Below are 116,789 nucleotides of genomic sequence, written 5' to 3' on the forward strand. Positions count from 1 at the left end.
CAACCCATACATTTATTTCTTTAAGAAGTTTTTTAGTAATTCTTGTATTTATGAAAATAATTGGAACTTTGTTCGAAAATATATTACAAAAATAAGAGAATTGGTGTCTACACACCACTAACTTAATAAAATTTATATTAAAAATGTTTGATACTGCTGGTCGTGTTTGGTATGGTGTATGCCTTATTTCTAAATTACTTATATTTTTATTTAAATGCGAAACAATCTTTATCACATACAACTGCCTAAGTGTGGGTACCCTTAGTTCTTCAAAAATTTTCCTACTCGGGTATCGTCTTGCTTTACCCAGTGCTGCCCTTATAAGATGCTTTTGCAATGTGAAGACTTTATTAAAATGAGTATCAAATGCACCACCCCATGCCTCAATTGCATATTGAAACAATGAGTGGGCATAAGCGAAATAAATTGATCTCTTTATGTCAAGGTCTTTTAATTGATTTAATTTAATATAAGATAATAAATAACTACATATTATAAGAACGAGAAAAATAAAACAATAGCAATGATGAAGAATTTATAGACAGTTTTAGCAAATAATATTTTCTATAATACAAATTTAGGATACAATATTTTCATAGTTCACAAAATATTACAATACAAGACAAATTAATGGAATGGAATAATATGAATACCTATATTGGATCTATGGAAATAAAATATTTATTATAATATTACCGAAACTTATATTTTATTACTTATTACTATTTTATTAATGAAGTCTTTTAATAAATATCTCAAAATACAAACTGTAAGGAAGCAATAATAAACGATCATATTGACACTATAGTGAAATCCACGTTATAAGACAGTATTTGATCAACTTTGGTTTTGCTATCCTTGTCTATAGACAAAGCCAGTGGCACTATCCTTCTAGGTCCACAATGGTGCTAATTATGTTTTTGACAGTGTAGAAATATGATTAATTAATGCAGAGAATCGGCATTGCTATTCTTCTATCTTTATCCACTGTCATTATAACGTGGACCTCACTATAGGCTTAGCCTACATGAAACATGACCGATGAAAATATAAAAATATAATCGACTTCTTGTCCGAAATTTCTGGTGGCGACACTAGCGCAGTGGAATCATAGCGGACTTCGCTCTTATTAATCTTATTCTCTATATCAAAGGGGCGAGTGGTAGGAGTAGATGAGTGGAGGAGTCTGGTTCTGCAGTGTGTCAAACTCAATACTTTGGAAGAAATTGTGCTGTCTGATTGATGGGTAACCAACTTCGTCTGACGCTCCTAACCTCTGGCTTGGCTCTAGAACCTGTAAATATCAAACAATAAACATTGATACATATATTTAATAAAGGTTATGTTTACACTTTACACTAGCTTGTTCGCGATTGTGTTTTGTTTTTGCTAAATTTAATAAAATTATAAGAGATTTGTTAATTTGGCATATATAATGAACTATTAAAACTTGTTTGTCCTTCTAATATAAGCTATACGGACTGTTTGTCCTTCCATAGAATCACTTCAAACAATTTGGTTTTACTAGGTTCTTTACGTTATAGAGGCAATCTCAATTTAAGAACCTAAATAGTATCAACATATATTCGACTAAATAAGAAAACCGTAGTTTTGTAGTTTGAAAATTGAAGTAGACTCACCAACAGTTTTTCAATAAGATCCTTAGCGACAGGGCAGAATCCATCAGGGAATTCGTAGTTTAGGTTCCTTATCTGTTTGAAAATTAGGAATTCAGTCCTGCAACAATAGGAAAACTGGGTTAGACGTTGAAAGCAGATCATCAACTAAATAAAACAATAGTTTTGGTACTATTTGCTAATACAGTACAAGTCTACTTAGATGAATGTTAATCCAGAAGTGGTACAATACTAGCGATAACTGCTTTGAATCATGATAACAGAAATTTAGATCACGAGAATTTAAAAACTGTGTTGTTCAAAATCCCTAGCCACGTTTCTTCAATTTCAAAGCCCATATTGAAAACGAGCTGAGAATGAACAGACCGTATAAAGTATTTTTTTTCCAATTGCCGTATTTTATTATCTTCAAATACGCTAAAAATAATATTGATAATGGAATAACAATTACTCTGATCGGAATGGAGGTAGACCATAGACCATTTGGTAGATGATGCAGCCGAAAGCCCACAGATCGGAGCTGGCGGAGGCGGTTTTGGCGGTCAGAAGCTCTGGAGAAACGTACTGTGCTGTCCCAACAAATCTGTTCCTCCTCGCTCTAGATCTGTCGTCTTTATCTGCACCAAAAACTACTTTTTATAATTTACATTCATATGATTAACAACTTTTATGCCGAATATTGAATTTCAAACTCATTTCTATTTCAGTTTGTTATGTAATCATTATAACAAGAATCTTACTATAATATTGTAATCGCATTGATACTAACAATACTAGCAGTGATAACTGGGAATTAAGTACAAATAATGTAATACAATAGTATTGGAAAGGCGTATTTGCATTTCTTAAGATTTGATTGATGCGACATAAATAATTACTACATCCAGTTTCTAGCCTGACTCATGTAGACAGTTATTAATAGTAGATGTAGACTGATTATCAACTAACATAAACAAACTATTCTCACTGTACAAAGGTTATTCAGGATATTGGTATTTTGAGTTCCTTTCTTCATAGGAAACTTCTTCAACTACAACATCATTTCCATTTCCATCAGTGACAAAAATTGCTGATGAACAACATTGTTTATATTTTGATTGGTTGTTAAAATATATGATGATTGGTTATATTTTTCTATCCATTCCGAATTGCAATATATCAACCTACTAAACACTGCCCATTCGAACACCGTAAAAAATCAAAAAAATAGAACCTATCAGAGAAGCCTTCTCAGAAACCCCTTTTCTAATTGTTTTTCGTGAAATTTAATCAAATTTAATTAAAATTGAACAGGCTCTTGTACAACCGGGTATCCACCGTCTATTTCATCAAATAATTAACCGAATGTCGGTGTCTAAATGTCGAATTAGTTTGTTGTTTATATGCTGATAACATAATAGAATGATTTTTTATTTGTCGTCGTGACGATGTTTGGATAGTACACTCTACTACGAATAGAATGTAAACTCATTTAGGAAGGAATGAGATGACTTACTAACCTAAGTTTTCAAGGTTTTGATTTGATTTTTTTCAGTGTTCAAATGGCAGTGTTTAGTAGGTTAATGCAATTCATTTCGGAATGGACCAAGAAACCATAATCTTTATATAAACAACTCTGTTCATAAGAATGTTTTGTCGAATGGAAATATTTAGTTGTAGGTGGATGACCGATAACTTCCGATGAGGAAAGCAACTAAAAATAACAATAACTTTCTATACTGATTTAGGAAGGGTTACTAACCATTGGTATCATTGTGGTCGGTCATAATTTTGGAGGATCCAAAGTCGGTGATGAGTATGTGCATGTTCTCGTCAAGCAGGATGTTCTCCGGTTTGAGGTCGCGATGCACGATGTTGAGGCGCTTGAGGTGCTCCAAGGCGACGAGGATCTCGGCCGCGTAGAACCGCGAGGAGGCCATGTCGAACGAGCCGACACGGTTGATGTGCGGCAGCAGCTCGCCGTGTTTGGCGTAGGTCAGCACAAAGTAGAGGCGTGTCGCGTCCTGGAATGTCGCGAACAGCTTCACGAAGAACGGCGCGCCACTGTTGCTAACCATGTTCAGCACGTCCTTCTCTCGCTTGATGTACTCCACCTTGTGTTCGCGCAGAATGGCACGTTTGTCACACACCTACCACAACAAAATATACATTCATTTATTAATTTAATAAACTTTCTATGTGTGGATTCAACCTTCTATGCAGTTGTCGAGAAGAAATATTCTAATGGATATCCATTTTTAAAACTGATCATCCTTGAAATTTCTACTAACATTCTTACTTTATAACGTCATTCATATTAGTTTTTATCCGTAAAGGATTATTTCTCTTCATCTCTCAAATGTGAACACAGTTAGAAAGCATTCAATGATAATGCCAGTTTAGGATGTTAGTCATTTGATTGAATACGAGTCACTTTATCTCATGATTTTCTTTTCATTAAGAAAACTAGAGGTAATATATTGTTTTACTTGTGGTGGTTTTTTCTAGTATTTTTAGATATAATAGACTTTGCTATTAAACCAGAGATTGTTGCAATGGAAATATGTTTGACATTTGTGGAGTGTACAATGCTAATTACCTTGATGGCGAGCTCCTTGCGATTGTGGATGTCTTTGGCAATGTAGACGGTTGAGAAGCTGCCCTCGCCGATCACCTTTCCGAAGATGAAGTCGCACGGCGTCTTCTTGGCAGGCGTGTGTTGTTGACTGGCGCCATTCACCTTGGGGCATGTGGCATGCGACTGCGGCACAGAGGTGCGACTGGGGCATGCGGCAAGCGACTGCGGCGCAGCTGTGCGACTGGGGCACGCCGCATGCGATTGCGACCGTGCGGCTGGTGCCGCTGCGGCTGCCACTGTCACCGGCGACATCACTGCCGTGTTCACTGACGACACGGGCACTGGCAGGGCTGGCGCTCTCTTAAGCAAAACAACAAACAAGAACACGTTAAACAGTTTATAATCATTACCTACACTACGTTATTGACAAATTGAATTTAAACAAAAATAATAGTTGCACAGTGATTGAACATTATACAGTAAACATTCATTATAAAACTGTAGATTGCATTTTGTAGTTTAAAGCTCCTGCTCTTACAATTGATGACATTCTTAATCTGTAGCCTACTGTCGTGTGCATCGCTTTTGTAATGTCTTTGAAAATTTGTCTTGTGTGCTGAATATAAGCGCTTTGTGTTTGTCTCAAATAAATTAAACGTATCACATTTGGGATTATGTAGAGTACCTGTTCTGTAATCGAATATATTAAAATACTGTTCACAAAAACTACGAACCTAGAACTGTAACCGCCGATTACGTAATCTAGTAGTAGATATTCGCGCCACGCAGCTAACAGCTCAACTGCTAATCGCAACACTATTTTAGCACTCCCACGACCATTCTCCCTCAACACCCACACCACCTTTTGCACAATAATTCTTCAGATAGACTTCATTACGTGACATTCATATGACGTCAATATTAGTACATAACTTCGGCGCCAACTAATTCCTATGATTAGAAACTTGAAGGTGACCTAAGTTGCTAAATGATAATGACGTCTTAAGAAAAGGTAGCAGAGGTATATAACTTAAATTACGTACTTAAAAAAAATTAATAACCATGGCACCATACGCTAATAAACATAAAAGTTGACAAGACAATCCAATGAGCTTTATATGGGTGGCTTACAACTTCATTGAAAAACTAAATACCCGGTTACAATTTGAAAATATTAATCAAGATGAAGACCTATTAAAAATAATCACTTAAGGAAGATGAGCATTTACAACTTATTCAAATAAATAAGTTTTTAAAACAATACATATCCAAAATCATTCTTACTCGATCATTCAATACTACGGTATTCAATCTCTTGACCGCAATGGGATTCAAAAAGTAAATTAGGGATTAATATATAATTGTAAAAAATAGAAGATAATTTAATTATTGTGTTTTCATCAGGAATAATCAAGCAACTCCCAAATAGTGCTATCAAGATAAACATTATTATTGCATGAATTACTAGATTAACAGGCTACATATTACGCACTTACCGATGTCATAGCTCCCATTGATAGATAAGATTAACTTGATAAAGTTAAATAAATCTAGACAATATTAAAAGAAAATCCACAAATCAAAATATCAATTGAAATTTAACCGAATTTAACCTTCTTGTAAATAACATTGATTTCCACACGTTATATTTAGATGAAAACTGTAGGTGCCACGAAATATGTGCGCAGTGGCCAGCCAGCTAAATTGCATCATTGCCACCAACCGAGGTTTTTAACACCTATTGGCGATTTATGAAACTTATTTGTTAAAAACAGATGATTGGATATAAAATGACGTTTCTTCTTCTATATACCGTGGTTTTCCAAAGCAATGTAAAATAAACAGCTGATTGTCAGAACAAGTTGAAAAATCCATTACAGTAATTAGTTTCTATGAAAGATCGGCTACAGTATCATTTTATAAGATAGTAAGTTACGGATCCGCAGGTAAAACTTTTGAACAATTTGCAAAAACAAACGCATGTTCAACAAATCAAAGAATAATAATTATAAAAACTTATGAAAAACGCATTCTTGGTCATGAAGTTATAAATAACAACGGAAAAACAGTAGGTACTCTATAAATATTTTATTGTGCTTAATAGTAAATATCTGAGGAATATTATTGAGGTCAGAAAAAATTGCATAACGAGCTAAATTGGCATTGAGAGTTCTACAATCTATAGCAACTAAGTATGAATAAAATAGAAAAGTTCTTATTTTTATCAGAACAAAAGAAAATGGTAAGTTTTAGGTAAAAGTCAAATAAGTAGAGAAGAATTACTAACCACCATTGCAGAATTATCCGTCAAACTACTAACCAGTTATAATATTTTCCTTATCACTCCACACACAAATTTACGCTACAGTCAATACTGAACTGAACGTGAACCTAACAACTGAAAACTGAACAGAAATGAAGAACGGAACGTTGAGCGGGAGAGGTTGGTTGACAGAATGCGATGCGTGCGCAACCGCCACTGAGACTGCCAAAGACCTTAAAATGACCCTGCCAAAGACCCTAAAGATGCATAGACTCACATGCAGCGCTAAAGTCGTACTTGGAATTGAAATCCGCCATTGAGGGGGCAACCCTATTACATACCAAAGCCACCACTGCCTTTGTGATCTATAGTACTACAAATAAATAATATATAATATCTCGTGCTAAAATACCCCAATGGCGGCATTCAATTTCAAGTAAGAGCTATCATTGGGAAGGCATAGGCATTGTGGGTCTATATTATCTCTATATTAAGGTCTTTGGAAACTGCTGTGATTGCTGGCGCCTTCCTGCGGAGAACTAGTGAATTACAAGAATGAGCTGCGATCCGAATGTCAATGCACGACTGCTGTGTGTTGGTGTTCGGTCTTCGGTGATTCCCATGCCTCAGAAAAATAACGTTCACACGCACCTTTCTGGGTGTTCCCTAAATGGAATTACAGACTCATAATGTCCAACTAATCACCTTTGGAAATTCCATTGCACGTTATTGTTGATTTATTTACTCAACTCACAATATTCTAAAAATAAACACAGACTACACCAAATTCTACCACTGACACTGAAGCATGGTATTGTTAGAATAATCGCACATTATAATCTAACAGTTATCATTTTTGATAGTGGTGATTCTTGTAACAATACAATTATAAATCGAAACCTCATCCTAACAACATTATAATAATTATTATGATTACATATAATTTTAAGGGTTGAGTTACTTTAGTTGAGGAATAGCTATTAGCTAATAATAGTTTTCCTTTGTTGAATGAATCAGAATCAATTCAATTGGAAATAGTTATTTGTGCAACTAGTGCGCAAAGTGACAGTTTGCTGCACCGAAAGAAACGTTACGGAATGGTTTCTTGAGTGCAGCAGAGGAACTTTATGCATGTATTTCACATTAAATTTTTCCTACAGTTACCATTGAATGTAAAATATAGGTAATTGAAGGTAAAAATGTCTCATAATTCATCAATTTTTTTTTAGTGTTATATTGTGGCACTTGAATTGCTTATTATGAAGTATTGCAATCATTACACACATAAATGTTCAGAAGTTAATAGAAATGACAATAGATGTGATATTTCAGAGTTATCCAGGAGTCAATTATTTTTATCCCATCTACAAAAAATCATAAATTAGTACCGTACTATAATGAAGATTATAATAATAAAATAATATGATTGATGTTGAAAAATAATAATTCCTTTCTACATAGGTATGAAATGATATAGTTTTACTCATTTCGCTTTAGATCTAGTATTTACTGGGTTTTCTAACTTAGCTTTTTTGGAGAGTAAAAGTGGAATTCAAATATTCTTCTTTCTTGTAAGTTAATTTTTTTTCTTCAATTATGAGTCAATTTTATGAGCTACCGCTGCTGCCTACTATTGTGTCTTACTTCCACAATCACATTCAATACTATCCACATCCATTTTTTACACAAATTATTACAAAAATCAAATAAGAAACAACAAATTAGCATTCAAAATACGCGCCAACGGCTGATTTGAATGATGGAGGTATGAAGAACCGAAAGGCGCGCGACCTAGCGGAAAAAATCGTAACTACGTTCGTTCCATCTTTCCAACTACCTATCTAAAAACAATTTCCAGAAATTATTTTAGATTTACGGTCTCAAATTACGAAAAAATGCTCAAAGTAGCCTAAAAATATTAATAAAAATAACATGGACACCAGATAATTTTGATTGTAGTTTTTTTATTCACATGGATATCAATATATCAATGAACGGTAATTATTTAACCTCAAAATTAAAATTTCATAATGTGTATTTGCTAGAGTACATTTCTCATTGCTTGCAGTTGTAATAATAATTATCAATAGAAAGGAAACATTATTTATTATTAAATGATGAGAAGTAATTATTAAATTATGATTTACATGAACATTATTCTTATTTTGGATTTCTAGAATGAGATTTTATCATAAATGTAGCCATTGAAATGATTCTCATCCAAACACAGTCATTCTAACCAACTTAATTTTGGCTTTCGCATACCATTCATCCATATAACCCACTAACTATTTTGTGTTGCCATGTTGCAAATCTGGAGTACGCAAAGTAATCACTTTGCGCACTAGTGCGGAAAAGTGATTCTTTGCGTTCTGTAATCAGTGCAGGAATGGTCACTTTTCAAGGTAACTGTAGGAAAATGGAATTATCTAATTGGAAATCAATACTTACTTACTTCATACTTCTCTCCTTAGTCATGACCAGATAACTGGATAACCAGTTGACATATAAACTATGTCCATAATAGACACTTATTCACGTTTGTAATCTTAGTCAAACATATATAAAACATTTAAGAATAGTAATATTTCAACTTTTTCAAAATGGCCTTGCCTGTGGGCATTACATTGATTATCACTCGACGTTAGCTGATGTTTTTAGTGGTCTCAAAGTATTCCTCCACTGAACAGAATGGAGACTCAATTAACCAGTTTTGGATTTTTTTTTAAAGCTCCTGTCGTCCAAGCTCTTCACACTGTCAGGTAAAGCATTGTAAATCCTCAGGGCTAGTATTGGAAAACAATCCTTCTTCTTACTCAGCCTGCAGAAAGGGATGTCTATTTTCGCTTTTTCTCTGGTGTCGTCGGAGTGTCTGTCTTCTCTTCTTGTGAGCAAGTGGAAATTATCCCTTGCGTGCAACAGGGAGAGCCAGATATTTTGATTGTATAATGTGAGTATTCTCAGGTTGATAAAGATCGGCAGTGGTCCAAGTAGCCCACCGAATCCAGGATCCTTAGAGCTTTCTTCTGCTGGAGCAGTACATCTTTACAGCCTGGAGCATGTCCCCATAACTGGAGTCCATAGTTGATATGGCTATGAAACATAGCAAACACCTCCACCAGATTCTTCCTGGAGATTAATGGCTTCATACGTCTCAGTAGGTACTCTGGCTAGTTTCTGACAGATGTTATCAATATTTCTGTTATGAAGCTATTTCAAATAGCTTTTCTTGATTATATTCAGGGTAACAATATTGTTGTGTCCATTTAAATCTTAGCACCCTCAAGAAATGAGCTTGAAGAAAAAAATGAAAGTGACAATGCTTGACTACCAGTATTGAAGTCCATAGTGGAAATGTGCATACAGATAAATGTGTATGTTCGCATAAATCTCTCTCTCGAAAGGTAGTTTCTTTAACAATTTGAACCAATACAAATTTAAAGGTTTTTACTCTTCAAAATGTCATATTATATTTATTTATACATTGATATACAAGATCATTCTCAAGTATGAATGATTGGGAAAGGCTTAAAGCCCAAAACTGTTCCTTTCCCAATTCATATTCTAATTTACTTTATTTTGAGTAATTTTATGCAATATTACTTATCTCTGATACATGTGACTTGTATGTGTTTATTTACTTTTTTTGGTACATGATATAAGAGAATAATTTACATAATATTATGTTTTTTTTTCGTTGTCGCTACTACGATATGCATGAAGTCTGTGTATTAATTTCTTTATTACATAGCCACAATTTAATCATATATTAATCATATATACAATTTAATAATTTTATTAATTCTGTCGCCAGTTTTAAATCGTCTAAATATTTATGCCTCACCAGGTAGTATGTTGTGTGTCTGTTAATTGTAGTTAATATTGTAAAATATTAATATAACATAAAATATAACACTCATTCAAATAAATCTTATTGGTAGTTAATTTAGGATAGGTTTTGTTTTTAATAATTGTTTCTTAGTAAAGTTGATGATAATCTATTATAGATTTTGTTAATTGAGGAGTTGTATGGAATAGGGGCGTAACCCAGAAATTGGGATTTCGAGAAAATGGGCCTTGAAGTTTTCAACTAGTTTCAAAATAGAGAGGTTTTTTTCTAAATACTTGGAACTAGTATCATATGGTAGTTTGATATCTTATGAATGGAGTGGAATATAAAAATTCAAAGTATACAGCTACAGTTAATCTATATTGAATGTTTAAAATATGCTTGTAACTGCCCTTATTCCATTCAATAGCTCAATACTGACCTTTTTCCGTTCAAGTCACATTGAATGGAAGAAGGGCAGTTTCAGTCATTTGAGACTTTGCATTATATTTCAGCTGTAAAATAATAAAAAAATTGAATGGATGATGATTAATAGATAAAAACCTAATAATGATGATATTTATTGAATTTATTTTTCAAAAATAAATAATAAATGATAACAAACAGAAAAGTTATAACAACCTAAATGGTATTAGTCTGCTTGACTTTGCAAATTTGTTCGAAACAGGCCTTTATGAGATAAGAGAAAAAGTTATATACATCTTAATATCAATAACCTAAGTGGTAGCTGCCTGAGACTTTGCGAATATATTGTCAAAAAATATGCTTTTTGTTCATCACTCAGTTTATCGGTAAAGACGTAGGTTAAATAAAAAAGATCAAGTTCCAATACTTTCTATTACTCAAAGTTAATTCTAAGATTTCAAAAGCAAAGTATAACGTATTAGAGCATAATAATCATGAAGCATTTCTGTTTACAACCAATCCAAAAGCCTAAGCTGAAAGCTCTGATCAGGCGTGCAGCAAACTGGTCTAAAGCCAACTGGTTCAAAATGGCTGCCACAAAGGAAGTGTCACAATGTGGCTTGAATACACAATCTCCACAAATTCCCATTCTCATAAATATTCCCATTCTCATATAATTATCAAAAATGGCTTTATACATTATTGCTTTAGACCAGTTTGTATGTCACCCTCTGATCACAGACTGTGGAAACTAGAACTGCTGACAAACATGGGTGCATACCAACTGACCCAATTCCCATTTCACCCAACCTACCACTTGACCCAATTTTTTTAAATCGAGAAAAGCCGCGAAACCACTTGACCCAATAGACATCTGACCCAATATACCATTTGCCCCAATATTATAAACATCACAAAACCATCTGACCCAATTGACATCTGACCCAATTGACATCTGACCCAACCTACCACTAGACCCAACTACTGTGCTGCGCTCTCGTGGCATAGTTTATGGTGCGCAAAACATCAATGCCTTCTTGATGAGTGGTACTCCTTTGACAGCCATGACAGTTGACATTCCGATATTTTCTGGTAGATGTCAGGACGGTCAAGACTAACCTACTTATGTGGTGACATTTGGTACTACATTTTCAGTATTGTTTTCAAAAGCGGGAATCATAATTATTTTCAAAGTTGACTGCTTGAACTGTATTTCAGAATTATTGAACTGCCTTGATGGAATTAGAAAATGCCTTGATGGAAGATTAAATGCATTATTATTTGAAGCTACAGTAGTTTAAAATATTGGAAATTTCAGTCCACGAGAAACACTTGATGATGTCTTGTTTAAAGATTAAAATATGGTAGGTAGAATACTAATAAAAATCAACAATATATACTCTTGTGAAAATAGAGTAGTATCTATTATGTTTCAATCTCTGCTATGTGAATTAGTAAACATTGAAATAGAATCTATCCATTCTAGAGCTAGAATATAAAATAATAATGAATAAAATGGCAATGTCGTTTCATTTATTCACCCATTAATCAACATGATCCTGAATTTGACCTTGGATCAAATTCAGTGTAATAGGCATAGTCTGTCCAAGCAAAGAAGACCCTCTGGAAAGATGGGAAATTGACTCAAGCTCGGTCAATATTGGTTCAAAAATTATCAATTTGACCTAAAATTGTAGGAACCAATTTGATCCACTATTAAGACCACATTTATAATGGAAATTTGATCTCATTTGCTATGTATCTTCTATAATATAACAACAAATAAATGGCCAACAATGGTCAATAGTAAATTTATTAATAATCATTACAAAGTAAAGTTTTATTTATCAGCAATGATGTGCAGATCTATGTTAGTCTGGTAGGGTATCTAACAAGAATGAGAAAAATAAGAGTTTCATGAGCTGAACCTTGTTCAGTTGACAATATGATCTTACAGCTGAAATCGTAAGTATATTCATTAGTCTATATTGTATCACTCCGGACTTGGCAATTTGTATTGAGACAGCTAGGCTGCTTTCATATTGTTGTATTTTGTCGTTTTGTTGCATGTATTAATGTATTAAGCCTCATGTTTTGAATTTTGTCCCTACATATGTTTATTATAATCTTGAATATTGGGCATATGATATTATAAAGATGAATTTGAAAACATGAGGCTTAATAATGCAACAAAACGACAAAATACACCAATGTGAAAGCAGCCCTAGGTTTGAACTGGCTCTTATTGTTTTCTGTAAAAGGCAGAAAATTGGTTGATCCGTATAGCCTACTGTATCCGTATATTCACAATGTAGGTAAACATCAAACATCATCATTCACTCACTCATCATCATCACCTTTGCTTAAAATACTTGCTATCAAGTCGCAATTGTAACAATAAATTTTTAAAAAACTGGAGATGTCCAATGAAAGATACCAAAAAAAGTGTTAGGCCTATGATTTTATGGTAGCACAACTGGCGCGGTAAGGAGGATAGATTCAATTGGGTATATTTACTAAAGCTAAAGAAACAGTTCCGATATGCCTCAGCAGAGAATATGTGGACAGATAATGGGATTGATGTGAACTATTTAAAGCAAAATTGTATAGAGCTGATACATAACTTATATATAAATGTGGTAATATTAAGCCTGCAATTCAGATGTGGGTAGAGCCGTACATTCCCAATCCTCTCCCAGATACACGAAATTGAATCCAAATTTTGTTTTGGGTGAGCAATTCAAATACGTATGGATTGGCTTTCTAAAAAATTCGATGTTTAACCCAACTGAGATTAGCTGGTAGTAGGCCTAATCTGGTTATGTTCTTATTTGTTGAAGAAAAGGGTATTTGGATAAATTGTAAAGAAAACTGTCCAATATATGCAATTTGCAAACTGACTAAACAGTAGAACACTTCTTATTGGTCTGTCCAATGTATAATCACATAAGAGACAATTCATTGCTAAATTTATACAGAATATTATATTGTGAATGACGAAGATAAAGCAACGGTACTCTTGTCCAACTTGAGTGTAGACAAAATAAACTCTGTGTACAATTTTACTGTGGAAGCAGTTCGAACAAGATCAGAGATATTGAGCCAACAGTGATATTATAAACAATATATTATACAATTGAAGATATTACATTGAATTGATGTAAATATTTTACGTGACTTGTTATATTCGTTGTATTGTTTGTCTTCTTTTGTTTCCTTCTCTCTTCCACCTACAGCTTTATTTCTGATTCAATGGAATTCCGTACTCAATTTCTATTTCTAATACGGTAACTCAATTCCATTGTCTTACAGAACTTATATCGTAGGCTGTAGGATACCTGTCAACAGCTTTTTTCTGACTTAATAAAAACTATGATAGCAACAATAGACTACAATACTTGGAGTAAGGTAAAATCTAGTTGTGAAAAGTTACCTATATCAAATTGAATAATCATCAATCATTTACTGATTGATAAGATGCTTTTATGGTGGTTTTACCAAATCTAATAACCTCATCCAAATTTAATAATACAGATCTAACCTCAAAATCACAAAATAACACAAATCTAACCTCAAAGATAGCAAGAACTGTCAAAACAGTTGTGCTTGGTTTCAAGGCCTTCTAGACTTTTACCTGAAGAGTAGACCGTAGGTAGAGAGTAACCAAGCCTGGAACATTGCAGACGTTTTGCCAGAGTGCAGCACAGTAGTTGGGTCAAGTGGTAGGTTGGGTCAGATGTCAATTGGGTCAGTTGGTTTTTTGATATTCATAGAGTTGGGACAAATGGTATATTGGGTCAGATGTCTATTGGGTCAAATGGTTTCGCGGTTTTTCTCTATTTTAAAAAATTGGGTCTAGTGGTAGGTTGGGTCAAATGGGAGTTGGGTCAGTTGGTTGAGCCCCGACAAACATAGCCTCCTAAAAATCAACGTCATGATCTCGAGAAAGAAGATATAAGAGTGAAACTTTGCAGGTATACCAACTAAACTACGTAGATTCCAAAAAAGCATTTAACGGAAAAAGGGCACAACTTGGTTTACGCCCCTATCACATGCGCGTGGTTGTTTCATAAGTTTCTGTTTTTAAGTTTGAAATATGAGCAAGTAATAGTATATTTCGCACCTAGGGCCGAAAATGAGACTTTTCTGGCTCGAAATCGGTTTTCAAGTCCGAGGCCGTAGGCCGAGGACTAGAAAAGATTGAGAGCCGGAAAAACATTTTTGCCCATGGTGAGAACGTAATTTTTCGCCACACAGAAAAATAAACAATATATATATGAGAATAATAATTATTCTCATTGTCTATTATAAGCACTTCCGAAAGCAAAAGTGGAAGGTCATAGCTCTAGCAAATCTGAGATACCTAATCTGAATATCAAGAAATTGTCCAAGTATTTTTATTTTTTATTCTGATTTGTCTAAATAACCTAAAAGATTATGTAAGAGGTTGAGTTTATACTTTTTATTCTTCCAAATGACAATAAGATGATATTATTATAAATGTTTTAATTATTGAATGATAAACACAAATAATGAAAAGTTTTTGATCAGCTGGTTTATCACACTTGAAAAAGTTTTTGATCAGCTGGTTTATCACACTTGAAAAAGTTTTTGATCAGCTGTTTTAGCACACTTGAAATTCGGCCAATCTGATGTGATCTGAATGTCAATGGAAGTTTAGGTTAGAAGTTCTATCCTTCTATGAAAATCGAATTATTTGAATAGTTTATAATATCTCATTTGTATTTCATTCATCCAAATAAAATGATAGTATTTTATTGCAAAAACTTTATTCAATTCTAGAAGCATAAACTGATTCCGTTTCATAAACTATTTTGTAAACACGTTCACATCAAATCAGAATCAGCTGACTTCAAGGTTATTTTACAGCCCTAGGGCCGTAAAAATTTTACCGGCCTGGTCAGAAAACAATCACTTTCGGCCTCCATATGACGCACGTAAACCAGCTCATTACATCCAAGTGGGGCGAAAAAATATATAAATAAGCTTGAAATCTTACCAGGTATCCTGTTTTATGTCAGAACCGCCTTTCTGTTCTATTATTTCTTATTGCTATAAGAGTAATCCAGTCATTCAATCTAAATGGAGAAATAGAAGTAAATTAGAAAAGACTACAATCTTTCTAGTTTACCATTTTACATTTAGATGTATATAGTATAAGGTATAAGTAAGGATATAACTTAGGTCGACTTATTAGGTTGTATATTTTGAGTACCTAGGTTTTTCAGATAAACCCAAAGAAATTCTGTATCTATCCACATATTGATAAATATTATTTTAGTTAGCAGATGTTTTTGTTTTAAGTTAGAAAGGCTAGCATCTCACGAATTCAAATGAAAATAATTTAAATGTTTGAATTTAGACGAATTTAATTCAAATAGTTCTTTAAAATAGTAATGTTAATAGCTGTAGCTCTAAGAAATTACTAGATAAAATTAATTGAATGAGATGACTCATTCATAATGATTTCATAATATTTTCATAAAACTTGATTTGGGTGGACGTTGACTGTCTGCGACTCTGCGTTCAATTCGATATCGAACAAGCTGATGCTGATAAGTATCGCAATGCATCAATCAATCAATCGACATTTTGCAGTTGGTTGACAGATCGAAATTCATTAGTGATAGTGACTTACTTTTACATCCTGAATGAGTTGAACCAGAGAAAACTCCTATAATATATGCTATTATTAATTCTGTGGTTGAACTTGAAAATTGATGTACACGAGTATGTAGAACGTGTAATCATGTATTATTTTATGAAAGAATAACTATTATTTATAATTTCTTGATTAATTTTACCGATAGTCAGTCAAGTAAATCACAATCATGAATTGGGTACCGTACCTATTGATTGTTTTTTCTCAAAAGGTGCAGACCACTTTAATAATCAACGATTCTGTGTTATTGATCAAGTAGTAACCAGAACATTGTTTTTAAAATAATATTTTTAGTCTTTGCAAGGGAGGACTAAGATAATTTATTTGTAATCAAAATAACGTTGAATATCGATGTTTGGAATTAGAATTTTAATACATCGATACTCGCAACTGTCAGATTGACAGTTCAGATTGTCAACAAAAAAAAAATGTCAACTGCTGAAAGTTTAGTTTCTAGTTTGTTTATACTTAATAAGAATAGTCAGAGAGGTGGTGTGATTGTTTCATAGAAGAGAGTAATTCAATTTTCCTTAGTTGATGAATATACACCGTGTGGAATTGTTAGATATATATAACTTACTGCAATAGTCGTTGGAATTTTATGACTAACCTCAAAAAGGTAAGTTAAATCATGCTGTAACGAATTAGAATTTTACTACTAACTAATATTACTAGAATATTCATTTTAATTTGAACAAACTTTGATTGCATGTAAATTTTCTTTTAGAAATCATCAATTGCGGTACATGCAATAGGCTACCCAGGACGTAGATCTATATTACCGGTATCTATAGCCCTACTTCCAGATAAAAATTGTTTGTATTAAATTTTATTCAAAAATTTGTATAGTAACTCAAGTTACATTGTGTGATATTCAGTAACTCACCAAGTTGAATGTAAAATAAAATATTTTCCCTTAAAAAGCCTACCTACAGTACGGTAGTCTATATAATTTATAACGTTCTCATTACATTGGGACACTAATGCCCTGTAACTTACATGGATTTTTATCAGATGAGAATGAATAAGTGTGGTAAATTAATTAGTAGCCTACGCGGTAAATAAGTAAAGAATCTAACTGAGAAAAGAAGAGTGTTATTATGGATAATATAATTTAAAAGTAGACCTATGTAGCCTACCATTTGTTTCGGCCGACGACCAAGATGGATAGCAGTGATTCTTATGGGCGTGCTCACACATTTGTAGTCTGCTAGTGTATAATTACACCCACGTACGCGCATAGTAAAGAGGTCAAGGGTAAGATAAATGTGAGTATTTGTTTTACTTTGAGGTAGCTTTATCGTGGCTTCAAAAAAGGCCTCGCGTAACCGCTTTTGAAGACAACCGAGTTTATGTTTACACGTGTGGTGCTTCAATCACTAGCCCTAAAGGAGAAGGAAAGCCGCGTGTAAAATCAGTGCGGCTTCCCTCCTCAAAATGCCTTTTCAGGACCTCTTCCCACCACTCTTTGCGCGCACCCATAAAATCACCCAAAAGTTCATTGAGCGGGCGATATTTGCAGCTTCTGGGCTTATACTGAGAAACCACTTATATAGTAACCACGGAAATATAGGATGCACCAGCCTATGGAGAATGGAAAAGTTGCATAACGTAACGTTGGTTCAGTAAACTTATCAGACCGAGTTGGAAGTAGTGAAAAGAAATGGAAAGTCGTGGGTAAAACTTGAAATTCATCAGAGACAGTGTTGCCAACTTATTAGGCTGGCTGTGGGTATTAAATACTATCCGTCAGGCTCGCTTCGCTCGCCATATCCGCCTAGCCAGGGGGCTCCGCCCCCTGGGCCCCCAACTGGATCGTCCAAAAAAAAAAAAGATCAGCGGGCTCGCTTCGCTCGCCTGCATTTTTCATTTGAGCATGCTTCATTCCATCAGAAAGTCAAAGTACTGAGAAAACGCAGAAAAGCCGAGAAAAACGTTGGAAAAACGCTGATTTTGGGCGTATCTTTGATGAAATATTAAAGTCACCTCATCACAAAATTTTTAGACCCTAGCTAAACCTCTGTACCAACTTTGAACATTTTCTGTCTATTACTTGATGAAAGAACTGAGAAAACGCAAAAAAAACGCCAGGGCGTATCTTTGGCGTTATTCCTTCTAACACAACATTATTACAGCCCAGCTGAGCTTCTGTAGTAAATTTGAACATTTTCTGTTCATTTGTTCTCGATAAAGCTGAGAAAGCGCAAAAAACGCAGATTTTGGCCGTATCTCTGGCGTTATTTCAAATTCCTTCTAACACAACATTATTACACCCTTGCTTAGCTTCTGTACTAAATTTGAAAAATTTCTGTTTATTTGTTCTTGATAAATCTGAGAAAAAGCAAAAACGTTAATTTTGGGCGTATTTTTGACTTTATTGCAAATTCCTTCTAACACAACGTTATTACGCCCTAGCTGAGCTTCTGTACTAAATTTGAACATTTTCTGTTCATTTGTTCTCGATGAAGCTGAAAAAACGCTGGAAAAACGCAGATTTTGGGCGTATCTTTGGAAATTTTTCCAAATCCGTTCTTAGTGCGCCTCTAAAGGGCCAACTGAACATACCTACCAAATTTGAACGTTTTTGGTCCGGTAGATTTTCAGTTCTGCGAGTGAGTGAGTTAGTCAGTGAGTGAGTGCCATTTCGCTTTTATATATAATTATATATAGGCTCCAATTATTAAATTAAAACTCATTAATAAAAATAGGTCTATAACCATCCTCTGGAAGTTCAGAATCGTTATGCAAAATTTCAAGTTAATCAGTTCGGTAGTTCAGAAGTGATGGTGCGAACATCTATTTCCAATCCCGTACATGTTCATTCCCATTCATCCAATATTATAGATAGAAAACGGATAACTATCACAATAGACGAAAAATGTTTTAATAGACTTCTTTTAGACTGACATGAAGTTCTATGATCTACCTACACTCATGTCCGGTTACAAGCTCGTCAATACATTTAACTTGGTCAAGCTGGGTACGATTTACAAGGGTAGCCTATACTGGAATCATCGATAGTAACTATCGCCATATAAAGCATTATGTTCCAGTGCACTCGTTGTAAAGCGTACCTGATTTGACCATTTTCAAATGTCTTGGCCGAGTTTGGTGAAACCGGACAATACTGTACCTAAAACTTCATGAATCTTCCTCCTCCATCAACTGTAGAATATTATAACTTAAGCAATATATCTACTGTAAATAATTTTTCTTTTGTAATTTTCCAGAATTTGAGGAAATAGACTGACCAAAATGTTATTGGAAGATCACCACCAAATAGGAAATTCACATTGTGATAGCTGACAAGAGTTTTGCATGTGAACAAAATGGAGGAGCCTGCTTCTTTCACTTCCTACAGACAACTGCATGAGAATTTCATGCACAACAATTCTGGATCAAGTCTCGAAGAAACAATTCACGTGCAAACTCCTCTTCCTATTCTAATATTTTTCTCTTTATTCGTAACGAATTATCTATCAAATGAAATAGGCGCGGTGGTCAACAGGAAACTTTTTGAATATTGCTCAATATTGATTGAATTGGTTCTTATTGTTGTACTGCAAATATTAATTTTTACTTCTGTTATTAGTGACTCATTTTGTTTGGTTTTGTTAGTAGTTGCTTTCTTTTTGGTTTTATACATTATATTCACATATCTTAAAGATTCAATTCTTCAAAAATGTAACAGTATTATCTTGAAGAGAAGTGCTCTCACTGGAAAAAGACCATATATCACTTATTTCCGTACATCAGTAAATTTAACTACCACTATTTGTATTTTAGCTGTTGATTTTACTGTCTTTCCAAGGAGTCTTTCCAAAACTGAGACTTATGGATTCAGTTTAATGGATACTGGTGTGGGATACTTTGTAGTGTGTAATGGATTAGTTGGCAATAATGTTGAATTATTCAATTATCGACACAGTCGTATCCATCTATTTTTCAAATTGATTGGAAAAAATTGTCCGCTATTTATTTTAGGTCTAGTCAGATTTTTTACTGTCAGTAATTTAGATTATCAACAACATGTGAGTGAGTATGGTGTGCACTGGAACTTTTTCATAACTCTGGCTTTCACTAAGGTATTTGCCTCTTTACTGCTGACATTTTTTAAAAAAAGTTTTGTGAGATATGTAGCATTAGCTCTTATGATTCTCCATCAATGTATTTTGATAATTGGAGTAGAAAAATGGGTTCTGAGTGATTTACCAAGAAACTCGTTTATCTCGGCAAATAGAGAAGGAATTGTTTCTCTTCTTGGCTATGTGAGCCTCTATCTAATAGCTGTTGATTTGGGGATATGGCTGAAATCTACTAATTCGACCTTTGAAAAAGATATTGGTAGAGTAATTAAATTAATGTTCCATACATTTTTTTTATACATAATTGTTCACGTTCTAAATATATTTTTCAATTGTTCGAGGAGACTAGCTAATGTCACATATGTTGTATGGATTAATATGTTATCCACATATCTTTTACTTCTTTGTTTAATTGTGGAACTGATCATGAGATTGAATAGGGGCCCTGGGAAAACCTCACCAAATAATGGTCTCGTACCAATCATTCTTGAAATTGTCAACTCTAATGCTTTAACTTTTTTTCTAGTCGCTAATTTGTTAACTGGGTTAATTAATTTATGCATTGAAACTATACATGTTGATTCATTCTATAGCATATTTATAATAATTTCATATGAATTGTTATTATGTGTCACTTTCTTTATTCTACATGTCTTCAAATGGAAATTATATTAATTTGTGCATTTGAATGATAAAACACGTTATTCAATAATGGACATTCATAGAAACATTTTTTATAAATCGACTTATTAGGACTTGAAGAATAAATTTGTATGGTGCAAAGTATTTCCATTCCTAAAATTTTCCTATAATTTGAGAACTTATTCTGAAACCTCTTTTTAGTCTCTCTTAAAACATTATTTTTCTTTATAATTCAAATACACGGCTGTTTTGAATAAGCGTTTTTCATTACTTCGAATAAAGACAATACCAGTGTCCACTATTTGTTATTAAAACAATATTATTTTGGCCTTGAATGTTATTAAAGTTTGGATGGTAGAATTTTTAGCCTAAGCTCCTTCTAATAATGTATTATACATCTTCTTATTTTAATTAATAAGTTGCGAAGACAATGATAATCCAATTGCGAGATTGAAATAATAATTTAGAATAATTATATTCTGTATATTTCATAAACAGTAAGATAATAATTAAACTTATTAACACCTAATCATTCCACATCCAAGGCAATGTTTTCCATTATATTTTCAAGTGCACAGTATAGTTTACGGTATAATTAATCTCTGATACTAATACTAAACAGAAAAAGCATTTTATAATATTGCATTATTAAAAAAACTCATGATTTATAATCCAAGTTTTTCTCTATAAATAATCTGTACTTGTGTTTCCATACTTTGCGAAAATTAAAGTCATGACCTATTTGAAATAAAAATTCTTCAAGTAGGTTACATTTTGTATAATTTCTTACCAGTTTATCATTTCTCCCCTCAATACGGCAACATTGTTATGTCAGTAGCACACCATTCATACAGATAACATCAAAAGTAAGTTCATTGTAGATACGTAAATATCAAGCCATGAATTAGTATGAGTCTAAATTCTACTGGAAATTCACATGGATATGTTTGAATTCACATACCGGTAATTATATATTTTGACAAAGATCTATCTGGTCTATTTTGGATTTTGGTCAGTCTTAAGCACTAAGGAGTTCTTTACTTAAGACCTCCGTTTTAAGTAAATATTTTATTGACTTTTTATCATTCTAGAACAAGATGCGTATCAACTTGAATAGGTTTTTCTTGTGTTTTGAAAACACCTTGTAACACCATTGCCTTTATAAAATGTGATATCTAATAAAATAGTGTACAGTTCTAGTAAATAAGTTCATTTTCATGTTATATGTATTTGAAGTTTGCTATAAAACAGTTTACGTTATTTATATTCATGTTTTTATTTTTTCATTATCCTCTTTGTAATGTAGCTGGTGGAAAAAAAGAAAATAAATTGTCGTTCAGGTTTTTGAAAATAAAAAACAAAAATTACTATTTAGAATTATAGATCTGAAAAATTAAATAATGTACAATTAACTATTATCTTATGTTAATCTATTTATGTGAAAAACACATGCAGCCTTGATTCACAGACCAAAAGTCAACTCACTCCTGTTTGTATAGCATGGAGCTAAAACCCATAATATTGCCTTCACGAAACGTGATAAAACACACGTTTCATCTTTGTACATTGAAGATCTTTTCGCTTTATCAATCACATTTAATAATTAAATCCGCGACCAGATCTCCAATTCACAAAATAATATTTCAAAAATTGAATAGGTTTTGATGTCATGTATGACATATCACCCGCCCACCTGCTGACTGGACACTCAGTCTTAAACCCGGGCTCCGAATAAAACAAAAAAAGACATAAATAAACAATAAAAACGGCGAATATATGAAGGAAATCCATGCTCTACAAACAATAGTGTAAACCGCAACCACAGATCAACTTTATGCTATCACAATCTAATCTATACTAAATTATATGACTCGAAAAATGCTGACAACAAAATTTTTCAGCAACAACAATTAGATTAACAAAACATTTACTGATTGACATGGAACATTCTATGTAGGTGACAACAACCCGGCATGATGTCATGTATGACATCTTATATGTACTATTATAAAGAAGAGGTTGTCTGGTTCATGTGTTCGGACCATCACGTTCAAACTACACCACTCTAGCTAAATGGAAATGTTGCATAAGGATTTTTAATATATCGAGGATTAGCTTATTTTTATTCACCCCTATTTTAAAAATTGAAATAAGTTTGTTGTGAGAAGAACAGTGCTATTCACTGATCTACCCTACAATATGAGTAGCGTAAAACCGTGTCCACATGTTCGGCAAACATGTTTGTTGAGGAGCTCAGGGACAAACATTTTAAAAAGTTTGGACAATCATTGTTTGTCAAACAAAAAATTACTGTTTTTCCAAACATTATCAGTGTTCACAGCTGTAAAACATAAAACCTGTTCTTCCTACTTAAAAATATTTTGTTTGGTGACGCGTCCACACTGGCCACTGGCAAACATCGTTTGACAAACATAATAAAATTTGCCCAAACTGTTTCAACAAACATGTTTGTCGAACTTTTTGTGTAGTTGAGAAGTTGATATTGTGGTAATTATTCATGTTGAATGAAAAAGACTAAGAAATTGTCAAAAAACCACTGATTTATTGATAATTAGAAAGACCGGTTTCGGTTATTACACCATAAACTCCTCAGTTTATCAGAGATTGACAATGGTGTAATAACCGAAACCGATCTTTCTAATTATCAATAAATCGGTGGTTTTTTGACAATTTCTTAGTCTTTTTCATTCAACATGTTTGTCGAACATTTTCAGTGTTGTTCAGTGTGGACACGGCTTAAGAGTTCATTTCTATTTCTCACAGTCACTTGTGGTACTAGAACTCTCACTTCATATGCAGAAGTAAAATAGTTCAAAAATTCATTTTTTCATAAGTAACTATTACAAGCCTCAACAAATCATCTTTATATTTTTATTTAAATAAAAGCAATTCTTTTAATACGTTTAGAATTTGTAAGATAAAATTTGAATAGCAGTAATACTAATATTGGAATCGGTTCTGAAAGAATAAGTTGTATTGTAAGTTTTCCCTGGAGCAAAGCACGGGTTACCTTCTATTAGTGCTTGAGTGAGATTCACTTGAAAATGCCAGCATTCCTTGAGGTGTTTCTACTTGAAGTAATTGACCTCAAGTCAGGCTGCCGGCCGTCAGAACCATCATATCTCCCGTGTGGACCAACAAAGGGCGGCAGCCTGACTGCGCTGCTCTCAAGGCCGCAAATAACAATTTTCATTAACTATTACTTTCCTTGCCCTACTACCATAGGTAAGGAAAGTATTGCTTCCCAAAAAAATTAAGGTACCCCAATTTCAAGTTTTCTATACGTTTCAAGGTCCCCTGAGTCCAAAAACATGATTTTTGGGTGTTGGTCTGTGTGTGTGTGTATGTCTGTGAACACGATAACTCCATTCCTAATTAACCGATTGACTTGAAATTTTGACCGACAATAAGAAATTCAATTCAAGATGGCGGAAAAAATGGCGGCTAATTATTAAAAAACCATGTTTTTCACGATTTTCTCAAAAAAGGCTCTAACGATTTTCTTTAAATTTATACCATGGATAGCTATCTATAAGCCCTATCAACTGACATGAGTCTCATTTCTGGGAAAATTGCAGGAGCTGCGTAATATTCTCGAGAAAAAGTGTGGATAATTACTAAAAAAACCATGTTTTTCACAGTTTTCTCGAAAACGGCTCTAACGATTTTCTTCAAATTTATACCATGGATAGCTATTTATAAGCCCTATCAACTGACATGAGTCTCATTTCTGGGAAAATTGCAGGAGCTGCGTAATATTCTCGAGAAAAATGGCGGATAATTACTAAAAAACCATGTTTTTACGGTTTTCTGGAAAACGGCTCTAACGATTTTCTTCAAATTTATACCATGGATAGCTATTTATAAGCCCTATCAACTGACATGAGTCTCATTTCTGGGAAACTAATGGGGGGTTCACCCCATCCTTGAGAAATGGACTTTGTAACCTCCTTCTCGTGCATGAGGTAGGTAGGTAGAGCAGTCTATAAAAATAACACATAGTCGAGATATTTCATCTGTAGAACAGCTGTTTTGACGACTTTTAAAAAATCATCGGATTTCACAATTTACACAAAGGAAAAAGTACTCTGAAAACAATTATATACACACATATACAGTAGTCTGATCGTAGTTTCAAATAATTATGTTGCCGCCAATCGGCATTATGTTATTTCTCTAAATTATTGTCGTTTAAGAATGAGGCTCCCAGTTCAATGAGCAAGGAAAGTTGTGTGAGTGTACCACACCAGGTGGTCTCACGTTTGGACCAAACCATGAGACCAACGCACAATAATAGTTCATAAAAATGGCTATTTCCTTTCTACAGAACATCAGAGCTTCCCATTCAAACAATTATGTCATTTAAAAGTGAATATCACTCTAGTTATTATTGAATTATCAGACTTGAGTTCTAAAAAATATAAATGCTTCAATGTACTTCTAATAACGATGGAATTTTAAAAAAATAAAAATTAGCTTCAAAATCGTATCAAAATTGACTTTAGAAGAATGTGGGTGTGACCAAAGCCTTCCCTTGAAGTAATTTGATGATGGTGAAAAATTTTAAAAACCAGCTCGACTAGTCTTAATTTAAGTATTTATTTACAAATAATAGTATTAAGTACAAACGTTATAAGTATAAAAAGTAGTGTATAAATTAAAAAATTATAAAAATATTAATATCAAATTATATAAACCAAAATATTTTACCGACGGAAAAATACTGCTTAATTCCTCATTTGAAAGCTATTTTGATCATAATTCGTCATGAGCTGTTTTCAAACCTTCCACTTTTTTGTTAAGTTTCTTGAATTTTTTGTGTGATGTTATGTACTCTTCTGCATTCACAATCAATCGCATGAACTCTTCTACATCAAATTTGTAATTTGTGAATTTAGCATGTGCTCCTCCGTCTGGATGTTTTCCCTGCAAAAGTATTAATTAACTTATTCATTATTGCTATCAAATGTTTATCAATGTGTTATTGATATCTCTATACAATAAATATCTATTCATTTATAGACATTCGCTCGATGACAAAAATTGTTCACAAAAGATGAACCAATATTTATTCGTATAACAAGAGCGCAAATACAGAATAGGCCTACTGCATCATCGTGAGCAACGAGTTTTGTATCTCATTATAGTCAAGCTATTCACTATGTACATACCTCAATTTTTACACATTTTGCTAGATCAAAGATTCTGGTATAAAAATTAAATTTTTATGGCTTTTGTTGGTGGAGAGACCCACCTCGCCTGAATATAAAATTAAAACATTAAGTCGTCAATGGGTCTTTCGACTTTCATACTTCAGCCGGGACCAGCAGTTTAACGTGCCCATCCATTATTTTTCTATAAATTATGGTGAATAACTGGGAAATCCAACTGACCTCATCTTGCTGCTCAAGCTTTGATTTATCCTGCCATGTTATGTATTTGACTCCCCGCAGCCGTGCTAAGTCCATATAGCAGTTTTCATCCTCACAGTTGTATCTGATGAACAAATTAAAAAAAGAACGTAATATTATTTACCGACATACCAATAGCAACGTGAGAGCTGCTCATCTCATGATGAGACGAATAATTTGATAATTCTCATAAGGAATTATTTGATAACTTCTATAGATATAGATGAATATTGAAATGTAATTAATCAATTACAGAATGAATAGTTAATGGAACTAAATCTAAAATAGGCCTATGCTATCAAATACTCCTAATGGAATAATTCTATTCTGCACACGCAAGTATCGACGACTCTAATTTTTTTCTCTTTTTTGCTGAGGATGATGCCCACATGAGCTGAAGGCTTGTGCGTTGGTAATGAGACGGATGATGAGAAATACCTAGAGTCCTACAGCTCTAGATGGGTTCCGAACCAACGAGAAACAATCCTTAAACTCATAAATGGTATTCAGAGGAATTCGGCTCTAAAAGTGCCACCCTTACCCTTACCTATTTATTTAGCGTATGGCGGATACATAACACATATAAACCACATACATTTCAAATACTGACTTACATCTTGTGTGCTGTTTGGTCAGGAAAACATAAATTTGTCTGACCGCCAATATTTTCTAGTTCACTCAGCGTTGACTAATGTGCACCATTTGGAGGAGAACTAGCATTACACATATTTGCTTCAATAAACATTGATTGGTAGAACAAAATAATTGACAACACAGAGAATATGTAGGAGGCTAATCGAAGGATGCTAACATAAAAAATATTCCTCGCGTGTTCTCGTAGGAATATTTGAGTACAGTAGCGTTAATCAATTGTCATTATTTCTAAACTCTTGTGGGTATTTGATAGCATATTATTTGGAATTACGTTTGATTATTTTCTGTATTTTGTTCTATACTAAACTGCAGTTTACTGCATATACTCACAATTCAAAAACTACTGCCCAATCAGGAAGAAAGAGCAAGTGCGTCAGTCCCGCGCCATGCATTCCAATGAACAAATCAGTATTCCGGACAACCTCCAATTGTTTTTTGAAATCCACACTTCTATTGAAAATGACCTGTTAGCAAAACCACGCTCATATTATTCACAATCAAATCATATTCACAATTACTACAGTATTTGCAATAACCTTCAAAATAAGTTTGATCAAGCATATTATGTTTGATTTATTCATGCCAATGACTTTCCATCAGGTTGAATTTGCTTTCATTTTTTTAGAGATATTGGTTTTTGCTGAGAATGATAGAGGTTTAATTTCTATGGCCTGTTTGCACAAAAGCCGGTTAAATTTTAACCGTGGTTAATTTCATGAGAACCAATCAGAGCAGGCCTTTTTTATAAGACTGCTTCTCTGATTGGTTCTCGTGGAATTAATCACGATTAAAATTTGACCGGCTTTTGTGCAACCGGCGCTAAGAGACGAATTAGTTGATTAATTCATCTTATTCAGGAGTTGAACTTTCAACAATTTGAAAAATAAAAGTCTTGACTCGCTGAACGTGTTACGGTACCTGGTACCTGGTACGTGTTACTTGGTACGGTACCTGGTTTGAATTCCTGAGATATCAATCAAGCAATCAATCTATTTCTTTATATCACATGAACAACAGTCAGAAAGTGACTTGAAAGCGCTGTAAGAGAAGGAACGGAACTTTTATTACCAGACAAAATAATATTACTGTAAGCCAGTAACAAGAGAAAAATATCAACGTTCAAAAATCTTGGTTTGTAATGAATGGATTTATCAAAACTTCAAACATCTTAGGTTCATGAAATAAAATTATTGTAGTTATTGTATTTCAATAATTAAAACTAATCATTGATGACTTACTCTGCGAACTTGATAATTGGAATTTTTCTCCAATGCTTCAATTAGTTCATTTTCGTTCAATATATTTCTATAATCAGTATTTCTAGACAGCAATGTTATCCGTATTTTTGCTGATTTCCGTTTCTTTTCTGGAATTTTCAATCGATGTAAAATATGCTTCGAAAAAGCGTGGAATAGACCACTTTTTTCACATCCCCAAATCTGAAAAGAAGAAACACTAGGGAATTATTTTAAATTTAAAACATGATCTCTTGACAACGTCAAAAGCTTTCAACTTGAGATCACACCTGAGAACATGTGAGATAATGGCACACAAAGGAAATTATGTTTACTTGTGGTTCATAATTTTTATATAAATTGAAACATGAAAGAAAGATTGAGTAGGTATAGTAATCAGGTAGAACTATACTGCGAATTGTCCACTATGTGTTTTCTTATGTGAAATAATAGAGGATATTATGTTGAATATTATTGATGCTGATTTGTGAAAAAATATTTTTCTAAAATACATCTTGATGTTTTCTTATGTGGAATAATAGAGGATATTATGTTGAATATTATTAATGCTGATTTGTGGAAAATATTTTTCTAAAATATATCTTGATGTTTTCTATTCTTATCCTATACTAGCAGGTAACCCGTACTCAGCAAGGGTCTAATTAAAAACTTGACCAACTGAAATCTTGAATAATTTAAAATAGGCCTGTAATCATCCTCGGTAAATTGAGAATATTTTTTTATCATTTAAAATTAATCAGTCCAGTAGTTCAGATACGTCATTCGCGAATTTCCTATCCCGTACGTGTATAAGCCAGTTATTTCCTTTTTCATTATAGATGATTTATTAATTTCTCTGGATGTGATTAACATTTGAACTGTTCAAGATATCGAAGTGTGGTTTTCACCATTCATTTTCTCTTTAAATTCTGTATCAAAATCATGTATCTTATGAACATCTTCCATTAAAAAAATAGAAGTTTGATTAAAAATCTCGGTTCCAAGATGGCGGACCAATATTTTGATGCAACAGAAAAGTAGTTATTTCTATTCGAATAAGATCCCCAATCAGACCTATCTACAAATTTCCCTTTTAAAAGAAATATTCAGCTGCTTCCATACTTTTCACCAATCCTGTGTAAAGTGTAGATATGGAAAACTATTATATATAGAAAGAAGAAGAATGAGAAGATAGAAAATAAAACCGTTGAATAAACTATTTTATCTATGACCACTCTCAAGCAAAGTTAGCAAAATATAACAAACTGGAAGCATGACAAATTGAAAACTTGAAAAACTGAAAACTTGGCCTACTGAAATCTTGGAGAATTTGAAATAGGTCTATAACAATCCTCGGTGAATTCAGAATCTTTATGCAAAATTTCAAGTTAATCAGTTGAGTAGTTCAGAAGTGATGATGCGTCATTTGTGAATTTCCTATCCCCTACGTGTATAAGCCAGTTCTTTCCTTTATCATAGAATAGATGGGTCCAGAAAAGTTTATAGAGCTGCAATAAATTCAAAATAGTATATTACGCTACAAACACAGAAAGTTAGTGTTTACGGTATGAGGACAGTTTCCCGAAATATGTTATCCGAATACCATAAACACCTTTTTGAGAGATATTTTTCACCACACTACAGGTATAGCTGACGCCAAAAAGTTAGGTGGTTTCGTGGGTCTCTTGTGCGTTTCAACAGCTGATGCTGTCAAGTAGAGTTGTCATCTAGCTTGGCTTAGGAGATGATTTTTAAATCAAAAGAGACAATAAATAGATGCATTGCATCAGCTGTGAGTAGGTTACACCATGTGACCCACGAAGCCGCCTACATCATGATGCCTTTTTGGCATCAGCTATATAAGAATAATAAATTAAATAAGAATGTTTTATGAGGGGGGGGGGGAACTTTGATGTCTCATATCTCAAGAACCAGACGTCGTAGGGTACTCAAATTGGAGTGGAAATTTCCGATCTCACCCTCCTGAACACAATGCACCATATGGCACAGTTGTCCAAACAAACACATCCTTTCTTAGTTCCATGTTAGCGGTCGTAAAGGGTACTCTTTCCGGCCTTAGCCGGAAAGAAGCCTGTTCTGACGTCAAACGAGAGTCGTCTGCAAACAATGTCTTTCAGATCTACGTAGGGACTGGAAAACAGCTGCTTTCTGTGCAGTGTGGCGAAAACTCATACACCGCCTATCAAAAAAAATTGTCGAATGATGTTATTCTAATTTGTGATAAAATGTGCGCTATATTTCTCAAAATATTCTTCTATCTTTAGGAGAATCCATCAGGATAAATCTTTTTTATAATAATAATAATCATATATTAATTACTAGCTGGCCCGGCGAACTTCGTACCGCCAAATAGTTAATGCATCTCATGACGAACTTTAGCTTGGTACACCTGAGGAGGCGCGATGCGGCATTTTGCATTCAGGTGCTTCTTGCTTATTGGTTTGGATGGAAGAACTCATACACACTGAATCGGGCATGGCGTGGAACGGTGTGATAAGGCAATCTCTGTAAGATCAACACTTTGTATCACCAAGCCGCTCCTCCTCAGGTGTGCTTAGCCTTAGCTTAATCACTATATTTTTATGAAAATTTTCCAACAATCAGTATTCACATTATATCTCAATATGGACTTCCTATGTGCTTAGTTCATCAGTTTGTATTTTTAGATATAGTTGAATGCAGCTTGCTGGGGAATTGAATGGTATATCTCCTTGCTGCTGATTTTCCCGTGTTTATTCTAAATTTACAGCAATTCGAGTTCTACGACCCAAGTTTAGACGTCGTTTGTACCGCGGTATTATTAAGAATTGAAATTTGTGAATCAGTAGAAAGAAAATTGAATTACAGATCTATCATCGGCTGTTGGATGACGCAATGATTATAACAGCTGATTTTAATTCTATGTGTGGCCAGCTCACATATCTTCTCCCATAAGGATTACATGTAAACTTTAAAGTACCGTAGAAAAGAGTCCTGGAGTCGGATTATAAATTTGATATGGCATAAACCTGCTCCTGAACATAACAAACACAACTAAATAAAAATCATCAAATTCGGTGCACACATAAAAAAGTTATTGAATGTCAAAATTTGAGGCTCGATTTTTATTTATATAGATTATAGTAACGTTACATAAATTTTTTAACATGACTAACAATTAATTGACTGGCTTTCCTGTGAGTAGACAATTGGAATTATTGATGGAGATATTTATAATTGTCATAATTTATAAAGATTTATAAGATTTTTAAAGTGTCATGAGTTTACTTCACCACAGAATTTACTTCACACGCTTTTTGTTTTAATATTGTGACGTTATTCATTTGTACCAAGTTTGTATTACAGTAGTTCAACTTACTATTGGGGTGTTGTAGTATAATCCGAATATCATTCTAGGAAGCAGTGGAAAGACAACATTTCGAAAGCAGACCGTTTTTCCTTTGAAAGTCTTCAAATCCCAAATAGGATGCTCAGTGAATGCTTCAAAGGCTGAGGCAAAATTCGAGAAATAGGAAAAGCTTTCCCAAATCAAAATATGGACGTCTGTTGAAAACCCATCCGGCTGGGAGAGATTTAGATGTTGTGACATATAAAGATTGAAGAAATCACAGAAATGATGATACATGTTGACTGCTGAAAAATATAAATCGTTGTTACTGTCGTATATTTAATAAAATTGGATCAAGTAAAACGTTAACAAGTAGAGCCAACAATTGATAATTATAAGTTGACCATGCCTCGCTCAACAATCTATACTTTATAGTTTTTCACAGTAATAATGTGATTTAAAATTCGTTCTATCCAATAATTATATTTATAGGGCGTTTCAAAATGTTCTTCAGGGGAATGTTTTGAAAATTCATTACTACAAAAATATTCTACTTAGAATAATAAAACAAGTACTGCAAAAAAGTAATTTTTTCCACTGGTACTGGGCAGTTAGTTGCCCGCTAGGTGTAGACAGTAGAGAAAATGGCTGCCACCAAATGGCAGTGTATGGGCCGTTCTTTTTTGCAGAAACGATAGTAAACGGCATGACAAACCTGGACATGTTGCAATTATAGATTATTTCTCAGGTATTAAATGACTTAATTTTCCAGCAAAACTGTTGTCCTGCCCATTTTCATAACAAGGTTCGACTGTACACAACACTGCCTCGACGCTGCGTAGGACACGCGTCTGAGGAGGACCAACAACTTTTGCTGTGGCCACCAAGATCACCAGACCTCACGCCATGTGACTTCTTTCTCTGGGGCTATGTGAAAGACGAGGTCTTCACCCCATCAATGCCGAAATATATCGCGAAGCTGAAGGATCACATAATCAATGCGGTCACTTCTATAGAAAGAGACATGTTAGGGGCGTGTTTGGGCTAGACTTTTGTGTTGACATATGCCGTGTCACCAAAGGAGCACACATTGAAATTTTATGGATGTTGAAAAAACTGTTTGAATAACTGCATCTGCACGTACAACTTTCATTTAGGTATGTAGAATAGCCTTCCTGTAGTGAATTTTCGTAACCCCGAAGAACATGCCATTTTATATCGCTCAGTTTCAATACAGTCAATATAACAAAATCTAATAAAACAATTTTAATTACTTCAATAATTGAACGATCGTTCAATGAGACTCAAGTCAGTTGATATGGGGCTTATGAATAGCTATCCATGGTATGAATTTGAAGAAAATCGTTAAAGCCGTTTTTGTGAAAACCGTGAAAAACATGGTTTTTTAGCCATTATCCGCCATTTTTCTCAAGAATATATATAACCAAATGGTTTCAATGAGGCAATAAAAAAGGATATTATATTGAAGTGACAGTAAAAATCAATAATCTGCTTATTGAATAATTACTATATAAAATTCCTGATTGTTATCGTGAAATGTATCATAACTGTCAAAGAACTCAATACGGTAGACGGTTGTTTGTGAATCAGGTGGTCGTTTGGAATACATGGGGTCCAATATCGAAGGCAGCATTGTTCGCATTCCAATCTTGGGATTCGGGATCAGTAGCCATGTTCAGCAACTGGGGTTCGGTTTGCATTGTGCTACTGGTTGGCCCAGTCTGCTGGCTTCTCGATGTAAAAGGTAAAAGTCATTCAGCATTTTTCAACAACAAATGTATGGTAGGCCGAGTGATGAATTACTATAAACATAAACTTTTTCAATTCTAATAATTCATGTTACGTTGATGAAAAATTTGGTCATTTATTAAATTATTATTATTATTTTTTTACTATACTTTATATTAAATAAATAAATAAATAAATAAATATGATTTTATTGCCGTTAAATTCTTAGAGCAATAGGCAAAGTCAAATATTGAATACAGTAAGACAAAAGATAAAATCAAATTTTACAGCAACTGTACATACAAAATTACATTACTGAGTCTTGAAAATAATACAGTACCTGAGTAAACTGTAAGTCAATTGGATTTTTAAATACATTAATATTATTCATTTGAATGCAAAAAACATATTCCTTACAGCACAACTTGAGCCTTTAGAACAATATATAAATACAAATAGAAACCTCTTAACTCTAAGCAACAATTATTTCACTCTCAAAGAACTCTTCAACACTATAAAAAGGATTTATCACAAGCCAATTCAATAATCTCGTCTTAAATTTCTTTTCTGTCTCTAATATTAAATCTGTAGGTAATTATTGAACATATTGAATATGTAGAGGAAATTCATGAAAATCTATTGATATTAACACTATGCGCAGTAGGCCTAATTGAGAAAATAGAAAATACTGTTTTAAATATTATTTGTTTACTATACTTTATATTGAATATGTAGAGGTAATTCATGAAATTCTACCTACATCAACTATGGGTAGTAGGCCTAATTGAGAAAATAGAAAATACTGTTTTAAATATTATTTTGTGGGTTTACAGGTTTGAAGTACAGCAGTGTTCTAGCAGCAGGATTGTGTTGTGTGGGCGCAGGCTTGAGATGTTTACCGGTTGACGAAACACTTTTCACTTGGTGAGAACATCAAAATGAATACAACTGTGATGTAATAAAATTATTTCTGCGAAATAAATTTTCAAAATCAACATTATGAGTCTCTAGATGGTTGAAAAATCTCTAAAAAAGATATTACAGCAGTTTTCATGTAGGATTTAAATAAAAACTGGGCTATTGCGTACGTCGTTTCAAGCACTGTTATTCAAATTTTATTTTTTATTAGGAGTTGATATTTAAGAGCCTCAATTTATTTATACTGCATTTAGGTATTGTACTATACTGTATATATTGCATTCAGTACATAGAACAAGTAAAAGTTTTCTTAAATTATTGAATAACTAGAGTAGACCTATATTTTTTATAAATGGATTTGGCTCTATATCTAAATGTGATCGAAGTGAATATATATTTCTTAGGAGTGGGCCAATTATTCAATTTAATTAATCAATAATAATTAAAATGTAGTAGAAACTAGAAAATATTCATGGATTAATATGTATTTTTATCATCATATTATTTAAAAGCATGATAGAAACTCGTTCACCGATCTACTAAAATTATATAATTTCATCGTTTAGGTTATCTCATATTGGTGGAATTTTAAATGGAATTGGAGGTGTGATATTTGGTCCTGCCGTTGTTCTCTTATCGTCAACTTGGTTCCCCGCGCACGAAAGGACATCCGCTACAGGTGGGCCTACTGGATAATTATTATATTCCTGATGATAACGGTACTGCAAAATAAAAACGAATATATTCCAACTGAATCTGAAAGTGGAATAAGTTTAATAAGGCTGTATATTAGATCTACTCTAGTTTGAAAACTAATTCAAAGAATTCTCATAAAGAAGGCTTTTCGTTGAGTTCAGTGATTATTAAAATGAAATTCTAAACACTCTTTTTGCGGTGAATACTCTACAGTACTTTCTCGATGATACAGTTTTGTAATTCTCACAATCTAGAAAATAATAATTTCAAATATGAAGGTTGATTTTATATAGCGTTTCTTGCACAGGCGCACACCGGTTGTGCGGGATGAGTACGGAACAACAACCCAACAACAAGAGCGGGGAAAATGTTAAAACCATGGTTAAATTATTAAAATTGTCCTGCTCCCGTCGCCATCTCACATCCCGTCGTCAACCCACACCAGGGTACCATAGGTTCAAATCTGAAGTTCAATGCTTTGATAATAGATTGTTGTCCGTTTGTGGTTTTGTATGTTCGACGATAACTTGAGATTTCTTTCGTCAAATAAGTTCATATTTTCAACAAATGGAAATATTTTTTGAACCATCTAATTGAATCTCCTACAGTACAAGAGTGTATGTTACATTGTTTTTTGCATACTAAATTCCCTATTTTAATTAACTAAGAAAAGCAAAGGGTGACTTGTATAAATGTTTCTTGGAATAATACTAGGTTACTATACGTAATAGGTAATATACAGTATTCTTACTTGCATCAATTTTCATGATGAATGTCGGTTTTTCTATCACAATATCACAGTCTCCAGATACTATAGGCCTTTTGTCTAGTCGCTTGAAGTACCTCATTTCAGGTCCCCATGATTGAAGAGGACTTATGTGAGTACATTCATCTTTCAGTCTATCTTCATAAAATCTGAAAAAATATAAATATATTATGTTACAGCATAAATTGTTTATTCTATGTAATTTTATAGCAGTTATTTTAAAACATAATATAATTAACAAAATAAACATCTTATATGTATTATCACCATAAATATATTCACAATCAATGCCTTTTATTAAGAACAATATAATGCGAAAAAAACAATAATGATTTAATATTGAATATCAGGACAAAATTTGTGAATTAAGAATAATAAATACTACTCACTGAAAGTAGATACCAAATGAACAACCATTTGCCTTTGTTTTGCTTCTATCCATAAACGACATCAAATTATATTATTTATAATTGAAGTAAAAATTAAATTATTTGGGAGAGAATAGTTGTAATTGTCAAAACAACTACACTCCTTATTCATAAAAGCATGAGAATTACACTACATTAGAAATATTAATTAAATTGAGTTCATCGGTTTATTAAGATTATTCAGGTAAGAATTACATACGTGCAATAACCGCCTATTTGGCCATCCTTCAGGACGTCCATTTTATATCTAAGAGGTTCCTTCCTGTCCATCAGATCTGTAAAATTGATCATTAGATTTCTACCTCTACAAAACCGCAGGTACTTGGAGCATTCAAGAGAAGAGTCTTCCTGAAATATGGATATAAAATTATCAATTTCATTTGAACAGTTGAAACAAGATTGATAATTTAGGAGAAGTTGCAACAAATTCAAGAAATAATGCCCAAAAATAAAACAGTTCTGTACAGAGTCTGTGGAATAGTTTTAAAGAGAAAATCAAAGTTCATGGTCATTATATGGATAGTACAGGAGAAGAAACGTGTATAATTTTGCTTTTGTATCGTTAAAAACTGACGGTTTTACTCCCTTTCCACCTCTACTCAACTTTTTATAATCATTTCCATAGCAGTGATCCGAGATCTTGACAATAAGTGCATTCTTAGTTGTTTATAAGATCATTTACAAGGTAACTGTTTAGTTTGGCCAAAATCTTCTGAACCTTCAAAATTATAGGCTATTTCAAAACTTCAATGAAATTTCCAAATAATTTCTTACTTGGATCCATAAAATTATCCTAACAAAACCTTCTTAGTTAAATTCTCATCTCAAGAAATCGGCATGAGAGAATCAGTCTTCAGTTGAGTTATACAAAAATCAGTTCAGTTCAATTAGAAAAATGAAATTCACCTTGAACAGTGGTTCACACATCACAGTCATTTCCTTCTGCTGTTCTCGAATGTAGCCGAAATCAGCTTGCGTATAGAAAGTGTTTATTTGATCTGCTTTAGTTTTGACCCAGCCTTTATGATCACCCAAGCACTGTGGCTTCGAATAGGCTGTATCCTCCTTGCAACCCATTTCATAACCCCAGCATCCTTGTTTCTCAACCTCTTTCTGAAATGTTATTTGAGAAATAATATTATTTACATCAATTTTGCACAGTATTTAGCCTACCGTATAATTAATTTCTAAAACGAATTACTTATATTCCTATGGACACGACATGTTTCTGATGACACTCTTGATAATGGCATGATAGCTGAAACATGTGATTATGAAATGGGCACTGGTTAATTCATAAAAAAAATATTCGAGTAGCTCCAGAAGATAACGTAAATCATGCATAGATTGATGATAACTAGTTGTCAAATATCATCGATAATAATTCAAACTATAAAACGTTCTAAATGAACATAACTAGTTGATTTAGTTTTTATTCACTTATTAGTTCAAGCTGTGTCGAATGATTCGGAGAGAAAAGCCGTATATGTCTAACTAGTTCACTCCTGAATTAGGGTGAATGACTAATTTTAAAATAAAAATTTATCTTGAACATTTGACAGCTACAATATTCTGATTATTTTGATACATGAGGCATTTCAGGAACCGAGTCCCACCTTAGTGTATCGGAATTTCTATTAAGTAAATGCAGCATGCAGCCTCTGATAAGCATGGGTTCAGTACCGAAACACGTCTATGTGAGAAAATATCATACTTCAACAAAGAGAGCGAGGGAGATAAGATAATCTATCCGTCCTCTGTCACCTCAATCATAGAATAAAGATATCTTGATTATTTGTATCTGCATCAATCCACAAAAGGGTTTTGTAGCAAAGAGGACCAAGAGCCACAACTAGACTCCACCCTTGATAGGACGACAATTAATCACCCATTTCACTATTAATTATACACGGTAATTCTGTTGCCGGTAACATATATGTAGTGGAGGTAGATGGTTTATATTATACCGTTCTAGATGTATTTTTGCTGGATTTAGAAGATTGGCATTCAAATCTTTGAGTAAATTTTCTTTAAAATGTAGCATAATCGGTGATTTTATTGATTGATTTAGACCTCATTTCTCGATAATTTATAAATTCATACTTTGACACTCTGCAACTATAAAACATATAGTAATAGTAATTCAAATTAAATATGGTACCTAGTTTTCCACATACGACTTACCTTAAAACGACAGTTTTCATCATTTATACAGTCTTCACCTATTTTGGTGAAAGTATTAAAATAATATTTCAAATGTTCTCTAGGCAAATTGATCGAATTAAAATCAAAAGAAGTTTTACATTCGATGGGTGCGAGGAATATGAAAATGATTAAGAAGTATTCCATTTTGACAAAATTATATCTTGTTTAATCATAGTCCCGTCTGAAACAAAAGAATAAGAATTATTTTATTCTTGAATGAAATATTTAAACGAATTAATTTTTTCAATCCAATTCAGCTTCAATTAATTGGATTTGGAAGTACACCTCCAATCACTCAACTTACTCAAACATTTGGTTGGCTTTCATTAGATATGTTATCATTAACCATCTGAGCTCTTAATGGAGTGAATGTTACTTGAGATAGAGAGCCAAGCTTTTGGTAACTTTTTACTGGTGACATTTTTCAATGTTTTTCGGTTTGGATACTATGTTACCAAAATGGAATTAATTGCTAAGAAAAAACTTTTTTATCACTTTTTCATCGCCTGAATAATAATAAAATCTTTTCTCGATGGCTTTCCCATCACAATCTAATATTTTAATACTGGTAACTCAAATAAATTTTGTTTATTGATTATACCCATGGGATATATTCTTCCCAACTCTTTTCTGATCACATCAGGAGTACAATTAGGAATTTTCTAGGCGGCCTGATTGAAAAATTATGAATAGAATTTCTGCATGACATCCAATTATGACAATTATATACTAATAAAGCTCATAGCAAGAATTTTATGTATAGCATAATAGCATAAAACAATGATACATAGGAAATCTGAAAATTAGTTCCTTTATTTTAATTAATTGGAATTTTCTCAAAAGTATAAATCATAATTTCGCATATATTTCATCTAACTACCTCATATATCGTTGTTTTATGATTAAAGTTCTTTGAATCCATTCAAAATACTCGCCATGAGCGTAGGGTAATTGGTTATTGATATATTAACCATATCAGTTATCGTAGTCAAAGTACCCCTTTTTAAAATGATTTAGTCAGTCACAACATATTTCGGCTATATGATGTCATTATCAAGTTTACATTATCAAGACTTGATAATGGCATCATATAGCCGAGACATGTTGTGACTAAATAATTTTAAAATGGGTACTTAGATTTTTATTTTTATTTATATTTAAAAGTAGCCATAAATAAAAAAAACAGTTATCGCAGATATGTAGAATATATTTGTATAGTTGCTGATTCAATAGACAGTTCATTATATGGAACTCCTTACCATTTACATTTATGGAATAACTAAAACGAGGGACGAAGGTAGCCTCACGATCATCACCCCACTTCAATATAAATTTTATATACCAGGCACTTTAATTATGGGATATTCTTTCATATATATATATATATATATATATATATATATTATATATATATATATATATATATATATGTATGTATGTATGTGTGTATGTGTGTCTGTCTGTGTACACGATATCTCATCTCTCAATTAACAGAATGACTTGAAATTTGGAACTTAAGGTCCTTACACTATAAGGATCCGACACGAACAATTTCGATCAAATGCAATTCAAGATGGCGGCTAAAATGGCGAAAACGTTGTCAAAAACAGGGTTTTTCGCGATTTTCTCGAAAACGGCTCCAACGATTTTGATCAAACTCATACCTAAAAAAGTCATTGATAAGCTCTATCAACTGCCACAAGTCTCATATCTGTGAAAATTTCAGGAGCACTGCACCATCTATGCAAAGTTTGATTTTTGATTCCCAATTATCAGGCGGCTTCAGATACAATTTAAACAAAAAAATTCAAGTGGAAAAGATTGAGCATAAAAATCTCTACAATTAATGTTCAGTAGCATTTTTACCTAAAATTGAAAATAAGCTCGAAATTAGAGAAAATAAGATTATTCAATTGCAAACTGTTGGCAACTGTTGATTCTATTGAATCATTAACTATGAAGAGATAGCAGACTTCGTGTGTCTGGTGCTATTGTCCTGTCACCAGCTGGCTCAGATCTTAAAAACGCAGTAGGCTTGAGATGCGCGGGAACACTAGCGTCAGTTGATCAATTTTCATAACGGCAAGGAAAGTTGTGTGAGTGCACCACACCAGATTTTCTAGGTTTCAATACTCCTCCTGGAGTAGCAGTGCACAAGCTCCAGTAGTTGAAGATGCTGCTGCATCGGGTTTTGTGAGTTTTCAATCCAATGAAAGACACGGCAGAAACATGAATAATTTGATTTATGTACCATGTCAGCAGAAAGCAAGTAGGAGAGCATCCAACATTAATGAGATCAGTATAATGCATTATAACATTCGCAGCATTCGCTCGAAAGATAATGAACTTACCCTCCAACTGGAAACAATGCAAAAGGAGGGTGCATTGCCGAAATTGGATTTTCTTTGTTTGTCAGAAACTTGGCTCTGTGAGCAGGAAACGGTTCAACTGCTTAATTTTCAACTCATATCTTTCTCAAATCGATCAGGTCAGCGTGGAGGGGGAGTGGCAATATTTGCTAGAAAAGGAATAGCATCGTTGGCTTCAGTCTTTGATTGCTCACTTGAACTGGAATTTGAGTGTACTGCAATAGTGTTTGAGAAAGTTTATTATTTTATGTTTATATAGACCACACAGCGGTGATATTCTCTATTTCTTCTCTGATCTGGAGAGATACTTGGATCTGATTCAACAAAGATTCAAGGGAATCATTCTAGTTAGTGACTTCAATGTGAATTTCCTAGTTAATTCATCACACAAACAAGAATTGTGTGTACTTCTCTCTGCTTTTGGATTTACCGGTGTTATTGATACTCCTACAAGTCACAACACACTCTGCGACCTTGCTCGATAACTGCTTCCTCTCTTCAACAATTAAATGCGTCTCTTCAGGTGTACATTCTTTGGCTCCATCTGATCATTATGCGCAACTAGTTACTGTGAAACTGCCGCATGGCCTAATGAACTTGTCACAAAGTGAAATTGTGACGAGAAAATAGTTAATAATATTATTGAAAGACGCTCGGCTATCAGCAAAGCTAGCCGACCGCGGAGATAAGGAAGGTACCGATGGCGCACCATCTTCCGCGCATCGAGACGATTTCCACCGCCTCTGACGGTGGCGCAACTCCATCCCCTCCACTTTGGGGGAGTATTCAAACGCCGGACGAGCCCCAGACCACAGCATTCCGCTCCCAAACTTCCTGCTCCTTGTACAGCGGCCCGTTGGCTACCGTACGTCCCCGACCTCCTGTCCTTGTACAGCGGCCCGTTGGCTGCCGTACGTCCCTGACCTCCTGTCCTGGTACAGCGGCCCGTTGGCTGCCGTACGTCCCTCTCCTTCCATCTCCCTAGGGCACAGCGGACCGTTGTCTGCCGTCCCTATCCTTCCATTTCCTCAGGGCACAGCGGACCGTTGTCTGCCGTCCCAATCCTTCAATTTCCCCAGGGCACAGCGGACCGTTGTCTGCCGTCCCTATCCTTCCATTTTCCCAGGGCACAGCGGACCGTTGTCTGCCGTACCTATCCTTCCATCTCCCCAGGGCACAGCGGACCGTTGTCTGCCGTCCCTATCTTTCCATCTCCCCAGGGCACAGCGGACCGTTGTCTGCCGTCCCTATCTTTCCATCTCCCCAGGGCACAGCGGACCGTTGTCTGCCGTCCCTATTCTTCCATCTCCCCAGGGCACAGCGGACCGTTGTCTGCCGTCCCTATCTTTCCATCTCCCCAGGGCACAGCGGACCGTTGTCTGCCGTCCCTATTCTTCCATCTCCCCAGGGCATAGCGGACCGTTGTCTGCCATCCCCATCCTTCCAAAAAATTCAAAAATTTCAAAATAATTTATTCTTCAAAAAACAAATTTACAGTATAAAATACAACACTTTCACAAAACTTGTCTAACCTAATCCTTATATGACAATTTACAAGACACATTGAGAAGAAAAAATCCCTGCAAAGGTTTAACCTGAGCGCAGGAATGAGTCGCTATAAATAACATAATAACAATATCGAGGGAAACAGGATGTTGAAAAACTACTCTATAAAATGAAAGAAATTAATATTAAATATACAGACAGTTAAAGTTAATTGCAATAATTCGTGAAAATAGAAATGTACAAAATATAAATTACAAATATTGAACAGCAGCACAACTCATGATTATAAAATGATGATAATCATAGCATATAATTTATGTAAACAGTATCCACTATGCTTAGCAATTTGAAATTTATATACAATATAAAAAGAAATGAAAAATCACGTAGTTTAATTCATGAATCAGTTCAAAAAACATTGAAAATAAGAGGGAAAGGTATTCACTACAAAAGAATACATTATTCAATAGTTACAAAAAAGTTTGATATTTGTTATTTCTAAAGGTTATTATAACTTTGGAAGGAGAAAATCTTTGATCAATACAGAAAGTATAGGATCTATAGTAAATGAATTTTACTTGTATCAAATAGTTTTTCATTGAGCTTGAATGCTACAATACATTTATCCAATTCATGCCTAGTTCTACTGTTTAATCTGAAATTGACAAAATCAAAAGGTATATGATTCAGTAGTCTTTTAGCTACAAAGACAAACTGCCTACAGCACACGTCCAACACTGTACGATCATTCTGAAAAGTAATGCTAGATGGTCTCAAATCATACATAGTCTCTCGAAGTCTGAAGTTATTTTTGTTTTTTATTATATATAAGAAAAGACTCTTTGTATATAATTGTCTGACAGTTAATACTTAGAACTCATTGAAAAGATCACTGCTGGGGTAACGTCTTGGTTTGGAAGTAATTGATTTGATTAAAAATTTTTGAATGGTGAATAATTTATTGAGATGGATGTTTCTGGCTCCTCCCCAGGCTATTATACCATATTGCAGTACTGATTGGGCATAAGCAAACTAAACTAGACGAGAAATATCTTTATTCTTTAGCATACCAATATTGTGAAATTTAAAAATTAGATAACTCAATCTTCGACATAAGCTATTTATCTGTATATCCCATCTAAGATGGCGGTCAAGAATTATGCCAAGGAATTTAGTTTTTGTAGCACTCGCTATTATCGGGCAGTCACAGTTCACCAATCTGTTACTAAGACAGGTATGTGAATGAATTTTAATATTGTTGAATTGATTAGGTTGGCCGGTTTGATTTGGAGAGAAAGTTAAATAAGTAATTTTTGTGGTGTTTAATGTCAAAGTGTGGTGATCCAAGTATGCCTTAATTTTACTGAGACCATTTTCACTAACTCTTTTCATGTCGTTCCAGGAGTTAGTGGTGAATAGTAGAGTAGTGTCATCAGCATATGATAAAATTTCACAATTTTCTATTTCCAGGTTAAGCATGTCATTAATATAGATGAGGAACAAAATTGGTGATAAAACTGTACCTTGCGGGAGCCCATAGTCTGATAAATTAGCTTTACTTGTAACACCATCCATAGCCAGAAATTGGGAACGACCTTGTAAATAATTCTTGAAAAGTTCCAGGGGTACACCTCTTATGCCTAGGCATTGCAGTTTTTCCAGAAGCATAGAATGTGGCATCAGTTAGTTATCAGACTCTGATGAGAGCGGACGTAAAGCGATTGAGCTCCGTTATCTATCTAAAAGTGAGCGTGTCTAGTCAGTATGAATTGCCATAAATGCAACAAATTGATCGTGCGGTCTTCGAAGGACAAGGCTACGAACAAAATTCAGTGTAGTGAGTGCAGGGAGAATTTCCATGGACAGTGCGTGGGTTTTGGTGAAACAGAGTTGAGTGTTTATGAAACATCCGGACGTAAATGGTTGTGCTCAAATTGTGCTCACGATCGTCGGTTGAGTCGTAGTTATAGCGACGGTGGTGATGCGTTAAGTCAGGATTCGAATAATGAAATTGCAAGTTTAAAAATCCTAATAAAGGACTTGGGTGAAAAACTCGATTCTGGATTAAAGCGTATCGAAACCGACTTGGGTAAGTCACTCGAATCGTGTCACGAGAAGCTCGACGAGAACGCCGCACTATTATCTGCTCAACAACTCATCATTGAAAAGCAGAATCAAATCATTGAATCTCTCAAATCGGATAAGTTGGCATTGTCTAAAAAGGTAACAGAACTTTCAGTGAGATTGACTGATTTGGAGCAGTATTCAAGATCAAATACTCTAGAAATCCATGGAATACCTGGCTCCCAGAACGAAAACGTCGCCGGAATCGTTATGGAGATTGGAAAGGCGCTAGATGTCCCTATCAAGGAGGATATGATCGTTGCTTGTCATCGACTGAAGCAGAAGAACAACCGCCCATCGCCTGGAATTATAGTGAAATTTGTCCACCGTACAGTGAAGGAGAGGATCATGGAGAGGCGTCGTGTGAAGAGGACTCTGTCAACCAGACACTTGGGATTGGCGTCTGATACTCCGATTTATATTAATCAGTCTCTCTGTCAAGAGAGAGCTATTTTATTTGCAAAGGCAAAAAAAGTTAAAAAAGAACTGAACTTTAAGTTTCTATGGATAGATAGAACAGGTAACATTAAGATTAGAAGAGACGAGACTTCAACTATTTGCGTTATCAAAACTGATAGCGATATTGAAAAACTTGCAGGTAACCGAGTTTAACACAGTGCCTTGTCTGATACGAGAATTTTATTTTCGACTGTCTGATAAGGCTGTAATCAATCCATTCCGTTGTTTCTCCTGTCTTCCGCTACTCAGTCGCAAAATATTCAAATTCTTGCCGTTGTTTTATTCTTTTTTGAAATTAATTATTTGTTTTGAATTCTAACTCTCTCTTAGTTAAATTAAATTATCAGAATATTAGAGGTTGTCGCACAAAGACTCACGAATTACTAAAGTCTGTGCTGGGTGAAAGTTTTGACATTGTTGCTTTAACTGAAACCTGGCTGAGTGATGAAATTCATGATAGCGAGCTGTTCGATGCTCGATATCGTGTTTACAGATGTGACCGTGATAGGATTGTCTCTGGTAAGCGCTGGGGTGGGGGGGTTCTTTGCGCTGTGGCTGATAAATGGTCATCTCGACTCATTCATTCTCGTGCTACTGCGCGCTATGAATCGCTGCTTGTCAAGCTATCCATCCAAGATAAGATCGTTTCTATCTGTGTTGTTTATTTTGCTCCCGAATCTAACCTGGTTGACTATTGTGACTTCTTTGATTTCATTGAGGGATGCAATGAAATTTACTCTCATGATTTGTTAATTGTAGGAGATTTCAATCTAAGTGAGATAAATGGTACCTTGTGTCACAATACTGTGTGGGGGACAGGTAAATATGCCAGGCTAAGAAACTTCATGTGCCTTTTCAATCTTAAGATGTACAATAATGTATTAAATGCAAACTCTAAAACTCTTGACTTGTCTATGAGTAATCTGCCTTTGGTTGTTTTACATGAAACTAGTCCTCTGCTTGCAGAGGATCCTCATCATCCAAGTTTGGATATTAGTTTTACCGTTAAAAGAAAGCCAAAACAGCCTCCTTTAAATATTGAGTATTATAACTTCAAAAAAGCGAATTTCCTTGAATTTTATTTAACACTCAGAGATTCTGATTGGAATAGTTTATATGAATTTCATGATATAGATCTGGCTCTTGATTATTTCTATGAATTGATGAATAATGCCTTCACTTTGCATATACCAAAGAATAAAAAAATAATTAAATCTAGGTATCCAGTTTGGTATACAAGGAATATAATTCAAATGATTAAATCTAAAAAAAGTGTGCGCGTAAAAAATCGTTCTCCAGATACTACTTGAACAAATTCATAGATTTAAGAGCGTCAATAAAATCAGAAATAAATATAGCTTATCAGAGGTACATAGACTCATTACAATGCGACATTAAATCCAATATGAAACAATTCTGGAATTACGTAGGGAGTAAAAAGGAATCAAGGTCAGTGGCAGATTGTTTTGAATGGAATGGATGTAATATACCAGTCAGGAGGTGCCTCAGGCATTTGCTGATTATTTTCATTCAACCTATATTAATTGCAATAACAATAATGATACTACGCCTCCCGAAAATGACAATGAAGCTAATAATATTAATCATATTTTGCCACCTCTTGATAAACTTCAAATAAAATTTATCTCTGATGAAGAAGTCAACTCAGCCATAGATGACCTGAAAGCCACACGCTCTTGTGGACCTGATGGAGTGCCAGGATATATAATAAAAGGATGTAAGGATATACTCACTAAACCCTTGAAATTTATCTTCAATTTGGCTCTCAAATCAAATAAATATCCTGCAAAATGGAAAGTTGCTAGGATAACACCCATCCACAAATCTGGTGCTAAAAATATAATCGGAAACTTTCGACCGATTGCTATTTTGAATTCAACAAGCAAGGTATTTGAGTATATACTTTACAGTAAAGTATTTAATCACGTAAAGCCTGTAATCTCCCCTTTTCAACATGGGTTCATGCCTTCGCGATCAACGGTTACTAATTTGCTGCAGTTTTCCCAATCTGTTTCCTCTGAGCTAGATATACAAGGTCGCGTCGATGTAATTTACTTAGATTATAAAAAAGCATTTGATACAGTAAGTTTCACAGTACTTTTAAATAAGATGAAAGGTTTCGGACTGTCTGAGAGTCTGATTACATTTTTTAAAAGTTATCTCGTTGATAGGAAATCTTATGTATTATTTAATAATCAGAGGTCTCTTGATTTCACCAACACATCAGGTGTCCCTCAGGGATCAAATCTTGGCCCATTATTGTTTTTATTGTTAATAAATGATCTTCCTGATTACATTGAAAAGTCCCGTATTCTGCTGTTTGCCGATGATGTTAAGCTCTTCAGGCCTATAGCTAGTATTCATGATTGTGTTTTCTTGCAGCGGGATTTGGACGGTGTTCAGAGGTGGTGTGAATTGAATAAATTAGAAATCAATATTTCAAAAACCAAGTTCATGATCTTTACCCGCCAAAAGAATCCCAGACAATATAGTTATAAAATAAATGATACTTTTCTGGACAGGGTAACGAGTATGAGAGACCTGGGAGTCTTGATGGACCAGCACTTGAATACAGGGATCATTTGGCTCATGTCATGAATTCGGCCAATAGATCACTAGGGTTTCTCTTTCGTAATTGTAAGCCCTTCACTAGATGTGAGGTCATATTGAATATTTATAATGCAACAGTGAGGAGCAAGCTAGAGTATGCAGCACTTGTTTGGGAGCCATCACAGAGCACTGCCGTAAATGATTTAGAGATTATTCAAAATAAGTTATTGAGGTATCTTTATTTCAAAACGTATAATACATTTTGTCCAATAGCTTTTTCCACCGAAACCTTAAGGTCAACATTTAAAGTCCAAAAATTAAAAACCAGAAGATCCATTAGAGCATTAATGTTATTATATGACATTCTAAATAATAATATATTCATGCCAGATTTCATCAATTTGTTAAATTTCCATGTTCCATGCAATAGACCAAGACTTAATATGCTATTTCAGATACCGTTTGTCAGAACCGTTCACCATTTCAATTCCTACCTGAATAGAACAATGAGATTGTACAATAGACTAAACCCATTCCTTGACCCCTTCTATGACCGCTTCAATACATTCAAAAAATCTTGTGAAAAATTATGCTGCTCAATTGATGAATAAATTATTATTTTTGAGCTCTACTAACTCTCCTTTTTTTCAACTGTTTCTTCTTTCTTTTTATTTAAATATTTTTCACCCTATACCCTTCTACTAACTTTCTGAATCTGACCAATATATCGTTCTCTTCTAATCTTATTAGTTATAGCCTACTGAATTGTGAATATTTAATGAATTGCGATATTATTTTCTTTTCTATTATTATATATTTTTTTTAATTGTAACGTTACACTATCAAATGTGTCATTAAGGCTCGTACTGGAGTTTGTCTGTGAGCCTTTCTATGTTTTTATGGAATAAATAAATAAATAAATAAATAAATAAATAGTGTCAAATGTCTTACTCAGGTCCAGGAAGACTCCCAATGTCTTTTTCCTATTATTAAAATTATTATATAAGATCTCCACAAGTTTGACAATAGCATCTTCTGTGCATTTACCTTCTTGAAAACCAAACTGATTTTCGTGAATAATATTGTGTTTCTTTAGATAGGTTAGCAGACGGTTTTTAATAACTTTTTCTATTATTTTGGAAAAAAACACTTAAGAGACTAATCGGCCGGTAATTTGATGGATTTTGAGGATCACCAGACTTGAACAGTGAGACGATAGAGGCTACTTTGAAATGTTTAGGGAAAACACCCTCCACAAAACACTTATTTATAATAGCTGCTAACGGTTTAGCTACAGAATTAACTATTCTTTTGAGAGTCATGTTTGATATTCCATCTATACCGGAAGCTGAACTGTTTTTAAGTGAGGCAATGAATTGTAAAATTTCTTCCTCGTTGGTAGGAAATAGAAAAAAATAATGCGGTGAATTAGTATTTCTGTGTGCAGAGTGTGTGCGATTGTTGCTGTTGGATGCTTTCAATCTCTCTGCAAAGATTCTACCTACATTAGCAAAATGATTATTCAAGACTTCTGGGTCAATTACAGGATTAGATGTGTTCTGTTTACTGCCTATCATCTCATTTATGCAGTTCCACGTTTTTTACTATCACCCTTAGATTCTTTGATTTTATTTTTGTAATATTTCAGATTACATTGTTTTATCAAATTATTTAATAAGTTTCTGTATTTGGTATATTCTCTTTTGAGCCTGGTATTAATGGTTGTTTAGTGAGCATCTTGTGCATTTTATCTCTAGTGCGAATTGAGTTAATAAGTCCTTTAGTAATCCAATTTTTAATGGTCTGAGTTTGTGAGGTATTGATTTTTTGTAGAGGCATTTTGTATGTATGTATTTATTTTATTAATGAAAACAATAGTGGACTCTTCAGCAGCACCGCAGTAGACATCAAACCACTTTTCGGAATTCAATCTCTTTACCAGAGATTCAAAATCAATCATAACTCTGTGATTTGGAACTCCTTCGGTTACCACGGCACTGGGCGTGCTTAGTTGAAGACATGTAGAGTAGTGATCGCTTACATTAGTTTCAAAAATAATACCACGGATTTCATTTGAATCGAATGTAGTATTTTTTAAGAATATATGATCCAAGCATGATACTGAATTGAGCTGTACTCTGGTAGCCTTGTTTATATACGATTTAAAACCATATGTGGACATAGTGTTAAAATATTCGTTGGTTGTTCTACTGTTGGAAATCAAATCTATATTCAGATCACCAAGTAGCACGATATTCCTATGATCACGAAAATTATGTAAACATTTATCTAAGCCATCGATCGATGAAGAGATCAATATTCGTAGACAGAGACCTATAAATGGCAAACATAGTCAGCTGAACAGCCTGATTAGGCAATTGAACATCAAGTATTCCATCTCCCCAGGGCACAGCGGACCGTTGTCTGCCGTCCCTATCTATCCATCTCCCCAGGGCACAGCGGACCGTTGTCTGCCGTCCCTATTCTTCCATCTCCCCAGGGCACAGCGGACCGTTGTCTGCCGTCCCTATCTTTCCATCCCCCCAGGGCACAGCGGACCGTTGTCTGCCGTCCCTATTCTTCCATCTCCCCAGGGCACAGCGGACCGTTGTCTGCCGTCCCTATTCTTCCATCTCCCCAGGGCACAGCGGACCGTTGTCTGCCGTCCCTATCATGTCAATCCTTCCTCTTCCTACTACACTGGAGCGGAACCGAGGCCGTAAGGCCAATACAAAATTACATCAAAGTGGTGTCATCAGAGAAGAGAGCGACCTTCACGCCGTCAGAAGCACCAGGAGGTGCTGTCCACGCCAGCTGAAGCACAAAGAAGAAAGAAGAGGAACTTCGACTTGCCTCCTTTCCCCGCCCACATTACGACTGAGCTAAGTCATCCAGGAGCAACACCTGGGTATCAATCACCCACCTCTGAAGCTACTCAGGGTGTACGTGATAAACTACAACAGAGATGAGTTTCTTGTAAAGCGAGTTTTCTCGGCAGAAAATAGGACAAAGTTTGAACAGAGTTTGAAGAACTGTGATTGGAGCTGTAGGCCTTTACAACTTATACCAGGGACCATCAATGATAAGTTGGCTGTATTCATGAAAATGTACTCTGCGGCTTTCAATGAAGCATTTCCTCTCAAGAAACTCAAAGTAAAGAAGAAATCAAAAACTGTAAATTGTCTTGCCCATATCTGAATTATTTATGTTCCTGTAAGAGAGGTATTCAGCTGTTTACAAAACTTTATCCCAATGATATTGTGTTAAAGCATAGATATAAGCAAATATCTACTGAAATAAAGTCACAGATACGTTTATTAAGAACAGAATATGCCAGCAGACTGATTAGTTCATCAGAAAATAAGCCAAAAGCAATCTGGGATGTGATTAAAAAAGAGATAAAAGATAATAATAGAGTGAACAGCTATAAATTACAATTGAATGAATCATTCACTGCTGAGTCACCAAGTGAAATAGCCAATCTATTCAATACGTTTTTCGCCAAGGACAGACCACATATCATTGGAAAACATGATGCTAATTATATGAACTTGTTAGAGAGGGCGGATTCAGGAAACTGTCAAGTGAATGATGTGACAGTTAAATCTGTAGAGGATGTAAAGAAAATGGTAAGATCTCTAAAGGGTAAGTTGTCCAGTGGTTTGGATGGTGTTCCATCACGAATAATGAAAGATTTCTTTCACTATGTCGCGGATACTGTGACTTACCTTTTAAACTTGTCTATGTCATCAGGAATCTTTCCATCCTCATTCAAGACTGCCAAAGTCAGGCCACTCCATAAAACAGGATCAAAGGAGCTTATTGAAAATTTTAGGCCAGTTTCAATGCGATCATCATTTTCTAAAATCTTTGAAAGGTCCATTTATGATGAGCTTCACAGACACCTTCAAATGGGAAATGTACTGCATAAAAATCAATTCGGATTCTGAAGGAATAAGGCAATAGTTGATGCCATAAATATGCTTTTGGATGAGTTCTATCTTTCATTGGATGGTGGCGTGAAGATGGCTGGATTCTTTGTGGATTTAAAAATGGCATTTGACATGCTCATTATATTCTCTTTGATAAGCTGGGTTGGTTATTGTGGTGTCCGGGGGAACTTCCTGCAGCTGATACAGTCTTATCTGAGAGACAGGTTCCAAGCTGTAAGGTTGGAGGTTCAGCCGGATCGAATTCAGAACTATCCTCATCGCTCACAACCCCAGGCTGTAAAGAGAGGAGTGCCACAAGGTTCTACTTTGGGGCCATTGCTCTTCCTTGTTTTCATTAATGATTTGCCCGCGAATGTCCCTTTGGCACAAACTATACTCTTTACAGATGATGCAAATTTCATCATAACATCTGAGGAACCAGAGAGCTTGAAGACTAGTGCGGAAAATGTCTTGAGGGATGTTGAAATATGTTGCAGGGCTAATGAACTTCTAGTTAATGTCTCAAAGACTAGCTTCATTAACTTTTCGATCAAAGAGCAACAAGAACACGCATTACTTCAATTTAGAATGTGTGATGCTGCTGTTGAACGGGTGGAGAACACTAAGTTTCTTGGCGTATTCATTGATCAGTGCCTGACCTGGAGACCACATGTAGAGATCCTTATAAAGAAATTAAATTCAGCTATTTACACTCTTCACAAATTGGTTAGGATGTCTGATGGAAATGTTGTTACCATGGCTTACCATCGCTACTTTGAGCCCCTTTTAGTTTATGGTATAGTTGCATGGGGAGCTTCAATCCATGGACGTCGTGTCATCCTTACCCAAAAGAGAGCCATCAGAGTGATGTTTAGAAAACCGCCACGCCACCCTTGCAGAGACCCACAGAGCCAGGTTTTTTAGGCGAGCCCACAGCATATGACCAAAAAAGTGTATAACGCTATTCCAATTGAAATTCGATAACTGAATTCTGAAATAGTCTTCAAGAGAAAATTGAAATTGTGGTTAAGTGAGAGATGTTTTAATGACATTGGTGAACTTTTGATTCATTAATTTATTAATTACAATATTGTGGTTAAGTAGAAACTCAAAATTTAAATTTACTGTATGATCTTTACATTTCAAGTAATGGAGACTTTTGATTCCACTGTTTTTAGTTTATTCAACTTCAATTCCATCTGTGATATTAACTTTGTTTTTTAATTATTTAGACTATATTACATGTATATTGAGGTGACATTTTTAATGTATTTATGATGTGTATTGTTTGAAGAAATGACCTGTATTAATATTGTATTATATACGTTGCATAACATGAAAAATAAAATAAGAACTGATGCTCCGAACCTCGCTCGGACAATTTTATTGCCAGCCTGGATTGTATTAGGAGCCTATATAGACAGGGTATATAGAGGCGGGAATTTACTGGCGATCAGTAGGGCCGGCCACTAACTACAGGACAAGCCTGTCGAACATAGGCTTCGAACAAAATTTTTGAGATTGGGTTTTTGTATCTTCGGTTTGTTGTTATTTTTACTTCGCTACTCTATTTGAGGTTAAAACATTTTTGTATCATTATAATTTGTAATTCTCCAGTAGTTTATTTATTGTTACGGTATTGGTTGTTTATTTTATGTTAGAAGCCTCTCGCTGATGACTAAACATGTGTAAACACATGTTCTTTATCCATGTCCTGTCTGTCGTTAGTGGCCAGCCTATTATGTGAGCATGCTGGTTGCTGAAGTCAGTCAATTAGAAGAAAACTTATGCATCTATGACTAACTTTCAGACACTTTTAATGCAAAAATACTGTAACTTTCTATACTACCCTTTCATTGAATTTGTCAAGATTCGCAGAGCGCTGATTGAATTTTATACATTTTTTCAAATGTAGGGTAAACCACGGTAAATAGAAAGTTTCATCTAAATACCGTGGGGTAAACTAGCCCAGGTTGGGACACTTCAAGTTGTGGGAAATCAGTGAGTGTTAATTTGACAACGACTGGGTTGTTTAATCAGCTGTTCATAGCCTTATTTACAGACATAATTTTTGGCTCTAGCACAAGTTGTTTTAAGAAAAAAATGAAAACTTATTTTTGTAGCCTCAAAGTTTTTTTGAAAAGAGGAATTTTAATTTTTACTCTAAAAATATACCATTCTTAGAAACTATGAAAAGTATCACAGCTAATATGCCTTCTTTATCATTTTATGAAGATTTTGACACATAGAAGCATAGAACATTATTGTACTCTTATTTTTAATCCAGTTATTCTGTCTAAAACAAAGCCAGGCTAAAGTGTACGTCCAGTGCCAAAATACCTGTCATCAAATTTTTGGTTGGGATCGATTTAATATGTTATTTATTATTTTGAACACATTGGGAGTTTGAAGAATGGGAAAGCTGTGGGAGTGGATCAAATCCCAATTGAAGCCTGGAAGTGCTTAGGGGAGGAGGGAGTTGATTTTTTGTGGAATCTCCTGACAAAAATATGGGACCAAGAGAAAATGCCAGATAAATGGCGAAGTAGTGTATTGGTTCCCATCTACAAGGGTAAAGGTGATGTCCAAGAGTGCAATAATTATAGAGGCATAAAGCTAATGTCTCATACAATGAAGGCTTGAGAGAGGATTATTGAGAAGAGACTAAGACAAGAGACCACAATCAGTGAGGAGCAATTTGGATTTATGCCAGGAAGAGGAACAACAGAATCTGATGCAATATTTACTCTCCGGCAGCTGGTGGAGAAGGCAAGAGAGCTGTCTCAGCTGCACATGGCATTTGTTGACCTGGAAAAAGTCTATGACAGGGTGCCCAGGCAAGAGATTTGGCGAAGTATGAGAGGAAAAGGTGTGCCAGAGAAGTATGTTCGATTGGTGAAGGAGATGTTCAAGGGAGTCATCACTCGAGTGAGAACCAGTGTGGGAGGAACCAAGAGTTTCCTGTGCAAGTTGGCCTTGACCAGGGTTCAGCACTTAGCCCATATCTGTTTGATCTGCTCATGGATGTAGTGGGTGCTGCAGTCAAGAGGCTAGCACCATGGTGCATGCTATTTGCAGACGACATCGTGCTCTGTGAACCTACCAAAGATCAGTTGGAAGAAAGGCTGGAAAGCTGGAGAAAGACTGAAAGCTGGAGGAAAGGGGACTGAAAATTAGCCAATCAAAAACAGAGTACATGGTATTGGGAAACAATGATGGGCTACCCTTACAGCTTGAAGGAAACCAACTCCAACCAGTTGCAAGTTTCAAGTACCTGGGTTCAAGTGTACAGAGAGATGGAGGGCTTGATGTGGAAATACAGCATAGAATAAATTGTGGATTGATGAACTGGAGAAAAATGAGTGGTGTTCTTTGTGATAAGAGAGTGAATTGTCAAATGAAGGGAAAAGTGTATAGATCAGTTGTGAGGCCAGCTATGCTGTATGGAACAGAAACATGGCCCATTTCAAAGAAACAGGAACGAAAGATGGAAGTGACTGAGATGAGAATGTTAAGGTGGATGTGTGGGGTTACAAGAAGATATAAAATAAGAAATGAATTGATCAGAGGCACTGTAAAAGTTGGACCACTGGAAAAGAAAATGCAGGAGACAAGGATGAGGTGGTTTGGACATGTTCAGCGACGGGAGGAGGATTATGCTGGACGAAGAGGGCAGGATTTGGTTTTGGATGGTGTGAGAGGACGAGGTAGATCTAGGATGAGGTGAGGAGATGGAATAGCGGCTGACTTGCGGGAGAGTGGTTGGAGGAGAGAGGAAGCATTGGATAGGGCTTTGTGGAGAGGCAGACTAAGAGGAAGGAATGCCGACCCCATTTAAATGGGATAAGGTACAGCCAAAGAAGAAGAAAAAGAAGAACACAAAATCACAAAAATTAAACGGCGGTCACTATTGTTTTTAAAATAAACTAAGTTCAAAGTAGCACAATTTTACATGCATTTAACCTATAAGTAGCAGCCATAAGTAGCTAAGGTTAGGAAAAGCTTTAGGTTAGAAAAGTTTTGGTTAGGAAAAGCTTTGGGTTAGGAAAACTTACATTAGGAATATCATAATTTGATGATTTCGATAATCAAAATGGCTGCTACTCATAGGTTTAATGCATGTTAAATTGTGCTACTTTGAACTTAGTTTATTTTAAAAACAATAGTGACCGCCGTTTAATTTTTGTGATTTTGTACTCAAAATAACATACTAAATCGATCCCAACCAAAAATTTGATGACAGGCATGTTGGCACTGGACGTACACTTACACCCAAAGCCATATGACCACTGCAATCATGAAAATATGCTCATGATACAACTATGATCATTGCTTCTGAATCTTATTTTACTTAAAGTAGGCTACATGTCAATGAAATAAATTATAAATAAATATGTTATATGATTATAGCCTGTAATGTAGCTTCAGAGGTAGCCTAAAGCTGCGTTTACAACAAAGTTATTAACAGAATGTTACTTAAGGGCAGGTCACACCGAGCTCGCGTCCGCGGCGGTAGCGAAGTCAAAAAACTTGCCTTCCATGTTATTAAGTTGTGCAGGTCACACCGAGCTCGCTACCGCGGAGGGGGTACCTCGGCGGTAGTTTCACTTCGCGAGCCAGGCGAACTTTTGAAACGTCTCCTAGTGGGAGTACCGTTAGCGGTAGTGAGCTCGGTCTGACGTGGCCAATCTTATAACATGGAAAGCGAACTCCAGAACTTCGCCATCGGTAGCGCCCTGGTTGCCGGCCTTCCCCCACTTCTAGAGAACCAGCCTCATCAAAACAAGAGCAAAACCAAACTACCGCTGGCGGACGTTTTTTGGTGTGAACTGCTTCCAGAAAAACTACCTCCGCGGGAGCGAGCTCGCTACCGCTAGCAGACGTTGGTGTGACGACCGCTTTAATCCTTATAGATTCTATTAGATTGAATATAACTTATCATACACATGATGAACATATGTGTTTGTCAAGTTCCGTTCAATCTAATAGAATCTTTAAGGATTAAGTTATTAACATTTTGTTAATAACTTTGGTGTAAGCCCAGCTTAATTCAAACACACTTTGAGATTTTAAAATTTTCAAAAAAATCAAATAATGCATTTATACTATTAATATTTATGATTGAAATGTAGGATCGAAAATGTTTTCAAATTAACAAAAATAATGAATTGCTTATTTTTCATTCAATATTCCAACCTGGACAAGGGATGTCCCATCGTGGGCTGATCTTAAGCCCAGGTTGGGACACTCCCAAAAAAATTTGTTAGCAATAAAAAAATCAATGCAGTTGTCATGCTCAAGAATGAAAGAGTAAGCAAATACAATAAATATATAATTTTAAAATGAAGAATTTTTTTATTTCTGTCCAAGTTATAGCTGTTTGAATTTTGGTGTCCCAACGTGGGCTAGTTTACCCTACGTGTTCTGCTGTAGATATAGGTTGCACTATTGTGAAATAAATGTATAGTGCCGGTTGAATTTTGATCTCAATTGATTTAACCGGCTTTTGTGGAACCATAGAATATTTACTATGGGATATACATACAGTAGGTACATAATATACTGCACTAAACGCTATTATTGGAATCACCCCTATAATCTATAATTTGGTTAAGTGTTATTTGTAAATGCATTTATTATTATTGTAAGCTTGATTAAACATTTTGAGAGGATGTTATTTAAAAAAAGCTAAAAGCATTAATACTATAGAGAACATTGAAGGCAAAAAAGAGCTGGAATTAAACCAATCCTGGCTAATAAAATTCACCTTGTATAATGGCATCCCACTCGATCAATCCTAGGATCCTTGTAAGTCTTCTCAATATCAATAAAGTTTTTTCATCCACAAGTATTCATCTTAAATTTTTACAGACATGAGAGTCCATGGCCCCTGAAAAAACCAAACAATTAGTCAAGAGCTATAATTTTTCCATTCATCATTAATTTAATATAACTGAATGCATTTGCCAAGCCAGTTTAAAACATTAATAGTTGTTAACATATGAACTGAAAATTATTTACTGAATTGAGTTCATCAGAGGACACTTAATTCGCAATAAGCATAATAATATTATAACCCAATTAATTAATATCAATATTGATAAATGAGAAGATAACAAGTTTCCAGGGATTCATCAAAGTGACTTTTTCCCTATCGATGAATGAGATTCGTGGTGATAAAAGAACAAATACATTTTACAAACTAATGAATTTATTATTCAAATAATTCAGTCGAAGCATTCATGTAAAATGATAAGAGTTTGGAATTATAAACTTATAATATATTAATTTAAAATATAAGATCTTTAAAACTTTAATTAAAAATTAGCAACGATGATCATCCAATAATATAAATTTTCTATAAGAGCAACATGCACGATAATTTACTATTTTTGGAACTGAATAATATCAAGTTTGGTTTACAGTTAATACTTTTCTAGATCTGGGCTGTATAAATTTGTACCATAAATAAACATGAAAATGAATTAATTGTTTCATCATTATTGGATAAAAAATAAGCTTTAAAATAAGTCAGTAATTTCAGTAACATTGAAAATTCATAAATAAGCTCAACTGTGGCACATGAACATAACAGAATAATATGCAATTAAAAATTCACAAATCAGTACGCTGAGAATTCAAACAATGTCTGATAGCGTCCTTCTCATTAACGATGAACTGAATTAAAAGAGTTTCAATGTTCTCATTTATGCGAGCAGTTTGTCTCCTCATGGCCATTTTGAAATCTTCCTTTGCCCCTTTGTCGACTCCACGTGTTGACATTCGTCTCTGGTTGAGAAGCTGATTAGATGTGGGAATCAAGATGTCCAGTGCTACACTTCCACCGCGCTCAGTTGATAAATACATAAATTCTTCAAGAAATGTAGTACAAATGATGTATTTTATGAATAGATTGTAAGAGAATCTTCTGTTCATTTTAATGACGTCGACAATCTCATTGAAAAGTAGTTCATCTTGTGGCCAGTCCAGTTGGAGAAGAACAAGAATGTGTCCTTGGGCAAGATCTAAATCGATACTTTGTAGTCGAGGCCGCACCTTCCGAAGAGAAACTATCAATAATTTTGCCATGTACTGGAGAATAGGTCTTTTCTTCATATGCAAGAAATGTAGATGTCTCTTTGCATTGGGTGGTGGCTTGTGCAAAGGAGAGACCTGTGAATCTTTTGGCTGCGAATGTAATGCGTTGTATTTGGAATGAGAAGACAGACGTTCCACAACACTAACAATGCTTTCCAACATGGCACCAAAGTCTTGCTTGTAAAAGTAAACACAAATCGATTTTAAATCGTGTTTCAATTCACTATCTGGAATCATGAGTTTTTCGATGCATTCATGATACAAGCCCTTATAGAGATAAAAATCTTGGGAGATTCTTTGCACCCAGTTTTCTAATTTGAGAGTTTGAATCAACTGATAAAACTCTTTCTTTAATACTTCAGAGTTCTGAAACATTTCAAAACATCTAAATGCAACAGTGAATGTTCTTACAATGGTAACTTTGTGACTTGCTGTCAGAGCAATATCTTCTTCAGCAGCTATTTTTGTCCGAGACCTCTTTTTCGGAACAGGCTCATTTATTGATGCATTATTTGAAAAATCCACTGGTAGTTCAATCATTACCATGTCACCTTCATTCAATAATGTATTATACTCATACAATGCATTTAAAAAGAGAAGAAAAGTGCAATAGAAAATTTGCATAACTAATTGGTCATCTTCAATTAATCTAATAGCGTGAACATGGACAAACTGGGTAATTCTCTGGCATGCAGCATCTTTATTCAAAGGATTTGAAAAAATAGAACTCAGCTCCCAACCTAATTTCTTGACAATTCCTTCAAATGTTTCCATCAAACTCTTCCATGGATTTTCAATTATGCATTCACTCTCAGGGAGACCTTCGATTTCAGTGACACCCTTGAAAATGTAGTTTATATAAAACTCAACAGTGGTAAGTAGGAGGCGGTAGATAACTTGTAGCGGCAATTCCACTGGTATCAACAACGGAATCAGATCAGTAACTAGAATTTTTCTAAATTGGTTGACAGGGTTATTTCCATAATTCAATTGCTGTGCTCTCATTAAAGTATCCAATAAACCATTACCATATTGAATAGTTGTTAACGGAAAGCTTCGTAGAAGAAGTAACATCAAATGACAATGTTCCACAGTGTTTGATGTTCTGTTCGCAGTAACCAATAATAGCTGTTGTTGGATGTCTGGACTCAAATGGCTAAACATCTCTTTTAGAAATGATTGTTCTGGTGTTGGCTGATCAGCTTGCAGTGATACCGTAATGTTTGTAACCTCGTCCCAAATTGATGGTTCGTCAGGAAATGAATGGAACATATCGCTAAAGCACTTTGAAGCATCTTTAGTATTTTTCAAACTCTTTTCCAAATTGTAATCTTCAAACTGTATTCCCATTTCATGGGGAAAAATAGTTTTTGCTGTAAGAAGCCAGGCTTTTGAAATAGCAATATTTGATTTACTATTACGTGCGCAAGAAATAAGATATTCTTGGTCTGAAATGCTGCTGTCAAAATCGAAACTTTTAAAAACAGCCATTTCAGTTTTTCTGTGAAAAACAATCCAGTTAAGGCCAAAGTTCACATTCAATGTTAGCAATGATTCAAAAATTAATCTATTACAGTTAAAATCAAAGTCTTCAGTAATCCAAAACTTACCAAATTTAAAACTTTATGTAAAAAATAGCAGAGTAATGTCACTTATTTATTCACAAGCACAGGTAAGCCCAAACATTGTTGTTCAATATTATCTCTTCTAGGTCTATGTAACCGAATCATATTTAGAATTTTCAGCAATGAATGTAATATAAAGTATTTATTGAAAACTGTTGGATTAGATTGCAGCAAGTTTTAGTTTATAGTCCAAAAATTCAAACCTCATTCAAATTCACCATTCTCAACACAACACAATCACAAATCATCAAAATATAAATTTTTCTAACCAAAAAAGGAAACAGACACAGACCCGAAAAACAGAAAAGTAGGTAATAGCCTCTAACTGTCGCAACAAGGTTTTCTTCAGCGCTCCAGGTGGGAATTTTGTCAAGTATAGTGAGGTATACGTTATAATGGCAGTATTGATTAGCAATTTTATTGCTATAATTTTTTTTACATCCTTGTCTATCATTCAACAAAGCGGATAGGGCTACCTCTTTCTTGCTTTGCTCTGTTGCCAGATTGTTTTTCAGAAATTTAAAAATATAATTAATTGAAAAATATTTAATCCTCATTATGAATATTCATTATAAAATTATTAAATAATATAATTTTTTGCTTGATAAAATATAATTAATTTTTTAAACGAGAATGAACACGTAGTATTACATTAATAAACCGGTATCAGTTACCCTCCGGTATCAGTGAATATTATTATAACTTCTTTGGTTACCCTCCATATACAGAGGGTCTTGCATTGACAAGACAGACGATCGGCAACGTTGTTCTCCTATCTTTCTCCACTGCCATTATAACGTGGACCTCACTATACAATGTCATTTCTATAATTGAAAATTCTTGAATAATAATAAATTATTTATATTAAAATTTTTTTTGAGCCAATTGCAGTACTTGAAACAGACAATGCACTATAGGTTGGCTAAATGGTCAAATACTTTATAAAATCTCTTTGACCAACCTTATCAAAGATTTGACAGCTTATTAGACCATGCGTCGGTCAAATTTTAACCCTGATTAATTCCATAAGAACCAATCAGAGAAGCCGTCTTTTACAAAAACGCCTTCTCTGATTGGTTCTCATGAAATTAATTACGATTAAAATTTAATCGGCTGTTGTGCGACCCGGCCTATGGGGAAAAAATATACTATATTGTTGGTATAATGTGTCCCACATAATAGTATAGTCTACTGTAATGGTCTAACAAGAAATCAAATCATTTTGCCAAGAATTGGTAGAACATCTTTTATAAAATAACATGATCAAGATCAAGGCTAGGTCTTCCTGGATAGATCCTGTCAAATAATGTGAAAACATAGTTCGTGAGCTGTAGGCGTGCGTCACAGTGCAGTAATGTTTCCATAAAAAATCCTCTGCTTCTCCTAATTTTGCTAGCTCTCCTAGCTTTTGTTCATTAAGGACGATTCCCGCGCAGCCCTGGCTGCTGGTAAAGACTATACAGAAGTAAAGTGAAGTGCTCCTTCTTTTTTTTAGTTATTTAAAAATAAATCTTTTATTCAACATTTTATGGAAGTAAAATCTCATAAAAAAGCTTTAGGATATTTTTTATTTGCCTATTCTTGTTTTTCAAAAGTACGGTAGGCTATAATTATATTAAAGTTTTATAAAATATTAATTTTTATTGCGGATGATGCTCTCACATGAGCTTTTAGCATGAGTGTGGGTGATATGATGAGATGATTGCAAACGTCCATGCCTACCGGCGGGATTCGACCCCACTTCCAGATATAGCATATTAGAAGACTGAAAGGTGCAACAACCCTTCATAAACCATGTACTTATCAAAATTTCCGAAAAGGCAAGTAGAGAATTGAGTAGTAGGAGCACCTATTGAAAGTTTCATAGTTGTTTTCAAAAATGTTGTTTCTTATCTAAATTAAATATAGATCAATAGAATTTATAACATGCTGAGTTTCTCACTAAAACTAAAAGAACCAGTTTAAAATATCGAACTCTACAATTAACAGCAACAACAGTACAAGCCAACAAAACATATATATGAGTATCATTTATTGAATTTTCTTCACAAAAAGGACAAGTCCTGTATTATGAACTGAGCAATCCACTTTACTAGAATATGGTTCATTGTTGAAACTGAAATCATTCAACTCCTTTTTCAACACTTCTTCAAAATGCAGTTTCTTCAGAATTTTATACGTGAATGATGAAGTTGCCAAACTAGAAGCAAGTTTTATAGCACTATTCTCCTTCTTGATGACATCCAAAGAGAAGTCAATCAGTGATGTAGCAATCCCTCTTCTCCTGTATTCTGGATTAACGGCAATGAACATCAGTTCCAACACTTGATCGACTTGAAATTTTGAAAATATATCAATAAAACTGTCCATCTCAATCATAAAATCGATTAGTGCTTTGGAATTACTTTCTTGACAATGATCATCTCTGAAATGTTCGAAAAAGCTTGGAGCATCAGTATCACATTTCTTTTGAATTTTGTTGAAAAGTGCTCCAATCACTTTATTTGTGCTGGAATCTATTGCAACGAATGAAGCCTTATCCTCGGCAGTGAGAGCAGCTAGCTTTTCCAGCTCCCGGCAAGCTTTGGCATTCGAATTTACGGAACAGCCTGAAAAATACAATCAATCATTTACATTGAAACATTCTACCAACTTTTGAAATTTTTCCACAAACAATTATTTGAAGATAAAATAGGTTAAGTTACCTATATTGAATTGATAAATGTTCAGTCATGAAAGGGTTGTTAAGAATTAATAAGAGAATAAACTTTAATTTGTAATTGTATTATAAGTGAAAACAGCATAGCGGATTGCATGGATATGTACTTGGTGTTGTTAAGAATTGATTGGAAAATAGAATAAACTTGAATTGATAATTATAGTTTTTTAAGTGAAAGCAGCACAGTGGAGTGCTTGGATGTAATCCAAGCATTGGATGTAATGCATATAATATATATATAAATATGTTCACTTCCTTTACCTTCTACCCTATCTTCGCTGTTGCACTATGTTTTGATCCTTAACAATAGCTATTGAAAAAATATTTCTCACATTATTACATTGGAAATACGATTGAGAATAGAAGGCTACTTCAATTGAAAAAAATGGAATAAAAAATTCATGAAAAATAATCACTTAAATTTATATTAATTGAAATAAGTTAAACCAATAATGTATCATAAGCTACCAGTGAGGTAAGCAATACTAAGTTCAAAACATCAAGTATACAGAGTCGATTAACATGATCAAAAACTCAGCCACAACACATGAGCTTAATTATAAGCTATAATAGGGGTTTTAAGCTATAATGTCGGGGTTTTCATTTTTAGATAAAGATCAATTTATTGATTGCCTTAATTGAGTTACAACTCCAGGTCCTCTCTACGGCACAGAAATGTAAATCTATTATTAAAAACATTTATAATCAATACTGGAAAATTTGGAGCGTGAAAACAAAAATGAAAATTGTATAGAGGTCTACGGATTTACAACGTGACACCTGAGAAAGCATAAAGACCTAAGGCGACGCACGCAAAAACAAGCTGAAACTCATGTGGGCATTATCATCAGAAAAAAATGAAACTGAATATAGTGACAAAACCCCTTACCTAAACTGATACTTTCGTATGGAAAGAATCCGACACTCAATGTCTGGAGAGCCTCGTCTAGATACTCGGGTGTTAATTTCTTCATTGTTATAGATTTCGCGTCATCCTCACGTGTTTGTGACATTTCTGAAAGCAATATTTTGGTAATTTTATAGTGAAATTGCATCTGGTGTTTCCTGGCTTCTTCTGAAGAATAATATTCATCAATCACAATATACAATGAAAAAAGAATAGGCTAGAACATTATAAATTGAAAAAATAATTACTATGGACCGTAGAACTATCATGGCTATATTAACCAAATTATGAGTAAGAAAGGCTGGAAAATAAAATATCCTTGATGGATTTCACTTTTTTTATTCTAATCCATTTATGGAATTCTAATTATGATACCGTGTACGTACACTAAATATTTCAGCGGGAGGCTGTGTTTTCGAATTCCTTCTTCAAAGCTATTCGATTAGGATAAGATATTGCGTGGATATGTCATAAAATTATGACATTTATTGTAAATTTGTAGTTGGATAAGAACAAGGTCTATAGAAATGGCTTTCTACAGACCTTGGATGAGAATAAGTATTCTTTGTTGGTTGGTGACGTCACCATCTATTTTCTTCTCACTAGAGTGAAATAAAATAAGAATTGAGCTAAAATCATTGATTCAGATTATTAACTCATTTGTACACAATAATTTGATAGAAAATTTGTCCAATGACAAAATAATGATAATATTAGCTAATACTGGACCTATGAAACAGCAGTAACATATCGATTGAAAAATTGAATAATTCACATTGATAAGAGTGATAATATGGTAGGAATTAATGTTTCCTCATTTTCATAGCTTATTTCTTCATAAGGTATTTTGTTAATTGATTTAATAATAGTCCAACAAGAATATTCAGGCTGTGACCATTGTATTTATTATGTGAAAAAATATTTTGTTATTATTTATTATTTTATGAAAACCTTCTGCTTCAATCTTTATATTTTATATCCCTGATATTATATTATGATAATGAGCTGCTGTAAAATAAATACGGAACAAGTCTTAGTACGTTATAAGCTATCATAAATAGAAAATTCACAAGTACTAACGTAAAATATAACTAACCTTTTTTATTGTTGATCAGAAATGTACAACGTGGAGTCACCAATACTTGTTTACTGAACCTAGAGAAATTTCTATTGACAACGATCGGCCTGAGTGATGCAATGAAAGACATGGGCTTAAATGACAGTGTAGTGCAGTGCAATGCACAGCGCCTAACAACAACAAGATAAACAGGAACCAACACTCTCTTAATCGAGAGTGAGAACGATAGATTTCAACTTATGTAACTTATACGAGATATAGAGTTTGAATGGGAGAGAGAATATGCCTACGCAGTATCATAGTTTAAATTAGCTTTGTTATCATGCATATATAGAGACTATGTAGACATGGTTGGGACACTATTATCGTATCTAGAAACTTCAAAAGATTTTTACATAAGTAGCCAAATGAGATGATTTTTAAACACTGATAATGAAGTAGGTAGATAATGTAATTCAAATACAGATAATATTCATTTACAATTTCTGTGGTACACGAGAGTGTTTTCCCAAGAATAATAAATTCATGTTGAGAATACCGTAATCTTCATGTTTATTAATAACCAAAGGTACAAGAGTAGATCATGCAGTATAAACTATTGTTACTTGACTGCCTTTTATGGATTGTTTAGATCATGAAAATGTCATTAACACAACAGATCAGGCCGCCTAAAAGCTGCATAACTGTCAAGTTGATTTATGCGGATATCAAATCCATTATTTTTTTTCGTCTTTTAATAAAACTTAATAACTTGAATCAATATTTTTCAAATATCTCAAAAAATTATGTATTTTTAATTAATAAATAAATATAATAAAAGATTTATCTCGGGCCACTCCAGTGTTTCGGATAGACACGTTAAGCCGTCGGTCCCGGCTGCCTAAAAAGCAGTCGTTAGGTCATGTCAGAGGCCTTGAAATTGATCAGTTGCGACCTGAAAACTCTGACACCAGACCTGAGCCAGCCAGGTCATTCGATATTATTATTATTAATTATATTTTTCAACATTGAAATTTTACACAATCCCTCATATCCGTCTATCTATATTTCTTATCAATAATCAGCAATGATCAATACTGTCAATAATTTATTAGAACATCAATAATTTACAATAGATCTAATATGTGTTTTCAACTCAACTTTAATGGAAACTGTTCAACAAACTGAAAAAAACAATAAATATAAAGAAAAATAAAAATCTCAGTACCCTTTTTGAAATATTTTAACAACATTTTCACAACATGTTCCGGACATTTATGCCATTTTCAAGATTTTTATTTTTCTTTATATTTATATTACAAGTAGCCCTATTCAGAAAAGAGATGAAAAAACAATACATATATTGTACAGTAGACAATAGAATAGGATACGGTACCTATCAATCAATAATATTGCTTTATCAAAATATAATTTATTATTAAGATAATGAGACATCAGTGATAAAGGGCTATATAGAAGGTTCTATATAATTTATACGTTACCCATTACATTGACAACGACTTATCATTTCAGATTGAAAATCCTTCAAGCAAGAATCTTGTTTTTCTTGTTGAGCTGAATTTCACCTGAAATACATTACACGGTATATGTCACGGTTTCACCTTTCTGTTTTAAAAGATACAGTAACGGTATCTATAAAATCTCAATTTTTCATCGATTTGAGCGCAGACTTTGAAAATTATATTTATTAATAACATTGCTCAATCTGTATACAGAAATTTGTTCGAGATAGACCTAGAAACAGTTTATATTAATTAAACTAGAAAGAGAATTAATTTCGGTAATGGCAATCGTCATGCGAGTCATAATCACAGCACACTATTTCAATGCCCTATAATTACTCAAAAACGATGCGCAGGTCCTTCCTGTGCTTCACTACTTTTGGAAGCCTTCAGCAAATTGAATTCTATTATAGATGAAATGCCGATAAAGAGGGAGGAAGAAGGAGGTTGCATGGATTGTGCATGATTATAGTAGAACAGTAGTATTTCAAATGATGATTCTCATTTCGTTATGTCATTTTCCAAATGCCCCGTGTAAAACCGAGTGATTAAGAGTAGCTAAATGTTGGTTGAATTTCAAGACAAAACGGATTTTCCGGCAAGAGGTCAAAGAAGTACTCACTGAATGTCACAGTTTGACCAAGCTAATAATTTAATCGGAAAGGCTGTCAATAATGATTCAGCCATGCATGTTCAAGGTACTTGCAAATAATATGCTTCACATAGATCCTAATTACAATTTTATAAAGTAGCCACTCTATAAAAAGAATGTACATTTGACTAGTAAACCACATTGTCAGTTTGTATCAGCAAGTGCAAGTTGTTTATTAGAGCAAAATGCTGCTCGAAGTTTGCAGATTTTCTGTGTTTCTAATTGCTCTTTTCGCGACAGTTAATGTGAGTATACATTTTTGATAAACATTAATTCAAGATACTACTTTTTCCAGACACGTGAGATTGCTTCCGTGCTATTTTGTAAATCTTTCATACATTAGCGTTATTATTGTGAATCTTATCTTGAGCGTGAAAATTGTTCACTTCACAAACCTTAATGGATAAACAAGTACAATGAAAATTAGTAAGGTCACTCAATCATCAGTTACTGCCTTCTTGGTAAACATATATTATAAAAAAGAGTGTTTAGTTTTAACGATTCATTCTAACATTGAGTACTGTACTGTGTGTGCGATGAGAGATCTTTCAAAAGCTGTCTGACGGGTTCAGAATAGGAAACATATACAGGAATCAATAACAATTAATTTTATTTTGACAATTCCCATACTCTGATAAGAGTCTCTGGGAAGCTTTTAAAAACAAACCAATAATATTTTTCAAGAATTTGATGGGAACATAGGCTAGGTAGGCCTATTGTAGCAATAAAATCAAGAAAAAAAAGTTAATTTAGGCGATAGCAACATTTTTGTAAGATTTTATTTAATGTATGTTACCACAGCTTCCTCTAATAATAATAATATTAACTATTAAATTAATTGCTCAATTTTATAAAATTAATCTCTTAAAAAAGAATCACTTTCAATGTATCCCTATTAAAAATGAAAATGTATTTCCCTATTGAAATTTGTTTTCAATAAATAAAACCTGCACATATAGGACCAATAACTTTTTTGGTACAGACCATAATATCAAAATATATGCTTAGGCCTACTTTAAATTACGAATACGCTGACTTATCATTATTTTTGCAAACGTCTCTATTATACAAGAATTTTTATTTAAAAATATACGTTTTTTTTTGATATTATGCTTTTTTATAATTTCTTCGCTTTTGTTGAAGTTCCTGATAATGGTAAAACACATGAGTTGATAAGAAAGGAGAATAAAAATAAATTTAATTCAGAAATTATCAGATTAACTTATTATTGTCATCAATTGAATAATATATAGAAAATAATGATTCCAAGAACATTATAAAATGATCGACAACATACTTATATTCATTTTCATTTTCTTACAATTCATTATTGCTTTCAATAGTTTCCGTTTTCTATTAGTAATATTTCAATGTGGTTCACAGGGTCGCTTCACTGAGGAAGAAAAACAACTAATGAATCAAGTTCACTCGCAATGTATTTCTGAAACAGGCACTTCAGAAGGTGAGAATTAGGTACTATTTTAGTTTAGTTTTTCAAATTGAGCAGTACATAGTACATACTATACATAGAATACCTACATAGAGTAGGTACTGGTCTCTGTAATCTGAAAAGTGTGGGTATTATAATTTAATTTAGAGTATTTCTCTCACATATAAGATAAATAACTATTCCAATCACTGTAAAGTTTTCACTAGTTTGAGAGAATCATATCATAATTATTTACAAAATAAGTGATGTTGTACCTCTGAAAATTTGTTTTCTACTCTTATAAAAATCAATTATTGTGAGGAGTCTGTTAGAGAATGCATGCGAAGTATGGAATCCTTATCATAATGAACAGATTCACCATCTAGAACGTTTGCAAAACAAATTTTTGAGATGCATCTATTATAAAAAGCTCTGAGTTTTCTGTCCCTTTGATTACCCAAGCAAATCCCTCAGAAGTATGTTCAATATTAGATCACTGAAAGTAAGACGTGATGTTAAATTACTTGTTTTTCTGTAGGCCTACAGTTTGTTGAATGATAGATTTGATTCGCCCTACCAGATTTCTAAAATTAACATAATACATAAATACCATTGTTCGAGGTTCTGGATTTTCATTTCATATTTCTCGCTCCAGAACGGTAGAGCTCAAAGAATTCTTAATAGTTGTTCGGAACACTTGAACATCTTCTGGTTTTCGAAGTTTTCGAAGGATATCTTCTGATTTAGTCCAGTAGTATGAAGTCCATCATTTCGTGATATGTGCTTACATTTTTTTTAATTATCCTCATATATTGTGGTAGTGCATTACAAAGACATTGTTTTCCTTTGTCTATAAACTAGTGATTATTATAATTCATAAAGGTATTATTATGCAGTTTTCATATTGAATTCAGTAACTGTATTTTTACTCTTTTGTAAATAACTGTATACGGTATTTATTCTATTCTCATATTCATCTTCTTTTTATTGAAAATTGTTTTTGTTGAAAATTATTGTATGTGATGGAGGCAAAATGGGTTTTTACCTGTTGCCTCCATGAATAAATAAATACGGTACATAAATTAACTATAATGTGACTCCTACAGACTTACAACTTTGTTAAAAATCTAATGCATTTCACAGTCCCAACAATTTGAAAATACATTTACTTATAATTGATTTATTATTTATTTTCAGATCTAGTTACGAAAGCAACCACTGGTGACTTTGCAGATGATGATAATCTAAAGGTGAGAATAGATTCTCAAATCAAGATAGGTTGACATCCCAAACTTTAATTTCTCAATAGTTTATTACAAGACTGAACAATACTTTTGAATGAAAACGCAAATTCTTTATAAAAGTCAAACATGAAACTGAGAGAGTTCTTCTAGTTTCTGTTAGACAATATTGTAGTCTACAATTTGTCTACAAAACTACATTTTTTTAGATACTCAGGTAAATTGTCAATTTTAGACAATTGCTAGACAATTAATAGTACCGTACCTAAAGCTGTGTAATTAATTGATGAATTGACAATTTTAATTTGCTAATATCTATCCACTCGGATTTCCAAACAGTAACTATTTCTAGCAAACAGTATACTTCAGTACACGTCTGAGTGTGAATTATCATACAACCACTGAATATATAATGGTTTCATAATTGTAATGTCAAAGCGATGTATTTTTATTATTTTATTTAAATTATTTCATTCTCAATTTCAGTGTTACGTCAAATGCATTTGGAGTACCTTGACTGTGGTAAGTACCTTTTTCTATCAGATGTGGTACATGAAAATCTATATAAATAAAAGCGAAATGGCACTCCCGTGGCAAAAATTACCCATTCATCAACAAAGCTAAATATCTATTAGGCCAAAAACTTTAAAATTTGGTGGTACACTAATAACAGATTTGAAAAAAATCTAAAGATTCGGTAAGCTCAAAATAGTTTTTTTTCTAGTGTTATTTGCATTTTCTCAGATTTTTGAGAACAAGTGGACATGTTCAAATTTTGTACAGAGGTTCTGATCTGATAGGGTCTAGAACTTTCTTGAGAAGTAAAACAAAATTTCATGAAAAATCAGCGTTTTTGTTTTTTGAAATTTAATGGACAGAAAATACCGGTATTCACAAATTTGATACGGTACTCATATTCAGTTTACGTTCAGAAATAATGTTTTGAGAGGATTGTCAAATTACTGAGAGAATACGACTAATATTTATTTTGTGTTTGAAGCAAGATTTTCCTGGGTTTTTCAGGAACGACTGAGCTTGAAAGTCTACACTCAATTCAAAGTTTCAGCTTAGTGCTTAGGCAATTGCGATTCTTTACAATTCACAACAGTTTTTCATTGTGATTTCAATGCCTTAAGCCAGATTTATCAAGTAGATAAGTATTTGAAAGGTTTAGTTGTTATGTTTAGAAAGCTCTCTAAATAATTTCTATTTTAAATTTCAAAGAACTAGACTAACATACAAATATTCTAGCTACATAAAATTATAGACAAGCTATAATTCTCATAATAGCTTCATCATGTCTCAACGTGGGAAATAATATTTTTATTAATCTGATTTAAATATAAATAAATAAATGAATCTATATACAGAGGTTTTTGCAACCCTAAGTTACGTAGTTAAAATCAATAATTTGAATCGAGCCTGAAAGTCTCTATTGACTCCATTTATTCATAGACAATAGATACAATGCAGGTAAAAACAACAGGCTTACTGTTTCCACTTAACAAAATAAAGTTAGGTCAAATGAAAAATGCAAAGTTCAAATGAAAGTTTTATAATTATAAGGTTTAATAAGTAAAAAAAGATTATTTAAAAGTACATTTCGAAAGATTCGACTTCATATTTACACTATTATAGTAGCCTACCAGAATTTTTGTCAGGTTATTACCTATTTATTACCGACTTTTCAGTTTACTTGAATGATTATTTAAAATTTAGTACAATTAAATGAACAAATGAAAAACATTTTTCTCCAGATGGACGATGAAGGTAACTTTGATGTTGGGGTCCTGGAAGTTATGTTGCCGGCTGATATGAAAGACACAGTTATGAAGGCTATGAACGCCTGCACAGGAGTTGGTGAGTACATCGATATCATTGCTACAGACCACACTACATCGGCATTAATACAGTGATTATTCGACATCGATTGATATTATTTCAACTTAAAATAGAAAATAAGACCAAGAAAAAATAGACGTGCATTAGATTCTACAGTACAGAGGGCTTTAGACGTTGGTTAATTAATTAGTAAGACCTTCTTCCGGATGTTAAATCAAAGATCAGATGACTCAAACAAATAGAAACTACTTGTGAATTAATTCTTCATTGATTATTTAATACATTTAAAAGTGATTAGTTTGCATCGAGTTCAACAATTGTTGCTCTGAAAAATCACATCAGGTATGATCTCTCATGAAGTGACCGTTTTTGACGTTGCACGGCCAGAGGCATCCTTGAAAGTTTGAGTTTTGATTTCTCAGATCATTGAATCTATAAGATATTTATGTTTTGCGAATACACCACATCATTAAATTACAACAGAATGAAAAAATCATTTCTCAAGTTTTCAGAATATTCCTTTGATCTATCCAATATCTTAAATATCATTTTATCTGTAACAAAGTTGAGGAAAATAATTATTTTGAGTAGATTGATTTGTCATATCACCGCATATACCAAAAAGATGCGAGTTTAACGGAGATTTAATAACAATTAAGAGTAACATGAATTTTTTATTCAACTTGGAATTTGAGCCTATAATTTTATTCAGTGAAGAAATAGGTGAACATAATTTAAATTTATGTTTCTAGGTGGAGCAACACCTTGTGAAAAGGCTTTCGCAATGACCAAGTGCTTGTACAAGGAAGCACCATCGGTACGTATTATACATTATACATCACATTCAACCATGCATAGAACTTGTTTCTGTAAATTCGTTGTATTGAATTGTCTCTCAAAAAATCAAAACTAACATACTTTATTCAAATAGTTTTTAATTCGAATAATTTTCAAATACACTTGCTGCAATTGTAATCCACAATAGGAATTCTACTCCAGCTGCACAAATTTATTTCAGTGAATAGATTTTGAAATTATATTCTAGTTAAATGACTACACTATTTAAAGTATATCTCCAGTAACCTACAAGTCACAGTAGGCATATGAAAAATTAACGTAAATTTAAAATTTCTCTATACGCGCAGTTATAATACCTCATATTTTCAAAAATCAACTAGTACCCTTTTACTCATATTTTTATACAACCTACACTATACAGCATAATTAAAAGGTAACTAGCTGATTCATTTTAAAAAATATGCAATTTAGCCCTAGAAGATACCGTACATTGATGGGTTAAGTGGAAGATGGCCTCTTATTGCCTCAACTTCACCCACATCACTTTTAATGTTATTAAGTGCAAATAAAAATACATTAATCTATATACCTCATCAACTTTTATGTTGTAAAGTGCAAATAAGAATACATTCATCTATCTATCTACATTGCCTGCATATTTATTGCTTCAAGGAACAAGTGTTAATATTCATAATCGATTCTTATTATGATTTGATGAAGATTTCAAAAATGTGCAATTTCAAAATTGATGCAGTAAGCACCAATCAAAGCAATCCTAAAACCTTATCACATTAATCTCAATTTGTGAAACAGAAAAATTATTATTAATCTGAAAATTTTGTTTCAGGATTTCTTCTTACCATAAATGGAACAATCTGGATAAAATTCAGCTTTATCTGTCATTTTGCATCGTGTATTATAAAATCCTACCAAAAATATAACTAGAAATACAGAAATCATTTTCATAAACTCTTGTTTCTTTCTTCAAAGTTGAATGTTCAAAGCCCGCTAATTTCGAATACATTAGATGAAAAATCATTTTTTTTAACTCCACCTACCTTCTTGAGTTGTATTTTACTATGTGGAATAGTGCTGAACTATGAATTAATTTTTCTCCCACGGGATTAGAGTAAATAGTTTTAGTCCCATGGGATTAATTCCATTTAGATAAGGTGGATCACTACGGCCGTACATGTCTATCGTCAGAGCGTCTGCCATTACAGATAGGTTGTGAGTAATACATGTCGTATGTTGGAGCAAGCTTTTGGAAGCGAAGAATCATGATAAGGAAAATTTTGAATATTATATAATAATGAAAAAGGGGGATAAAAAATTGTGCATCACGGGATTCATTAACTTTTTCTCCATCAGGGAAATGTACACTCGGCTATGCTATAAGCGACAAACGTCCTCCTCCGGGAGAAAAAGTTGCAAATTCTTGATTCACAGATGGATATATTGGAAGGATTGTGGTAGTTTATTTGTTCAAGTTAATTTAACACTACATTAAGAAAAAAATCAAGTAAAAACTATTAAATTATCAGGTGATCAGGAAACTTTCAGTTGGCTATGAAAAGTATGGATTAATTAATTAGATGCTATGAAAAGTCTTGTAATAAGCAACAGTTTATTGTATCAATTATATAATAATAACTAAAAAGTATAATCACATATCAATAAATTATATCCTTTGACAATATCAACAGAGTTATTAAACACGGTAATCTGTCATAGTACATGTAAGTTGTAATGAACAAACAGTATTTTTGAAAAATTTGCTCCTTTGAATATGTAAAAATTTTCTAATAATACAGTATATTATGACAGAGTCTTAACAACTAAATGTAGAGAAGAATAGTATTTCGCATAGTACCATATCTACTTATAATAATGAGGTGGCAGTGACCTGTGATAGTATTCAATCAAGGTACTCCGATCAAATAATGATGATTTTGTTGAATAGCTTGCAGTTAAGAGAATTTTTGAAATGATATAATGATTTTCAACCGAAATAAAATAAAACATTTCAATCTATAACTATAAGAATATTATTTTCAACGTGGCATTTTGAATTACCTAACTGGTTCAGTGAGGTGAATAATAATTATTTATATTTATTTAGAAAATTCTTAAGTATTTTTTAAATTTATATTTTAATAATATAAATAAAATATAAAAACGAATTATCAGCTATCACCATAAATAGAATGAAATAAGATGATTTTATCTTGAATCATTGGAGAAATGAAAATGCAACCCTGTTTTTCAATCACAATAATAAATTTCATGACTAATTCATTCCAATAATGAATATATTGATCATCATAATCTATTATCCGCAAGAAATTCAAGTATCAATGTGAATGAACAAAAACTAAAATGTGGAAAACAGAAAATGAAAAACTCATAAATATTTGTTAAACAAACCTTCTATAAAATAAAAATGACCTTGTCATTAATAGTTTTATTATTATAATCCGATCATTTGCCATTTATAATTTCCAGATTTTCATACTAGTTTTTGTTAATTTTAAACAAATAATTAAAATTACCTTTGATAAAATTCCTAGTAATTGAAAGCTGCGGCATCAAATTTGCTAAAAATTTGCTATCAAGTATTAAATACCTTCAATAATACTAACAGTATATCATTGTTGTTGGTATATTATTGCTGTTGTAGTATAATTTAAAGAACATATTTATCCTTCTGTCAGTCGTGCTGTTGTAAAAAGTACAACAGTGTCAGTTTTTATGCTGCACAAAACTATTCAATGGGTTGGTGTCAGTGAATGAGTCACCTATGCATTCCAAAACTTTCCCCATCACTCCACAGAGTTGCAGTATCAACCGAACAACAACCGTTCGGTCTTTAGGTGCCATTTAGTCGCGACAGTGCATAAGTCGCACTATGCATAAGTCGCACTGTGCATAAGATAGGGAAAGACTGGATACGGGGACTGTAAACAAACCAATAACACAGAATTGATGGCTTTGCTTGATGTACTTTATTGGGCTATGAAACGGTAATCATCCAAATGTTCATAGGCGTAAAATAATCCAAGAAGATGGAAAAAGTAATTATAAAATTAATTAATATGTTTTGACAGTAAACAGAGTACTAACACTTGGAAAATTGGATGTTGTAAAAAATACAACACGCGACTACCTGAGGGTTAAAAAATTGAAAAAAAATCTAAAATTTGAGCTCACAATGTACAAAAAATACCGGAACATTCCTTTCAAGATAACTTATGTCTAAAAGGAACATAATAATTGTTTTTCTAATATTGCTTAAGCATCAAAAAATGATAGTTCCTTTGAAGAAGATGTTAAACATCAATAATAAGTAGATTGATCGAATAACATTGGAAGAGGAAAGTGATAAAGGACCGTCTAAAAATGATAAGGACATATGAATGATGAATAAACTATGTATTTGTAATTTCAATGCAAAAAAATGAAATAAAATCTTGATACACTAGTTGCAGAAACGTTAGAATAAAGAAATACTTGGAATATTAGTTGAATCTGAACTTTGGTTTATGTCTAGAATTTCCCACTCTTTTATGAATGAAAATTGAATTACAATAAAATCCCAAATTATAATAATTGAATTTTATAATTATTAGAAGGAAGGACAAAACTCCTTCCAAAGGTAGCTTTATCATATTACAGAGTGCATTAATCGAAATATTTCTCATATTAACCTAGATTTTCTTAGATAATCAAAACAATATTATTTGGAATTGAAAATAACTACGAGAAGATGTTTTTCCAATAATTTTCCTAAATTGACAGCTGCTGCATCGCCTCATCAATGAATGAAAACAGATTATTTATTTTTCATTACTTACAGTGATACAAGAAACAGGATTACAAAGAAGGTTGTTGCCTCAATCGAAATAATCAAAAGTGGAAGAGCTGGAAGAAGCTGTAGCAGCCTGTTGTTTGGAAGAATCCCCAGCTGCAGCTGATGAAGACGAATTATTGGAACCTGACAATTTCACAGGAACCATGCCAGTACTCCTGAAAATAATATATTGATTTTGTTATAAATAATACCAATATTTTCGAGAGAGCTTACTATGGACAGTTTAATTTCGACAAGCTGCGTACAGACTTATGCGCCACAAAAACACGCCTTAAGTTCAAAGCACACAAGAGGCGCGCCGCGATGCCCTTTTAAAACTAACGGAGGTCAGCACGCTTCTAACTTACACATTCTCTGTGCATATTCTAACTTACTTAGATACTGAGTATTCAACCAGATGATTATTAATATTTGCGCATCAAGGCGCACCTCCTGTGTGCTTTGAGCTTAAGTCGTGTGTTTGTAGCGCATAAGTCTGTACGCAGCTTGTCGAAATTCAACTGTCAACAGTAAGGCTAGACACACACCAGTTAGTCAAGACGACTAGTCACGTTTAGTCACGACAAGTCAGACAAGACAAGACATGATTAGACACAATACTTCACATAGTTGCTTATGACGTTGCTTAAGACATGATTAGACACAATACTTTACATAGTTGCTTATGACGTTGCTTAAGTCATGTTTAGACATAATACTTCACATAGTTGCTTATGACGTTGCTTAAGACATGATTAGACACAATACTTCACATAGTTGCTTATGACGCAACAACAACACTGATAAGTCATTGCAATTTGACACGTCTTCATAAGCAACTATGTGAAGTATTGTGTCTAATCATGTCTTAAGCAACGTCATAAGCAACTATGTGAAGTATTGTGTCTGATCATGTCTTGTCTTGTCTTGTCTTGACTAACTGGTGTGCGCCCAGCCTGAGCTCTCTCGAAAATCTTAGTCAGCTCTTCATCAGCTGATTCTATGACTATTAGCTGATTCTTATGTCTGTATATTACTGTATCTGTACAGATGCAGATAAAATATTCATAGTATCAGCCAATGTACCTAGATTGTATTCTAGGTACATTGGAATCAGCATAACTTACGGAGAACGAGAAAGCGCGTGTTCGTGACGCATAAGTCCGTATGCAGCTAATTAATTTAAGCCTATGCATTTTGGTAAATCTATTATTAAGTGGAGGTCATTCTAGATATAAAGTGTACGACAAATGAATAGAATATCTGGGAACAAGAATTGAATTGATATGATCAGAATTAAAAGAATACACAAGTTAATTTAGATAAGCTTTTTTACTTGTTAGTTCAATAATTTATCATAAATATTCATTTCATTTAGCATAACTCTTCAACATAACTCGAGTTCAAAGTTTATGGGAATAGAGACTTCATAGTGAACAATAGCAAATATTTGAAGAGATCCGAAAAATGAAAATATTTTTTACCATGCAGAAGCTGAAGTTGATCCGGATAATTGAGTTAGTCCTTTTTTCATGTTAATTGTGGGTACTGGAACTTTCCTTTGACCGCTTTCTCTTTGCAAGACTTCGAGTAAGCTATAACTTGGAAGCCAAGCCTGCAAAACAGAGATAATTGGGTTTAAAAACACTTTTCATCCAAGAATATAATAATGAAGCTGACAAGTTACTTTAGAGATGTTCAACCGTGTCGAAGAGTAACTCAAACATTTTTCATGAATTTATTTTGAAATAATATAACTATGGTTAAAATTAAAAATAATAAACAAATATTTTGTATAGTTGACCAGTTGAATGTGATTGTTGTAATTAAGAGATGAAATAGCAATGAAAAAGTAAGTAGATGGATCCCAAAGTATAAGAATTTTTAAAATCATTGGGAAAGGGCAAAATTAACAAATTTTGATTCAGTTGATTCGAGTGGGAAGCTTATCAAATGATAATGCAAATTTATCCAAATAATTCATCTAAATAAATATTTAAATAATTGCTGTCTTGAAAGGAAAAGCAAACAGATATTTTTTGTGTACCTTGTCTCGTTGAGCAGTGGCTACGATATTCCTTTTCGGTTCAGCATCATAAGCAACTGATTCACAGCCAAAATGTTCACAATATTCGTGAACAAATTGCCTTTTTTCTCTGTTCATAGTTTCGAAAGAATAGCTTCGACTCTTCTGTTTTGACTGAAAATGAAATTGAATTATCAGATACTTTTTATTTGAATAATACCTTCACATGAATCGTTGATATGAGCTTTTCTCAATACAATATAAGCTATGACATTTTTGCAAGTGGATTATCATAATACTAGTAGTTCTGTGAACAGTAGATCTCACGCAGTATTCTCATCCACAAGTACCTGATTGAAACTATAGACCTTATGGGAATACAGCAATAGACTGGCTTCTCCACACATCTGTGTAATCACTTGTCAGCTGATTTATGATGAATAATTCTATAGTCTGATTTTTACTCTAATATTGGCGTATGAAGGAGGCTCCTTTTTCCTTTTATGTTATCATTGAAAAAGGAATATACCTGTCAAATTTCATAAAAATCTATTACCGCATTTCGCCGAAAATGCGCAACATATAAACATTTAAACATTAAGAGAAATGCCAAACCGTCGACTTGAATCTTAGACCTCACTTCGCTCGGTCAATTACTAGAATTAGGCGAAAAGACGTTTTAAAACACGAAACATCAGAGAATAGTCTTCGATAAAGTTTTCATGATTTTGTTATGGGATTTATAACCACTACACCTTTTAATTCAAGGGAAAATTGAAGTTTAAATCTCATGGATCTTATAAATCTGTTTTAATAAGTATGTTTTAATTGACAACTAGTGCTTTTGCTCAAATTTTGTGATTCCTGATATGCAAACACGCATCCCAAGTTCTGCCCTATTCCACGTGGCATCGCTCCAAGTGATTGGGAGAATAGAATCGAAAAATCTTTGGAAAGTGAAGAGAACAATAGGTTTCAAACAAATATAGGCTAATTTATTTCTTCGTAAACTTCGAAAGAAGTCGCCATAAAAAAATATCTTCATGAATGTAAACCATCCCAATATCTTTACTATATTGGAAATGAATCTTAGATCACTGACGTAAGGTTTCACATGTACGATACGACTGTACAGCCGAAAACCTGAACGTTGATGGCAGTCGCTTCCGACGCAGGTGTGCAATATTTGTATACTCTTACAAGTCAGCTGATAGACTGGCCACTAACGGTAAGACATGCATGATACACATGTCGTGTTACATTGTTGCGTCATCACAGAGAAATGCATCGAGAAAAATTATTTGAAGTTAGGTTTTGCATCTCCGATTTTTTTTTTTTTTTTTGCTGCTCTATTTGAGATAAAAATTATTTTTCTATCATTATAATTTGTAATTTGCCAGTGGTTTATTTATTGTTATTGGTTATTAGTTTATTTTATGTTAGAAGCCTTTCGTATGATGAACATGAGTGTGTGCATGTTTATCATGCATGTTCTACCGTTAGTGACCAGCCTTACAGAGCGCAGTTCACCTGTCAGACGAAAATGTGCGATGAAACGTTACGTTAGTGGCTGTTATTAGAGACAAAAGTTTACTCAACTTTTGAAAAGGACAAAATTACTCCTTCAGCCGTGTCCACACTGAACAAATGTTCGGCAAACATGTTTGTTGGGGAGCTGTGGGACAAACCTTTTAAATAGTTTGGACAATCATTGTTTGTCAAACCAAAAATTACTGTTTTTCCAAACATTTTCATTGTTGACAGCTGTAAAACATATTAAAACCTGTTCTTCCCACTTACAATAATATTTTGTTTGGTGGCCACGGGCAAACATTGTTTGTCAAACATAATATAATTTGCCCAAACTTTTTCAACAAACATGTTTGTCGAACATTTGTTCAGTGTGGACACTTCTCGTATTTATTTATAAAATAGTATCTTAAATTAAATTTTTATGAAAATACAAGTTTTAATAAAAATATGAAAGATGTAAAATAAATACCTGTTTAGCTAGTTGAACAAGTTCAGTTAATCTATCATGTACATGCTTGCAAAACTTTGGATCCTTCTTTCCCCAAGATCGCATAAAATCAGAGTAGCGTGGTGTCAATTTGGCTGAGAGGTCCGGATTGCGAATTTGTAGGCCAATGCTCAACCTTCGGTTGCGATCAATCACTCGGCATTCCTCAATGCACTCCAACCTGATAAGATATGAGTAAAACATTAAAATTCAACTAATGTTTTGTATTTATAAAATAGAATTATAGTACCCTTTAAAATTGAAAAAATATTAAAAAACAAAATACAAATTGTAACGTAACTACTAGTTTCGGTGATCACACCATCGTCAGGTTATGAAAATGAATGTTTACTAATTGTTTTGTTATTTTAAAATACACATTTATTTTTATAACCTTACGATGGTGCGATCACCGAAACTAGTAGTTACGTTACAATTTGTATTTTGTTTTTTAATATTTTTTTTCAATTTTAAAAGGTACTATAATTCTATTTTATAAATACAAGTAAGTAGCCCTGAATAAATACATTTTAATGTATTGTATTGTAGGTTCCACATTTAACTGGGAAACCTCAAACAGGTTCAACTAATGACAGTAGCTGTCATCAATTTTTCAAATGAATCGTATGAGATCGATACATAATAATTACAGTTACATTACAAATCACATTATATTATAATTACATAAAAGATGCATCATTTTTACTTTTGAAGGAATCTGCAAGATTGAATTCAGCGCATCAAGCAGTTCTATGAAAAACAGTGTTGTTTGACGCTCATTATCATGATGTCCTTTACAAGTGTGACTTCAATAATTGCGGTGAAGCAGTGCATGTATTAAATCCACGCACATAATTTTTAAATTGAATTTCTTCGTTTCTGTATACTACCAAATATGAGTTTTTTTTCATATTTTTTTTCGATTAATTGCCAAGAGTTATACTCACGTTTTTAAACTCATCTTGTGGACCTTCTGCATATCCTGCAGATCGATAGATTTTCCCAATTGGACTTCGGCCATTTTTGATGCGAGTATGGAAGTGGCAATGCGTTGGTACTCTTTATTGTTCTCACAGCATGTTCGTGAAGTGCTTCTATGGCCACAGGCGCAGGTTACTGTAATCTGAAATTAATTTACTTCATTATTTTCAACGATTATCATTATTGAACACCAATGAGTACTTTTTTGTATCAAAATTTAAGCCTAATAAAGGTCTATTTTATCAGAATATGGGTTCATTTCCTTGATGTAATCAGATACAATTATAACAATCTAAAATTATATAAAAAATATACCAAATGTATATTGGGAAAATATTGATATAGGTTGTCTCAAAACACATAAGTGTTCAACTATAACACTACATTAATCAACCAAATACAGTAGCTTGAAAATTTTCCCACTTGGTCTCAAAGAAGGTCTATTCAGAATTAAAGACATTATAGATGGAAATAAATAAGATATTGCATTTTTTCAAATGCTTATTAATGAATAATTATTGTTAAACGAAAATCCTAATTAAATGCTGTAAATCACCCTGACTGCAAATATTGACAACAGTTAGATGGAAAATTCGATGAGAGCTACTATCCAAAAATTATTTGTCGGCCCGGGAGAGGACTTTGATACAAATGTATATATATTCAATCCATTTTGATACAATCCAAGGGCTGACAGATAATTTTTGGATAGTAGTTCTCATCGAATTTCCATCCAACTGCTATCCCTGTTGTCAATATTTGCAGTAGCAGGAGTCTACAGGGTGATTTACAGCATTTAATTAGGATTTTCGTTTAGTAATAGAAATAAGTTATCATATTTTAACAAGTATAGTTGATGATTTATTTTTAGTTGAGTTGAATGAATTGGACTTACCTTGACTTTACACAGAGTATCAGGGCATTCTCCGTCATGACATGGTGCATTACAGGGGTGTCCACAAATGGATCTGAAAAAGAATTGGGATTTGTATACCTTACATTATTGTAATCAAGGATTACATTGGCAATAGCTAATTAATTCTATCTGTGAACAATTGCAATAATTTTTTGCCATTCATAGGCTAATGATCGAAAATTGCAAAATAATATATGGATCATTTTCCAGTAAGACAATAATTTATTATCATGACCATTGATCACAAATAGCAGTAGCGAATAATAGTAACGATAGTCAAACGTGTGAAAGCGAAATTCTATCAAAACTAATATTCATATTCATATACTACTTTGTTCCACAGATTTAAAAAGTGATAGATATTACTACAGAAGCTGATAGAGATCAAAGTTTCCCGTTGTATTTCTTATCACACTACTGTTGTAATTGTGTAATATTAAATAATACCGTAGTATAACGAAAGTACAAAGCTAACAGAATTCAGTTTTTTCTAAGCTTCTTAAAAATATTGGAAACTAGGAAGATCAGGAATACGAATATTGGTTTTCAAATTTATTCGAGAATGGGTTTTTAGCAATACAATAGAAAATTGATTTATTGATAGTAACGATTTGACAAGATTTTTCTTTGGTATTGGACCGATGACATACCGGAAATATCAATTACCTGGGATTTGCACACGGTTGTACACACGACTGGACACATTCTCCTTTGTGACAGCTGGTGATGCACTTATGACGACCGCATGGCAGATCTTTGCCACACGGCAATCCGCATGAGAATTCTTCCACATGGCACGGTACAGCCTTCCTCAACTATAAACATAAGCACAAATGAGACATCAACTGGTATTCTTCAAAATGTTTAGCAGTGATTGTCTTTACATCAGTTAATAGATAGATTGATAGCGCGACGTTGGACTTTTTGAGATTTTAAAAATAATTTCTGTCCATTTAGTCCTACATTAGAATCAGTTCTACTTGTTGGCATTGAAGCCTTCCTATCTGAAATCTCCTTCTGGACTAGGACTGGGATTGGAATTAGACTAGGATAGCGATGAATTAGACATCAAGTAATGTAGAAATATTGAAAAAACATTGAATGATAATAATTATTATCAACCAGTAGCAAGTCAACTAATAATAGATGTAATTTATGATTTATTGATTAATTAAACATACACTGTAACCAACTAGTAGGAAGTCAACCCATAATAATTTAAAATTGTGATTTATTGATTAATTTACCATAAGTAATTGAAAACACTATTTTTACAAGGATAAAAATCAATAATCACAATGATTCTGGCATACGAATGGACAAGAAAAAAATACAATAATATAAAATCATAAAATACAATAGATAATAGATTTCATAAACAAGCAATTTAATTAATATAAATATTAGAATAAATTAAGGAAAATAACAGTGTTTCAAAACTTGATGAATGACTCAATTTCCGTGAGCACAAAAACAATGTTTAGTGTATGAAAACAAACAAGTAAGAAGTAGTTGCGTGCCAAACTTGCATGGCTCGCTACATTGACGTAGCCAAGCTCTAAATACAGTGCAAGTGCCCTTGAGCATCGCCCTACATAATCATTTCTAAATTTGTTGATAGATTTCAATTATTACAGCCTTCATTTTCTGCATGAAAAATGTATTGACACATGGAATGACACACCAACTACTGATGATTCCTGTATTAGAAACAGTTCAAAGACAATGATTAAATAGGAGAATTTACAGGAATTTTAATAACTTGGTTCTTTAGTATGACGTAATAATAATAGCTGTATCTTGATTAATGCATATCGAATTCATTACGCGACACCGTATCAAGTACAGATTACGTGACTGTTATCTCAAACCTCAGATATTGTTTTATCAATAATTCAGATTGATACTAAAATGCTCGCTTTCACAAAGCTCGGTCAAGGCATTTGAACAAGGTCAAATCAGGACATATAGTAAGTTGGAGTATATTATTTCTTTGGCAATAGTTACTAACAATAATTCCAGAGCACACTTGTAAAGCGTACCCGGCTTGACCACGTTCAAGTGTCTTCACCGAGCTTGATAAAACCAGGCATTGAAAATTATCGATAAAATAGATTACAATCTATTAGGGAGGACCGTACCTTACAAAAACTGTATAGGATATAGTCCACTTGATGCGGATAGAATTTCTGAAAGAGAAAATCGCAAGAAGTTGATATTTCTAGATGGTTTTAGCCACTCACCTCATGCTTGCCGTAGCAGTGCTTTGATGTGAGGACAATGCAGGGAGGACACTGAGGGTCAGCGTGGCAGTTGTGCAGCACAGAATGGTCGCACGCGTGCTGTCGGCTGCACGGCTCGTCGCACACGGGGCGGCGTGCGCCGCACGGCACCGGCGGGTACCGCACGCTCTTGCCACACTCGCAGAACAGCTCTTCGAAGCCTAAATTATGTACATTAACACATATTAATAAAACAAAGGAGCATTTCCTTAGCGACGACTCGAGCCGCGTTGTTAGAACTGCCACGGCAAGACCACATAACCTATAAATTCATTAGATTCGATGACTCATTGGATTTTTATGTTGTAAAAACGTTATGTATGTATGTATGCATATGCATATCATAGGCCAAAAAAAAAATTAGAAACAAACAAAGAGTGAATAAATTTTTGGCCTGTGTAGCCGGGAGACATTGCTGTGTCCGGCCTGCAAAATCTGAGCTTCAAATTGAAATTTCAAAATCCACTCATCACCCAATGCACAATAAGAGCTTTGAGGTTGGAATATATTATTAATTTTTGTGATACTCATTCTAAAATTTCTTCATCAAAAATTCACTTTGAAAAAAAAACGTTTGTTCTCGAACCTTTAGAATTAGTCGACAAACAAATTTAAGACATAAAACTTGTCCAAAAAAGAGATACATATCAAATTTTGATATAAAACTGGGACTTGAAAAATGTCCAACTCTGTTGCGAAATTTCCAACGTTGACAGAAGGTGGATTAGAAGTGTTGGCTACTATATTGCTTTTATGATTCTTATCTGTGAATAATCGAATCTAATGAATTTATAGATTACGTGGCGGCGGCTCTTGTCGTCGCTAACGAATTGCACCTCAAGTGGAGTTAATTTTTAAAGTAAAAGTGCAATAATAATAAAAGTAGCACATATATAAACTTGGAATACTTCGGAAATTCAAGTCTTCGGCATTCTTCACAATATTTGGAGCTCCGTTGACATCCTTGCGTATTCGGACCCGCCCCTGTCTGTCAACCCACGCGTATTTGATTCGCCCGTTCTTCATGAGCTGCCCGGCTAAACCCAGTAGTGCAGCAGTAAGACTTTTAGTGAGACAGTTCTTCCTTGCAGCAGTAAGACTTTGGTTGATATGAATCGGACCCTGGCCAACTGGACCGTTTATCTGTTACCTCTTGATGACCCCAAACTTCCTCGTCTGCTCCATCAATTGGTCGGACAAATCTGATGATTATAGCTGGTGGCGGTGGAGGTGACAACATTGGGCCATATGAATAAAGTTGAGCATTTGCTTATACTTCTAAAATATGGAGCATTTGCTTCATTTTCTATGAATAAACGTGAGCAAAACCTTTTGCTCATCCTCATCAAAAAAATAGTTTGAGCATTTGCTCAAAAGTAAAAGCTTTTGCTCAAAATTGTATGAATAAACTAGAGCATTTGCTCAATTTTTGAAGCAAATGCTTCAAAAAAGGCGAGTCTAGTCTAGAGCAGCTTATCACCTTTTGCTCATAGTAAAATGGCTCAACTAAGTCATATGAGGAAGAGGAAACTATACCAGATACGATCACAACCAATAGTTGAGAACTATAAAACTCTTATTAGATTCAACCATGATATATATATATATATATATCACCATTATCCCTACAAAAGAATAAATACAAAAGATAGTCATCACAAAATAGGAGATAGGCATTTAAGAAGATGAGAGTGTGGACGATTATAAGAAGGCTATTGATATTATAAGAATATGCTGAAGATTATTATAGAGATGACATTTTTTCACGCTATTATTTCAAAATTCTAAACTCAACTAACCTAAAACTCTATTCATAAATAGAAAACAGAGCAGACGACGCAAACACAAGCGGTGCACCCTATTTGCATATTTAGCGCTTCCGTGAGCTATAAAAACAAACTAAGGCTACAAAAGCTGATAAAAACGTGAGCATTTGCTCCAAAGTTCAGGAGCATAAGATAAGAGTATAAGGTAAAGCTTATTCATATAAAAATGAGCAAATGCTTTTGCTTCTACCTTTTGCTCATGAGCAAAACCTTATGCTCCATGCTCTTGCTCATGAGCGTTTGCTCTGGTTTTATTCATATGGGCCAATGTTTCTCCGTGATTTCCAATAGGCCTCCTTTTGTCCACCTCCAATCTATGGCAGGCGTCCACCATATCTGGAGATATGTTGAAACCCACCGCCCGTCCCACCTCAGTTACAGTCTGAAGCAAATTCTCCTCCGTTTTCGGAGAAATACCTTGAATTTCGAGTTTTGATAGAATTACGGTTACTAGCGCGTAATTACAATTACATAAACAACTTACTAGCGCGCCAGCAAGGCTGGCAGTAGCCTTTATGACAGAGCTCTTCACACCGGTGTTGACCGCAGGTGAGGAGATGGTTGCAGGGCATGGGGCAGACGTGGTCCACTTCGATGCAGCACATCTGGTTGCACTTGTGCTTGCCACATTTGCGTTTCTGTTCACACAACATCAACATACAAGTAGATTATAACAGAATTAATACATCTGATAGTCTAATGTAAAATTAGAGAAACATGTCGGAGGTATAATCTAGAATCATACACATTGTTTACAAAACAGTTACAAACAATGAAACTGAAGATATTGAAGACCTCTAGGTAGAAACTAATCAGGTAGAAGAGAAAACTGGAGAACAATAGTGCTTTATGAAGAATGAGTTACAAATGTAGGTGGACAGTGATTTAATTCAATAAATTCATGTATGGTAGTGATTCAATATTAATTGGTTTCATATAAGTTTCAGTATTTATTACGGATTTTCAACAAAAACTCAATACTTGTTTTGATCAACAAAGTTTTGAATAGCATGCCTTTGTGTAATTTACAATTTAATATTTCTATCAGTATCTATAAGGCTTTGTTAATAACAAGTAAAATAATGTTTTCAAAAAAATGTACTTATCTTTATTCCTTTTCTTGGCAGATATATCCTTCTGCCTCGCCGTATGTCACTTTCTATACACAATCAAGTTCATGAACAAAATTTACACGTTCAATTTCAACTCCTGATTTTTAATTTTATAAGGTTCAAAATTAATACAAATTATTTCTAAACACCAAATCACATAAAAACTATAGAATTTCGTTGATAATTTTGAAGTAGTGTCAAATGAGAAAAATTCTGTGAGTTATTTTAAAATGGATAATACCTTAGTGCACTTTCGTTGGCACAGAGCTTCATCGGCTTTAGTGGTTAGGATTTGGCATGGAGTTTCCTTGTCCATATGGCCACATCTGCACCGCACCAATGTTGACAGCTCACAAGGCGGACACGGCCCTTCATGACACAACGATTTACAAGTGTGAGGCGAGCCTGAAACACAACCAACAACTCTAATATCACAATTTTAATCTCAAACAGAAAATAAATCACAAACATAAATTCAAAAATTACAAAAACAATAAAAACGGGATGAATAACAGAAATTAGTCGTGTCGTCATGTCTAAAATGAAATAATAAATAAGGGAGCTAGTCATAAAATTCTTCGCAATTTATGAAGAAAAGAAGAATCACAAAATAAATGAGTTTTAATGAAATACAACTATTTCATTATAAATTGAAATAGTTAATAATACAAATTAACTATTTAATTTGTAAATTAAATAGTTGAAAAAACTATAAATTTAAATTAAAAATAAAAATTGAAAACAACAAATTACATATTTGTAAATGATAATTTATAATATTATTTATTGTTTTTTATTATTCATGTGTGGTAGTGATTCAATATTAATTAGTTTCATATAAGTTTCAGTATTAATTATGGGTTTTCAACAAAAAAAAACAGTATCTAGGTTTTGTTAATAATAAGTGAAATAATGTTTTAAAGAAACTTTATTTATTCTTATGGCTTTTCTTGGAAGAATTAAACAATCTAATTTATAATTGCGCTGTGAGTGAACCTAATTTTTATAGTATTGTATTTGGGCAGATCTCTGCCTTGTTCTATATCCTATTTTGAAGTAACTCTTAATGGTTCTTTACCTACATGACAAAAATAAAGTATGGATGCTTCGAATTGCAATTGTTTCAGATGGAGAGTAACGCCCTAGAGGATATACATAAAAGCCAAGACATTTTTTAAAATTAAGGTCAAGGTAAAAATAATATTAAGTTAAGTATCAACAAGTCTAGTATGTTACATCATGTTAACAACACAACAACACAAACGGTCATAACATGAACGAGATTTCAAAGAATCATCAATATTGTATAGTGAGGTTCACGTTATAATGGCAGTGTTTGATTAGCAATGCTATTGCTATCCTTGTCTATCATTCAACAATGCTGATACCACTATCTCTTTCTCGCTTTGCTCTGTTGCCAGATCGTCTTTTAACAATATAGAACTAATAATTAATTAACAACATATTTCATCTAAGGCATTAAAATTCATTATACAATTATTGAAAAATATAATTTTTTTTCAAAATAAAATATAATTGATTATATTAAACGAGAATGAACAGTTAATATTACATCAATAAACCTGTATTAGCTATCGTCTATAGATGGCATTGACAAGACTATTGCTATCTTCCTCCACTGCCATTTTAACATGGGCCTGACTTTAGAATAAAACATTTATTGTATAAAAAGAATTTCAAATCATTAATTCTTCAAGAAGAAAATGAATGCTTCTCCGATTGCCGGTAAAGCTCTTGTTTGCAGTGAAACAATGTTTAATTTAACATAAATTGATGTAGATTTATTTATAACTAGCAGGTAACTCGTGCTCCGCAAGGGTCTAATTAAAAACTTGACAAACTGAATACTTGACGTAGGGAAATCTTGAAGAATTGAAAATAAGCCTATAACCATCCTCGGTAAATTAAGGATCTATTTGCAAAAGTTCAAGTTAATCAGTTCAGAAGTTCAAACATGATGATGTTTCATTCGTGAATTTCCTATCCCCTACATGTATTGAACGATTCTTTCCCCCCCTTAGGAATATTGGTCTCCAATATCCAGATTTCCTTGATAAGATAGTAGACAATTGCTCTTGTTTTCATGTAAACAAACTTTTAGCACAATTATTTTTTAATTATTAAATCTCACTTCTGACACCAATGTTGTAAATGTGCTTTTATAATTAACACTTTATTAATTAAAAGTTTACATTGAACAAGATTAACAATAAAAATACAACATCATCTTTTAACATCTCTCATAAAACTCTAACTAGTTATTTACTTGTAAACGTTCGTTGCTAAAACAGTCACCTTGGCAACCGTGCTCACATGATAAATCCACGTAGGGCTAGCCTACATCACTATAATAGATTTCAATTGCACAATTATTTATGCAAAATAATAGTGGAAATAAAGTGTTTTTCACTTAAATGAGAGGATTGAAAATCGCTTACTTGGCTGACCGCACTTGAGTTGTTTTGCACATACTTGAGAGCATGTAGGCAAGGGATCCAAACAAGACGTACGCTCAACATTATCGCCCAGTTTCATTTTGCCACAAGGACAATGCGATATGTTGGCTGGATCCAAGGGGCAAGCGCCGCAAGAGCCAGGGTGACACAGCTGACCGCACGCATGCTCATTGCAGTCCAACTTGCGCTGGCAAACACCACCGCACTCGTAGTTCAACACATTGTTGCTTTTCACATCACAAGGCACTTCTCTTTTCTCAGCTCCACAGTAACAAACTGTAAAATACAATACAACACTCTTTAGATACCTATTTTATAAATTCACAGAAGATAATTTAATTTATTTTACAGAGTAGGTTATATGACAATACAATATTGTCATATACAATATAGGTTATATACAATTTTGTATTATGCATTGAACAGGAAAGAATAACCAAACTGTATCAAACAGGAGTGTCGAAGAATCAGCTCAAAAAACTGAACACTTCACAATAATTAATATTAAACACAAAATACTAAGGGATCGTAGAAACAGCTAACTTGAATAAACTTGATGGAAAAAGTTCATTGTGCATCAATAATTTAATACTCCAGTCCGAGTGACACATCATCAACAATTTTATTTACAATTGGATTTCGTATTTTAGATCTGAGTGAGCCTAAGGGCCAGACCATATTGAGCGTCATTTCAGGCGTTTTTGGACGGCGTTTCAGAGTCGACAGGGCAGGAATCTGATTGGCTGATTGGATTGGCGCCTGTAAAACGCTTGATATGGTCTGGCCCTAATTATTATAGGCCTGGACGACTGTTAGTCAAGTCAGGCCTAACTAACTGTCAGATTCTCCTATTCCAAGTATTTTTTTTCTTATAAAATTAATATGAATACACAACTCATTGCATCTGTAGTGGTGTGGTGTAGCTCTACAGTAATGTTTAATTTTTACTAGTATTCAATTCTATTTTTAATGTTCTTACTTTTTTGTACTCTTACTGTGTGTAATGAATCATTGTAATTATTTTGATGTGGAAGAATTTTTTTTGAGAAATCTTGTTTTCTTCCATGTTTTTATGAATGAATGAATCATATAAAATTGTAATATTATATTTATTAATGGAGCGATCATTAAATAACCAAGCTGAGACATAAGTTGGTGTATTTATTACCTTGAGATACAACCACTTTGCAAGGATCACATTCTCCTAGATGGCAGATTTTTGTACAAAAATGAACATTACACGACAACGCCTTGGCACACTCTGCTCCACATGAGAGTGTCTTCGTATTTTGTCCACACCGGACTAATTGGCTGGTTTTACCACAGCCACACTTTCTGTGAAAGTAATAAAACAAGCAGAGTTATACAAACTGCACTAATATAGACATGTATTTGATATTATCAATATAGATGATGTGATTGAAAATAAAAAACAGAATTTATTGACTGTTCATTAGAACTCAACTGGTTTCGAGAAGCAAAATACAATAATAGTCGTATTGCACTATTACAGTTCTCTAAAGCACATCCTTTACACCAGAGATGGTGACGTCGCAATCTCTTGAAGTTACTAATGAGAAAGCGCACCACAAGACATAACAGTGGTAAGTTGACAAAATTAGATCTGCATCTTCAGACAGAATTCAATTCAAAAAGTACATTTTATTTTGTAGTTATAATATTCTTGCAAGTAATTTCAAACTTCCGATTTGTGGTCAAAATAGCTACTTTCAGGCGCACATTTTTAAAACTGCACGCTGCAACAGTTGACATTTGACACAGCTAGGACAAAGCTGCTCAACAAGTACAAATGATTTCATTACTGAAATTATTCAAATTTATATCAAAAGACTTTCTTTATAAGGATAAGAAATGAGAAACCGGCAATAAGAAATTCAATACAAAATGGCTGAAAATTACAAAAAACAAAACATTTTTTCACAGTTTCTTCGAAAACGGCTTCAACTATTTTTTCAAATTCATACCCTAGATAAATATTTAGATTTATGGACCCTATCAACTGGCATGAGTCTCATTTTAGCAAAAATTGCAGGAGCTGCGCAACATTCTCGAGAAAAATGGATTCAGTTGAATTTCTATCACGATTTTCTCAAAAAATGGCTCGACCGTTGTCTTCAAATTCATATCCTGGATAGTCGTTCATAAGCTGTATCAACTGGCATGAGTCTCCTTTCCAGGAAACTAGCTGGGAATCCTTGAAAAAATTAAATTTGTATCTTCATTCTCATGCATGGCAGAAAAAGTCGTTTATTCCAAAGAAAACTTGGTCGAGATAATAGATGCAGAGAAAACTTGGTCGAGCTGTAGAACAGCTGTTTTGTAGACGTTTTTAAAATCATCAAATTTCACATCTTCAGTTCCCGATCTCAGGAAGAATACTAGCCAACCACCCAAAAAGACAGAGTTAAATTCCGGAATGGCATTTCGGGTGACTTATTTGAAAACTTACAACGATGTCCAAACTTTCAACAACAGAGGGTGAAAAAAGTCTATTCCGGACCGAGTGACTTTTTGAAAACTTACTATTTCCAAACTTTCAACAATGTTTAAACTCCCTACAATTAGTAATAAGCTTTTATGAAATATGATCAATGAAAAATTAATAACTAGACTTTACAACAAGAGTAATAAAAAGCCTCCCCCCTGCTATAAGTAGGCTTGTCGGCTTCAAGCAAGAGGCTCGATTTATGCAACATTACAGCCGTCACGGCTAGAGCATATAACCTATAAATTCATCAGATTCGATGACTCGTTGAATGTTGTATGAGCGTTATGGCGATAAATGAATTAAAAATGTAAGTTACTATGTTGCTTTTACGATTCATATCATCTAATGAATTATCGAATCTGGTGAATTTATAGGCTATGTACTCTATCCGTGATGGCTGTAACGTTACATATCGCACTTCCTGCTTATAGCCGACAAGCCTGCTTATATCCTATCAGCTGATTTCAAACGTTTTCGACACTGTGGATAATCTTGCATTGTGATTGGTAGATTACCGATTGCTTAATGTTCGAAACCATGGCATAATACGAAGATTGAAGTATTCTTTAGAAAATCCATTGCGAAAAGGTTGGATTGATTGTAATCTTGTAATGTTCAAATTATAGCATGTTTGTAGATAAAATAACAAATACAACAAAGGTTCCGATACAAAGCAAGAGAACATACTTTACTAGTGAGAAATATTTTATCTTGGAAAGGAAAGTAGTGTGAGTGTGCCACACCAGATTTTATTTTATTAATCCATAACCATGTTTCGACTCGAGTGCCATTTTCAATAGTACTGGATGATTTTTATTTAATTTTCATAATGATAGTAGTACCTGTCAACCATGGCAACACAGGGCGGACAAGGACCCGGATGGCAGAGCAGGGTGCAGCGGTGCAGGCACTCGAAGAACTCGCTAGTGTTCGGTTTGGGTTTGTTGCAGACCTCGCCACAAGAGTGCGCTGTATCGTTGCGGTTCCACTCGGGCTCAGTGATCTGGCCGCAGAAGCACAAGTAGATCTGCGGCACTTTGTCCGTCACGTTCTGACAGGCAGGACAACGCCATCCGTTCTCTGAAACGCCATTAGCACGATGGTAGCAATGCAACAATATACTATAGTTGATAAAATAAATAAATTGGTTTGGCTTTGGTGGAGAGTCCCTTGCGGGAAGGTTCCGCCTCGCCTGAATATAAAATTCAAGCCGTCAAAGGGCCTTAGGACTGTCATACTTCAGCCGAGACCGTCAGTTTAACGATAACATGGGAGTGGCATGATTCAAAAATTTCAGTGTTGAGCGGATTTGAACTGGGGATCTCTAGGCTGCTATGCAAGCACTCTATCCACAAGATCACGGATCACTCCGCCATAGTAAGTAATTCACCAATGAAACTGAATGAAACTGTACAATACTTCAGTACCAAAACATGAGTTCTACTATCTAAAATCCAAATGTTGGAAAATTAACTGCAAAGAAAAGATTCTAGGGTTTTCGACACTGAATCTTTTTCTCGTTCTCGAGAGGACTCACAAACAAGTAAGAGTAAGTAAGTTGAGGATAAAATAATACCTGCACGTGATGATTGAGCCCACTTGATGATGCAACGCAGATGCAGAACGTGATAACAATTGGCGCAGTTCCAAACGGGTTCATGCTGTCTCACTCTGTCGTAGCAGACAAGACATTCTAGTATGCCCCTGTTCAGCTGTTCAATAAGCCTATCTCTTTGAGACACTTTGTGATCTGTAACCATTTATAATTTAAAATAGATTATTTTTTGATTTCAGGATACACTGTGAAATTAATACCTCCATCAAAAAATTATTTATTTATTCACAATCGTAACATGATACATCAAATATGAGTAACACTCAAATGACTGGTGACACGTAAGAACAATAATAATGATAAGTTAGTAATTCCTATAACTAGTTGTATGCTGAAACATTGATGATTAAACACATAAGCGATGAAGTAGATCACGAGTGAAAAATGCTTTTTCTCCCGCAGGGAAATTGTTGCTCTCGGCTTCGCCTTGGGCATCAAACGTTCCCCCCCTCAGGGAGAAAAAGCTGTATTTTTCACTCTAGATATACAAATAACTATTACGAGGGTAGGCTGATAACTAATGCACACATGCTTGTAGAGCACAAACTAAATAAACTTCAGAAGCGCGTCTGGTGGCATGTGGAAGTACTATTTCTCCTCTACACGGCTGCACTGTTTGAAGGCGTTGTGTTCATCCAGTTTGGTTTTGTTAGTGAAAGTATGGCATCGTGTTCTGGTGTTATGTCAACGCGAATTAAACAACGCGCTGTTATCGAATTTTTAACTGCTGAGAAAGTGAATCCTAGGGAGATTCATCGTCGTTTAAAGGCTGTTTATTGTGACGATACTGTTGATAGGTCTACCATATAGGCAGAGCGCTGAATATCGTCATCCACATTCTCCTGTTGTGGAAAAGTTCAAAACACAACCGTCCGCAAAAAAAATCTTTTGACTGTGTTTTGGGATGCTCGCAGAGTTTATGTGACTGATTATCTGGAAAGAGGGGCAACGGTAAATTCTGCTCAGTATATAAAGACTCTGAAACACCTCCGACGTCGAGTTTGTCGTGTTAGAGGCAGCCTGGCGCCAATAATCTTGCAACATGACAACGCTCGGCCACACACTTCGCGTGCAACTGAAGAGGCTCTGAGAAACCTGAAGTTTGAACCGATTCCCCACCCTCCGTATTCTCCCGACCTTGCGCCTTGTGATTTTTATTTTTTCCTCTACTCAAGAGAGACCTGAAGGGAAATCATTACAGCTCGGACAGTGAAGTGAAGGCAGCTGTCGCGTCGTGGGTTCAAGAAAAGTCGGAAGAATTTTTCAGTGACGGAATAAAAAAACTTGTAACACGTTGGGAGAAATGTGTAATGCTTAACGGTGACTATGTAGAAAAATAAATATATGATTTTGAAGTTAAAAAGGTTTGTACTTTAATTTATTTTTTACCGAATCTTGCTATTTGCTTTTGTTTGCCTTCTACAAGCATATGTGCATTACTTATCAGCCTACCCTCGTAGTATTATGTTCAAGGGAGTAAAGTAAGTACTTTAGACAGTAGGTGGAGGAAATAGTTATCTGTAGATCCAGAGTGAAAAATGCAGCTTTTTCTTCCTGAGGGGAAAGTTTGATGCCCTAAGCGAAGCCGAAGCATTTTTCACTCGTGATGTACACAAAATTTTTCCTCCACATACATTTTATAAAAACTGCAAATAAAATATTTTTCAAAACTTACGTGACAGGTGAAAATGTTTTACAACATAACCTAAAAATTGAGAACTCTGAGCTCAGCTGGCTGCCAGCCGGGTACTGCCGATAACGATATCTATCGGCAAACGTTATAACAATGATTAGCTTCAGAAAATGAAGGCTGACGCGCCAGATTTGATTAGATGATGAGAAATATTAGTCGGTTGGTATTTTGAATAACATATAATATTTGAATGATATGTATAAATGTTTTTAGTCTACTAATATTAATTAAGTATGTAATACATATAGCATAAAAACCTATTTCATAGGTTGATCAAATTTCTGGTTGAGATCTAGAATACAGTTGGCTACAATGATAACTCGGCTTCTCATCTAAGCTTCGACCTTCCACCCTATTCCCATTGTAAGCTTTTAAAATAGAGATGCTTCCCATGTTATTTAAATAAAGTTATTTTTACTCCTTGGGAGTTTTCGTTTTTTTTTTTTATACTCAAGGGCATTTTTAGAAAAAAAACTTTGCTCCAGGGAGTAAAGTAAGTTACTTTAGGCAGTAGGTGGAGAAAAATACATTTTTACAGACAAAAAAAGATTAGTGAAATAGTACATTCGTCAATGATTGATCTAGTAGGTATGAAGAATGATTCCGTAATTAACAAGTACAATATTTCTGATAGCAAGTAGTTTCTAGCTCATGGTGCAAATAATTAAACAAAATAAAGTGTTTTTGTTTCCAATTCCACAAACCTTCATTTGTTGAGTTCGACCCATGGTCCTTTTTGAAACTAGCTCCTCTATAACTATCATGTCCAGAAGACTTCATATCCCTATTGAAATACTGATCACTCCTGAAATAAAGTAAATAAGCACAAAATCAATATTTATTTTCAAAAGTTCTTTGCTCAGCCAAAAGCACATAATTTTCACAGATTTGGAAGTGTGAGTTATATTACTATAACTCCCTATGTATTAACACGAGTTCAATTTTCTTTTAATTATTATAAATAAGCTGCGTTACGTGGCTAAGACTTCATTTTTTACGAATACCCAATTGAGCACTACCACATTATGAGGAGGGAAATTTGAGGAAATAAAATAAATACATTTATTATTTCATCCAGTCGAGAAACCTAACTGGCTCATGTTAAGAGTTTTTAAGTCGCACCTGATCAATTTTAATTAAAAAGCCTTTTGGTGTCTTAAAATTGACACCAAAAGACTTTTTTGGCAGCCGGGACCGACAGTTAACGTGTCCATCCGGAACACGAAAGAGGCCCAAGAAATATATCTGGCTTGGCCGGATAATTTGATGAAAAAAAAATAAAGACCAAAGAATGCTCTGTTTACGTTAGGTAAAGGTTTTATAGAAGTACCGCTTTCTTCTAATAATTAGTAGCCAATATTTTTCAATTGGTTAATTAAGATGGTATGCTATTTCACGTTGTCCAAGAAGTTTGGATATTGAACAATTGAAAAACACAATAGTTTTTTTCTTCAACAGCAGGTTCAAACTTCCCTCATTTCAATAAGAATGGAAATATACTCTATATAATATTGCATTTTTGACGCTTTGATTTTAGACTGGTACTAATTTATTGAAACTACGATTTCTTTATGTGAATACATCACTTCTTACCCTTTATGTGAATTTTGTTTCTTACGCATCTGTGACTTCGAGGAATTTCCTCCATTTGCAAAAGAATCTGTAAAAAAGAGTAACTACTATAAAAATTATAATATTTGATATGGTACGTAACTCCATATATTGTAAGTTACTCCATAGTAACTAGTTATAGTAAGTAACTAACATAGTTATAGTAAGTTACTCCATATATTATCAGATGAAATTCTTCACCGAATCATAGAGAATGACTATTATTAGTGATAAGCAACATTTTACACAATTAAATGAAGTGAGCCAAGTAAAGAGCATCCCATGAAGAACATAACATGTTCTGCGGTAAATTGTGGAACATGATATCAGACAAGAATGACCACCACGACTTTGGTGTCACATTTTCCTTTATCCAAAAAAAAAAATTGTGACTCCCTGGACTGACAGTGGCACTGTTTCACAGCAGCTTGATCGACCGGCCAAACCGAGTGCGTCTTGGAGGTTTAATATCCAAAAGCGAATCTGTTGTTTCATTTTCAATGAGTCTCTCAACTGTTAACTGATTAAGTGAAATTTTTCGACCGAAAATTCTACAAAATTTTCGATTTGGCAAAACATTTCCCGTACTTATAATGCGATTTCAGAATCAAAATGCCTAACCCCTTCGTGTAACGATCCATGTTGACTAACCACCGATCGAACTGCTGATAAAACAGAAAGGAACAATGCTACCAACCTAACATACCAACAATGGCTTGGCAATGTGGCGTTCTTTATGAGACACCCAATATTTTATGTTTAGATGCATATGAGATATGCAATTCCCAATTTTTTCAAGAATACCCTGCAGAATCGATAAATCCAGAATAGATTGCAATATTGAATAGAACTCTGATAGAAAAAGGCTAAATAGGAAGATACAATTCTGAATAAAAAGATGATTGGACAAAATGAATACCTGGATGAACTGGTTCAGTATAATTGCCACTAGATCGTGCCGAATTAGAGGCAAGAATAGCTGCAGCTTCTGCCAAGAGTTTTCTCCGACCCTCACTTTTCATTTCCTCCATCAGAGAATCATTACTGTGAGATGACTGGTTGGAACCAGACCCTCTATCAAATGAACGACCTGAGCCAGCATGTTGGTAGCTGTTTCTGAAGAAGAGGAAAAAAAATTTGATCATCAATGAGACAAATAAATAGACTCAATAATAGATTAAATAGAGCTAAATTTCTATTTCAAAGTAATATTTTTTTAGCATATTTTCCATGTGTGTAACTGAATAGATGAATTGCTTCAAATGTAACATGTTAACCATACAATGGTTTTTACGAATTATAAATTATTGATATATGTACATGAAATTCAATTCAAATTTTTTCAATTTAAATTTTCAACTATATCCCATCGATCCCACAAGTGTGGGTAATGGATGAAACAGAAGGTATTAATGAAATAAATATATACACATATGATTCTCAATTCAAAATAAAATTCATTTGATAGTGAATAAGTTTCACACTATATTATATTCATAACCATTTCCTATAGTAACTCTTTCTTTAAAAATGTTTCAACAAGGTAAGGTATTTTCGAATCATGAATAAAAATCAGTCGAAGAATATTTCTCTTACCTATTTTTATCTCTAGGTTTTCCGTTCCTTTGAGACCCCTTTGAATGGTAAGATGATGAGCCGTCGTAACGACTGTTATAAGATCGTTGATTGGAAGTGTGTTGCTGTTGTTGAAAGAAGGTTGTGCTCTGACCTAACGTAGAGGATGGATTAGTTGGAAAGTTTGATGATGACTGTCTAGGTTCATCCAGTTCTAGTAAAGAATTTGCGTTGCTATTTACTTCTGTAACAGAAAGCAAATTCGACGAGAAACTATTAATAATTTGAGATGTTTTCACATATTTTGTTATATTATATTCTTCAAAGTAGGAGAAAATTATTATTAACTAGCAGGTAACATGTGCTCCGAAAGGGTCCATTTTAAAACTTGACAAACTGAAAACTTTACTTTATGAAATCTTAAAAGAATTGAAAATAGGCCTATAACCATCATCGATTAATTAAGAATCTATATGCAAAATTTAAAGTTAATCAGTCCAGTAGTTTTTCTATTCAATTCATTAAAACACACAAAACAAGACAAAAAAATGACAAAGAATTACAAAACAAATAAAATACAATAAAATATTAGAAATGTAAAAAAAACCATGGGCTTTATGATTGGGTGTATTTGAGAAGAGAAAAAAAAGAGAGGAAGATACCTAGCCAACTCTGGTTTTCATGTAATAGGCAGGCAAAGAAGAGAAAAGAGAAGTGATGAGGAAAAAAGGGAAGGGAGAAATGGGGGGAAGGAAGAAAAGCAGAGGAATAGGTACGCAAAATAAAGGTAAGCGAGTCCACTGAAAAATGAAAAAAAAACTAATGAAAAAACTAAAAAAAATTTCTGCTGGAGCAGAAATCTTGAGTCTTATATATCTAAATGGAAGAATAAATTACTGTATGTCAGTTTTTTATATCCAGTTTAATTTTTCCGCTGATCTTATTGTACATGAGAAAGTGATTTGGAATAAGGTTTATCATTTTAGTACCTATGTAAATTAACTGTCTCCTTATACATTCAATATTAGTGTTATAGGTTACATATTTGTTAGCAGTGGCCCTTAGACTATAATAATTAAGTGTTGATTATTACAATTAAGTTCAGACGTGATGATGCGTCAAACATAATTTTCCTATCCCGTACATGTATAAGTCAGTTCCTTTATTATAGAATAGATCATTTTTTTTTAATTTTAATAAAATATAATAATACGTCCCATTGTCAATTTATTTATTCTCAATTTGTAATAAATTTTGGATAAAAGATTTGAATTAGTTTTGCTATGCAAACTTTAGCAATGAACTCGCCATCAATGTAATAATTATCTTCACTTCATCCTGTGGCTTGCAAACATTCTATTCTTCATATACATTACATGAAAAAAAATTACAGCATATTTATATTATGAATACACATAGACCTACATACATACATATAAGTAGCCTACAACATATATAGCCTTATTAGCCTATAGCCTTATAGCCTATATTAGCCTTGCAAACATTCAATTCATCATATATATTACATGAAAAAAGAATTACAGCATATTTATATTATGAATACACATAAACCTACATACATACATATAAGTAGCCTACAACATAATTATTAGCCTAATATTAATATCGACTGGAAAAATTAAATCAATTAAATTAACCTTACTTACCCAATGATTGAACAGGGTTTTGAACGTAATAGTAAGAGTACTGTCCAGATGGTACAAACTCGCCAGCTGTGGCTACCAAATTTGAGTTAGCTGCTCTTTCCAAGATATCCTTGTCCAGGAGCCCATTACAGTACTGAATCAAGTCAGCATTATGTTCATTTCCAATAGAACCATTCATTCTCTGTTGTTCATCATGTGTCACCTGGCTGTTTGAAAGGTGTTGATTATACTGCCAACTCGCCTCTGTTGACATTGAGGCGTTGGGCTGATCCTGCTGTGTTCTATAATAGCTACCATTTTGATTCCCAGGGTTATAAGACCTGGTCCAATTCGACATTGGAAGCAGAAAGCTTAAGCCGGTTACGGGCTTAAGCGGACAGATCTAACCTCTATTCTTTCTGAAACAATAGAAAAAGGTATTTTTCACAAAAAGAATATTAGTTTCAAAACACCTCTATTTTAAAGTAAATAATTTCAGTAAACTATAACTTGAGAAACTAGAGTAAGATTTTTTATGTTGTAAGTTGAGTAAAGTAGTGGGTTGGGGGAGCTTTGAGTTAAACATTGGACTCAAAAATTTGTTGAAAACCAGAATACACCCACATTATCCCTACTTGTCGTAGAACGCCATTAAAACTGACCAACTTTCCAAAGTCCCCTTCTTCTCCTTCTTGATGTGCTTTGGAACTTTTCATTTCTAGAATGGCAATTTTTCCATTGACTTAGCTGTGTGCCTGTGTGCCGTTCTTTTTCTATCTGTCGGCCTTCCTTGGCCATATTCTTACTTCTTCTTAGGCGAACCCAATGTGTGATGTGGACCGTGCTGATGGGTAGATGGCCTTTTATATGGTGTCTCTAACGGTGTATGCAGGATACCAGGGGCCCTCCTGTAGCATTCAGACAGAATGCTTGCCTAGACTACAGAACTATATTACCCACAGTATGGCCATTGACTGTCACGCTTCTGATTGGTTAGCTCGGTCACATGGTACAAATCCGCTATTAAAATTCCAAACAAACTTTCAAGTCTCATCTTATAGCATTAGACATTTTTGGAACTTATCACTTATTTTACCGATTGGAAACATATTATGAACATAAGATATATTTGATATATCATTTTCGAAGAGGAATTGATTATACTTTAATACATACAAAAAATATAACTTTAAAAAACACTAATAAAGCTTAAAACATCAATTTTCCTTCCCTCGGACTCCTCGCGGACCACTTCTAGAGCTTTCGCGGACAACTTATTGGGAACCAGTGATCTATATAAATATGTAGAAAGATAAATTTCAATTTTGTGTACTTCCTCATCCCATTTATTGGATCGAACTTCAAATAATCCAATTACAAAATATTTTTTGTGGCTCAATTGAATATAACGTTTTATGAAATATTTAACCATGATTAAGTGCTGATCAAAGACGTCTTGACTTCTCTGATTGATTCTTTTCAGTACTGAGTACCCTACCCATAACATGTTGGTACAATAGTTATTGATATGATTTTCGAGTTGCATTACCACGAGCAGTGGTTAAGATTAGAAATATCACTAAATATAAACAATAATGGTTATGTGTGCTATTTTTAAATTTCTTACATGTTTATTAAATTCATCAAGTAGTACTATGGCTAGAATAATTGGCTCTTCCAGAGTTTATATTCTATGTTGTGCTTTACAATATTTTCGTCAGACTTATTGGCTGAATAAAACAAACTATTTAAATTTTATGGAATCTATTGTGATGAGAATTCCATCATGCTTCTAGAAATAGATATGAGAACTTTATTATTTGTCAATGGAACAAAATTTATTACAATATCATGACACATTTCAAAAGTTTTATGGTATTTTTTTTGGAAATTCAGCTTTCAGGTTACGTTACCTACCTTTCATTTTTACTTATTATCTACGATTTACTATTTCAAGTTCCAAAACTATATTGGGAATATAGAAAAAACATGAAAGAAATTATATCGAAGTTAATAATCACAAATATATACTTTAATAAGTAAAAGCAAGCGATTTTACTTATAATCCCATATAAGCTCCATTGTAAAATTAAAATATTTGGAATCTTCATGGCGGCGGCGGCCGGAAAAAAAAATTCCAATGGCCATACTGTGTGTAATATAGCTACTGTAGCCTAGACATGCGGGGCTCTGACTGGGTCGACTCTACTTCCTTAGCTGTTCGTGGGAACAACATGAACAGAAAAAACAAACAAACTAAACCCATACCCGAAGATGATGGTAATGATATCAGACAATTGAAGAATCAATGCTTACTTATGTATGAGTTGTTCAAACGAGTCAGGTCTTCATCATTTTAAGGGTAGGTATAATGAACTTGAAAATTCGTTTAGAAAAACTGTAAGGAAGGCTAAATTCGATTATAATTGAGACCGTGTATTAAAAGCAAAAAACCTGGTGTAGTACACTCACACAACTTTCGTTGCCGTTATGAAAATTAATCACCTTACGCTAGTGTTCACGCGCATCTCAAGTCTACTATTCAAAGATCTGAGCCAGCTGGTGACAGAACAATAACGCTGGAGAAACACGAGGTCTGCTATCTCTTCATAGTGAATAATTTAATAGAATCAACAGTTGCCAACAGTTTGCAATTGAATAATCACATTTTCTCAAATTTCGAGCTTATTTTCAATTTTAGTTGGAAATGTTATTGAAGAGAATTGTAGAGATTTTCATGCTCAAACTCTTTTGTTTAAATTGCATCTGAAGCCTGATAATTGGGAATCTAAAATCAAACTTTACATAGATGGGGCGGAGCTCCTGAAATTTTTACAGATATGGGACTTGTGGCAGTTGATGGAGCTCATCAATTCTATTTGAGGTATAAATTTTATCAAAATCGTTGGAGCCGTTTTTGAGAAAATCGCGAAAAACCCTGTTTTTGACAACATTTTCACCATTTTAGCCGCCATCTTGAATTTGATCAAAATTGTTCGTGTCAGATCCTTGTATTATAAGGACCTTAAGTTCCAAATTTCACGTCTTTCCGTTAATTTGGAGATGAGATAGAAATTTAGAAATTGGGGTACCTTATTTTTTTTTCGGAAAGCAATACTTTCCTTACCTATGGTAATAGGGCAAGGAAAGTAAAAATACACCCAAAAAATTATGGTCTATTGTGAAAGAAAATCTCAATAAGATGATTTGAATAATGTTAATGTAAATGATTGTCAAACAGCTGGTGGTTTTAATGATTTTCTTTATTCATAGTGTAAGTAATATTGGTCAGAGTGTACCTACTTCTGTTAAGGATGTTTCTATTTATCTTGACAATTTCATACTAAATGATCCTAAAGGCTGGGACACATACAACCGCACCGAGCCCGCGCCAACGTACGGCCGAGCTAAGCCCACGACACGGTGATGATGGTAGGAGAACACACTTATCCGTGCGACAGCCTCAGTTCTGTAGTACTACTGTGGTCTGATTTCTGATTGTGTTAAACTATTGTTTATAATATATAACACTATTAAAAGCTTGTTACATCCGATTTAAATTTATATTTTTGAATTTTAAACTAATTACCTGTAGACACAGAAGATGAGAATCATAGTGCTGGTGCATAACAATACCATCATCAGTCATGTATCGGAAATATATATCAGCAATAAAATTGTAATCTTCTGCCTTCTGCATCTACACGTTATTAGTTTTGAATTTAAAATTTAAGGCTCAAGTCACGGGTTCATTATTTTATAGTTTTTGTTGTTTATTTTATTATATTACTAGCAGGTAACCCGTGCTTCGCAAGGGTCTTTCTTAAAACTTGACGTAATGAAATCTAGAAGAATTCAAAATAGGCCTATAAGAATCCTTGGTTGATTAAGAATTTATATGCTGCATTTCAAGTAAATCAGTATGACCACCTTTCAATTAAAAAAAGAAGTTGGATTCAAAATGGCGGAAAAAATTTGGGTGTGACGGAAAACCTGTTTTTATCATTCAAAAAGGATCCCCAATCATACCTATCTTCTAATTTCCCTTTTAAGAGAAATCTTCTGCTGCTTCCATACAAACTGGAAGCATGACAAATAATTGAAAACTAGACAAACTGAAAACTTGATGTAATCAAATCTTGAAGAATTTAAAATTGGTCTATATCCACCCTCGGTTAAGCAAGAATCTATATGCAAAATTTCAAGTTAATCAGTCCAGTAGTTCTGACGTGATAATGCGTCAAACATAATTTCCCTATACTTTACACCTGTATAGGCTACGTTTATAATCCAGTTCTTTCCTTTATTATAGTATAGAAGATGATACATGGATCATGGATGGATGATCATTGTTATTTTACTAAAAGATAGAATAAGTTGAATAGTTTCCCTTTCAGAGGGAGTTTTGACAACCCACAAAACTCATTTTTCATTTGAAGATGTAACGAAAAGGTGCATATGACCGTATTTTTTTGCTCAGCTTGCCAAAATACCACTCATTCCAATATTAAAATTTTCGACTGACTGTGAGTCAGTCATTCTATCAGGGCTCAAATAATTTTGAAATTTTAATTAAATAAAAATGGAAGAATATAATTTCTTTATGTAAATAACAACACCTTCATTCAAAGACATATTAACTGCATGCGTTTTCATATTGCCGATACAGCACTGATGAAACTGTAGACGTTTATTTAGCACTTTGTCCCAAAAATTGTTCTAGCTGAAAAATTAATAATCCATTTCACTTGTAGGCCTAAACATTGCATCAGGAAAACGAAGTTTAAAAAACTATGTTTTTCAGGTAGAAAGTAATATAGAAACAGATGTTCATTTTTTTAATTTCGACCATGTGATTTGGTGATTTTCTAATGAAATCGAATGTACCATTAATGAAATTTAAACATTAATTCTGAAAAATCTAGAAGGAAAATTAAAATTTGGGCTTCCAGGTGCACGAGACTGATATTTTTAGAATCTAAGTGCAAAATTTGGAGATCTAAATCATTCCCTTTTTTCCGGTATGCAATCCACAAGTTGACATGTTTTGATGCGAACAAACGAACACACGAACAAACACAACCCTACTCTCTCTTATTATATATATAGAAAAAGATGTCTATTATAACTTTGGCATAACTTATTTGGTTCTACTTTTACTTTTGGTTCAACTTATTTTTCCTTTCAACCACATTCTTCATGATTTTGATCGAACAAAACTGGAAAATTTCGTATCTCTTCAATAAGTTTCTCACTCTAAACGAGGTCGCACCGTCACCGTCAAATGTAAACTGAACTATGTAGTCGGTGACGGCTCGGGCAACAAACACGGTGACGGTGCTGACGCGGTGCGATAGTATACATTATACATTCTTTTTTTATACATTAGTATGGAGCAAGTGTATAATGCTATATTGTCTCTTACTACGCTTGTCTAGATATTTATTGCTTGAATTCGTCTGTAATAAAATTGACCGCACTATTTATTTGTGATGTTTCATTTATTTATTTATTCATACGCAAATACAATCCAGATAAAAACAACAGGCATTTGCCCAAAACTGCTTCAAGTTTTGAGTAACCTTTTCAATATGTGTATTGTGAAAGTTTTCCTAAATGCTTAAAATCAGTTAAAGTGATTCCTCACGAGATTCCATGAGTTCACCTCTTGACTAAAATAATAATAGGCCAGTGTCTATTATACCTATAATTGCAAAGATTTTTGAGATTATACTGTATAATCAAATTATGCAATATTTTGAAACCAACTTACTTTTTACAAATAGTCAATTTGGAAATTTGACTACTTTCAAAATTATCTACCTTAATATTAGATCATTGCGACAGAATTTTGACGAACTTACTGTAGCTATCTATAATGCGAATATCGATATTATTTTGTTATCAGAAATCAATATTGATCCTGACCTAAGTAGCCTTTTTCAAATAAATATCATGACCTTGTTGCTTTTATAAAAAAAATATTAATTTCAAGGAAGTATCTATCAATTACAGTTCAGAAAATCTAGAATATATTATGCTTAATTTCAATGTTAATAACCTGACTCTTAATATAATAAGTTTGTATAGACCACACAGTTTTCATAAAGATAATTTCATTACTGATCTAGAGCAGTTAATTCTTGAGGTTGATAATACAGCTAATCTTATCATTAGCGGTGATGCGAACCTAGATATTCTTAAATCCAATGATCAATTTTTACAGTTATACGAATCAATGCTTTTTTCTTATGGTTGCAAAAAAGGTATTTCTACTGTCACAAGAGAAGAGCTCAGACAAAGTTTGCTCACTCAAACTTGTATTGATAATTTATTCTTACGTCTTAATAGTAATTTTATTTCTCATACCGGAGTCATCAATTTAAAGATCTCCGATCATTATATCATTGGCTGCAAAATTCATTGCAACCCACAATCGAAACCCAATCATGACCAAAAAGTATTCAAAACTATCATAGATAAGAGAAAACGTATATCTTTATTAAAACAAAGTGAATGGAATAGTTGTCAATTACCTTCCTCTCCCAATTTGGTATATGACATGATTAAATTAAATTTTGATAGTGCAACAAAACAATCTGAGAAAATTATTCGTATTAAAACCAATCATTCCAATGATTTTAAAAATAACTGAACTATATAATAAGCTTAAAATAAGAGATATCTTATTTAGGCGTTCCAAAAGCAACCCTACGAATACTGCGTACAAAAATGATTAGGCTATCAAGTTTATAGGAACAAACTCAATAATGATATCACACTTGCTAAACGAACTTATATAATAAAAAGCTTCAATGATTCAAAAAACAATATCAGGAAGAAATGGAAGTGTATAAATGGTAGGTATTTTAGGACGATCATATGACGTCTCAGATAGTAGAATCCTTCAAGATTTCTCTCACAAATTCTCAAATCCAGACCAAATTTACTCAGCCTTCGCGGATTCTTTCATAACAAATATTAGAAATACTTCCCATTTATGTCCAATAATTCTTGATGACTGTTTCAATCCCACCTAATCACAACTTTTATCTAAGACAAGCTACTATTCAAGACATCAAACAAATAGTTCATGAAATGGATAAAAACAAATCCCCTGGATTTGATGGTATAGGAGTATTGGAATTGCAAACCCTTGAAGACTATCTCTGCACTCCTCTTTGCCACATGATCAACCTATCTATTTTAAAAGGCATTTTCCCCGACTCCCCGAAAAATTCAATTGTTAAACCAATTCATAAATCTGGTGCACGTGATAACTTCAATAACTACAGACCAATCTCTAAATTGTCAGTAGGCCTACCAGAGAAAATTTTTTGAAAAATATTTATTAACACAATTAAATAAATACATACTCCAGAAACACTATTATTTCTAATTATCAGTATGGATTCCAAAAAGGAAAATGCACTGAGTCACTTCTAGTAAATTTTACACAAAATAAAAACTCTCCTGAATGACAGATATCATGTTCTTGCGCTATTCATAGATTATTCAAAAGCATTTGATACACTTCATCATAGGATACTTCTTGAAGAATTACTTAATATTGGAATTACTGGCAATGTATTGAAATTGTAAGAGAGCTATTTGAGTGATAGACACTTCATGGTCAACCTAGGGGGCAATCACAGTGGGTTATATAAATGTGACAATTTTGGAGTTCCGCAGGGAAGCATTTTAGGTCCCATTTTGTACAATATCTATGTAAATTCAATTTCCAAAGTAATCAGACATGGAGAAGTATTAATGTATGCTGACGATACAGCTCTGATCGTTGGACATAAGAATTCAAAAGTGGCTGAACAATTAATACAGTTTGATTACAACAGAATTATTAAATGGTCACATGACAGAAATCTCATAATCAACAGGAAAAAACTGTACTAATGCACTTCAAATCTCCACATCTAAGATGCAACGTAAATCCAACTGTATTAAGCCACGACTGTCATTGCCTTCATGCGAATGCTTCTCAGATCTGCACTTGTCCGTCTCTTATTTTAGTAAATAGTACCCGTTACCTTGGCATTATAATCAATAGCAGCCTGAGATGGTGTCCTCACATAGACTACATTTCAAAAAAACTTCAAGCGCTTAACGCAAAAGTATTTTATTTGCATAAAAATATCACCCCTTACTGCTTATATCTGATTTATAGGTCCTTGACGGAACCAATAATTAGATATGGCATTGAATCATGGGGAAGTGCAGCCAATTATCTTTTATCTAGAGTTGAACGAATACAATTAAGAACATTAAAATGTATAACTACCAGAATTCCTTATGTTAATAATATTGATCCATACAACCACGTAGCTTACAAATATTCTATCATACCTTACCGCCCAAACATTTCTATCTTTTCAAAATTGTAATACTCCACAAAGAAAATTTATACTATAGACTCCTTGCTCCTCCCTCACCCTACAATTTAAGATCTCCGTCAATATATGTAGTACCCACATTCAATAATATTTATGGTAGAAGATCCCTACATTATGTAATTCCCTACTTATTTAACAGACTACCTCCTAATATTCGTGATTACTCTAAGAAGGATGTGATGTATCTCAATAATAACAGCACAATCAATTTATAAAACTAATAATATTACACGTACACCTAATTTAAGAAACATCAAGTTAAAAAAATGACAGCATATGCTTACATTATTAGAATTTTTCAATTTTTGCTGGCTGAAGTTTTAAAATTTTCCTTTTATTGTCACTGCCGCCTGCCTCAACAATAAAAATGTACTATTACTTGTGTAAAACAATTTTTCCCATTTCCTTATCATTTCATTCCTTTCTAATAAATTTTCATTTTTCCCTTTTTTATTTAATTCTGTATCAATATCTGATGTATATTTCTTATTTTATTTTTGCATTTTGTATTAGTTTTCTTTCATTTTTTACTTAAAATCTTTGAATTTAATATTTATTTTGTCTAAGTTTATTTATCTTTTGTAACTCATTTTTTTCCTGTAACTGGGCACCCTCCGAAAAACCTTTGGGTTTGGCAGGACCCTCAACTGTTTGTATTGTGAATAAAAAATTTTGATTTGATTTTGATAAAGAAGCAATAGAGGTACTCATACTGCTACCTCGGAGTTCTTGAGGAATAAAATTAGTTGGCTAGATGGAAAAATTGAAGTCACGATAAGCTCTTATGACAAGTCAAAAGCTTTTGATAGGTTACCATTTCACATGTTATTCTGATACAAAAACTCAGCTTTTATGAGTCTGATGATTTATCTATGAAGCTGATAATGTCTTAAGTGATAGATTTCAGACAGTTATTCACAATGATTCTTTCTCTAATTTTCTTAAAGTTGAATCAGGTGTACCCCTGGACTCTACACTTGGGCCCATACTCTTTATTGTTTATTCAAATGACTTGCCAGCAGCAATTAGTAGTAGTGAAGTCAGGGCGTTTATGTTTGCTGATAAACTAGCGATACAAGTTAAGTGTGAGAAATTATTAGACAACATGATTATCCTGCATTTTATCGACACATCTATTGAGGACTGGACAGCTGCAGACTATCTTTGTCTCAACAAAGATAAAACACAGTTGTTAGAATTTGATTTGAGTAGAAGATGTGAAATTAATCATGTAAAGTTTCTAGGCATCACACTACAAAATAATTTTAAGTGGTAAAAAATGTCAGCTTACTGTGTAGTAAGGTATCTAGAGGTATTTTTATGCTTAGCAGATCAAGGCATATTGTTAAGTCTTGATGTGTTGATTGCTGTTTACTAGGCTATGCTTCTATTCAGTCTCATTTGGCATATGACATAGTTACATCAGGAAGAGATTCAAATGTGAAGAGACTTTTAATATTACAAAAGAGAGCTATTAGAGTAATCTATAATAAAAATAGTAGAACCCATTGTATACCGTTGATAAGAACCTCAGAATTATGACAATTACTGCAATGTATGCTTTTGAATTCTTAATGAACGGTACACAAAGAAACATTTATCCAGTTTTCCAATTAATAGTAATTTGCACAGACATTATACTAAACAAGCTACAGCATACAGAGTGACACAGTATAACTACCACATGATATTGAATAGTTTTTTAAATTTGTAATAATTTACCAGTTGAAATAATTAAGAGCTTGAGATTAGACAGTAAAAGCATTTGTGTGAAAAAATTTTTAATTGACGGCTGCCTTACAGTATAAAATGTAAGCTACAGTACTTGATAATGTGATGTAATTCTATGACTTGTGATATATTGATGTTGTTAAATTTGTTCTAATTTACTTCTTTTCTTATTGTATGATAGACTTGACAATGTGATGTTAATTTTATGACCGGTGATAAATTGATGTTGCTAAATTTGTTATTGCTTGTATTTTTTTGACGATGTTTTGCATTAAATGCATATTTTGTTTTTAATGTACTGACAATAATCAAATCTTGAATCATGCCTGGTGTTTATGGTACGGTAGCTTAAATAATGAAGTCCAACTTTCTTAAAACATACTCAAAATCTTGTTTTAAAATTTTCTAACATATTGGAAAGATTAAGTGCTATTCATCTAGTTTTATTCTGAATAATATTTTTACTATTGTTACCAAGTCGATGTAACAACGTTCAAAAAATGTTTTTCATTCTAAGAAAAATATGAATAATAATAAATATTGTTTCAAAACATTTAGAAATTTATATTTGCAAGAAATTTCATAGTTTAAAGAGTTTTAAACCAATATTAATGTTCTACAACGTAGGCTAACAGAATTATTCCAAGATAATATTAAATCAGTCTATTCCTGATAGGCTAGAGGTTAGTTTTGTCTTACGGCAGGCAACGCTTGTCACAATCATCATTTTGTAAGAGCTAATTTCTTGGGAGATTTAGATAAATATACCTAAAAAAAAGTAATAAAACCCCATTAAAACAAACAAAATAACTCACCAGAATAAAATTTTAGAATATTGTGAACAACAAATTTACAACCTCAAAAACTCAATGCAGCAGCTGTTCAACGAAAGGGAATGATCTTAACGAAAGAGAAAACGCAAATAGACCAAACGTAACCAGCTTGACCAACATAACGGTTTAAAACTTCTACTGATCATTTTTCAGGTTATGTTTAGCATGATTGTAAGAAGGAGATTAGGTATAGGTAATAGGTTATGTTTTATCAACAAACTGAACAGTCAGGTTAAGATGTAACAAAGTACAGTAGATACAAAATTATTCATAACTTGGTAGGTTTATTCTTATAAATAAGCCCTTCTTTAGCAGAAGACTTATCAAACACAAAGACATAATATTGATGAATTCGTTTAAAACAGAAAGTTGAAACGATTAATAGTATGATAAGGCTATTCATCACTGTACCAGGTAAGATTAAAATAATATTGCCTAGGCCCTATTTGAAATAATTTTTTAATTTTAACATTTGAAATGTACCTTCAAAGCAAGTATTCCTAATTATACAGAACAGTCACTTTTAATTTTAATAAAACCAAACGATTCCCCGATCTATGGACCGTGGCGAATAACTTACGGTACACTGGATAAGTAATAACGTAAATGCTTGTCACTTAAAATTTTTGCCTATCCATACTCAGATAGGCTACAAAATATCGGGACCTGATTAGAAAACTTAGATACTGTTATATTGAATAATTGGATGCTAAAAATTTTTAACAGACTGTCAATTTGTGTTCGTGAGCTGGAGTATGGGAAGTTTTGTAGGCTGGTTCGAGAAAAACTTATCAACTACCCTCTCTACTCATTGAGAGATGATGAGACCAGTGGACTTGTAGACCAGTTTGAGATTGTTTAATGAGTTACTATGGCAGTCCATCTACAGAGCCACACGAAACAACCTATCTGCGGCCATCTCTTTATTTGTGTTTTGATTGTTTTATATTTTGACGAAGTCTGTCTGGCGACTGCCGGTCATGGACTGAATATACTGAATTACTGAATAGGCTACCTACCCACTAAAAAATATTGATAACACATGTAAATAATAAAATTAGGATTATTATAATCTGCTGTATCTTTCAGCCTACAGAAATAAAGTAGGCTAGGAATACAGTAGTTATTAGTCAATCTAAAGATAAACAAAATTAATACAAACATATTTAATAGCCATTGAACAAGATCAAAATGTAATCTATAGGCTATGCATCTTCTATTTTTTCAATAGAGTTTATTGAAGTAGGGCAAGTAGCCTATTGCATTTTAGAAGTTGATGGAGGAGTAGAATTTGTCAGAATATTGAACAATACAAGTTACCTATCATCTAAGTTACCTATTATCTTGTAGTGAACAACTACAAGACTTAACCTATTTTGGACTATGTGTCTAACCTTAACTAAATCTGGGAGAGGAATAGCACAATGTTAACTTATATTTTCTTTTCGTACCATTTTGATGATGTACTTAGTGTATCAATCAATAAAGAATCAATCTTTTCTTTTTTGCTCTTTATAGGCTTTGCATTATATAGCATGCTTTAGGTTGCATATAAAGCTTTACGTTATAACACCTGACTCCTGTCTCACTCAGGATTGAACACCTCAAAACCAAATCCAAAAAATAGGTTTTGAGAACGGATTTTATAAAAGAATCATTGAATACGTATGATACAGGTAGCCTACTGTATTGTCATATAAACTCTTAGCAGGTCTAGAAACAGTTATTTTTCTTTTTTCAGAGAATAACAGGCTGATTGAGCTATGGTTGAAACTTTCTGCTAGGTCTATCTTGCTAGTTTATGGCTGGTGATCACCGTATCAATTATCAGGTGAGCTTTCTTGTAATTATCAACCTATCAAATCATGTTTGTTTTCCTGTCGATGCTGTATGCAAATTACAAATTGCTTTCAATACCAATAATAATAGAGTTTCGCATTATCGTTTTATCAGATGGGCACGCTAAATTGTTGAAGTATTGGCTGAAGTAAGACAGTCGTAAGGCCCATTGACGGCTTAAATATATTCAGGCGGTGAGACCTTCCCGCAAGAGACTCCCCACCAACAAAAGCCACACGAATTTACTTTTTTAGAGTTTTTAGAGTTTTGCATTCTAACAGTAGAATACTGCCTTGATCTCCTATTGGAGGCCGCCTGGAACATTCATAATTATTGTTGGTGTCTCCAAAACAAATTTTTGAGACAGGACCATTCTCCATTGGTTGGGTTTTGTAGATGTTCCCTACTAATTGTTTGTTAGCCTGGGTACACACGGGCCGGTAGACCATTAATTTCGATTTGTTCAACGACTTCCATTTCGTGGAGTCAATATTAGAAACCACACCTAACAACTAAGAAGACATTAATCAGCTATAGACTAAAAAAAACGTTTATTGTACAACTACTAACAAAGCTGGTCGCGCTCAAATTCAAATTTTAGGCCTATTCATTGCCCAAGACACATTATATAAAATATTGTACAGGCACTGTAAATTTACTTAAAAATCACATCTTTCCACTTTATATGAAAAATTATCACATCATTCAATGCTGTTCAACCTAATGCTAAAATACTGTTCAAGACTATAAAAACATTTCTTCAATAGGAACTTTTTAATTTTTCTCTTGTATTCCTTCTCAAGTAATTCCCTAACGGTAGGTGATTGTAAAATATGCTTACTCAGGCCTTAAAACTAGTATGACTAGATCTATAATAGTAAAATTCATTTCAGATCTTTAATCAATTCAGTGTGTAATGAGAGTGGACATTATTATGACTGGAAAATACATTTAAATTAGACTTCACAAACAACAAGCATGTGTATATGAAAATACATGGTAAATTCATAATTCCCAGTCTCATGAATAAAAGCTTGCAATGAGTGAGAGGTAATTCATTTCAAATTGTTCTACCTGCTATTTTTTGCAATAAAAGATAGAAATTGGCCATTTTTTGTGTATTGGAATATGGGCTAAGTACACTCAACAACAATTTTTCCATTTCTCAACCGAATTTGACTTATGATGCATGATGTTGGACCGCCTTGACGAGTCGAGAAGAATGAAGTGTAGTAAGATGAAATCTGAGCATTGTGTCAAAAGTTATAAATTTATTTTTATTTTTATTTACAATGCAAATGACACTAATGTAATAACATTGGTAGATAAAATAATAAGGTACAGTAGTCCTTGTGCTATTTTTCTTCCAAATTTAAAGGTGACAAAGAGTTTGAAATTTTGATCCTTGAGTTGTCCTTATGCGCGCCTCTCCAATAGGGAATGAAATTAAGTGCATCTAACAGATGATTCTCATAGAACATAATATCATTAACTTCTGTCATTGTGCTGGACAATGTAGTTGGTGATGATGGTTGAAGCTGAAAATTAGGTGTTTTTCACAATACAATGAGCATTGTTGTCCGGTGTACCTGGAAATCTATATGAGATGAAGCGCTCTACCTGATCTTAGATTGTAAAGCACAAAAATACTCCCAGAGGAATTTTGAATTATATATGTAAATGGTAACAATCGGAAGATATTGTTGATCAAAACCTAAAATTCATCAGAATTGATTTTTTCTTTCAATTTTACACATTTTTGATAAATTATTACTCATTGGAGATGGAGAGTTCTGCATGATCCCATTTTATCTGTAAAAGGGCGAAAACCAATTTTTCTGTCTGATTACTGGATTTGGCAGAAATAGCTGAAAACTGGAAAATGAACCCAAAATACGATGTTCTGTATCTATCACAAGGAAATTAATGAAATTTCTTTTGCTTGAAGAAATTGGTTATGGACTTCTCTCATGTATCCAAAAGATATATTAAAAAATCAGAACTACAATATTAATTGCAAGCACCAATGTATATGTGACTGGACTATTGTGTGACAACATTTTTGTATAACTCATTACTTCTGTTATTCCTTGTGGTATTCCTTTCATTCCAATCAATTGGAGTTTTTGAAAATAATTTATTTTTATTTCATTTCAGGCACGAAAATATGTCACAAAGACCGCAGGGACAGTTCATCGTGTGTGTTGTTCCTCATTCTGCAAAGACAGTAGTGAAAATGTTATCCTATAGTTTGACACCGTACACATCGTTTTACCATTACCATAGTTTATCCCACTTCCATTGTACAATTTTGTACATTACAAAACATGTGTTCTTTCATGAATAATAATGTATTTATGTAGATTAACAATTTATTGTTACTTTCGCAATTTTTCATGTTTTGAAAAAAAAATTAAAAAGTATTATATACGGTACTTCATTGGATAATTATTTTATATTATGTCATTCTATCAATATTTTGCAGTTGCAGAAATTTCACAACCATTTATTTTAATTTATTTGAAATAAGTAGGTAGTTGTGATAATTTCTAGTATTTTTATTTGATATGAATATCATCTACCACAATATCACCTCCACTACTACACACAAAATTTCATCTGTCTCTGTCTTCTTGCGTTTTGAGATGCAAATAATTTGATCAGTCTGGTGGCACGTAGCCAGGATTTGATTTCGGGTGGGGCGAATGAGATTTGATTGCCGTGGAGATTAAACAAAAAAATCAACTTACACCTAAAATTAGCATTTTCTGCGTATTCTAAACTTTTTGGAGAACAGATAAACAGCAAATTTTCGAATTTGGTTGAGAAGTTCAGCTGAGGTGTAGAAATATTGTATTAAAAGGGTTTTGAACTAATACCAATGATACGACCCAAAAAAGGCGGGTTTCAGCGTTTTTCATGAGTTATCAAGCATTTTTCTGCGTTTCCTCAGCATTCTGCATTTTCCATTTGGCTTGCACTTCCTTCGATCCAAGGTCAAAAGAGTCTTCCAGGCTTGATTCAATCTCCGGTTGATTTCAATTATGTATCTAATCCTATCAATTAAAAATATTTCTTTGAGAAATTTAGAGAAATGCATTGCAAACTCAATGAAAAACTGTGGGGAACAAACTCTTTAATTAAGCAACGTTTGAACTTAGCTAAGCTGAACCTGTGTATAGAGTTTCGAGTTTACTTTTTCAAGTCCTGTTCTTCTTGAAAAAAATCACTTCAAAGCAAATAATATAATATGAGATGGACCTCTGTACCTATTTTGAACGTTCTCAGTCAATTTGGTCTCGGCAAAGCTGATAAAATACAGAAAAACACTTCTATATGGATCATTACACTTATTCCCAAGTCCTTATACAATTTATTTCCACTGCAGTTAAACCTAAATTTGGACATTCTATATCGATTATGAAAAAAAAAT

General features: G+C 33.6%; 9 protein-coding genes and 1 long non-coding RNA gene across 20 annotated transcripts; 5 read left to right on the forward strand and 5 right to left on the reverse strand.

The window, feature by feature from the left end:
* Positions 1-699: 699 nt before the first annotated feature.
* Positions 700-6,685, reverse strand: LOC120350564 (putative 3-phosphoinositide-dependent protein kinase 2). Of its 7 annotated transcripts, none has more exons than XM_039424508.1 (6): positions 6,515-6,685; positions 4,216-4,554; positions 3,379-3,766; positions 2,089-2,254; positions 1,641-1,737; positions 700-1,294 (listed from the first exon to the last, which is right to left on the reverse strand). In XM_039424508.1, exons 2-6 carry the CDS (start codon positions 4,504-4,506, stop codon positions 1,148-1,150), a joined length of 1,089 nt encoding a protein of 362 aa, XP_039280442.1. In that variant the 5' UTR covers positions 4,507-4,554; positions 6,515-6,685; the 3' UTR covers positions 700-1,147. The 7 variants fall into 7 exon arrangements, with proteins under 7 accessions (XP_039280442.1, XP_039280440.1, XP_039280439.1 ...); XM_039424506.1 differs by having other exon boundaries at positions 2,089-2,266; XM_039424505.1 differs by having other exon boundaries at positions 6,482-6,680.
* Positions 6,686-16,561: 9,876 nt separating this feature from the next.
* Positions 16,562-22,386, forward strand: LOC111043618 (uncharacterized protein At4g17910). 2 transcript variants are annotated; one of them, XM_022328615.2, is made up of 2 exons: positions 16,562-17,014; positions 19,626-22,386. In XM_022328615.2, exon 2 carries the CDS (start codon positions 19,725-19,727, stop codon positions 21,153-21,155), a length of 1,431 nt encoding a protein of 476 aa, XP_022184307.2. In that variant the 5' UTR covers positions 16,562-17,014; positions 19,626-19,724; the 3' UTR covers positions 21,156-22,386. The 2 variants fall into 2 exon arrangements, with proteins under 2 accessions (XP_022184307.2, XP_039280443.1); XM_039424509.1 differs by lacking the exon at positions 16,562-17,014 and adding an exon at positions 19,004-19,027.
* Positions 22,387-25,723: 3,337 nt separating this feature from the next.
* Positions 25,724-60,549, reverse strand: LOC111043617 (EGF domain-specific O-linked N-acetylglucosamine transferase). 3 transcript variants are annotated; one of them, XM_022328610.2, is made up of 11 exons: positions 60,224-60,549; positions 57,283-57,405; positions 38,534-38,735; positions 37,256-37,462; positions 36,549-36,697; positions 35,907-36,070; positions 31,823-32,097; positions 28,447-28,647; positions 27,539-27,672; positions 26,537-26,639; positions 25,724-26,069 (listed from the first exon to the last, which is right to left on the reverse strand). In XM_022328610.2, exons 3-11 carry the CDS (start codon positions 38,696-38,698, stop codon positions 25,899-25,901), a joined length of 1,569 nt encoding a protein of 522 aa, XP_022184302.2. In that variant the 5' UTR covers positions 38,699-38,735; positions 57,283-57,405; positions 60,224-60,549; the 3' UTR covers positions 25,724-25,898. The 3 variants fall into 3 exon arrangements, with proteins under 3 accessions (XP_022184302.2, XP_022184305.2, XP_022184304.2); XM_022328613.2 differs by having other exon boundaries at positions 31,823-32,094; positions 60,224-60,504; XM_022328612.2 differs by lacking the exon at positions 57,283-57,405 and having other exon boundaries at positions 60,224-60,514.
* Positions 32,901-35,271, forward strand: LOC120350565 (solute carrier family 49 member 4-like). The gene is made up of 3 exons (XM_039424510.1): positions 32,901-33,557; positions 34,375-34,465; positions 35,026-35,271. Exons 1-3 carry the CDS (start codon positions 33,350-33,352, stop codon positions 35,153-35,155), a joined length of 429 nt encoding a protein of 142 aa, XP_039280444.1. The 5' UTR covers positions 32,901-33,349; the 3' UTR covers positions 35,156-35,271.
* On the forward strand, positions 44,194-45,165 carry LOC111049455. Its single transcript, XM_022335529.2, has one exon. It carries the CDS (start codon positions 44,194-44,196, stop codon positions 45,163-45,165), a length of 972 nt encoding a protein of 323 aa, XP_022191221.1.
* On the reverse strand, positions 57,709-60,564 carry LOC111043616 (integrator complex subunit 10). Its single transcript, XM_022328609.2, has one exon. It carries the CDS (start codon positions 60,102-60,104, stop codon positions 58,131-58,133), a length of 1,974 nt encoding a protein of 657 aa, XP_022184301.2. The 5' UTR covers positions 60,105-60,564; the 3' UTR covers positions 57,709-58,130.
* Positions 60,565-62,251: 1,687 nt separating this feature from the next.
* On the reverse strand, positions 62,252-65,394 carry LOC120350566. Its single transcript, XM_039424513.1, has 3 exons — positions 64,961-65,394; positions 63,847-63,972; positions 62,252-62,847 (listed from the first exon to the last, which is right to left on the reverse strand). Exons 1-3 carry the CDS (start codon positions 65,070-65,072, stop codon positions 62,270-62,272), a joined length of 816 nt encoding a protein of 271 aa, XP_039280447.1. The 5' UTR covers positions 65,073-65,394; the 3' UTR covers positions 62,252-62,269.
* Positions 65,395-67,098: 1,704 nt separating this feature from the next.
* On the forward strand, positions 67,099-73,375 carry LOC111043614 (B2 protein). The gene is made up of 7 exons (XM_022328607.2): positions 67,099-67,341; positions 68,480-68,558; positions 69,723-69,775; positions 70,253-70,288; positions 71,524-71,626; positions 72,361-72,425; positions 73,254-73,375. The coding sequence occupies exons 1-7, from the start codon at positions 67,282-67,284 to the stop codon at positions 73,269-73,271; spliced, it is 414 nt and encodes a 137-aa protein (XP_022184299.1). The 5' UTR covers positions 67,099-67,281; the 3' UTR covers positions 73,272-73,375.
* Positions 73,376-75,318: 1,943 nt separating this feature from the next.
* Positions 75,319-111,583, reverse strand: LOC111043615 (protein shuttle craft). Of its 2 annotated transcripts, XM_039424512.1 has the most exons (21): positions 111,500-111,583; positions 100,567-100,964; positions 98,921-99,143; positions 98,244-98,440; positions 97,307-97,373; positions 96,418-96,518; positions 93,982-94,155; positions 93,248-93,485; positions 91,065-91,231; positions 89,879-90,172; positions 87,661-87,824; positions 86,792-86,945; positions 84,443-84,642; positions 82,866-83,014; positions 82,179-82,251; positions 81,250-81,425; positions 80,285-80,483; positions 78,304-78,456; positions 77,741-77,871; positions 76,261-76,432; positions 75,319-75,363 (listed from the first exon to the last, which is right to left on the reverse strand). In XM_039424512.1, exons 2-20 carry the CDS (start codon positions 100,901-100,903, stop codon positions 76,300-76,302), a joined length of 3,330 nt encoding a protein of 1,109 aa, XP_039280446.1. In that variant the 5' UTR covers positions 100,904-100,964; positions 111,500-111,583; the 3' UTR covers positions 75,319-75,363; positions 76,261-76,299. The 2 variants fall into 2 exon arrangements, with proteins under 2 accessions (XP_039280446.1, XP_039280445.1); XM_039424511.1 differs by lacking the exon at positions 75,319-75,363 and having other exon boundaries at positions 75,822-76,432.
* A 124-nt stretch (positions 111,584-111,707) lies between these two features.
* Positions 111,708-116,346, forward strand: LOC120350567. Its single transcript, XR_005570893.1, has 3 exons — positions 111,708-111,931; positions 113,259-113,348; positions 115,514-116,346. It is a non-coding gene; the product is annotated as an uncharacterized LOC120350567 (long non-coding RNA).
* Positions 116,347-116,789: the final 443 nt, after the last annotated feature.

This window comes from Nilaparvata lugens, chromosome 3 (assembly GCF_014356525.2).
Source record: "Nilaparvata lugens isolate BPH chromosome 3, ASM1435652v1, whole genome shotgun sequence".
NCBI classification, from domain to species: domain Eukaryota; kingdom Metazoa; phylum Arthropoda; class Insecta; order Hemiptera; family Delphacidae; genus Nilaparvata; species Nilaparvata lugens.

What these genes read in the sequence shown, in the direction of transcription:
- LOC120350564 (XM_039424502.1), bottom strand. An exon ending in GCAAGGAGCTCGCCATCAAG is followed by an intron (nt 3,767 to 4,215) that starts GTAATTAGCATT and finishes TTGTTGTGGTAG; the next exon opens with GTGTGTGACAAACGTGCCAT. An exon ending in CGACCACAATGATACCAATG is followed by an intron (nt 2,267 to 3,378) that starts GTTAGTAACCCT and finishes TATAAAAAGTAG; the next exon opens with TTTTTGGTGCAGATAAAGAC.
- LOC111043618 (XM_022328615.2), top strand. Translation starts at nt 19,725, where the DNA reads ATGGAGGAGCCTGCTTCTTTCACTTCCTACAGACAACTGCATGAGAAT.
- LOC120350565 (XM_039424510.1), top strand. Translation starts at nt 33,350, where the DNA reads ATGTATCATAACTGTCAAAGAACTCAATACGGTAGACGGTTGTTTGTG. An exon ending in CTGGCTTCTCGATGTAAAAG is followed by an intron (nt 33,558 to 34,374) that starts GTAAAAGTCATT and finishes GTGGGTTTACAG; the next exon opens with GTTTGAAGTACAGCAGTGTT. An exon ending in GACGAAACACTTTTCACTTG is followed by an intron (nt 34,466 to 35,025) that starts GTGAGAACATCA and finishes TTCATCGTTTAG; the next exon opens with GTTATCTCATATTGGTGGAA.
- LOC111043617 (XM_022328610.2), bottom strand. Translation starts at nt 38,698, where the DNA reads ATGGAATACTTCTTAATCATTTTCATATTCCTCGCACCCATCGAATGT. An exon ending in TGTGTGAACCACTGTTCAAG is followed by an intron (nt 36,698 to 37,255) that starts GTGAATTTCATT and finishes TCCATATTTCAG; the next exon opens with GAAGACTCTTCTCTTGAATG. An exon ending in CCAATTATCAAGTTCGCAGA is followed by an intron (nt 27,673 to 28,446) that starts GTAAGTCATCAA and finishes TTTTGCTAACAG; the next exon opens with GTCATTTTCAATAGAAGTGT.
- LOC111049455 (XM_022335529.2), top strand. Translation starts at nt 44,194, where the DNA reads ATGAATTGCCATAAATGCAACAAATTGATCGTGCGGTCTTCGAAGGAC.
- LOC111043616 (XM_022328609.2), bottom strand. Translation starts at nt 60,104, where the DNA reads ATGGCTGTTTTTAAAAGTTTCGATTTTGACAGCAGCATTTCAGACCAA.
- LOC120350566 (XM_039424513.1), bottom strand. Translation starts at nt 65,072, where the DNA reads ATGTCTTTCATTGCATCACTCAGGCCGATCGTTGTCAATAGAAATTTC. An exon ending in TCTGATCAACAATAAAAAAG is followed by an intron (nt 63,973 to 64,960) that starts GTTAGTTATATT and finishes TATTGCTTTCAG; the next exon opens with AAATGTCACAAACACGTGAG. An exon ending in ATACGAAAGTATCAGTTTAG is followed by an intron (nt 62,848 to 63,846) that starts GTAAGGGGTTTT and finishes TGTATTTTTCAG; the next exon opens with GCTGTTCCGTAAATTCGAAT.
- LOC111043614 (XM_022328607.2), top strand. Translation starts at nt 67,282, where the DNA reads ATGCTGCTCGAAGTTTGCAGATTTTCTGTGTTTCTAATTGCTCTTTTC. An exon ending in CTCTTTTCGCGACAGTTAAT is followed by an intron (nt 67,342 to 68,479) that starts GTGAGTATACAT and finishes TGTGGTTCACAG; the next exon opens with GGTCGCTTCACTGAGGAAGA. An exon ending in TGAAACAGGCACTTCAGAAG is followed by an intron (nt 68,559 to 69,722) that starts GTGAGAATTAGG and finishes ATTTATTTTCAG; the next exon opens with ATCTAGTTACGAAAGCAACC.
- LOC111043615 (XM_039424512.1), bottom strand. Translation starts at nt 100,903, where the DNA reads ATGTCGAATTGGACCAGGTCTTATAACCCTGGGAATCAAAATGGTAGC. An exon ending in AAACCCTGTTCAATCATTGG is followed by an intron (nt 99,144 to 100,566) that starts GTAAGTAAGGTT and finishes TTTCTGTTACAG; the next exon opens with AAGTAAATAGCAACGCAAAT. An exon ending in CAAAGTGGTTGTATCTCAAG is followed by an intron (nt 90,173 to 91,064) that starts GTAATAAATACA and finishes TGTATTTTACAG; the next exon opens with TTTGTTACTGTGGAGCTGAG.